We start from the raw sequence: 144179 nt of genomic DNA, 5'->3' as shown, positions 1-144179 counted from the left end.
TGAACTTCACCACTCAACTGTCTTCGGCTCACTCTTCCCTCCTCTCCTGTTCTTGCCTACGTCACCTAGCAACCAGGCTCTCTACCACACCCCTCGAGTGGAGATGGAGGCTTCGCCCCCTCCTGGGATCCCCAGGGGTCCTCTCAAAGGTAAATGTGTGAGACCTGATCACTATGCGCCTGTGTAGTCACACCTCGGTCAGCCTTCTGGATTACCTGTTTTGTACTGTCCCCAGCATGGGTGCAGTACTCAGTGGTGCCTGACCAGGTCAGGGGCGCCACAGAACACTACTTCCTCTCTCAGATCAGACTTAAGGGGATCCTCCCTGGAATCCCAGGTTCGGAGCTCCCCCTGCTGGCCGGAGGGAGAACTGCGTTGGGTGTTAAACTTGCTGGCCAATGGATCTCCCAATTACCTCCAGGCTCAGCATTAACCCTTTGGGAGGGCAATGCTGTTGTGGCGACCAGGTCCTGGGGCGCCACAGTTGTACCTCTTCCTCAAGCGGGATGGAATGCACAAAATGCACCGGACAAGAAGGAGGTGCAAGGGGGTCCCTTCAAATCCTTGCGGGACAACTGGATTGCAGGTGTCCAGGTTGTCTGCACTCGTAACATATACACTTTACATGAAGAGATGTTGATGCTTGGTAGCGCCGACAGCTACACAGCTCTAGCTCTGCTACATGCAACAACTGGGCTCACCAGCAGCAGTACATATCGCATACTTTATAAGACTTAGCAGTATGCAAACACTTGGCATAAAACTTATTTTTTATAGAACAGGACAGCACCACACAGTAGGGGTGGGGGTAGCGCGACCAGGTCCTACAGATACACGGCTCAGAAGACTGTGCATGCCTCCCCACTTAAATATGGTCATCCCCAACCATAGCTTTACTAGGCATCACATACATAAAAACACTACTTTACAGTCCATTATTTGTGGCCAAAGGCTAGAGTTCATTTCGCTCATCCAGATACAAACTTTTCAGGCAGGCTGCCAGGAAGCAACAGTCCCCTCTCCACCATCGGCGGCACTGTCCACATGCCTCCCCATTCTATTAGGGGCGCACAACAGTCTTGGACCCACTTCTGAGGTTTCACTCGTCCCTTCCTTCTCCCCTGGGGATACAGGGCAAGGGAGAGAGTCCATGAGGCAACATCCATGAGGAAAAAGGGCCAGATCTATAGGTGCAAAGGGGTCAGAGTCCATAGAACAGTGTGTGAAGTGCAGGAGCCGGGACAGAGTCCATGGCAGAGGGTGGCATCCAGCAGAGGGGTGGCATTGTGCGTCAAATAACATGGGGAGCGGAATACAAGCAACAGGTTCGGCCACTCCTGGGTAACTTCCTCAGGGAACTGGATCTCCTGATCCGCTCTCCTCACGGAATGTAGAACAGACACAAAGGCATATATGCAACAAGTACAACAGGGGTCACTTTGGGACAGGCTCCTCTCACAGCCACTTCAAACACTTCTCTTCTCCTGGCCAGCTTCAGACCCAGCTAGCCCCGGACTTCTTCACCTTCATGTGTATGACTGAGTGGACACCCTGGGCAACGTTTATCACAGCTGGTACTTCTTTGGGATCGCACCCTGTACTCACTGTTGCTGAAGACTTCGACCCCTTGTCCTGGCCATAAGACTTCAGCCCTCTGGAAGCTGCCGTTGCAGTCACCGGTTCAGCTATTGAGCCCCAAACTGTTTGGTACCCTCTGGTTCCAACTGGCATCCTGGCCACAGCACCTTTTCTTGCCGCTGCCGCCATTTTACCAAGGCTGAGCACCTAGCCAATGCCCTTTATGCTCAGGCCACACTCCATGTTGCGCCATCGTAGTCTTCTCATTCAGCAAAAATGGCACCAACCTGTAATGTTGAGGGAGCCTCCATTTTCCGGACCGCACCCTCCAGGGTGGGGCCTGTTACGGTTCTTCCTCCCATTTCTTCAGAGCCATCCCCCATTCCCCATCAGCTCCTTGGGAAGGTTGGGCTCTTTCTCTCGAGTGCACCCACCTGAGGGGGCTTCTCTTAATCCCCTGCTTCCGAGCTTACAGTGTAGCACTTCATGCCCTTTTTCTTCAGTACCACCCACAAATGGCATGGCCCATGCTCAGCTTCTAGCCATGTCCTGCCATCTTTATTGCCACGATCCATAACTTGGCCAACTCAGGCATCTTTACCCGCAGCCCGTCTTGACAGGTTGTGCAGAGAATGACCCTGCGTGCAGCACCATTTAACAGAAGGTGCAGCTGTCGGGCGGTGATGGCTGCACACTCCTTTGCCAGAGGGACTCGGTGTTTGTAGATGGCTAGACACTAGAGTTCTCTTGGCAAAACAAGGTAGAACATAGCAGACATGTTTGCACTTCTACAATTCTGCCGCCGCTCTCTCCCATGGTATTCCGTTTGGCCTATCCCGCTGTTAGAGAAGCCATTTTGTCTTGTTCACCATATTGTCTGCTCTTATATCACAAAATATGACATAATTGATGTTCTATTAGAACTTTTCACAAAAACAACATCTGCTATTTCAATAACTTGTTTCCTAGAATATGTTCTCTTACAAATATGTATTTTTCTTAGAATATGACTTATTGTGTCTCTTTCCTAAATATCACTTATTGTTAAATGATTTTGGCATCCATATCATATCCCTTGAAACCTTTTATGTCTGGTTTGGCCAATACTATTGCTATTAATTACTCCCAAAATCCCTTCCTGACATAATAAGATATAATATTGTCTGTTTCCTGGGAACGTGTATTTCTTGTTATTTCCCAAAAGTGTAACAAAGATTAACCTTGACCTATGATATTTGGTAACCACCTAAAATGTATGACTATTGTGCAATGATATCACATGTCTCATATTATGTAACCAGGCGCGAGGGTGTAAGAACCCTCCTCATTGTCTAATAAACAGTGTATGCTATGATTTGGCAAGTTACACACTGTATTGTCTTGATTTGTTGAAGCGGCTCCACTCATAATCGGCCGATCCTTTACATCTCCCTGAGAGGGAAAGAGTTCGACTCTAACAATTTGGGGTCTCCCAGCGAATCCGAAGTCCGGAACTCAAAGCTTTCCTCTGTACCTCCATCCAGGTGAACTGAACATCTCTCCCCTCGCTTTCAACAAGAGCATACGACATTCCCGGGTAAGTTGAGCCTTTGATCTCAAAAGTGTCTTCTCTTCAAAGAGGGGGTGGAAGGAGCGAGTCAGTCCTGGGGGGTGAGAAACAGGAAACTAGCAATCCTCAGGTAGATTTTCTGTTTTGTATTGTTTTTTATGTTTGTTTGTCTTGTGGCCATTGTTCTTTTTATTCTCTTCTATTAATACTAACTTGCTGCATATTTCTTAACTGGGACTTAGTCTTCCAGCTGCCGCCACTAAGGACGGAGTAGATGGGCAGTCACTGAGTCCTGAGGACGGAGGAGATGAGCAGTCACCAAAACCTGAGGACAGGGCAGAGGAGACATGCAGTCACCGAATCCTGAGGACAGAGGACACAGCCAGTCACCGAATTCTGAGGACAGAGGAGACGGGCAGTCACCGAAACCTGAGGACAGTGGAGTAGGGCAGTCACTGAATCCTGTGGACAAAGGAGACGGGCAGTCACTGAATCCTGAGGACGGAGGAGATGGGCAGTCATCGAATCCTGAGGATGGAGGAGATGGGCAGTCACTGAAACCTAAGGACAGGACAGAGGAGACAGGCAGTCACTGAATCCTGAGGACAGAGGAGACGGGCAGTCACCTAAACCTAAGGACAGTGGAGTAGGGCAGTCACTGAATCCTGTGGACAAAGGAGACGGGCAGTCACTGAATCCTGAGGACGGAGGAGATGGGCAGTCATCGAATTCTGAGGACGGAGGAGATGGGCAGTCATCGAATTCTGAGGACGGAGGAGATGGGCAGTCATCGAATCCTGAGGATGGAGGAGATGGGCAGTCACCGAAACCTAAGGACAGGACAGAGGAGACAGGCAATCACTGAATCTTGAGGACAGAGGAGACGGGCAGTCACCAAATCCTGAGGACACAGGAGACGGGCAGTCACTGAATCCTGAGGACAGAGGAGACGGCCAGTCACCAAATCCTGAGGATAGAGGAGACGGCCAGTCACCAAATCCTGAGGATAGAGGAGACGGCCAGTCACTGAATACTGATGTAATAATTATATTGGATAACTCAGGAGTCTATTGCGTGGAGCAAAGACACAACTGAACCCGGTTTATAGGTGATAAAGTTTGTATTGTAACACACGGTGATCAGCAACAAGTGCAGAGGAAAACAATCAAGTCCATAAACACAGGGAAAATATCAAATGAAGCCTTTAAGGAAAGTCTCTTGAAAACCTCACAGGATAGTGTGATTTAGCAATGCAGTCTCTGAAGCTCCGTAAGAAACCTCTGAAAGTCTGAAGCGAAACGCAGAGCAGTATACAATGGTCAGGAAACAAATGCAGAGCAGTGTCTAGTGTCCAGAACAGTCCCGGGCTCTGCTACTGCATCAATTTAATGGTGTAAGCAACAGAGTAATTAATTAAGTAAGCCAGCTTATGTGTCAGCAAGGCAGGTCAGGCAAGAGCCGCCGCAGGGGCTAGGCATCAGCAGCTGAAGGCAGCAGGTGCGCAGAAGGTGCGCAGAAGGTGGCAGAACCTCTGAAGAGCAGCAACAGGAGCGTCACACAGGATTTGCTGGAGTAACTTGAGATGCCACTAGGAGTAGGAAACCATGCAGAATACTCAAGCAGAGGACAAGAGGCTGGACTGGGGTTATAAAGGCAAGAGGACACAGAGCACATGGAGAAGAATGAAGCAGGGGATGCCATTTTGGAAAAAAGGCAAAAAAGCCCAAAAAGGATAAACAAAAAACCAGAGTGTTGACATTACTCCCTACTTAGGAGCGGCCTCAGGACAATTCCGGACCCGGTTTCTCATGGAATCGTTGGTGGGAATGAGCTGTCTTCTGAGGGGCACTGATGTTATCCACAGGTTCCCAATAGTCTTCTTCAGAGGCATACCCTGCCATCTAATTAGATACTGGAACCAATTCCTGTGAATCCTAGAATCAATAATCTCCTCCACCACATGTTGTTATTGCCCATCAATCATCACAAGTTACAGATGAGGCACAACACGTCCCTGGAAGGGATTGGGAGACACAGACTTAAGAAAAGAAACATGAAAAGCTGGGAGTACCTTCATGGTCCTACGCAGCTTTAGACGACAGGCCACAGAGTTCACGATACTGTTGATCTTGAAAGGACCAATGAACGTTTGTCCGAGTTTCCGAGAAGGAATGTTTAATTTCAGATTCTTAGTGGACAACCACACCAAGTGTCCCACCTTGAACATGAGTGCTGGTTTCCGGAATCTATCAGCTACTCTCTTGTAATGATCCTAATAGGTTCCCTTCCTGAGGGGCATACCCAAGGGACAATATGTCCGCATCAGACGCAATTGTTCCCAGGAGCAAGACTTCTTTGCCCAAGTAAGAGATTTGAAGAATAGATTCCGTCAGAGGGGATACCTGATACAGTATTGCGAGGCGCCTTTAATAATACCTTGACGCGTACCAGAGGTTCCCTATTACAAAGCAAAGCTACTACAAATAGAAGGGAACCTATTAGGATCATTGGTACTTTCGACTCTCAGTCACACGCAGCCTGTACACAAGACCGGTTCCATCGGTCACTTGGTTGGACAGAAAACCACTGGGCTGCTACCGATGTGGCAGCTGTAAATATTGCAGTTGGATCACTGTAACAAAATCTTTCTCTAGCGCTGCCACCGGTAGACAATATGGAATTTTTCTCTTATGCGGCATGCGCAAATACATTTATGGGAAATTGTAGCCCTAGGCTTTTATTGGCTTTTGATTCTGACCACTTCCATGGCCTACAGTCATAGATCACCAAAAAAAACTAAGGAGAAAAATTGTAGGAAAAATACCCTGACTATAAATAAATAAATTGCAAGTGCTTAATAACAGGGTACTTAGTATATACATTTTTGCAAAAAGGTAAGAAGCCATCCCCCCTCGTCACGGTGCACCCATCTGAGACAGTCCCTAACCTACTAAAGTGAAAAACATATTCTGTACCTGACTAGTGTCATGTCCAAACTTCAATATGGATGGTAAAGTGGTCAGCTGGGTCCCAGATTAAATACACAGAAAAGTGAGAAGCAGGTAATTGTTCAGCCTCAGTATCAGGAGGGCTGCACCCCCAACTTGCAATAAAGCAAGATAACAGACAAAAAACACCAAAAACCTGAGCTGTAACAATGTTCAGAGTCATAGATCGCCACCCACAGGATTTGCTGTCATATCCCCAAGCCTCCTGACGAACCTTTAATGGAAAGGAGAAACGCGCAGAGGCCAGGCCGGGATGAAGACCTACTTTTTCAGGGAAGTTGGTTATTCCTTTCTTCCTGTGTTATCCTATGTCATTGTCTGGTATTGTCTGTGACAAGGGTTATCGGCACCTATACTAGAATAACAGTATCATTGGGTGGTAACAACGTTTCTGCCAATTATAATCTGTCATGATTGCATAAGGATTATGGTGGCTCTTTTGTGACATATCATTGTGTGACATTATTATGTACCACATGAGCTAAATCGTCCAGGATTTTGTATTTTTGTACCATTCTATATTAGTGGTTGTATATTATATTATCTGGGTCAGGAAATTGAAATAAGCATATATATACTTGTCTATATCTTGTAAGACCCTAACTACTTTGGGACGGCCCTCCCCTTTCCCTCTTAGGTCATCTTTCCTATTTAGGGTGAGGGAAAGGGACAGTTGACGTGGAACGGGGGAGCCCAGAAACGTATGGTGTCATACCCTCCATTGATAGAGAGGGACACCTTTTCTACCTAGGGTTGCCAGGGCCCCCCTCCCCGTCCCTTTATTCCTGTATCAATTTATGTAAGGGCTTACCTGACCCTCACTGTTTTTTGTTATCTGTTCTTGTGTCTATTGGGAATTTTTAAGGATTAATTTATCACTCTACCTGCAGTTGTAATTTTTTCTTTGTTAATCTGTTCCTGTAAAGAGTCAGAAAAAAATTAGAATATTGTCCAAATAGATTACCACAAACTGGTCCAGTAAATCTCCAAAAATGTCATTAGCAAGATGTTGAAAAGTTCCAGAAGCATTACAAAGCCCAACGGGCATCACAAGATATTCGAAATGTCATACCGACATCTAAACGCCATCTTCCACTCATCACCAGGATTGATATGGACCAAATTATAAGCCCCGTGAAGATCCAACTTAGAGAACACCTTGGTATGATGGACTCTCTCCAATAATTTGGGAATCAAAGGCAAAGTAAAACGATTCCGGATAGTCACCTTATTGAGTTCCCGATAGTTGATACGGGGCCTGAGGGTCCCATCATTCTTTTTGACAAAAAGATAGGTGGCCCTGCTGGTGAGGAAGTAGGGCGTATGAAGCTCTTGGCCAAGTTTTCATCAATATAGTCCTTCAGGGCTTGAAGCTCGGGTGCTGCCAAAGGGTACACATGACTAAAAGGAATAGCTGCCCCTGGAAGCCGCTCAATAGGACAGTCATTATGCCTATGTGGAGGGAGCTGATCAGCGTTCTTCTTGTCACAAATGTCAGACAATTCTTTATACACAAAGGTAATGTAGACACCTGTACAGGAGGTTCCGAATCCGGAGACTCTGGGACTGCTTCACTTCTGGCTGAATTGCTCCTGGTCGGGAACGTTATCTCCTTGGTCTCCCAGTTGATAGTTGGATTTTGAGAACGTAACCAAGGGATGCCTAGAATCACAGGGAAATGAGGAGAGATTAACAAGAAGGAAAGCTGCTCCTGATGATTTGGCCCCAATAAAATGGTTAGAGGTATAGTCTCCTGATCTACTGGCCCAGAAATTAAGGGTGACCCATCCACTGTTTCCATGGTAACCGGAGAAGCTCTTTACTGTACCTCAATACCATGTTCATTGGCAATTGAAATATCCATAAAATTACCCCCTGCGCCAGAGTCAATCATCGCTGCACCGGAAATCCACTGTCCTGAATACAATATCTTAATTGGGAGAGAACAGTGAGTTATTTCCTTCTGCTCCCGGGGAGGTGCAGCCACAGAGAGCGTGAAATACAGCATTTACCGGCAGGCTAAACTCTGAGGCCTCAGATTCATCATCATCTTCATATTCCCCCACCGCTGCTACCACCTTGTTAGACCGCTTGGAGCGCTCGGGGAAGTTCATTAACAAGTGATCAGATTGTCCGCAGTATAAGCATAGACCTTCCCAGAGGTGCTCCCGGAGGCGGTGCTCCCGGAGGCGGTGCTCCCAGAGGCGGTGCTCCCAGAGGTGGTGCTCTCGAAGACCGTGCTCCCGGAGGCCGTGCTCCCGGAGGCGCTACTCCCGGAGGCGGTGCTCCCAGAGGCGGTTCTCCCAGAGGCGGTGCTCCCAGAGGCCGTGCTCCCAGAGGCCGTGCTCCCAGAGGCCATGCTCCCAGAGGCCGTGCTCCCAGAGGCCATGCTCCCAGAGGCCGTGCTCCCAGAAGCCGTGCTCCCGACGCTCAATACTTTCACGCCTCTGCACTGAGTCAACCTGCATATTCACCTCCTCCGCCTCCTGAGATGTTTTACCTGCAGTCTCCTTGGGAGGAATGGAAAAGTTAGACATATGATTAAATATGGCCATCTTCTATGTCTATGGGTACACAATGTTGGATAAACGTTCCCAGTTCTTGTGGTGAGTCTGAGCCAATTCATCCTTTATAATGCTAGACAGACATTTCCTAAAAATAGGCAATTGTGCATTACTGTCCCAACGAGTAGCCACTGCTAGCCTCCTAAATTCAGTAGCATATTCAATAACAGAACGTTTACCCTGGCGCAAGGACAGACATGCGGTCCCAGCAGTGGCACGGCAGTTAGGGTAATCAAACATTAATGCCATAGTGGGCAAAAAAAATAAAACATTTCATCCAAAAACTTTTTCCGTCAAAACATAGTCTATGACGTTCTCTGGGTCACATGAGGCGTTTGTGCAAAAAGTTGTGACTGTAAATGCGACGATGCGGATTCCTGTAGCGGACATATACACATACATACACTCAGCTATAAAAAATTACCTTCTCCCCCCCTGTGGGTGGTTATTTGTCCTTTCCTCATTCTCGGGTCCTCTACCAGAGGCCGGGGAGTTTGAGGGTTCTGCGCAGGATCTTAGTTGTTCCTGCGCTTTTCTGGACAGAGCTCAATGTTGCTCCTGGAATCTGTTGCAGCCATTTTTCCAGTTTAGGGGTCACTGCTCCAAGTGCTCCTATCACCACTGGAATCACTGTGACCTTCACCTTCCACATCTTCTCCAGTTGTTCTTTAAGGCCCTGGTATTTCTCCAGCTTCTCATATTCCTTCTTTCTGATGTTCCTGTCATTAGGCACTGCCACATCTATTATCGTTGCTGTCTTCTGACCCTTGTCTACTATCACGATATCTGGTTGGTTAGCTACCACTTGCTTATCTGTCTGGATCTTGAAGTCCCACAGGATTTTTGCCCTTTCATTCTCCACCACTTTTTCTGGTATATATATATATATATATATATATACTAGCTGTAGTACCTGGGTGCTGCCCGGGATAGTTACTGTCTCTCTCTGTCTCTCTCCCAGTCTCTGTCTGTCTGTCTCTCTGTCTGTGTATGTCTGTCTCTGTGTTTCTGTCTATATGTCTGTCTATCTCTGTGTCTGTCTGTCTCTATCTCTGTGTCTGTCTGTCTCTCTCTATCTCTGTGTCTCTCTATCTCTGTGTCTGTCTCTCTCTATCTCTCTTTCTGTCTCTCTCTATCTCTGTGTCTGTCTCTCTCTATCTCTGTCTGTCTGTCAGTCTCATTCCCTGTCTGTTTCATTCCCCGTCTGTCTCGTTCCCCGTCTGTCTCTTTCCACATCTGTCTCTTTCCCCGTCTGTCACTTTCCCCGTCTGTCGCTTTCCCTGTCTGTCTCTTTCCCCGTCTGTCTCATTCCCCGTCTGTCTCGTTCCACGTCTGTCTAGTTCCACGTCTGTCTCGTTCCACGTCTGTCTAGTTCCCCATCTGTCTCATTCTTTGTCTGTCTTGTTCCCCGTCTGTCTAGTTCCCCATCTGTCTCATTCCCCATCTGTCTCGTTCCAGGTCTGTCTCGTTCCAGGTCTGTCTCTCTGCCTGTCTCTTTCCCTGTCTGTCTGTGTCTGTCTGCCTCTGTGTGTCTCTTTGACTGTCTGTCTCTCTCTCTCTGTCTCTTTCCCTGTCTGTCTGTCTCTTTCCCTGTCTGTCTGTCTCTTTCCCTGTCTGTCTGTCTTTGTCTGTCTGTCTCTTTCTCTGTCTGCCTCTTACTCTGTCTGTGCCTATGTCTGTCTGTCTCTTTCTGTCTCTCTCTATCCGTCTCCCCACCAACATCTTATTACCTCACATATAAGCTTCTTATACTAACAATTTATTTTGTTCCTATAGCAACCACTCACAGCTGCTATCAATAACCTAATAGCTCGCAGCTCCATTGACATTAATGGAGGCAGGTTTTTGGAGAGTAACTGTAAAGCGCAGGGTTAAATTTTCCCATCAAAACATAGTCTATGACGTTCCCTGAGTCACATGAGGCGTCTGTGCAAAAAGTTGTGACTGTAAATGCGACGGTGCGGATTCCTTTAGCGGACATACACACATACATACACACATACATACACTCAGCTATATATGTATACTAACTGTAGTACCCGGGTGTTGCCCGGGATAGTAACTGTCTCTCTGTCTCTCTCCCAGTCTATGTCTGTTTGTCTTTGTCTGTCTGCGTGTCTGTCTCTATGTGTCTGTCTCTGTGTGCCTCTGTGTGTCTCTGTGTGTCTGTCTCCGTGAGTTAGTCTCTGTGTGTCTGTCTCTGTCTGTCTCTATCCATGTGTGTCTCTGTGTATATACATGTGTGTCCCTGTCTCTATCCATGTCTCTCTGTCTGTCTCTGTATCAGTCTCTCTGTCTGTTAGTCTCTCTCCCTCTGTGTCTGTCTCTCTCTGTCTGTCTCTCTCTCTATCTCTGTGTCTGTCTGACTCTCTCTATCTCTGTGTCTGTCTGTCAGTCTCTTTCCCTGCCTGTCTCATTTCAGGTCTGTCTCTTTCCCCGTCTGTCTCTTTCCCCGTCTGCCTCTTTCCCCATCTGTCTCTGTCTCTTTCCCTGTCTCTTTCCTTGTCTCTGTCTCTTTTCATATTTTTGTCTTTTATCCTGTTTTTGTCTCTTTCCCTGTCTGTCTCTTTCCCTATCTCTTTCCCTGTTTTTGTCTCTTTCCCTGTCTCTGTCTCTTTCCCTGTCTGTCTGTGTCTTTCTGTCTACCTCTGTCTCTTTGACTGTCTGTCTCTCTCTCTGTCTCTTTCCCTGTCTGTTTGTCTATCTCTGTCTGCCTCTGTCTCTTTGACTGTCTTTCTCTCTCTCTGTCTCTTTCCCTGTCTGTCTCTGTCTGTCTGCCTCTGTCTCTTTCCCTGTCTGCCTGTCTGTCTGTCTCTCTGTTTGTTTCCCTGTCTGCCTCTTACTCTGTCTCTGTCTGTCTCTTTCTGTCTCTCTCTATCGTCTCCCCACCGACATCTTATTACCTCACACATACTGTAAGCTTCTTATACTATGAATGTCCTTTGTTCCTATAGCAACCACTCACAGCTCCTATTAATAACCTGCAGCTCGCAGCTCTATTGACTTTAATGGAGGCAGGTTTTTGGAGAGTAACTTTAACGCACGGGGTTAAATTTTCCCATCAAAATATAGTCTATGATGCTCCCTGAGTCTGCAAAATTTCGTGATTGTAAATGCGACGGTGCGGATTCCTTTAGCGGATATACATACACACACACACACATACATACATTCAGCTCCATATATTATATTATATATATATGGGCGTGATGACAGAGCCCGACAGAGGCCCAGAAACAGCCGGCTCCTCTCTGTGAGAAAGGAGCTGAGCTGTTAAGGGGCAGACCATGTTGCCACTATGGGCCCGTGAGTAAGGGGGGCCCGGTGCCAGTGGCAGCACCAGGCCCCGGTGCCAGAGGCGGCACCAGGCTTCCCCTGGCCGCGGGCCCTTGCCGTCATCATACACAGCAATGATGAAGGATGCAGCGGTGCACTCCGCTCCATCTTTTCTCACTCTCCCCCTGTGCCTGCGCTCAATGCCTGTGTGCAGCCGCCGCTGCTCGGATCCGGACCTTCTTTGGAGGTGGCTCGAGGGCCTCCGGACCCGGGGCTCTCGCAGACACGCCGAATAAAAAGGGGGGTTATGTAGAGGTACGGGCTAGGCCGTATTAAGTTCGTGACACGCCACCCACGGTGTGTGGTGAAGTGGGACACCACCGCTGCTATTATGGGACAACCGGGGGAGATGTAATGGCAGCTGGATGTTAACCCCTCCGTGGGTAGGGATGGTTGCCCCGGTGCCCGGTGTCTTTGTGCAGGTGTGACACCCTGGACCCCATGGGTCACAGGTCATTAAACACACACACACACACACACCCTTCCCTGGACAGGTCACACCAGTCAAACTCAAAATCCTTGTTGCCATCCTCCAGGGCTGATGTTCATACCAGGTGGGGCGGAGCCAGGCGGTTGGCCCCACCCACCGAGGAGTTCACAGCCTGGAGGCGGGAAAAACACAGCAGTGAGTCCAGTTGTGGTCTGTAGTGAGTGAGGAGTGAAAACTGTTGGTGTCTGGGTCGGAACCCAGGCACATTCAGCAAGGTCGGCGGACGGTGGTGGCCGTCTGCAGGAGTTGGCGAAGGTCAGCGGAACCGTAGGACCGGGGTCGGGCGGTGGGCCGCCGGTACCGAACCGGGGAGCCGATTGGAGCCAAGCACCAGGCAGGGTACTCAGACCCCGACTAGGCTTAAAGCCAACCTCTAGTCAAATTCTCTGATTGCGGCCTGGACCTCAGGGGTTCATTCCCAGCAAAGCCCCGATTTGAAGGCAACAGCCTAACCAGTTTGGATAAGCGCCACCGCCAAGGGCCAGAGATCCAAAGGGCCAGCGTCTGCGGGCAAAGGGGCTCCTCCGGCACATACACGTCGGGGAGTGGACTACCGGTGCCCAGGCGTTGGAGTCAACATTCAAACACAGGTGCAGGGAAATGACAGCCACCATCAACCCATCCAGGGAAACACTGCAGCTGGCTGCGGGCCCCGTCCATCCAGCCATTTGGTTTACCAGAGATTCTGTCCATCTGTATCCGAGTGAGTATACCAGTGCCATCCGGCACCGCGCTGCGCTGCACCGCGACCCTGCACCCTGCGAGCCCCATCCTACTGGAAAACAATCGGCCACCGGGCCCCGGGACCAACAGCCCCTACCCACGGAGGGGTCAACACCTAGCTGCTCCCCGCCATCGCTCCCGGGAACCCTGTCACCAGCAGCGGTGGTGCCCACCATCACCACAACCCGTGGGTGGCATCATGAACACTCTATCCATCCCAACAATGCCGCTCCCCTCCCTTTTCACTCATGGACGAGGAGCGCTGCTCGAGCCCTGGGTCCGGCCCGCTCGAGCCACCGAGGAGAAGGCACCGGATCCGGGCGCGACCTCCCCAAGCAGCCCCCGCGATGGTTAAGCCGGCCCCTGCCCTCGACACAGGGTTTGGCGGTGGCAAGCGCCTGAGCAAGCAGGGGGATGTTTGGTTATTCACAGTAAATGAACCACACAAGTCTTTCGGTAAACCAAAGGTGCTGGTGGCCGGCCGCCGCGGCCGGTTGCATTCAGGTGCCCCACGCATGCTGGTGGTTGTGGAGACACTGGGCTCAGTGGGTGCTCTCGTCCACTAAAACCCGCCGCCTTTAGAAAGACAGCGTGGCTCAGGGCTCATCCCAACTGAACGCCGGCCTCCTTAACCGTGGGCGGAACACTACTCAGACAACACAGGGTGAGGGAATCACAATAATTAGACTTTATTGGATCCCCAAACAATTAACGGCACATAACACATAACCAGCAAAACACACAAATGTAACAGGCAACAGAGTCTCACCCTTCCGCTGGCTCACCAGGGATTTAGAATGTCCATGCCTCAGAGCTTCCAGGGCCACTTACTCCAATCCAGCAGCACCCCGCATTCGGCGAGCACCCACCGAGAAAGGAATAACGCCAGATTTAGGAAGCTGGCTGAGGTCTGCAAAGTCTGTAGCCAGGTGACCAAATTGTCCCAACCTGTGTTTCTTCCTTAAGTAGTCCTTGGTTTGATGATACAATCCTGGCAGCCGGAGTCGAAATCCCTAGACTGTGGATATGGTCTCCAACCGGAACCGGAGTCCCTAGATTGAAGCCATAAGGTATCCTGATCCTCTAGTCAGCTCCTAAGAGCTTAGACAGGATCCATCAGCATCCATCAACAACCCTGGTGGCTTAAAGAAATCCCTTTTATAGCCACAGCCTTCCACTTGGATACACTGCATCCTCATCGATTGGTTGGACAAGATCGCCTCTCCCATTGGATGAATCTCAAGCTGCATGGACAATGTTCATTTAAATGATGTGCATAGAAAGACTGAAGATATCTACATGAAGTCTGCAAGTCACAGACTCGACAATGGCTACTAAAGTAATCACATTAGCAATACACAACTACATTACAATGATTGCTCCGAAGGGTCTGGTCCCAAACAATAGTTTAGCAAACATGAGTTAACACAAAAGAACAATACGTCTGGCTGAATGTTAAGAAACTTTAACCCATGAGAGTCCATGTCGTCACATTCCTCCCCCTTCTTAATATTAGCCAGACTTGATAGGCTTCCGATCATCCTTCTCCTCTTGACGGCATTGTCCTTTTTAATGGTGAGGTCAGCAACAGAGGCTTGCATCTATACACCTTCCCCTGATTACCTCCCCCAAGTTGAGCAGCCATATTGCGGACAAGCACTAAGGTGGGGTCCATGAGTTGGGCCTGCCCACATTTCTTACTATCAATCTTCCCCCCAGTCAATAGCCACAGTGTGGTTAGGCTTACTCACGGTTCTTGGCTCAGAAGTGGATGCTGGAGACTGGGAATGTGAATTATCCTTGGAAAAGATGTTAGAAAGATCCACTTATCCTTGGAAAAGATGTTAGAAAGATCCACATCAGGGTCCTGCTTGGTGTGGAAGTGGGTGATGGCTGCTTCAAACTGACTGGATAGTCCTTGTCCTAGGTAATTCTCCAAAATGACTGGTGTGAGCAGGTAATCCCCAAGCCCCACTTTCACTTCCCTCTGAGTGGTATCCGAAACAACAGGCTTGGTGGGGCCATCTATGAACCCCATTTCAACTTCCTCCTGGCTAGTCCCCGAAACAACAGGTGTGGGGAGGCTGTCCATAAACTCCATATGGACCTCTTCCTGGTCAGACCCCAAAGTGACTGGTGTGGGGACAGTGTCCATAAGCTCCACATCAGCCTTGCTCTGGTCAGTCTCCACAATGACCGGTATGGGGAGGCTGTTCACAATCTCCACCTCGACCTCTCCCTGGTCGGTCCTTCGGTCCAACTGCACACATGCCAGAGGGATGTCCGAGCGCTGGCCCTCAGCCAGGGAGATGGATAATTGGGAATCTGGTAAATGGTCTTCTGGGGAAACAATAACTGGGCTTACCAGAGTGATGGAAGATCCAATGTTTCGAAGTCCCTGAGCCTGTATATCACCGACCTTGACCGTCTGGATGTGGGGATGGAGGTTGGCTGGTGTACAGTGTCCGGCCTGCCGTAGGGTGTGGACTGGATAAACCACTTCCTCAGCTATTGGTGTTTCTTGGGAGTAGCATTCCTCAGGTCTCGTTGGTTCATCTCGGCATATGATGACTGGTTGGAGTGGCAGACGGGCTCCAAGCATGCGGCCTCTTTGTTTCGGTGCAGCTGCTGCTGGGTAGCGGGACCATCCTTCTCGACCGGCTGGTGCTAGCAGTACGGCAGCTGGAATCCCATAAACATATTCCAGAACCCAAGCCCTCTCTTCTCTTGAGGATCTAGGCCCCAATGCATCCAAAAACGCTGTGGCTTGGGCCATTTTGGACAAAGTTGATTCCCGATTGTCACTAGATCCATGATGTGGCACATAGTTTAAATCCTCTGGGTCAATATCGGAGGGATCCTCATCGTCCTCTACATCATTCTGGGCATCCCAACGGACTCATTTCTGGATCAAGTCTGACCGAGTGTCAGCGTTCCAGTAGATAATCTTTTGCCTCTGGCACAGATCCTGTAGAATCCAGTTACTGCAGCGGTCGTAACTCCTCTCTGGTCCTTGTCCCATGGCTGAGCTGGTGGGGTTGGACATGGCAGCGTCTTAAACCTGAATGCCTCCCTTATGGCCTGCTGGGTATGCTTATGTGCCTCCCTGGTTGTTGAGCCCTGGACGGTGTCCACGAACACCAGTCCTCTGCAGCTCCCCTGGGTAAACCAGGCTGAGAAGTGTCCCACTGCTGCCACCAATTGTGGAGACACGGAGCTCGGTGGGTGCTCTCGTCCACTAAAACCCGCCGCCTTTAGAAAGACAGCGTGGCTCAGGGCTCATCCCAACTGAACGCCGGCCTCCTTAACCATGGGCGTAACACTACTCAGACAACACAGGGTGAGGGAACCACAATAATTAGACTTTATTGGATCCCCAAACAATTAACGGCACATAACACATAACCAGCAAAACACACAAATGTAACAGGCAACAGAGTCTCACCCTTCCGCTGCTCACCAGGGATTTAGAATGTCCATGCCTCAGAGCTTCCAGGGCCACTTACTCCAATTCAGCAGCACCCCGCTTTCGGCGGGCACCCACCGAGAAAGGAATAACGCCAGATTTAGGAAGCTGGCTGAGGTCTGCAAAGTCTGTAACAGGTGACTGAACTGTCCCAACCTGGGTTTCCTCCTTAAGTAGTCCTTGGTTTGATGATACAATCCTGGCAGCCGGAGTCGAAATCCCTAGACTGTGGATATGGTCTCCAACCGGAACCGGAGTCCCTAGATTGAAGCCATAAGGTATCCTGATCCTCTAGTCAGCTCCTAAGAGCTTAGACTGGATCCATCAGCATCCATCAACAACCCTGGTGGCTTAAAGAAGTCCCTTTTATAGCCACAGCCTTCCACTTGGATACACTGCGTCCTCATCGATTGGTTGGACAAGATCGCCTCTCCCATTGGATGAATCTCAAGCTGCATGGACAATGTTCATTTAAATGATGTGCATAGAAAGACTGAGGATATCTACATGGAGTCTGCAAGTAACAGACTAGACAATGGCCACTGAGGTAATTTACATTAGATTAGCAATACACAACTACAATACAATGAATGCTCCGAAGGGTCTGGTCCCAAACAATAGTTTAGCAAACATGAGTTAACCCAAAAGAACAATACGTCTGGCTGAATGTTAAGAAACTTTAACCCATGAGAGTCCATGTTGTTACAGTGGTCACTGTCCTTTTTCCTCTGCACTGACTTTGTGTAAGGTGGACTTCCTGTCTGAAACTCAGGAGTCCGCTCCCGGCTGGATGTAGCCTAAGGAGCCATGCTCGCAGACGCTGGCCCGTGGGATCTATGGGCCCTGGCGGTGACCTCCTATCCCTATCGGTGGGCTGTTGTCTTCTATGAGGGACTTTGGGTGGGACAGGACCTCTAGTATTCGCCTCAATCGGTTATTTAACCAGGCCACTCATTTCCGGTCCTGGCTTCAGGGTCCGAGTACCCCCCTTTGTGCTCCGGTTTCCGGGTCGGTTCCCCGTGTCGGTACCGGCGGGGTACAACCCTGTCCCGGTCCACCTCGGTTCTGCCAAGCCGTCTTCCCGTCTCCTGCTGACGGAGACCACTGTCTACCACCTAGCCAAAGGCACCAGGGCTCCTACCCTGGCACCGTTCAACTTTAACTTCCTCTGCTGGAGCTACCCCTAGCTTCAGCCCACACTCCTCTCCACTTGAACCACAAACTCATCTAAAGCTTAACTGACTGTTTTCCCAGACTGGGCCGTCTGGACCCCTGGGTGGGCGTGTACAACCGCCTGGCCCCGCCCACTGGTGTGTCTATCTTTCTCTAAGGGGGGGTGACTAGGGTTTCAGGTCGGCTGTGTGTTTCCTAAGTGAGGGAAAGGTGTTATGCGGGGGCCTAACTGTGACTACCTGGTTTTGCCAGGGCATCACACCTGCGCTCAACGTCTCAGTGCAGTAGAGTGCGGTGACATCACTACTTTGCATCGCTGTGCTGAGACTATGGAGTTTAGGACGGGAGAACGGTCTGACCGGAACAAAGAGAGGTGAGGACTTCTTTATTTTTTTAAATCAGTGAGTACACGGTGGTCAGAAGCCTATAGGGATGCATTAAACTGTATGGCAGCTGCATAATACAATATAAAGGATACCTTATACATAGACTATGGGGCTCCACTAAATGGTATGGAGGGTGCATAATATAATATGGAGGACTATAGGGGTGCATTATACTACATGGTGGACTATAGGGGTGCATTCTTATATATGAAGGGTTATGTGGGACCCTTTATACTATATAGAAGGCTATGTGGGGGCCATTATAGTATTTGGAGAGCTATATACGAGGGGGGACAAAGATACAAGCATGGGATGTGAATGTTTTGTGTTGAGGGAAAGATACTCTTTCCTTCAGCACCCAGCTTTCCCATGCACTGCTATATATCTTCTCTCAGCACCCAGCTTTCCCATGCTCTGCTATATATCTTCTCTCAGCACCCAGCTTTCCCATGCACTGCTATATATCTTCTCTCAGCACCCAGCTTTCCCATGCTCTGCTATATATCTTCTCTCAGCACCCAGCTTTCCCATGCACTGCTATATATCTTCTCTCAGCACCCAGCTTTCCCATGCACTGCTATATATCTTCTCTCAGCACCCAGCTTTCCCATGCTCTGCTATATATCTTCTCTCAGCACCCAGCTTTCCCATGCTCTGCTATATATCTTCTCTCAGCACCCAGCTTTCCCATGCACTGCTATATATCTTCTCTCAGCACCCAGCTTTCCCATGCTCTGCTGTACATCTCTCAGCACCCAGCTTTCCCATGCTCTGCTATATATCTTTTCTCAGCACCCAGCTTTCCCATGCTCTGCTATATATCTTCTCTCAGCACCCAGCTTTCCCATGCTCTGCTATATATCTTCTCTCAGCACCCAGCTTTCCCATGCACTGCTATATATCTTCTCTCAGCACCCAGCTTTCCCATGCTCTGCTATATATCTTCTCTCTCAGCACCCAGCTTTCCCATGCTCTGCTATATATCTTCTCTCAGCACCCAGCTTTCCCATGCTCTGCTATATATCTTCTCTCAGAACCCAGCTTTCCCATGCTCTGCTATATATCTTCTCTCTCAGCACCCAGCTTTCCCATGCTCTGCTATATATCTTCTCTCAGCACCCAGCTTTCCCATGCACTGCTATATATCTTCTCTCAGCACCCAGCTTTCCCATGCTCTGCTATATATCTTCTCTCAGCACCCAGCTTTCCCATGCTCTGCTATATATCTTATCTCAGCACCCAGCTTTCCCATGCTCTGCTATATATCTTCTCTCTCAGCACCCAGCTTTCCCATACTCTGCTATATATCTTCTCTCAGCACCCAGCTTTCCCATGCTCTGCTATATATCTTCTCTCAGCACCCAGCTTTCCCATGCTCTGCTATATATCTTCTCTCTCAGCACCCAGCTTTCCCATGCTCTGCTATATATCTTCTCTCTCAGCACCCAGCTTTTCCATGCTCTGCTATATATCTTCTCTCAGCACCCAGCTTTCCCATGCTCTGCTATACATCTCTCAGCACCCAGCTTTCCCATGCACTGCTATATATCTTCTCTCTCAGCACCCAGCTTTCCCATGCACTGCTATATATCTTCTCTCAGCACCCAGCTTTCCCATGCACTGCTATATATCTTCTCTCAGCACCCAGCTTTTCCATGCTCTGCTATATATCTTCTCTCAGCACCCAGCTTTCCCATGCTCTGCTATATATCTTCTCTCAGCACCCAGCTTTCCCATGCTCTGCTATATATCTTCTCTCTCAGCACCCAGCTTTCCCATGCTCTGATATCATATTAAAGCTGGGTGCTGAGGGAAAGGTATATATCAGAGCATGGGGAAGCTGGGTGCCAAGTGTCAGTGAAACTATCCCGTACCCCCAGTGTCAGTGTCATTATCCTGTCCCCTGATTGTCAGTGTCATTATCCTGTCCCCCCAGTGTCAGTATCCTGTACCCCCAGTGTCATTATCCTGTACCCCCAGTGTCAGTGTCATTATCCTGTACCCCCAGTGTCAGTGTCATTATCCTGTCCCCCCAGTGTCAGTATCCTGTACCCCCAGTGTCAGTGTCATTATCCTGTCCCCCCAGTGTCATTATCCTGTACCCCCAGTGTCATTATCCTGTACCCCCAGTGTCAGTGTCATTATCCTGTACCCCCAGTGTCAGTGTCATTATCCTGTACCCCGAGTGTCACATTATCCTGTACCCCCACTGTCATTATCCTGTACCCCCAGTGTCATTATCCTGTACCCCCAGTGTCAGTGTCATTATCCTGTACCCCCAGTGTCATTATCCTGTACCCCCACTGTCATTATCCTGTACCCCCACTGTCATTATCCTGTACCCCCAGTGTCAGTGTCATTATCCTGTACCCCCAGTGTCAGTGTCATTATCCTGTACCCCCAGTGTCATTATCCTGTACCCCCAGTGTCAGTGTCATTATCCTGTACCCCCAGTGTCAGTGTCATTATCCTGTACCCCCAGTGTCATTATCCTGTACCCCAGTGTCATTATCCTGTACCCCCAGTGTCAGATTCATTATCCTGTACCCCCAGTGTCACATTATCCTGTACCCCCAGTGTCAGTGTCATTATCCCGTACCCCGAGTGTCAGTGTCATTATCCTGTACCCCCAGTGTCAGTGTCATTATCCTGTACCCCCAGTGTCAGTGTCATTATCCTGTACCCCCAGTGTAAGTGTCATTATCCTGTACCCCCAGTGTCAGTGTCTTTATCCTGTACCCCCAGTGTCAGTGTCATTATCCTGTACCCCCAGTGTCAGTGTCTTTATCCTGTACCCCCAGTGTCAGTGTCATTATCCTGTACCCCGAGTGTCATTATCCCGTACCCCCAGTGTCATTATCCTGTACCCCCAGTGTCAGCGTCATTATCCTGTACCCCCAGTGTCAGCGTCATTATCCTGTACCCCCAGTGTCAGTGTCATTATCCTGTACCCCCAGTGTCAGTGTCATTATCCTGTACCCCCAGTGTCAGTGTCATTATCCTGTACCCCCAGTGTAAGTGTCATTATCCTGTACCCCCAGTGTCAGTGTCTTTATCCTGTACCCCCAGTGTCAGTGTCATTATCCTGTACCCCCAGTGTCAGTGTCTTTATCCTGTACCCCCAGTGTCAGTGTCATTATCCTGTACCCCGAGTGTCATTATCCCGTACCCCCAGTGTCATTATCCTGTACCCCCAGTGTCAGCGTCATTATCCTGTACCCCCAGTGTCATTATCCTGTACCCCAGTGTCATTATCCTGTAACCCCAGTGTCATTATCCTGTACCCCCAGTGTCAGTGTCATTATCCTGTACCCCCAGTGTCAGTGTCATTATCCTGTACCCCCAGTGTCAGTGTCATTATCCTGTACCCCAGTGTCATTATCCTGTACCCCCAGTGTCAGTATCCTGTACCCCCAGTGTCATTATCCTGTACCCCCAGTGTCAGTGTCATTATCCTGTACCCCCAGTGTCAGTGTCATTATCCTGTACCCCCAGTGTCAGTGTCATTATCCTGTACCCCCAGTGTCATTATCCTGTACCCCAGTGTCATTATCCTGTACCCCCAGTGTCATTATCCTGTACCCCCAGTGTCAGTGTCATTATCCTGTACCCCCAGTGTCAGTGTCATTATCCTGTACCCCCAGTGTCAGTGTCATTATCCTGTACCCCCAGTGTCAGTATCCTGTACCCCCAGTGTCATTATCCTGTACCCCCAGTGTCAGTGTCATTATCCTGTACCCCCAGTGTCAGTGTCATTATCCTGTACCCCCAGTGTCATTATCCTGTACCCCCAGTGTCAGTGTCATTATCCTGTACCCCCAGTGTCAGTGTCATTATCCTGTACCCCCAGTGTCAGTGTCATTATCCTGTACCTCCAGTGTCAGTGTCATTATCCTGTACCCCGAGTGTCAGTGTCATTATCCTGTACCCCCAGTGTCAGTGTCATTATCCTGTACCCCCAGTGTCAGTGTCATTATCCTGTACCCCCAGTGTCAGTGTCATTATCCTGTACCCCCAGTGTCAGTGTCATTATCCTGTACCCCCAGTGCCAGTGTCATTATCCTGTACCCCAGTTTCATTATCCTGTACCCCAGTGTCATTATCCTGTACCCCCAGTGTCATTATCCTGTACCCCCAGTGTCAGTGTCATTATCCTGTACCCCCAGTGTCATTATCCTGTACCCCAAGTGTCAGTGTCATTATCCTGTACCCCCAGTGTCAGTGTCATTATCCTGTACCCCCAGTGTCATTATCCTGTACCCCCAGTGTCATTATCCTGTACCCCCAGTGTCATTATATTGTACCCCCAGTGTCATTATCCTGTACCCCAGTGTCATTATCCTGTACCCCAGTGTCATTATCCTGTACCCCCAGTGTCAGTGTCATTATCCTGTACCCCAGTGTCAGTGTCATTATCCTGTACCCCCAGTGTCAGTGTCATTATCCTGTACCCCAGTGTCATTATCCTGTACCCCCAGTGTCATTATCCTGTACCCCCAGTGTCAGTGTCATTATCCTGTACCCCCAGTGTCAGTGTCATTATCCTGTACCCCAGTGTCAGTGTAATTATCCTGTCCCCCCAGTGTCAGTGTCATTATCCTGTCCCCCCAGTGTCAGTGTCATTATCCTGTACCCCCAGTGTCAGTGTCATTATCCTGTCCCCCCAGTGTCAGTGTCATTATCCTGTCCCCCCAGTGTCAGTGTCATTATCCTGTCCCCCCAGTGTCAGTTTCATTATCCTGTACCTCCACTGTCAGTGTCATTATCCTGTACCTCCAGTGTAATTATCCTGTACCCCCAGTGTCAGTGTCATTATCCTGTACCCCCAGTGTCAGTGTCATTATCCTGTACCCCCAGTGTAATTATCCTGTACCCCCAGTGTCAGTGTCATTATCCTGTACCCCCAGTGTCAGTGTAATTATCCTGTCCCCCCAGTGTCAGTGTCATTATCCTGTCCCCCCAGTGTCAGTGTCATTATACTGTACCCCCAGTGTCAGTGTCATTATCCTGTACCTCCACTGTCAGTGTCATTATCCTGTACCCCCAGTGTCATTATCCTGTACCCCCAGTGTCAGTGTCATTATCCTGTACCCCAGTGTCATTATCCTGTACCCCCAGTGTCATTATCCTGTACCCCCAGTGTCAGTGTCATTATCCTGTACCTCCAGTGTCAGTGTCATTATCCTGTACCCCCAGTGTCAGTGTCATTATCCTGTACCCCCAGTGTCAGTGTCATTATCCTGTACCTCCAGTGTCAGTGTCATTATCCTGTACCCCCAGTGTCAGTGTCATTATCCTGTACCCCCAGTGTCAGTGTCATTATTCTGTACCCCCCAGTGTCAGTGTCATTATCCTGCACCCCCAGTGTCAGTGTCATTATCCTGTACCCCCAGTGTCCGTGTCATTATCCTGTACCTCCAGTGTCAGTGTCATTATCCTGTACCCCCAGTGTCAGTGTCATTATCCTGTACCCCAGTGTCATTATCCTGTACCCCCAGTGTCATTATCCTGTACCCCAGTGTCAGTGTAATTATCCTGTACCCCCAGTGTCAGTGTCATTATCCTGTACCCCAGTGTCAGTGTCATTATCCTGTACCCCCAGTGTCAGTGTCATTATCCTGTACCTCCAGTGTCAGTGTCATTATCCTGTACCCCCAGTGTCAGTGTCATTATCCTGTACCCCCAGTGTCAGTGTCATTATCCTGTACCCCCAGTGTCAGTGTCATTATCCTGTACCCCCAGTGTCAGTGTCATTATCCTGCACCTCCAGTGTCAGTGTCATTATCCTGTACCCCCAGTGTCAGTGTCATTATCCTGTACCCCCAGTGTCAGTGTCATTATCCTGTACCCCCAGTGTCAGTGTCATTATCCTGTACCCCCAGTGTCAGTGTCATTATCCTGTACCCCCAGTGTCAGTGTCTTTATCCTGTACCCCCAGTGTCAGTGTCATTATCCTGTACCCCCAGTGTCATTATCCTGTACCCCCAGTGTCAGTGTCATTATCCTGTACCTCCAGTGTCAGTGTCATTATCCTGTACCCCCAGTGTCATTATCCTGTACCTCCAGTGTCAGTGTCATTATCCTGTACCCCCAGTGTCAGTGTCATTATCCTGTACCTCCAGTGTCAGTGTCATTATCCTGTACCCCCAGTGTCAGTGTCATTATTCTGTACCCCCCAGTGTCAGTGTCATTATCCTGCACCCCCAGTGTCAGTGTCATTATCCTGTACCCCCAGTGTCCGTGTCATTATCCTGTACCTCCAGTGTCAGTGTCATTATCCTGTACCCCCAGTGTCAGTGTCATTATCCTGTACCCCAGTGTCATTATCCTGTACCCCCAGTGTCATTATCCTGTACCCCAGTGTCAGTGTAATTATCCTGTACCCCCAGTGTCAGTGTCATTATCCTGTACCCCAGTGTCAGTGTCATTATCCTGTACCTCCAGTGTCAGTGTCATTATCCTGTACCCCCAGTGTCAGTGTCATTATCCTGTACCTCCAGTGTCAGTGTCATTATCCTGTACCCCCAGTGTCAGTGTCATTATCCTGTACCCCAGTGTCATTATCCTGTACCCCCAGTGTCATTATCCTGTACCCCAGTGTCAGTGTAATTATCCTGTACCCCCAGTGTCAGTGTCATTATCCTGTACCCCAGTGTCAGTGTCATTATCCTGTACCCCCAGTGTCAGTGTCATTATCCTGTACCTCCAGTGTCAGTGTCATTATCCTGTACCCCCAGTGTCATTATCCTGTACCCCCAGTGTCAGTGTCATTATCCTGTACCTCCAGTGTCAGTGTCATTATCCTGTACCCCCAGTGTCAGTGTCATTATCCTGTACCCCCAGTGTCAGTGTCATTATCCTGTACCCCCAGTGTCAGTGTCATTATCCTGTACCCCCAGTGTCAGTGTCATTATCCTGTACCCCAGTGTCAGTGTCATTATCCTGTACCCCCAGTGTCAGTGTCATTATCCTGTACCTCCAGTGTCAGTGTCATTATCCTGTACCCCCAGTGTCAGTGTCATTATCCTGTACCCCCAGTGTCAGTGTCATTATCCTGTACCCCCAGTGTCAGTGTCATTATCCTGTACCCCCAGTGTCAGTGTCATTATCCTGTACCCCCAATGTCATTATCCTGTACCCCCAGTGTCAGTGTCATTATCCTGTACCTCCAGTGTCAGTGTCATTATCCTGTACCCCCAGTGTCAGTGTCATTATCCTGTACCCCAGGTGTCAGTGTCATTATCCTGTACCCCCAGTGTCAGTGTCATTATCCTGTACCCCCAGTGTCAGTGTCATTATCCTGTACCCCCAGTGTCAGTGTCATTATCCTGTACCCCCAGTGTCAGTGTCATTATCCTGTACCCCCAGTGTCAGTGTCATTATCCTGTACCCCCAGTGTCAGTGTCATTATCCTGTACCCCCAGTGTCAGTGTCATTATCCTGTACCTCCAGTGTCAGTGTCATTGTGAAGCCCCACAGGTGTTGTGTCGGTGCATTACCTTCAGGGACTCCACTCGGCTGGATCTGGTCACAGGTAGGAGATCTTCTTCTTGTCGTGACGCCACTCTCAGTATTGCGGCCAGTAGGGACCGCCACTGCAGGTTGAGGGTCGCCTGGGGCTGATGGTATGTGCAGTTAGTTGGAATAGCCTCCTGAGAGTGAGGCAAGCCCCAGGGCCCGGTGTAGGTGTGTAGTACCACAAGGCGCAGAATAACTCCACACAGGCAGAATGTCTTTCAGGGTTTTTACTCACTTCAGGTGGCAGGGTGAGTAACCCGGGCGTAGCTGGGATGAACCAGGCGGGAACCAGGTGTCCTTCAGGCTGACTTCTGATGGTGACTACCAACTCGCCTTCCTTAGCCCTTGGTGGTTTGGGGTGACCCCGACTTTTAGTCCCTATGGGGGTCACCCAGGGAAGTTGCTGAAGCCTCACTCCCCTTCGTTTGCCGTTTGCTTGTGGCCTGGACCAGCTCACTCCAGCTGCTTGCCTCCTGTGAGCTATGGGCCCTAACTGTGGCTACGTGGCTGCGGCTTTTGTGGTGTTGTGGCGTGGGCTTTGAGAGCCCCACACCGGCAGGTTTAGCAAAAGAAAGCTGGATCTATCTCCGCTCCGGGATCTGCCGCCCGGTTGGGCCTGGTGCTCTCTAGCAGTCTCCTTACTTCCCACTCCGTTGCACTCTCTAGCTGAAGCTGGCTTTCAGGCAGCACTCCTAGTTGACCGTTCTCCCCCGTCTGTAGCCACTGCGCGGGCGCTGTTAGACAGCAACAGCCCCACAGGTCTGCTCCTCACTGAGCCCTATGGAGTTCTGCTCTAACTGACTCACTGCTCCTCCTCTCCTGTTCTTGCCTACGCCACCTAGCAACCAGACTCTCCACCACACCCCTTGAGAGGAGATGGAGGCTCTACCCCCTCCTGGGATCCCCAGGGGTCCTCTCATAGGTACATGTGTGAGACCTGATCACTATGCGCCTGTGTACCACACCCCGGTCAGCCTTCTGGATTACCTGTATTGTACTGTTCCCAGCATGGGTGCAATACTCAGTGGTGCCTGACTAGGTCAGGGGCGCCACATCATTATCCTGTACCCCCAGTGTCAGTGTCATTATCCTGTACCCCCAGTGTCAGTGTCATTATCCTGTACCCCCAGTGTCAGTGTCTTTATCCTGTACCCCCAGTGTCATTATCCTGTACCCTGAGTGTCATTATCCTGTACCCCCAGTGTCAGTGTCATTATCCTGTACCCCCAGTGTCAGTGTCATTATCCTGTACCCCCAGTGTCAGTGTCATTATCCTGTACCCCCAGTGTCAGTGTCATTATCCTGTACCCACAGTGTCAGTGTCATTATCCTGTACCCCCAGTGTCAGTGTCATTATCCTGTACCCCCAGTGTCAGTGTCATTATCCTGTACCCCTCAGTGTCAGTGTCATTATCCTGTACCCCCAGTGTCAGTGTCATTATCCTGTACCCCCAGTGTCATTATCCTGTACCCCTCAGTGTCAGTGTCATTATCCTGTACCCCCAGTGTCAGTGTCATTATCCTGTACCCCCAGTGTCATTATCCTGTACCCCCAGTGTCAGTGTCATTATTCTGTACCCCCAGTGTCAGTGTCATTATCCTGTACCCCCAGTGTCAGTGTCATTATCCTGTACCCCAGTGTCAGTGTCATTATCCTGTACCCACAGTGTCAGTGTCATTATCCTGTACCCCAGTGTCAGTGTCATTATCCTGTACCCACAGTGTCAGTGTCATTATCCTGTACCTCCAGTGTCAGTGTCATTATCCTGTACCTCCAGTGTCAGTGTCATTATCCTGTACCCCCAGTGTCATTATCCTGTACCCCCAGTGTCAGTGTCATTATCCTGTACCCCCAGTGTCAGTGTCATTATCCTGTACCCCCAGTGTCATTATCCTGTACCTCCAGTGTCAGTGTCATTATCCTGTACCCCCAGTGTCAGTGTCATTATCCTGTCCCCCCAGTGTCAGTGTCATTATCCTGTACCCCAGTGTCAGTGTAATTATCCTGTACCCCAGTGTCATTATCCTGTACCCCCAGTGTCAGTGTCATTATCCTGTACCCCAGTGTCAGTGTCATTATCCTGTACCCCCAGTGTCAGTGTAATTATCCTGTACCCCAGTGTCATTATCCTGTACCCCCAGTGTCAGTGTCATTATCCTGTACCCCCAGTGTCAGTGTCATTATCCTGTACCCCCAGTGTCAGTGTAATTATCCTGTCCCCCCAGTGTCAGTGTCATTATCCTGTACCCCAGTGTCAGTGTAATTATCCTGTACCCCCAGTGTCAGTGTCATTATCCTGTACCCCCAGTGTCAGTGTCATTATCCTGTACCTCCAGTGTCAGTGTCATTATCCTGTACCCCCAGTGTCAGTGTCATTATCCTGTACCCCGAGTGTCATTATCCTGTACCCCCAGTGTCATTATCCTGTACCCCGAGTGTCATTATCCTGTACCCCCAGTGTCAGTGTCATTATCCTGTACCCCCAGTGTCAGTGTCATTATCCTGTACCCCCAGTGTCAGTGTCATTATCCTGTACCCCCAGTGTCAGTGTCTTTATCCTGTACCCCCAGTGTCAGTGTCATTATCCTGTACCCCCAGTGTCAGTGTCATTATCCTGTACCCCCAGTGTCAGTGTCATTATCCTGTACCCCCAGTGTCAGTGTCATTATTCTGTACCCCCAGTGTCAGTGTCATTATCCTGTACCCCCAGTGTCAGTGTCATTATCCTGTACCCCCAGTGTCAGTGTCATTATCCTGTACCCCCAGTGTCACTATCCTGTACCCCCAGTGTCAGTGTCACTATCCTGTACCCCCAGTGTCAGTGTCATTATCCTGTACCCCCAGTGTCAGTGTCATTATCCTGTACCCCCAGTGTCAGTGTCATTATCCTGTACCCCCAGTGTCAGTGTCATTATCCTGTACCCCCAGTGTCAGTGTCATTATCCCGTACCCCCAGTGTCAGTGTCATTATCCTGTACCCCCAGTGTCACTATCCTGTACCCCCAGTGTCAGTGTCACTATCCTGTACCCCCAGTGTCAGTGTCATTATCCTGTACCCCCAGTGTCAGTGTCATTATCCTGTACCCCCAGTGTCAGTGTCATTATCCTGTACCCCCAGTGTCAGTGTCATTATCCTGTACCCCCAGTGTCAGTGTCATTATCCCGTACCCCCAGTGTCAGTGTCATTATCCTGTACCCCCAGTGTCAGTATCCTGTACCCCCAGTGTCATTATCCTGTCCCCCAGTGTCAGTGTCATTATCCTGTACCCCCAGTGTCAGTGTCACTATCCTGTACCCCCAGTGTCAGTGTCATTATCCTGTACCCCCAATGTCAGTGTCATTATCCCACACCCTGAGTGTTGGTGTACAGTTGGGGGGGGGCAGGTCCAAACTTTGCACCGTGGCCCATCAAGCTGTAGTTCCGGCACGGTATATATGTATATTGTTTGCGGTGAGTGTGGCGCTCCATCTGCTGAATCCGCTGTGTTTTGTATTCGCGGGTGGAGCTTTTGCCTTCGCTGCGGTTCAGGTTTTCCTCGCGGTGTCGATCAGATGCGACAGATTGTACAGTCTTCTTTAAATCATCGTGAAAGATGCAGATGAAATGCTTTTCCGGATCTCATGGGAAGATGATAAATAACGGTCTTGGCGTCACTTTCCTTCTTTGTCCTTCTGAATGTGACACTTTCGCCCGCGCTTTTCTAAACGTCGCACGAGGTTCAGAAATTGTGTGCAAAATAATAAAAGCTTCTTATCTTTGTTTCTAATATTTTTGCAGCTTAGTTCAAAAAGTGGCATGTGTAAATAAAATGTCACTATATTTGAGGGGAGAGTGGGGCGGGATGGATACAGGCAGACATAAAATACCTGTGGGGGAGGGGTGCGGGACTAGAGTACATTTATTTAAAATTTTATGACTTTTTAAAATATTTAGAAAACTCTCACCTCGCCCATGATCAAATAATAGAAGCAGGCGAGGATTGAAAGCAAAAATGAAAAATAGGCAAAAATCTCTAAAAAATTGAGCAAATGCCATAATGATCTGGGCCTTATGTGTTACTCAATCCCGTCACTCCGGTGAGATCCGGGGCAGAAAGGGATCATGTCTAGTGATGACTGTAAAGTTCAGGGTGGGTAAGGGTTAGGGTTAGTAATGGGGGTGTGATACACCCCTCTCCATTACTAACCCCTGGGCTTGATACCAGATGACACTACACAGCTGACATCAACTCCAAAAGAATTACCCCAATAGCCACCACACCAGGGCAATTTGGAAGAGCTGGGAAAAGCACTAGAATGTAGGCATCTATTGGATGTGCCACTCCTGGGGCGGCTGCAGGCTGCTATTTTTTAGCTGGGAAGGGCCAATAATCATGAACCTTTCCAGCCTGAAAATACCAGCCCCCAGCTGTCTGCTTTATCTTGACTATTTATCAGAAATAGGTGGGACACCACGTCATTTTTTAAAAATTGAACTCCTATCCACATTTGATTGCTGGACTAATGATCCATTTTGGCTTCTTTTGCAGTTTCCTAGCCCTTACTATGACCATTTTACAGCCATTTTACTGCACCAAAGTTCGGGTCTCCATTGACATATATGGGGTTTGGAGTCCCAGGTCAAGTCCGGGTCCTAAACTGATGTTTTAACTAAAGTCATGCCAAACCCGGTGGCTCTGAACTTCCACAGGTCCACTCATCCCTACTTATGTCCTGTCTGTTCCATCGGTCACCTGACTGCCGAGGCCTCCGATTGGCTGCAGATTACTGACAGATGTGAAGTCATCAGTTACGATCACAGAGGGGACAATTTGAGCCGTGATGTTGGAAGAATTGGAGCTTGTATAAGTGATACTATAAAGGTAGTCCTGATATTGGGGCCATGAGTTTGGGGGGAACCTGATGCCAAATGGCCCCCCACCTGCCTGGTAATTCTGTGACTGTGGCCCTGAATTCTGGGCTCCAGGGCCCCTTCTGGCCAACAATGTCGGCCAGAATCCGGGGCCTGCAGAAGTATTTGAATCCGGGGCCTGCAGAAGTATTTGAATCCGGGGCCTGCAGAAGTATTTGAATCCGGGGCCTGCAGAAGTATTTGAATCCGGGGCCTGCAGAAGTATTTGAATCCGGGGCCTGCAGAAGTATTTGAATCCGGGGCCTGCAGTTTGCTCCCCGCCCGCCATGATGTGCAGGATGATCGCCATCTGCTCAGTGTGTGGATGGGATTTACTGCTGGAGTCAGATAGAAATAGTACAATAATAACTAGAATATCTATTAACAAAAAGGGGAAAATAACGAAGAAGAAAAAATAAAAACAGTGAAATAAAAAGATAAGGATAAAGAAGCAGTAGAAGGTTCCGGAGGCTGGACCCCCCAGCGATGGCGTCCCCCGCGGCTGTAATGGGACGGGGTCTGGAGACGGTCCCTCGGAGCCTTGGTGCTCCAGATCCTGGACGAGCTCAGACAACAGATGTCTGGAGCCCGGAGTTTCCTCCAGCACTTAATGCTCAGCATTGTAAAAGCCGAATGTCAGAATAACTTATAGGGAGACATTTCAGAAGTGGCAGTAATGATTTTTCATGTCACTTAAAGAATAGAGACGTCCTTAATTACTCTTTGGCAGAGGCCATGTTTGAAGAGTACAACGAGAGGTCCACTATGGGGATGAATAATTAAAGGAGCTTTCAAACAGTCATATTGGATGTACAGGTCCTCGGACATTTACAGGAAGGAACAGAAGGACTGGACAGGGCGAGGCTCCGGCTGACCGCCCCATACAGATGCACTTATCAACCCCACTGTGGATCAAATCAGAGTATGTAAAATATATATATACAGTATATATATATATATAATATGGTCCATCCAAGATTTATTACTTTAAGGACACCATCGACAAACACTCCAAACTGGAATGACAATGGCTTTTACTCCTGAAACTGCGTGATTAGTAAAACCAAAGATTAACCCTCCACAGGTATCCTGCAGAACTGTAGAGGAGGTGGCCTGCAGAACTGTAGAGGAGGAGGCCTGCAGAACTGTAGAGGAGGAGGCCTGCAGAACTGTAGAGGAGGAGGCCTCCAGATCTGTAGAGGAAGAGGCCTGCAGAACTGTAGAGGAGGAGGCCTGCAGAACTGTAGAGGAGGAGGCCTGGAGAACTGTAGAGGAGGTGGCCTGCAGAACTGTAGAGGAGGAGGCCTCCAGAACTGTAGAGGAAGAGGCCTGCAGAACTGTAGAGGAGGAGGCCTGAAGAACTGTAGAGGAGGAGGCCTCCAGAACTGTAGAGGAAGAGGCCTGCAGAACTGTAGAGGAGGAGGCCTGCAGAACTGTAGAGGAGGAGGCCTGCAGAACTGTAGAGGAGGAGGCCTGCAGAACTGTAGAGGAGGAGGCCTGCAGAACTGTAGAGGAGGAGGCCTCCAGAACTGTAGAGGAAGAGGCCTGCAGAACTGTAGAGGAGGTGGCCTGCAGAACTGTAGAGGAGGAGGCCTGCAGAACTGTAGAGGAGGAGGCCTGCAGAACTGTAGACGAGGAGGCCTGCAGAACTGTAGAGGAGGAGGCCTGCAGAACTTTAGAGGAGGTGGCCTGCAAAATTGTAGAGGAGGTGGTCTGCAAAACTGTACAGGAGGTGGCCTGCAGAACTGTAGAGGAAGAGGCCTGCAGAACTGTAGAGGAGGAGGCCTGCAGAACTGTAGAGGAGGTGGCCTGCAGAACTGTAGAGGCGGAGGCCTGCAGAACTGTAGAGGAGCTGGCCTGCAGAACTGTAGAGGAGGAGGCCTGCAGAACTGTAGAGGAGGAGGCCTGCAGAACTTTAGAGGAGGTGGCCTGCAAAACTGTAGAGGAGGTGGTCTGCAAAACTGTACAGGAGGTGGTCTGCAAAACTGTAAAGGAGGTGGCCTGCAGAACTGTAAAGGAGGTGGTCTGCAAAACTGTACTGGAAGTGGCCTGCAAAACTGTAGAGGAGGTGGCCTGCAGAACTGTAAAGGAGGTGGTCTGCAAAACTGTACAGGAGGTGGCCTGCAAAACTGTAGAGGAGGTGGCCTGCAGAACTGTAAAGGAGGTGGTCTGCAAAACTGTACAGGAGGTGGTCTGCAAAACTGTACAGGAGGTGGCCTGCAAAACTGTACTGGAGGTGGCCTGCAAAACTGTAGAGGAGGTGGCCTGCAGAACTGTAAAGGAGGTGGCCGCAAAACTGTACAGGAGGTGGCCTGCAAAACTGTAGAGGAGGTGGCCTGCAAAACTGTAGAGGAGGTGGCCTGTAGAACTGTAAAGGAGGTGGCCTGCAAAACTGTACAGGAGGTGGTCTGCAAAACTGTACAGGAGGTGGCCTGCAGAACTGTAGAGGAGGTGGCCTGCAGAACTGTACAGGAGGTGGTCTACAAAACTGTAGAGGAGGTGGTCTGCAAAACTGTAGAGGAGGTGGTCTGCAAAAGTGTAGAGAAGGTGGTGTGCAAAACTGTAGAGGAGGTGGCCTGCAAAACTGTAGAGGAGGTCGCCTGCAAAACTGTAGAGGAAATGGTGTGGAGAACTCTGGATTGCGTAGTTTGACCAATTCTGAATAAGGTGAAGGAAGTATGTTGTATAGCCCTGGTAGAGGTGGTCTGGGAATCTCTGGAAGAAGAAGCGGTAAACAAAACTGTAGTGCACATGGTCTATAAAAGTCTGGGGAGGTGGTATGGGGAACACTGGCGGAGGTGGTGTCTGGAACATTGGGGGAGGTAGTCTGCAAAACTGTATAGAAGGAGAAAATGTGAAGCTACGGGGTCCCACCAACCAGTGATCGGTGACGGGGAAAGAGACTACCAGGTCACCACACTGCCACTGGGACAAAAGGGACCATGGGTCTGAACCAGCCGTCCTCAGAGCCACAGCTCAACACCACTGTGAGTAAAACAGAAGTTGCACTGCATCCCCATCGCTGTGCATACTGATGCAGGCGCAGCTCATTCAGAAAGTCATGGACTGGAGTGCAGAGATACAGGGGATGGTGGCGATCGTGCGAGCCCAGGAGGAACGGGCCTTGCACGAGGAGTGGCGCCAAGAGCAGGTAGGAACAGAGATTTCCATGGCCCCACTGCTGTTGAAGAGGCGGCGCCGCAACCCCTGTCCATGGGAAGACCAGGCCGCAACGCCTCCATCCACGGCCAGATCAGACCCGGAGGAGAAGGACCCAAGTGTCCCTTCTATCCCAGGAAGGACCAAGCTCGACCAGACCAGGCTGTGTCACCGGATCCAGCCCTGGAAAAAACGGTAACCGACAGCGGAGTTGCCGGTGACCAGGCTGGGTGTGCACCCACTGAGGGAGACCTGGAAGCAGACTGTTCGGGTCCGGCAGGCCCAATCTTTGCGCCGGTATGGGGCATGGCTGTGGCTGGGCAGCAGGCTGTCGTGGATGAGGAGGTCCACAAAGCCTGCCAAGCCACCATCCATCAGCTGGCCTGGGAGCGACAGGAGCAGGCGACCCAGAGAAATCAGGTAGAGGCCCTGAATCTCCAAGAGAAACAGAGCCTGCGTCGAGCAAGCTGGGGGGCCCGCGGGGTCCGGTTCTGTGTTTGACCCAAAATGGGGGTGGGGGTTCCTCTCTGAGCCCGGAGTGCATACTGGGGTCTTTGTCTCTTGCTGGGATGTGCTGGACTACCTGCAGAAGGGACATCCCGAACGTAATCTGCACCTGGATGACGTGGGCACATACACCCGACATCATGGGGAGCAGGGCTGGCATGCCCTGGATGTGCAGAAGGCTGCCATACCGCCAGGCCCCGCTTCCTCCACTCCTGCCCCATTATCAGGTCCCCTTGCACTGTGGTAGCTAAAGCAGGCTACCCAGTTTTGTTGTTCAGTTGCTAATGTTTGCATAATACTGCACAGTTTTTAATATAAAAATTGACCACTGGTCATTGGACTGGGAATGACCCGAACTCTCACAGTGTAAATAGTTGCACCAGTTGTGCCAATACCAGAGTACAAACCCTGCCACAAGGACACTCATTAACACCACCAACAGGAGAGGAAAAGGTCGCAGGAAGGGTCTGCGTTAGAGTCGGCCGAGACCCGGCCACCATGGAAACCGATGACCTTCCTCCTAAGGGGACCAGGAACTTTGGGTGATGGGGGGAGTACTCCAGTTTGCAACAGTTAAAGCAATGCCTCCCCTGCGTGGGAAGAATTTTAAAGATTTTACTGTTTTAACAAAGAAAAAAATGTTAACCTATGTTACTCTTTTGCAGCCCGTGGACGTGTTGTGTTTAACCAAGGGGGAAAATAGTGCCCTTGAACCGCTCAGGGCACTACTAAGTACTGCATCCTGACAAAGATGCAGGGCCTACCCCAAGGGACCTGGAAGACCAGTGCCGATACCACCAAAACACATAACATCCCCAGTTCCCACTCCCCATTAGGGATGACTGACTAGTCCGGGACCCAATGGTTGGCCACTCAGAGGTGAAGCCAGTCCAGTTCACAAGTCAACAACACGGTGGGAGGGGACAGACACGGACAGACACTCAGAGAGTAGAGAGTCCGGTAGTGACAGTTGGAGGGGACGGACGTGTCTCTAGACGGGGTCGTGTAACAGTGACTTAGTTGGCAAGGAGAGTGGTTGCCAGGGAGGGTACAGCCAGGTACCTCTGGAACCAGAGCACCGACGGGGCACAGGGCCCTAGGTCAGGCAACCTGACAAATACCTGCACAGTGAGGGACCTTCACAGACCTCACTGAACCAAGAATCTGGGGGCACCATACAGACGAGAAACTGCCGACAGACAGTTAGGGACCCACAAACACTCCAAGCTACGGAGTCCCACCAATCAGTGAGAGGTGCCGGGCAAAGAGCCTACCAGGTCACCACACCGGCACTGGGACAAAAGGGACCAGGGGTCTGAACCAGCCGTCCTCAGTGCCACAGCTCAACATCACTGTGAGTACAACAGAAGTTGCACTGCATCCTCATTGTGTGGTCTCCTTTCTTTCTGTGACGGATCCCACCATTCACTCCCTGGGGCCTAGCCCTCCATCACCATAACCGCAACCCACAAGTGGCATCACAATATAAACTCTTTCATCTCCCTTGTACATATTCCCCATTAAAAAATGTCCCTAGGGTCATGAAACCGGGCATCGGCCGTTACACAACTGTGACAAAGCATCCCCGTACATATACATCCTGGGACCCAGTACCCCATAGCCCTGGGCGACACAATAGCTATTAAGGAGATTTTCTTGATCGGGAGTATGGAGTATGCTGTGGAGTATGGAGAATGCTAGATGGGTAGTCTGTGGAACTTTGGAAGAGGTGCTCTGGAAAACCCTGGAGGAGGTGGTCAAAATGACTCTGTATGAGGAAGTCTGACCATTTCTGAATGAGGTGATCTGTAGATATATGTGAGGAGGACATCCAGAGAACTCTGAAGGAAGTGGTATACAGAGCTCTGATGAAGTGGTTCTGGGAAATCCTGAAATAGGTGGTCTTGGAAACTCCGGTTGACATAGGATGGGGAACTCTGGAGAAAGGGTCAGTGGAGACAGAAGTCTACAGAATTCTCCGGCAGGTGATATGTTGGAAACCATGGAGGAAGTAGTCTGTCTAGCCTGGAGAGGTGGTCTGGGGAACTATAACGGATATGATCTGTGGAACTCTGAAAACGAAGGTCTAAAGGCTGCTTTACATGCAGCGACATCGCTAGCGATGTCGCTGGTGAAAGCACCCACCCCCGTCGGTTGTGCGTCACTGGCAAATCGCTGCATGTGGTGCACAACATCGCTAGGACCCGTCACACGGACTTACCTGCCTAGCGACGTTGCTGTGGCCGGCGAACCCCCTTCTTTCTAAGGGGGCGGTTCGTGCGGCGTCACTAAGTGTCCGCCCAATAGAAGCGGAGGGGCGAAGATGAGCGGCCGTAACATCCCGCCCACCTCCTTTCTTCCTCATTGCGGGCGGCCGCAGGTATGATGTTGTTGTTCCTCGTTCCTGCGGTGTCACACATAGCAATGTGTGCTGCTGCAGGAACGACGAACAACCTGCGTCCTGCAACAGCAACGATATTTGGGATTAGAACGACGTGTCAACGATCAATGATTAGGTGACTAATTTTGATCGTTAGCGGTCGTTCGTGCGTTTCACGCGCAACGACGTCGCTAACGATGCCGGATGTGCGTCACGAATTCCGTGACCCCAACGACATCTCGTTAGCGATGTCGTTGCGTATAAAGCCCCCTTAAGGAATTCAGATGGAAATGATATGGTGATTTCTGGAAGATTTGTTCTGGACAACTCTTTAGGAGGTGATCCAAAAGATTTTGGAGGAGGTGATGGTCTGGAGATCTCTGGAGGAGGAGGCCAGAAGAATTCTGGTAGAAGTAGTCCTTATGGATCTAGAAGAAGTGGTTTTGATAACTCTGAATGCGGTTGTTTTCTGGACTTTGGATAACTTGGGGGGGGTGTCGTCTGTAGGGCTCTGCAGGAGGTGATTTGGAGGCTTCTTGAGGAGGTGGTCTGTGGAACTCCCCAGGAGAACTCTGGGGTGGCAGTCTGGGTAACTCTGGAGAAGTTGGTCTTGTGAACTTTGATATAGGTGGTCTGTAGTAATCTGGAGTAGGTTGCTTAGGGAACTTCGGAAGATATGAGAAATGCAAGAGTATGGATAACTGTAGTAGAGCTGGTCTGGGGAACTTTGGGGGAGGTAGTCTGTAGAAGTATTGGGGAGGTGTTCTGAGGAACTCTGGAGGGGTGGGCTGAACAACTCTGAAGTAGTCTGGTGATCTCAGGAAGAGATAGTCTGGAAAATGCTGAAGGAGATGCTTTGGGTAACTACAGAGGGGTTGATCTGGATAAATCTCAAGGGGGTGGTCTGGAGATCTCTGGGGAAGGCAGTCTGCAAAAAAACTAGAGGCAGTGGTTTGGAGAAGTCTAGAGGAGGTAGTACAGAGCTCTCAGTAAAATCTCAGAACTGAAATTCACTGCTGACTCTTCTCGTCTTCTCATTCAGTTGTATATAAAGTGTATAGGCCTGTGCTTGTCACATTCATCTGAAGGATTATCTGGTGGTGGAGCATGACAGTGTAGATGATGATGATGATGATGGTAGTATATATAGGAATTAGCGGAAAGTGTCCCAGAGAACCCTTCATCCTAGATGTTGTCATAACGATCAATTCTTAATACACCCAGATAGCATGGGATGAACAACTAAGGCCAGATTACACTGACAAGCAAAAGGGTAACAATGCTCTGAGCCTGTGACTTCCAGGCTCCATATCTCTCTGTCCTTTACAGCTCTGACGATGGGATGACCTTCATTTAATACTCTTTCTATGGACAATCTCTGCTTCTCATACATAAATGTCACTTGCAGCTATTTGGCATTTATATAATTCAGCAGATTCTCATCATGTCACTGCATTGTTACTGTTTTACTCCTTTTTCTTCCCGTATACTACAAATTACACCCTGTTCTTACATTCCCTAATAGCTCAGTCGTTAGTTTGTTATTAGGTTGATTCCCAAGAGAAAGGAATCTGGTTTGAATCCGTTAGTTTCTTTTCAGAACTAACATTTTCTATGGGACCCCATACTAGCTCATACTCCCACAAATCTAGGCTATTGATTGCAGAAAAGACTTGTTATTTTGCACCCCAAATAAAAGTTTCCTAACATTCAATACAGACAATGTTTAAAAATGAGTACGCCCCATAGAAAATTTTGATAGCAAAGCTAAAGTTTATACTACAAATTTCTAATGAACAAGAATTCACATCCAGGTAAGTCACTAAACAGGTGTCCAGCAGATGGGCAACTATAAAAGGTTGATTCCTACAAAAAGAAAACCCCTTTGCAGTTCATGCTGTCAGTAATGGAACCACATGAAAGAGAAATGTCACAGGACCTCAGAAAAAAAACATAATTAAAAAGTGAAGGCTAAAAGAAGATCAGTAAAGCTTCTCTGAGAAAATACTGGAGCAAAAATGATAGAAAAATGTTAGAAAGATGGAGCTGCAGCATCTCACAGAGACATCCAGGAGACCACGGAAATCACCACCGAAACTGGAGCATCTGATAGGAGAGAGTAGAAAATCCACATGGAAGTCACCACCAAAACATGAGCATCTGATGGTGAGGAGAGGGTACAAAATCCACATGGAAGTCACCACCGAAGCAAGAGCGTCTGATGGTGAGAAAGAGGAAAATCCACATGGAAACCACCACCGAAACATGAGCATCTGATGGTGAGAAAGAGGAAAATCCACATGAAAACCACCACCGAAACAGGAGCGTCTACTGGTGAGAAAGAGGAAAATCCACATGGAAACCACCACCGAAACATGAGCATCTGATGGTGAGAAAGAGGAAAATCCACATGGAAACCACCACCGAAACAGGAGCGTCTACTGGTGAGAAAGAGGAAAATCCACATGGAAACCACCACCGAAACAGGAGCGTCTGATGGTGAGGAGAGGGTAGAAAATCCACATGGAAGTCATCAACAAAACATGAGCATCTGATGGTGAGAAGGAGGAAAATCCACAAGGGAGTCACTACTGAAACAGGAGCTTCTGATGGTGAGAAGGGAGAAAATCCACATGGAAGTCTCCACCGAAACAGGAGTGTCTGCTGGTGAGAAGGAGGAAAATCCACATGCAAGTCACCACCGATACAGGAGCGTCTGATGGTGAGAAGGAGGAAAATCCACATGGAAGTCACCACTGAAACAGGAGCGTCTGAGGTGAGAAGGAGGAAAATCCACATGGAAGTCTCCACCGAAACAGGAGCGTCTGATGGTGAGAAGGGAGAAAATCCACATGGAAGTCACCACCGAAACAGGAGTGTCTGCTGGTGAGAAGGGAGAAAATCCACATGGAAGTCACCACCGAAACAGGAGTGTCTGATGGTGAGAAGGAAGAAAATCCACATGGAAGTCACCACTGAAACAGGAGTGTCTGATGGTGAGAAGGAGGAAAATCCACATGGAAGTCACCACCGAAACAGGAGTGTCTGATGGTGAGAAGGAGGAAAATCCACATGGAAGTCACCACTGAAACAGGAGCGTCTGAGGTGAGAAGGAGGAAAATCCACATGGAAGTCTCCACCGAAACAGGAGCGTCTGATGGTGAGAAGGGAGAAAATCCACATGGAAGTCACCACCGAAACAGGAGTGTCTGCTGGTGAGAAGGGAGAAAATCCACATGGAAGTCACCACCGAAACAGGAGTGTCTGATGGTGAGAAGGAAGAAAATCCACATGGAAGTCACCACTGAAACAGGAGTGTCTGATGGTGAGAAGGAGGAAAATCCACATGGAAGTCACCACCGAAACAGGAGTGTCTGATGGTGAGAAGGAGGAAAATCCACATGGAAGTCACCACCGAAACAGGAGTGTCTGATGGTGAGAAGGGGGAAAATCCACATGGAAGTCTCCACTGAAACAGGTGCGTCTGCTGGTGAGACGGGAGAAAATCCACATGGAAGTCACCCCCGATACAGGATCGTCTGATGGTGAGAAGGAGGAAAATCCACATGGAAGTCACCACTGAAACAGGAGCGTCTGATGGTGAGAAGGGAGAAAATCCACATGGAAGTCACCACCAAAACAGGAGCGTCTGATGGAAGTCACCACTGAAACAGGAGCGTCTGATGGTGAGAAGGGAGAAAATCCACATGGAAGTCACCACCGAAACAGGAGCGTCTGATGGTGAGAAGGGAGAAAATCCACATGGAAGTCACCACCGAAACAGGAGCGTCTGATGGTGAGAAGGGAGAAAATCCACATGGAAGTCACCACCGAAACAGGAGCGTCTGATGGTGAGAAGGGAGAAAATCCACATGGAAGTCACCACCGAAACAGGAGCGTCTGATGGTCAGAAGTTAGAAAATCCACAGTAAGTTCTCAGCAGTTATCAAATAATAAAGTCGAACTGTGTGTGTTTCCATTACACAATCCAGCGCACACTGCAGAACAGCGTGTATGGGGGCATCGACGGGGGAAGCAAAGCCGCTTCTATTTATTTATTTACTTTACTCACTTATATAGTTATATAAATACGACAGCGCTCTACAGACATGATCATCACTGTCCCCATTGGGACTCACAATCTAAATTCCCTTTAACTATGTCTTTGGTGTGTGAAATGAAACTAGAGAAAATGGGGAAAAAAAAACAAAACATGAGGAAAACATACCAACCCCTTGCAGATGCGTCTAAAGCCCAGACACAAAAAAGCCGCCTACAATGTGCCAGGACCCAGGCTGAGAATATGAAGATACTGAGACTCTGCACTTCGGAGTGAAGAGACCAAGACAAAGCTTTATGGAACTGATGGCTTCCAAACTGGATGGTGTCACCAAGGGAAGGAGGACAAAGATAAACGCTTGGTGCCTATAGTGAGACCTGGTGGTACTGGTGTTCTTATATGGGGCACATGAACTGCCGGTGTCGGGGGGCACAGGAGCCGCTAAATGTGAGGGGGGCACGGGAGTTGCTGGTGTCAGGGGGGGCACAGGAGCTGCTGGTGTCAGGGGGGGCATGGGAGCCGCTAGTGTCGGGGGCACGGGAGTTGCTGGTGTCAGGGGGGGCATAGGAGCTTCTGGTGTCAGGATCGGGCGTCACAGGAGTTGCTATTGTCAGGGCGCAGGAGCTGCTAGCATCAGGGGGGCACGGGAGCCGTTAATGTTGGGCATCACGGGAGTTGCTGGTGTAAGGGGGGGCACAGGAGCTGCTGGTGTCAGGGGGGGCATGGGAGCGGCTAGTATCGGGGGGCTACATGTTATTAATGGATCATTAAGTCCCAGATGTGCTGCTCTATAGTGACAGAGAAGATGCTGCCATCACTCTGGCCCTCGGTAGACGAGCTCTTCTCCTACATGACAATGATACAGAACTCACGTCTGAAGCCACTGCTGCATTTTTGGAGAAGAACAGGTGATGTAGATTCAGGGGCCAAACATCTCCTGATCTCACAACCGAGCCCCTGATGTGATGTTGGGTGTACTAATTCTTGCATCAACTATTTGAGTAAGACTGAAGTCTTTGTAATGTTCTATTATTGTTGTGAAGGTAGCCTAAGCTATAAATTGTTTGTTCAAACGTAATAACAATATCTGTGTATGTAAGTGATCAAAATGTAGATGTAGCAGCATAATTATCTGTGTGTCTATATAGCAATCGCACAGACCCATAATATGATTCTAAACTGTATATACAATAAAGGGTTAACCAAAGATAATGAAGCCAGAATGTGAAAATGTCTTCAGGATTTTTAGTAAAAGTCTTATCCGTAGTTTCACACAGAAAGAATGTATAATGAACAAATGTATTTTACAGCATACTGGGAAAAACTGGGGAGTGGAATACTCCCTACTTCCTTTTGTTTCAAGGTCAATGTTGCATTCTGTATAATTGAGTTTTTTTAATACACGAGTTAAGTCGATGACATTGGCTCATACAGCGAACATGTTTTGTGTGATCATTGTTGGATTAATTAATATCTGTACATACAGCTAATATGGCACCAGCCTCTGATACCCTGTATGAAGATACCATTAGCTATCTTCACCTAAATTTCTACCTTGACAGATGGTGCACCAGGGTAGAGCCCCTCAAAGGACGTATTGCCGACCTGGAAATACCGATGGTTTGGACGTCACGGACTGAGATCTTCCTCTCCTCCAAACAGGCTGATCACCTCCAACCCTCCGGTGAGTGTTACATACTGTATATTCACTACCGTTGTGGTTGGTTTTGGAGAGGAGGGAGTGACGGCTGTGTGTCCTTATCGGTGTTAAAAGGTACCTGATTGTGACTCAGGGGTGATGCCCGCTGGGGCTCAGTAGCACGATCCCAGTCCTGAGGTGTGGATCGAGAGTGTCACACGGGATCCAGAGGACGGTTGTTAGGGCAGGAAAGTTGGTGGTGGCCAGATATAGTTAAACTAGTTAAACTGACCCGGTCTGTAATTGAAGACACGGGGGGGGGGGACACCCGCGATCAAAGATAGGGATTAGGACATTAAATTGGTACAGCTGACCAAGTCCGGAGGCCGGGACATTCTTGTATGTGCATATACATTTTTTGTACGTCCTTTTCCTTTCATGGGATACATACCTGTGATCGAAGATAGGGATTAGGACAATAAATTGGTGCAGCTGATCAAGTCCGGAGAGCAGGACATTTTTGTATCTAACATTTTTGTACATTCTCCTCCTTTCGCGGGATACCCTCACTACTATATAGCTGAGGAAGCGGCTAGTATAGAGGTGGAGCCTTAGGTGCCGGCTGGACTCTAACGCACACCACATAGTCATAAATTAGTGTAACCCGGACACCACCAAGATAGCAAAAATGTTCAGACAGAAAGCTGAAAGGCATGAAGGAAACAAGAGATTGTTAATTGATGTGGAATTGTTTGACAGAATAACGCAGATATTGCTATCAGAAGGATATATTGAGGTCAAAGATGAAGATGAGCAAGGGGATGTTATGTTTTCCTATAGGTTACCCAAGTCTGAGGATGGTTTTAGGGGCACTCGAGAAGGTTGTGTTGTTGCTACTTCGCAGCCTGATCCTGAACAAGCTCCGCAGCTACTCACAGATGTTACAATCCCACCCACTGGCCAGAATCTTTAACTCTTTCCGTACTGCCCACACCGGCTTTAGTTCCCTCTGTCCCAGCACTCACCTCACAGTTAGTAGAGCTATCCCCCACAGCCCCCACAATGACCCCGGCCACGCCTGCCTCTATCCATCCAGAAGTACTAATTGAGACGCTGCCCCCATACGACCCAGCCAGCTGCACATGTTACCAGTGTGGCTACCAAAACACAGACTGGAGAGATGGTTGTAATAATTATTCAGCTCACCGCCCACACCTGAGTCACGGCCAAAAGCCTATCCCAATCCTCCCTGTTTTAACTCCGGGAGGAGGTTACTATGTGCCTCCTCTACATCAGAAAACAACCAAACAGACTCAGTAGCTGTTACCCACACCCATACCCCTGGTCCCCCCCATACGTGCAATGCTGTCTCTCCCCCCACTGGCCAGTCTGACGCCACGCTCCCCAGTTACCAATCCCCTCCCCTTGGATCCCCCTCCTTCATCTAGGACACATAGTGAGCCTTACCCCGAACCAGACGAGGAACAGCCCTCATTCAAATATGTCCCTTTCAACCCCACCCAGTCAGCGGCATTACTCCACAGCCTGCCAGATCCTGACATTAACCCTATGCGATGTTATAGGGAAATGCTACAGGTCCATCAGCGGTAATTAGCTGCTCAGAAGAACCTTGTTATTCTCACCAAGGTAAAAGCGGGAGACAGTTTGTGGCTCTTAAAGCCACAGCGTATCCAACAGCAACCAGACCCTATTTTGAATCCGCACCGGTCCAACAATAGATCCAATCAGCGTTTTGACAATAATCAACGTGGCCAACAAGGCCAATATCTGAGCTGTTGGCGTTGTGGCCAGCCCGGTCACTATCGGAGAGAGTGTCGTACCCCACAATCCCAATTTGTGGTTATGTACCCTCAAAACCATGACCAAAACCTGCAGCACATAAATCCACAATGAAGGTGTGGCCAACCAGATTCTACCATGATGGTCAGTTCAAACCAGGGGTTTTCTACATCTGTACCTTTAGATGTCGCAGGAGCCCCTATTAAATTCATGGTGGACACTAGGGCGGCCAGTTCTATTGTTAAAATATTTGATATACCACCTAATCACACCCTGCCTTTTTCTAATGACGTCCTTACCCTGGTGTGCGTAGATGGATTACCCACTACGAATACTGTGACCATTCCTCTACCGGTAGTTTTTTTTGCGAAAGTGTGTTTTAGGCCTAATGTTGTTTTTTTTCCCACTAGCCATTCTGACACCGCGCACCCTGAGGCTTAAAACACACTTCCGCAAAAAACTGTACGTGTCTCATGGTCCGTTTTTCGGGTCCGTGTTCCGTTTTTTAGGGGCGTTTCTCCGGTACGTATGGCATCCGTGTGATGGCGTATGCGAGCCGTGTGTGCGTGTGTAATGTCCGTATTGACATAAAATACGTACGTGTGCTGTCCGTGTGCTGTCCGTTTTTAAAGGCCCGCATTCTTACCCAATTAACGCTGTTCATCATGAGATCCTGGTGTTTTTGTTTGCCATCAATTGACCTGATAGATTGGTAACAAGTGTTTCAGATTTTGTGATTAAAAATGGACACGGGGGACGATACATGCTGAACACAGACATACTCCGTGTGTGGTCCATGCAGGCACAGACCCATAGACTAAAGCGGGTCCGTGCCTGCGTGCTGCCGGCCAAAAACGGACATGTCATCCGTGTAGAAAAGCGCACACACGTACTTACCACACGGACACACGTTCCGTGTGATTTTACGTGTGTGTGCCATCTACCATTGAATAACATGGGTCTCCGTGTCTCCATGTCTCCGGTACATGCAAATACGTACCGCACACATACAAAAAAAACGGATGTGTGTTTTGGGTCTGAAGGAGAGGTGTGGGTCTATATAAGCCTGCAGGGATGTGTGGGAGGGTGTAATCATTGTAAGCTGCAGCAGACTGTAGTTTATTAGAAGTTGTACAAAAAAAAAAGGTTTCAGCAGAGATTTGCAGGGTTGCATGTGTTTCACTCCTTACTAATGACTGCTTTTCTTAGCTGGTTGGGTGGGTTTTGTTTAACCCTTAGAGTTCAAAATTTCACAGAAGATTATCAATAGTATTCTGCTGATATCTAAATAATTAAATTAATTTTGAAAAAAAATAAGTTTCTTAAAATATGCTAATTAGTTTTCTTCTTTTATAGATACAGAATATATACGAACTGTGTAGTCTATTGTAAAGTTTCAAAATTCCCCAGTAGTGTATAAGTTATATTCATTGGTTGTTTAATCATATTGTCTGCTGTTATAAACTGAATTTTGTTAAATTGGTATATAAAAACAAAAAATAAGGGGGGGGGAGATATCGATTATATTTTCCAGCAGTAGAAGGCGCAGCAGACATATTGGATAGGCTTTAAAGCTGGCCTTTCTTTTGCAACAATCATGTCATGTTTATTGGACTACTATGAAATATGTCTGTTATAAGAATGATCTAATTCATATTTCTTTTAGTTTTTGTTTTTATAGATGGAACAAGATGCTGGTCGATTCTGCACTGGATATGCTACGGTTTACACAACAGGTAGTCTAAATTTGATCCACTCCCTCCCCTCCTATCGTTGCAGGAGAAAGTGATGTATTAATGCCTCTCTAGATGGGTGGAGCAGTAGTAGGTAAGATAGTCAAAATGTGTATGTAGGATGTAGATCTTTCCCGTTGTCAAATGAGCTAGGTATGTTGAAGATAAAGTCTAGATCTGAGCTAATGGAATCGGATGGAGATCCCCGCACAGGTGCAGATGAACAAGAAGCAGTGAACGGGCCTAGAGTTGAGAGTCCTTTACCAATGAATATGGACCATACCTCGGTGGCACCTGTCACGTCAGTGACTTCTGTCACTCCTTGTGTTCTTAAATCCCTACAGGAACAAGCGAATCAACAAGGAAAAAAGTGCGAGATGCAGGGAGACGGCTGACTGAGGAAGGTCTGTGGATGAAGGGCGGTAAGCTTTCTCTGCCATGAGATCTCTTGTTAATGATGGCCCAAGCAACATATGGACTGACATATGTGAAAAATAAATATCAGTGTGCGCTTTGGTAACACCAGGGTTCAGTATCCAGGTGGGCAGACTCACCCAGTCTTATAAAACACGTTCTTGAAACAATGAAGAAAAAACTGTAAGGAGTCCACAGAAGCACCCTGCACCTGCTCTACCCATTCTTAGAGACTGCAAACTGATTATAGATGTATATCATGAGCACGTTGTATGCAAGTCTGTGCATATTGTGTAGATTTCTTTCCAGGTTTGATCAGAGGCATTCCAGTGCAGAAAACGATGTCATTGCTGAAAATCCACATAACGCAAGTGGTATGTAAAAAACAAACTAATAAGTTGTAAACCAATGTGTGTTTTGTTTCCCTTCAGTGATAAACAGGTCTCTATGTAAAATGTTTTTTTGTTTAGCACAAAGCACGTACAGGTTTCATATGATTGATGAAATAGTGAAATAAACAAGTGTATTTTCTAATTTCAGTCCCTAAATCAGAGTTAGTAGTATATGGTTTCAGTAAGGAGACTAATTATTTTTAAAAGGACAAGCGAAAAAGAGCCATGAGTCAAAATTAGATGAGTTGATCTGGCTTGTCCCCACCACAGAAGTTTCGATAAAGCTCGACGGCAGGACAACATGGATTCACGCCTCGTATTGCACCGGAGCTGCACTGAGCGTCCTGCTCATATTTATCCTTAGAAGAGAGGACTTAGAGAGCCTTGAGACATGGGAAAGTCCAACTACAAATGGTAAGGACTCGCCTATGGGGTCCTTGGTCTCAAACCGGTGAAGAAAACCCTTTCCCCTCTCCACCCATGCCTCAATGTTCAGTCAGGCAGGTTCTCCCAACAGATCTTTCTTCCTCTCTTCCTAAGGGAACACAGTACCCTTAGTATTTGGAAATGGCAGAAGTAAGTCTAAGGGGGGACTGTTGAGTGTACGAATTGAGTAATCTAAAATACTTAATTTGGCCATTTTACAGACCCAAATATGTGGTTTAGTTGCAGTCCTTAAAACAAGATGTTAGCTATGGACGCTCTAATTTTGGGAAAAGTTTTGGAAGAGCCTATCCCATCAGGCTGATGTCTCCCCGGCCTAGTCTGCTGAGCACTGGCAGTGACACGCGAGTTAACATCACATCTCAGAAACAAATGGACCTGAAACAACCGAAGCAGAAAGTGGCCGCTATTTTACCCATTATTCCAGAAGGTTTTTCCAAGTCAGTGCCACAAACTGTTCACATGAAGCCTCATTATGTTTTGGTTTTTTATCAAGAGCAGATCACCAAGGTTCCCGACGTGGCCCTAAATGGACTAGCACTGACCAAGCGTCCATCCTCCTTTTTGTTTCATATCCGGAAAAAAGAACCATAGACAATCTATAGCAAATGTTTTTTTTTGGTTATGTGCTGATTTTAAGATAAGATCTAGATTCAATCTTCCTTGGTCAGGATAATATGCCCTAATGAAAGTAATAACACCAATTCTAATAGCCCCTATAAATCATAAAGTTATTTTTTAATAAATAAAATAAGTATTTAAGGGGAGCTAAAGCCTGTAGTGTTGTATTAAACAACAATCTAGTAGAAGGCCCATATGTATATGTATGTATATATATATATATATATATATATGTATATATATATATATATATATATATATATATATATATATATATATATATATAATTAGAGTCCCAAGGGGGGTAGGTCACAAATAAGTTCCAAATAAAATATATCTAAATGGGGAAAATTTTAACATTTAAGGTTGACAACATTCACAGATATCTTATTATCTTATTAAGGGGGGGCCTGTGAAGGTAGTCTAAGCTATAAATTGTTTGTTCAAACGTAATAAGAATATTTGTGTATGTAAGTAATCAAGATGTAGATGTAGCAGCATAATTATCTGTGTGTCTATATCGTAATCGCACAGGCCCATAATATGATTCTAAACTGTATATACAATAAAGGGTTAACCAAAGATAATGAAGCCAGAATGTGAAACAGTGAAAGTCTCATGATTTTTAGTAAAAATCTTATCCGTAGTTTCACACAGAAACAATGTATAATGAACAGATGTATTTTACAGCATACTGGGAAAAACTGGGGAGTGGAATACTCCCTACTCCCTGTTGTTTCAAGGTCAATGTTGCATTTTGTATAATTGAGTTTTTTTAATACACGAGTTCAGTCGATGACATTGGCTCACACAGCGAACATGTCTTGTGTGATCATTGTCGGATTCATTAATATCTGTACATACAGCTAATACAGCACAGGCCTCTGGATACCCTGTATGAAGATACCATTAGCTATCTTCACCTAAATTTCTACCTTGACAGAGGCCTTACTGCCATGTTACAGGGTATAGTTCTATGAAACTCAGAATTGTCAAAATGTTGGAGATTGCGTTCCTGTTCAGTGAGTAGGGATGAGCGAACCCAGTAAAGTTCAGGGTTCGTACTGAAAAGCGGGTGTCACAGTGTCAGACCCGAACACAGACTTTTGCCAGTCTAGTTCCTGTTCAGGTTTTTCATCCAAATAAAGCTTGTTGAAAGGCTGCAGAGCATCCAATCAGCAAGTGTTATTGGATTGGGCACGTCCGGCTCCATCATAGCCCTGTCAAGTATTGGCATGGCTGTGATTGGCAGGCGCTCCCTCCTATTTTTGATAACCCGCAGATGTAAAGCTGCAACCTTCAGCTTCTGCTTTACCTAGGGCTGGTTTTCAAAAATAGAGGGAATTCTCACCATGTTTAATTATTCAAATAAATACTTTAAAAAATGGAGTGCGGTCCCCCTCAGTTTTGATAACAAGCCCTAGGTAAAGAAGACAGCTGAGGGCTGGTACTGTCAGCCTGGGAAGGTCCATGGTTACTAGGGCCGTCCAGGACAAAAAATATTAGCCCACAGCGGCCAAGAATTGGCGCATCACAATAGATGCACCATTTCTGATGCCTCACCAAGTTTATCCTGATTGTCTGGTGCGGTGGCAATTAGAGCAATACATGGGGTTGATGATAGATGTGATTTGTCAAAAATCACAGCTGCCCTTAAGCCCTAGATTATCAATGGGGAGGGGTCTATAAGTCATCACCATTAGTAACTTTGTAAATCAAAAGAAATAAACACAAATACAGAATAATCCTTTATTTGATATAGAAAAACCACAGACACCCTCTTTTATCAATTAATTAACCCCAACAACACCCACGCAGGTCCAATGTAATTCACAATGACATCCCATGACGATCCTCGGCTCTGCTACATCCGGAGGCTGCGGTGCGTACTGATATTAGAAAACATGATCAGTCAGGATCCCTCTGCCCCATGAGAGGACATATTGTACAGTGAGTCTCAGGATCCCTCTGCCCCATGAGAGGACACATTGTACAGTGAGTCTCAGGATCCCTCTGATCCATGAGAGGACACATTGTACAGTGAATCTCAGGATCCCTCTGCTCCATGAGAGGACACATTGTACAGTGAGTCTCAGGATCCCTCTGCTCCATGAGAGGACACATTGTACAGTGAGTCTCAGGATCCCTCTGCTCCATGAGAGGACACATTGTACAGTGAGTCTCAGGATCCCTCTGCTCCATGAGAGGACACATTGTACAGTGAGTCTCAGGGTCCCTCTGCCCCATGAGAGGACACATTGTACAGTGACTCTCAGGATCATTCTGCCCCATGACAGGACACATTGTACAGTGAGTCTCAGGCTCTCTCTGCCCCATGAGAGGACACATTGTACAGTGAGTCTCAGGATCCCTCTGCTCCATGAGAGGACACATTGTACAGTGAGTCTCAGGCTCTCTCTGCCCCATGAGAGGACACATTGTACAGTGAGTCTCAGGATCCCTCTGCTCCATGAGAGGACACATTGTACAGTGAGTCTCATGATCCTTCTGCTCCATGAGAGGACACATTGTACAGTGAATCTCAGGCTCTCTCTGCTCCATGAGAGGACACATTGTATAGTGAGTCTCAGGATCCCTCTGCCCCATGAGAGGACACATTGTACAGTGAGTCTCAGGATCCCTCTGCCCCATGAGAGGACACATTGTACAGTGAGTCTCAGGCTCTCTCTGCCCCATGAGAGGACACATTGTACAGTGAGTCTCAGGATCCTTCTGCTCCATGAGAGGACACATTGTACAGTGAGTCTCAGGATCCCTCTGATCCATGAGAGGACACATTGTACAGTGAGTCTCAGGATCCTTCTGCCCCATGAGAGGACACATTGTACAGTGAGTCTCAGGATCCCTCTGCCCCATGAGAGGACACATTGTACAGTGAGTCTCAGGATCCCTCTGATCCATGAGAGGACACATTGTACAGTGAGTCTCAGGATCCCTCTGCTCCATGAGAGGACACATTGTACAGTGAGTCTCAGGATCTCTCTGATCCATGAGAGGACACATTGTACAGTGAGTCTCAGGATCCCTCTGCTCCATGAGAGGACACATTGTACAGTGAGTCTCAGGATCCCTCTGATCCATGAGAGGACACATTGTACAGTGAGTCTCAGGATCCCTCTGCTCCATGAGAGGACACATTGTACAGTGAGTCTCAGGCTCTCTCTGCCCCATGAGAGGACACATTGTACACTTGTGACGCCCTGACAAAATCAGGTTGTCACAGGAGACTGCATCCATCTTCAGATGCAGGATTCCCTCCTCCTTGGCCTTCCAACACAACCACACACTGGTACAAACACCAGCCACAAAAGCCTAGTCACCCCCCCAAGGACAATAGCGACACACCAGTGGGCAGGGCAAGGCAGATGGTGATGCCCACCTAGGGGTTCTGAGGTGTTTGGGGAGGCAACGAGACAGAACTGAGTAGACAGAAGAAGTGAGAGGATTGAATTGGTAGTCGGGGGTTGTAGCTCCCGGACTACCGGACTACCTGAGCTGACTAGGTGGCAGATGGCAGAGCAGGGCCACAGGCGACGGAGATCAGGTCGCGGGAGACCTTAAGTGGACCAGGGCAGGGTTGTAGCCCGCCGGTGCCAACAGCGGGAATCCGGTCCGGAGGCCGTGCACAGTCGGGGTAATTAGATCCTAGGGTGAGGACAGCTTCAAGCACCTTTCCAATTAACCAGCAGGGGACAAGATTCCACGTCTTGTCCCACTAGAAGCCCCGATAGAGCAAGACGGAAGCCCAACGCGAGGCATAGGGCACCTGCAAGTGCCTGCAAAAATCCCAAGGGTGAGATCTCGCGGGCAACAGCTCCCACAGCAAAGACACCGGGAGTGGACTTTTCCCGTTCCATGTGGACTAGTCAACACACGAGACACCAAACTAGAGTGCAGGAGGAAGGGCCCCTGTTCTGTTCACCGGTGTGCGGGACCCGAGCACACCCCTCCGGAGGCTACAGTATCCAGCACTTGGTTTACTATCTGGACTCTGTGTGAATTATTCAAAAACAGTGAGTACACCGATACCACCCGGTCCAGCCTGCAGACTGTGTCCCAGCACTCTACTCCACCAACACCTGGACTCCGGGACAACACCTCCCCTACCCGTGGAAAGGATACCATCCTGCTGCCTCGCTCCATCAGCCCCGGGCGCCCCATACCAAGGCAGCGGCGGTGTCACCAACTATCACCGCAACCCACAGGTGGCGTCACTGACAGACTCTCCCCTGTAAATAACCCTTTTATTGAGTTGTGGGCGACGGACTGCTGCATGAGCTTCGGATCCGGCTGCCACTCGAGCCACAGCTTCGATCCCAGATCCGAGCATCTCGAGTAGCCCCCCATGACGGGGTCTGCGCCCCCGCCCGTGACACAGTGAGTCTCAGGATTCTTCTGCCCCATGAAAGGACACATTGTACAGTGAGTCCCAGGATCCATCTGCCCAATGAGAAGACACTTTGTACAGCGAGTCTCAGGATCCATCTGCCCCATGAGAGGACATATTGTACAGTGAGTCTCAGGATCCTTCTGCCCCATGAGAGGACACATTGTACAGTGATTCTCAGGATACCTCTGCTCCATGAGAGGACACATTGTACAGTTAATCTCAGGATCCTTCTGCCCACTGAGAGGACACATTGTACAGCGAGTCTCAGGATCCATCTGCCCCATGAGAGGACATATTGTACAGTGAGTCTGAGGATCCCTCTGCCCCGTGAGAGGACACATTGTACAGTGAGTCTCAGGATCCTTCTGCCCCATGAGAGGACACACTGTACAGTGAGTCTCAGGATCCCTCTGCCCCATAAGAGGACACATTGTACAGTGACTCTCAGGATCCTTCTGCCCCATTGAGAGGACATATTGTACAGTGAGTCTGAGGATCCCTCTGACCCGTGAGAGGACAGATTGTACAGTGAGTCTCAGGATCCTTCTGCCCCATGAGAGGACACACTGTACAGTGAGTCTCAGGATCCCTCTGCCCCATAAGAGGACACATTGTACAGTGACTCTCAGGATCCTTCTGCCCCATTGAGAGGACATATTGTACAGTGAGTCTGAGGATCCCTCTGCCCCTTGAGAGGACACATTGTAGAGTGTGTGTCAGGATCCTTCTGGCCACTGAGAGGACACATTGTACAGTGAGTCTCAGGATCCCTCTGCCCCATGGGAGGACACACTGTACATTGAGTCTCAGGATCACTCTGCCTCATGAGAGGACACATTGTACAGTGAGTCTCAGGATCCCTTTGCCACATGACAGGACACATTGTACAGTCAGTCTCCAGATCCTTCTGCCCACTGAGAGGACACATTGTACAGCGAGTCTGAGGATCCCTCTGCCCCGTGAGAGGACACATTGTACAGTGAGTCTCAGGATCATTCTGGCCACTGAGAGGACACATTGTACAGTGAGTCTCAGGATCCCTCTGCCCCATGAGAGGACACATTGTACAGTGAGTCTCAGGGTCTTTCTGCCCCATGAGAGGACACATTGTACAGTGAGTCTCAGGGTCTTTCTGCCCCATGAGAGGACACATTGTACAGTCAGTCTCCGGATCCTTTTGCTCACTGAGAGGACACATTGTAAAGTGAGTCTCAGGATCATTCTGGCCACTTAGAGGACACATTGTACAGTGAGTCTCAGGGTCTTTCTGCCCCATGAGAGGACACATTGTACAGTCAGTCTCCGGATCCTTTTGCTCACTGAGAGGACACATTGTACAGTGAGTCTCAGGATCCGTCTGCTCCATGAGAGGACACATTGTACAGTGAGTCTCAGGATCCTTCTGCCCCATGAGAGGACACATTGTACAGCGAGTCTCAGGATCCATCTGCCCCATGAGAAGACACATTGTACAGCGAGTCTCAGGATCCCTCTGCCCCATGAGAGGACACATTGTACAGTGAGTCTCAGGATCCTTCTGCCCCATGAGAGGACACATTGTACAGTGATTCTCAGGATACCTCTGCTCCATGGGAGGACACATTGTACATTGAGTCTCAGGATCCTTCTGCCCACTGAGAGGACACATTGTACAGTGAGTCTCAGGATCCCTTTGCCCCATGACAGGACACATTGTAAAGTGAGTCTCAGGATCCCTCTGCTCCATGAGAGGACACATTGTACAGTGAGTCTGAGGATCATTCTGCCCCATGAGAGGACACATTGTACAGTGAATCTCAGGATCCTTCTGCCCACTGAGAGGACACATTGTACAGTGAGTCTCAGGATCCCTTTGCCCCATGACAGGACACATTGTACAGTGAGTCTCAGGATCATTCTGCCCCCTGAGAGGACACATTGTACAGTGAGTCTCAGGATCCCTCTGCCCCCTGAGAGGACACATTGTACAGTGAGTCTCAGGATCCCTTTGCCCCATGAGAGGACACATTGTAGAGTGAGTCTCAGGATCCCTCTGCTCCATGAGAGGACACATTGTACAGTGAGTCTCAGGATCCCTCTGCCCCATAAGAGGACACATTGTACAGTGACTCTCAGGATCCTTCTGCCCCATTGAGAGGACATATTGTACAGTGAGTCTGAGGATCCCTCTGCCCCTTGAGAGGACACATTGTAGAGTGTGTGTCAGGATCCTTCTGGCCACTGAGAGGACACATTGTACATTGAGTCTCAGGATCCTTCTGCCTCATGAGAGGACACATTGTACAGTGAGTCTCAGGATCCCTTTGCCACATGACAGGACACATTGTACAGTCAGTCTCCGGATCCTTCTGCCTACTGAGAGGACACATTGTACAGAGAGTCTCAGGATCCCTCTGCCCCATGAGAGGACATATTGTACAGTGAGTCTGAGGATCCCTCTGCCCCGTGAGAGGACACATTGTACAGTGAGTCTCAGGATCATTCTGGCCACTGAGAGGACACATTGTACAGTGAGTCTCAGGGTCCCTCTGCCCCATGGCAGGACACATTGTACAGTGAGTCTCAGGATCCCTCTGCCCCATGAGAGGACACATTGCACAGTGAGTCTCAGGATCCCTCTGCCCCATGAGAGGACACATTGTACAGTGAGTCTCAGGATCCCTCTGCCCCATGACAGGACATATTGTACAGTGAGTCTCAGGATCCCTTTGCCACATGACAGGACAAATTGTACAGTCAGTCTCCGGATCCTTCTGCCCGATAAGAGGACACATTGTACAGTGACTCTCAGGATCCTTCTGCCCCATTGAGAGGACATATTGTACAGTGAGTCTCAGGATCCCTCTGCCCCATAAGAGGACACATTGTACAGTGACTCTCAGGATCCTTCTGCCCCATTGAGAGGACATATTGTACAGTGAGTCTGAGGATCCCTCTGCCCCTTGAGAGGACACATTGTAGAGTGTGTGTCAGGATCCTTCTGGCCACTGAGAGGACACATTGTACAGTGAGTCTCAGGATCCCTCTGCCCCATGGGAGGACACATTGTACAGTGAGTCTCAGGATCCTTCTGCCCCATGAGAGGACAGATTGTACAGTGAGTCTCAGGGTCCCTCTGCCCCATGAGAGGACACATTGTACAGTGAGTCTCAGGATCCTTCTGCCCCATGAGAGGACACATTGTACAGTGAGTCTCAGGGTCCCTCTGTCCCATGGCAGGACACATTGTACAGTGAGTCTCAGGATCCCTCTGCCCCATGAGAGGACACATTGTACAGTGAGTCTCAGGATCCTTCTGCCCCCTGAAAGGACACATTGTACAGTGAGTCTCAGGATCCTTCTGCCCCCTGAGAGGACACATTGTACAGTGAGTTTCAGGGTCCCTCTGCCCCATGAGAGGACACATTGTACAGTGAGTCTCAGGATCCTTCTGCCCCCTGAGAGGACACATTGTACAGTGAGTCTCAGGGTCCCTCTGCCCCATGAGAGGACACATTGTACAGTGAGTCTCAGGATCCCTCTGCCCCATGAGAGGACACATTGTACAGGGAGTCTCAGGGTCCCTCTGCCCCATGAGAGGACACATTGTACAGTGAGTCTCAGGGTCCCTCTTCCCCATGAGAGGACACATTGTACAGTGAGTCTCAGGATCCCTCTGCCCCATGAGAAGACACATTGTACAGTGAGTCTCAGTGTCTCTCTGCCCCATGAGAGGACACATTGTACAGTGAGTCTCAGGATCTCTCTGCCCCATGAGAGGACACATTGTACAGTGAGTCTCAGGATCCCTCTGCCCCATGAGAGGACACATTGTACAGTGACTCTCAGGATCATTCTGCCCCATGAGAGGACACATTGCACAGTGAGTCTCAGGATCCTTTTGCCCCATGAGAGGACACATTGTACAGTGAGTCTCAGGATCCGTCTGCCCCATGAGAGGACACATTGTACAGTGAGTCTCAGGATCCTTCTGCCCCATGAGAGGACACATTGTACAGTGAGTCTCAGGGTCCCTCTGCCCCATGAGAGGACACATTGTACAGTGAGTCTCAGGATCCCTCTGTCCCATGGCAGGACACATTGTACAGTGACTCTCAGGATCATTCTGCCCCATGAGAGGACACATTGTACAGTGAGTCTCAGGATCCCTCTGCCCCATGAGAGGACACATTGTACAGTGAGTCTCAGGATCCTGAAAATATTTCATACTGTATTGGAGAAAATTAGTTTAATATTTTGTTATAAAAAAACCCACAAAACTATTTTAACATTTTTGGCTTCCGCTTGGTCTTTTGGGCCGACTGCATAAGCCAAAAGTTCTGTACAAACACAGCATTATGATATAGGAAAATGCTAATCTAAGGGCTTGGTGCTCATCTAAAATGAAGAGCAAAATATCAAAGAAATCATAGACGTGTCTGATAACAGAGAACAAGTGTTAGGTCAAAGTCGAGGTTCAAAGAAATAGGTGGGTGAAGGCCAGAAGTTAGCAGTGTAGGATCCAAAACTGTGTTGAAGAGATTAGGATTTTCTGCAACTCCGTGTTTATGTAATGAAGGTGTATTATGTTGCTCCTCAGGGGTGGAGCAAACAGGGCTAAGAGGAGTGGCCTACAGAGGCAGATCTACAAGGATTAAAGGCTTAATTTCCCAAGATATGAGCTTTTTGGGATGGGCTCTCCTCCTTTGGTGTGGTTAGCTTTATGGGCCGCTATGTGATTCATAAAGGAAGATGTTCACCTCCAGCCTCTATTAGCTGCACCACCTTCACTGGGACCTCAGGACTCTCCTCACCTGACGTCCGAGAGCCGCCGTGCTCCTCAGTAGGGTCTTGATATTAATGAGTCGGGCTTCCAAGTTAATTGTATCAGGACTCCAGGAAGCTTTAGCCGCGGAGATGAATGAACTGGGCTTGTATGAAGGAGTAAATCAATCCATGCCTTCTCCACCATTGATCTGACCCCTTAGGCTAATTTCTTAAGTGAATTTGGTTAATAGCAATTACAATCAACTGATTTAGTAGAGATTCAGTCAAATTCTGCCCCTGATGAATGGTAACCTGCTTTACTATGGGGGGGGGGGGGAATGACAGGCGTGACGGTATTAGTGACATGCCATTTACAATGAGGCGAGGCTCCTTTACGGGCCCCTTAAAGATCCTCACAGAGGAGGTTAAAAGGTTTAATTTCCCCGAGTTTACCCCCACACACCCTAATAAATTGCAGAGGACAAATACCCTATTGGAGAATAACGTTAATAACCCATCGAGTCCTCCAACAATGAAGCTTTATTCACATTTACGTTGATGACTTCAGCATTTTTCTTGTCACACCCATGGTCATCTTGCCAGAAACGCAATATGGCGGGAAATATTGTGGCTTCCATATAAATGCAGACCATGGCTGGAGCAGACGTAATTCAATGCGCATATGAATTAATACCATGTAATACCTTATTTCTCCTCTAGAGGCGCTGTAGGTAAATTACTAGAATTTCTTGTAGAGTATAGCGATCTCTGGGGTCCTAAAAAGAGGACGCACAATGAACTAGAGACTTTTATAACTACAAGGAATTGCTTAAAGCCAAAAACTAGTTTCCATTTTAATAGCAGGATTGTAGGAGTCAATGTAGACTGTAGAGGACCTTGGTAGTCTCGGGGGTCTCACGACAGACTCTATTTGAGACACCCCTATTTCCTGTTGTGCCAGCATTGCTTTTTTTTCGCCTTGTCTATTGAATGCAAAACAAAGTATAAAAGCCAAAGTCCACCAACATGGTGAGGCTAGACCGCCGGAGAAACATTTCCAATCTGAATAAGAACACTTTCCAATGTAGACCATGGAGAACATTTGTGGTCTCCCGAGAGCAACGTCATCTTGTATTTGAGACACCATTATTCTGTGTTGCACCAAAGTTGCAGTCAGTTTCACATAGTGATGGCCCCTTTTCTAACTTGCCTCAACACAAGTCTCATGCATATAACAATGTAGGGAGAAAAAAGAAAAGTCAATGCAAGTGGTGAGGCCACACCACCAAAGAACCATAGGAAAATTTTCCTCCAAAAGAAGTCTCTGTAGACCGTAGAGGATATTTGTTGCCTCCTGAGAGCCCCGTCAGCCTCTCATGGAGATGACACAGCTTTTCTACCAGGCAAACATGGGGTTATACTGCTAATAGTGATGGCTGTCTTTCTTATTCACCTCAAAACAACTCTACAACATAAAAAAACATAGAAATCCAACAGCCAAAGGCGGCAGAACCATTTTCAAGTCAAATAGGAAGAGTTTCTGGTGATAGAAGTCAATGTTGACCATGGAGGACTTTGTGTTCCACCAAAGTTGCAGTCACGATCACATAGTGATGGCCACTTTTCTAGCTTGCCTCAACACAATTCTACCGCATGCAACAACATAGGGAGCCAACAGCCAAAGCCAACAAAAGTGGTGATGCTAGACTGCCATAGGACCATTTTCACTGTGAATAGGAAGACTTTCCACTGATAGAAGTCAATGTAGACCATGGAGAACGTTTGTGGGCTTTCGAGAGCCACATCATCCTGTATTTCAGAAACTATGATTTTGAGTAGAACCAGAGTTGCAGTCACGATCACAAAGTGATGGCCACTTTTCAAGCTTACCTCAACACAATTCTACCGCATGCAACAACGTAGGGAGCCAACAGCCAAAGTCAACACAAGTGATGAGGCTAGACCACCATAGGATCATTTTCAATCTGAATAGGAAGACTGTTCATAGAAGAAGTCTATGGAGACCATAGAGGATCTCCTGAAAGCTACGTCAACACTAAGTTGAGACAGCACAGCTTTTCTATTGGGCCAAGGTGCGGTCAGATTGTTAACAGTGATGGCCACCTTTTTTGTTCACCTAAACACAAGTCTACAGCATGCAACAATGTAGTAAGCTAACAGCCAGTCATCGCAAGTGGTGAGGGTACACCAACATTGTCAACTAAAATGAGAAGACTTTCCACCGATAGAAGTAGATCGTAGATCTACTGAGAGCCACATCAACCTGTAATGGTGATGGCACAGTTTTCCTACTGTCCCAAGCTCCAGTCCGATTGCTAATAGAGATGTCCGCCTTTCTTGTCCACAACACAAGTCTATAGCATGCAACAACGTAAGAAGTTACCAGCCAAAGTCAACACAAGAAGCGAGGCCTCTGCCGTCAGCTCCTATCATGTTCCAGCGTCTGCCGAGCTCGGGATTCAGGAAACATGTTGTGGATGTTTGATTTGATTTGGTTTAGATTTGACATGCAGCTACGACCATTATCTACATCGTGCCTGTGGGCTCCGGGGCACAACCTACGCTACCTGGTTGGTTAGCGGAAATAGATCAGTCATTAGGGCTGGCTCTCTGTAGACTTTTTAGCAGGAGTTTATATATCATGGCTGTTTCACGGTGGTCCCATAGCTGTCAGATGGGGCTAGCAAATATGACAACGGGCTTGTTCTTGATGGATGAGGCACAAGGAGAGAAGGTGCTTCTGAGCGCGAAGCCTGAGGGGAAATAGAACCGGTGCTGGTGGAGAGGCGGGGGAGGGAGGAAGCACGCTGCATTTCTTCTCCAAAGTGCACCTACTTAAAAACCACAAGGAATGAATAAATAATCCAATCAAATGCACTGCCGGGAACACTTCATCCTGGGCCCAGCTGTGTTTACAGAAACTCAAAGGGGAGCGTTTAGCTGCCGGGCTGCGGTTACTGAGGTTGGCACTTTGGTCGCCACTTTCCCTGCTCTGTCACCGAGCCGCCCCATTATTTATGACCCGCTGTGGCTTGCGGCTTTCTTTACACATTGTTGACAGCTTGTTGTGGGAACGTTTGGCTTTCTGGTCATGAGATCGACTCCACTACAGAAATGTAATGCAGTAATTTGCTCATATTCAGGGTCATGCATCAACCTCTGTCTGGCAGCAAAATGGCAGACTTGTGACAGCGCGGTCCCCTCCGCCAAAATCCTGAAGACCATTTTAAAACTGCTACAAGATTGCTACATGTGATGCTCGGAGGGTTAATAATAAATCACAGCGACATTCCTGGTGACATTGTGACAAATAAGAAATACAGAGCATGCAAGACAACCGCTCCAACAAACCCCGATTACTAGCTGGCCGGGTGTGGTGGCACTGTCATTGGGTCACCATGGCTGGTGCAAGGTGGCTGATGATGTTATGGGGGTCATCATGGCTGATGTTGGGTGATTGGTGATGTTATGGGGTCACCAAGGTTGGTGCAAGGTGGCTGATGATGTTATGGGGTTACCATGGCTGGTGCAGGGTGGCAGGTGGTGTATGGGGTAACTATGGCTGGTTTAGGGTGGTTGGTGGTGTTATGGAATCACTATGTCTGGTGCAGGTGGTTGGTGATGTTATGGAGTCACTATGGCTGGTGCAAGGTGGCTTGTGAAGTTATGGGGTCACCATGGCTGGTGCAGGGTGGTTGGTGGTGTATGGGGTCACTATGGCCGGTGCAGGGTGGTTGGTGGTGTATGGGGTCACTATGGCCGGTGTAGAGTGGTTGGTGGTGTATGGGGTCACTATGGCTGGTGCAGGGTGGTTGGTGGTGTATGGGGTCACTATGGCCGGTGCAGGGTGGTTGGTGGTGTATGGGGTCACTATGGCTGGTGCAGGGTGGTTGGTGGTGTATGGGGTCACTATGGCCGGTGCAGGGTGGTTGGTGGTGTATGGGGTCACTATGGCTGGTGCAGGGTGGTTGGTGGTGTATGGGGTCACTATGGCCAGTGCAGGGTGGTTGGTGGTGTTTTGACACCTCTGAATGGGCAAAGAACAGAAAACCATAGAAAATGTTAAGACCGTCTAAGTCACAGCGTGATCTTCAGGAACTGATCGTGTCTATGGGGTCACTACGGCTGGTGCAGGGTGGTTGGTGGTGTTATGGAGTCACCATGGCTGGTGCAAGGTAGTTGGTGATGTATGTGGTCACTATGGCTGATGTTGTGTGGTTGGTGATGTTATGGGGTCACGATGGCTGATGTTGTGTGGTTGGTGATGTTATGGGGTCACGATGGCTGATGTTGTGTGGTTGGTGATGTTATGGGGTCACAATGGCTGATGTTGGGTGGTCGGTGATGTTATGGGGTCACAATGGCTGATGTTGGGTAGTCGGTGATGTTATGGGGTCACGATGGCTGATGTTGGGTGGTTGGTGGTGTTATGGGGTGACCATGGCTGGTGCAAGGTGGCTGGTAATGTTATGGGGTCACCGTGGCTGGTGCAAGGTGGCTTGTGATGTTATGGGGTCACCATAGTTTGTGCAGGGTGGTTGATGGTGTTGTGGGGTCACGATGGTGGATGTGGAGTGGTTGGCGATGTTATAGGGGTCATCATGGCTGATGTTGGGTGATTGGTGATGTTATGGGGTCACTGTTGTATGGAGAGATTATTGCTGTGAAATGGGAACTGGCTGTTGGTTTTATGGCGCTGGGCAGTGTCACAGGGTTATCGTAACTTGAGCTGCAATAGTTATGGAGGCATGGGGAATATAGCTATGGGGTCACTATGTCTGGTGCAGAGGGGTTGGTGATGTTATGGGGTCACTATGGCCGGTGCAGCATGGTTGGTGGTATTTTGGGGTCACTATGGCTGGTGCAGGGTGGTTGTGGTGTTATAGGGTTACTATGGCTGGTGCAGGGTGGTTAGTGTTATAGGGTCATTATGGCCGGTCCAGGATGGTTGGTGGTGTTATGGGGTCACTATGGCTGGTGCAGGGTGGTTGTGGTGTTATAGGGTTACTATGGCTGGTGCAGGGTGGTTAGTGGTGTTATAGAGTCATTATGGCCGGTCCAGGATGGTTGGTGGTGTTATGGGGTCACTATGGCTGGTGCAGGGTGGTTGTGGTGTTATAGGGTTACTATGGCTGGTGCAGGGTGGTTAGTGGTGTTATAGAGTCATTATGGCCGGTCTAGGATGGTTGGTGGTGTTATGGGGTCACTATGGCTGGTGCAGGGTGGTTGTGGTGTTATAGGGTTACTATGGCTGGTGCAGGGTGGTTAGTGGTGTTATAGAGTCATTATGGCCGGTCCAGGATGGTTGGTGGTGTTATGGGGTCACTATGGCTGGTGCAGCGTGGTTGGTGGTGTTTGCATACAGCTAAGTAAAGAGAAAACACAGTCCATCATTACATTAGTGTGATTGTCAATAAACCCAGGAAACGGCTAGAACCTTGAAGGTATCGTTAAATACAGTCATAGAAAAACATCAATCACTATGAAGAAACAGGGAAGGAAGATCAAGAATGACCTCTGCTGCAGAGGATAAGTTCATCAATTACCAGCCTTAGAAACTGCAAACAGATAACAGCTCTCATAAACAAAATGCACAGACATCAAGGAGCAGAAACATCAGCTGTCCAGGGGAGACTGTGAGAAGTGGCATTTACAGTCAACTTGCTGCAAAGAAGCCGCTACTGAAGACCCCAAGTAAGACGAGGACCGAGCAACACAAGTACTGGCCATTAGATCAGCGGGAATCTTGTACTGTCCTCTAAAGCCTTGTGCGCACTGGACGGAATTTCCCATGAATTTGTTGCATGTTTCGCTGCAGAAAATGTTCATAACATCTCTGCAGTGATTCACCAGCAAATCCTATGGGGAAAAAAAATCCTGTGCGCACTGAACGGATTTTGACAGCTGCATGTTTTGCTGCAGGATTCCCGCAGCAAAAACAATTGCATGTCACTTCTTTTCCGCAGGTAGCTGTGGGACTGGCTACCAGAGAAATCTCCAGTAATACAAATCCTGGCCGCGGTTACCTGCACTGAACTCCAGAGCTGTCACCTGAGCTTCGGAGTGCAGCGCAGACTAATCTGCGAGCGCCGAGTGATTGTTTCCCCGGCGATTGCCATTTAGTTCAGGCCGGGATGATCTCCGGAGCTCAGGTGACAGCTGTAGAGAGGCCGGGCTGAACTCTGGAGCTGTCACCTGAGCTCCGGAGATCAGCCCGGCCTGAACTAAACGGCAATCGCCGGGGAATCAATCACTCGGCGCTCGCAGTTTAGTCTAGGCTGAACTCTGGAGCTCAGGTGACAGCTCCGGAGTTCAGTGCAGGTGACCATGGCCAGGCCTGGTATTACTGGAGATTCCTCCGGTAGCCAGTCCGAAGCTGGCTGCGGCATTTCCGCACCAAATCCGCATCCAAATCCACAGCAAAATGCAACAAACCGCATGCGGATTTGGATGCGGATTTCGGTGAGGTATTTTCCCGCAGGTGCAGAAATCTTGCTGATGCTCCAGAATTTTCTTAAGAAAATTCCATTTTCTAGTGCGCACAGGGCTAATTACTCAAGAATAGCGATTTTGTGGTAGCAGCTGCCATGTGTTTATGAGAAAAGGTGAGCGGATGGTTTCTACGTGTGGCGCCACTGTGAGGCTTGGAGGGAGGTGTGGTGGTGTGTGAGGCAGGGGCACTTTTCTGGTGACACTGTTGGAGATACAGTATATTACAAATGCAAAGCACATTAGCCATTGTGCTGACCACGAGATTCTGCATTGTCCACCATCACATCTAGTCTGAACTTCAATTGTGTTACAACAGAACAATGACCCAGAACCTCTCCGGGCGATGTAACTAAGAAGGTGAGGGATGGAGGCTGCGTCAAAGGACACGGTCTCCACAATCACCGACCTCAACCCATGATGAGCTAGAAACTGAGTGGAGGCAAAGCATCCGACAAGAGTTCAGCACCTCTCGGAGCTCCTCCAGGTCTGGAAGCCATCTTCGGAGATGACAGATGAAGCTGCTGGAGATAGTGTTACTGCCTTTGGCCTGTCAGCAGAGTGAGAGGCGGCACAGTGAGGAATCTGAGGTGTACCACATATTTGGCTTGGTTTTACACGCTTCTTTACTCCTTGTTACCATGTGTGCACATAAGTAGGTTTGCTGCTTTCAGCCTGAATCTACAATGTACACATTTATTATCACATGATTTCTGTAAGGTTACACCCCACAACCTGGGGGTTTAATCGCTTGCAGCGGGGTGAGGTAGCTTCAGCAACACATCTACAGTCTCTTTATAAAAATTCCAGCAGTTTATTTAAAACCCTCCCAGCATAAACTGCTCTTAAACATAAACAATCCACGTACCGTGGGCATCCAGTCCATTACAAGTCCATAGTGGAAGTTTAGCAACTTTCCCCACTCTCTGACACCTGCCAGCATACACCTGTAGCCGAGGTTCCTTCCAGCACCCAGGGCCCTCTGCAGACCCCTGTCTGTCTCTCCTCCAGTGAAGAAAAAACAAAAAGCCAGCACCAAATGTGCACTACAGCACTAAACATTCCAAACTGTACTTATTATAAAAAATTTTTTGAGATTTTTGGCAAAAAATTGCAATTTCTTGAGCTGCTTCGCCACGTCACGGCAAATCTCATTTGAGGCAGTCCTACACTAAAATATTTTTATAAAATGTGCCATACGGCCTCACATATGAATAGTAGAACTGCTCTTAGCAGCACTCACCTGGTCTATTTCAATCCCGTACCCATGACTGAGTCATGGCTGTGGGCGGGACAGGTCCAAGCAAATGCTGCATGAAGTAAAGAGCCTGTGGACAATAGACCAGGTGAGTGCTGCTAAGAGCAGTTCTACTATTCATATGTGAATATTTTTTTGCCAAAAATCTCAAAAAAATTTTTTATAATAAGTACAGTTTGGAATGTTTAGTGCTGTAGTGCACATTTGGTGCTGGCTTTTTGTTTTTTCTCCTCCAGGAGTGGTTCGGGCCTGCAGCCCAGCCTGGCTGCACTCACCTCAGTCTCAACTCAGACTCAATTCCAGAGCCTTGTGTTCAGCCTCCGCACAGGCTGATACATCCAGAGCTCCCTGCTCTGCCCTCACACACCCTGCAGAACACACTCTGAGTCTCCTAAATCAGACTGGACACACCCACAGGTGGAAGTCTGTGATTCCCAGACCTGCACAGCACACAGGCATTATTAAAGGGAACCTGACCCTAATATGCAGAAACAAGCCTTTGTGGAACTACAAGTCCCATAGCAACCTCTTCAGTTTAATATCGCAGTGACCTTCTCCACTGCGACATATAGCGACCATTTACCACATTGGTGGTCGCTACCTCACATATCCCCCCCCTCTGTTCAAACTTGTAGGGTTGAACACTCGATGCCCTGTCTCGGGGCCGCTGTAGGGTATCAGGGTCACCTTGCCCTACCAGTTGAGAGACCCCACTTTGACAACCTGGAGCTCCAGTTCTAAACATACCGTCTGTCACCAAACCCTTCACAGGAAACCCACTTCTCAGACACGGTGCCTGGTCAGACCTATCTCTCCATGACCGTCTCAAATGGTCAGTGTGGTAGTGAGACACTCTCTTAGTCGTAACTACTGTGCGGCTCGACCCTGCGCTATTCAGTCCACTAGAGGGGCTACTGTTTGGGTACATCAGCCCTGAGGTTCTGCCATAACTAGACCCTATGCATTCTCTGTTTGCAGATCGATATTGGGCTCTTCTAGGACATCTTCGTCCGTTGCTTTGATTGTTCACTTTCTCAATGCCATCTTTGGCTAGAGACATGTCCCAAGCACCAGTCTTTCCATCGCACATTGCCTTAGAGGGCTTAGAGCTGTCAGAGTCTGTGCGATAGCCCGATGTATAATTAGGTCCTCTAAAACCTTGGCTCCTGTTACTACAGGACCTGCTTCCTTTGCCATCTGAAGCAACACAGTCACCAGGTGGACCGCACTTCTTTGGGCCCTGGTCCGAAAGCGGTCGCGACCTCACTCTAACTTGACAAAGTTTCTCTGCAATCTTCTGTCTTTCAAGACTCAATTGCTTTATTTCTTCCAGGTATCCCAGGCGGTATTCTAGGAGAACTCGTACATTTTCAACACACTCCTGTGTTCCCACAATGACACAGGGAACCATACCGACTTCACAGAGTATCCTGGCTTCATTATGAATATTAATTCTTACTCTCGTCACACCGGACGTATCAACCATCTCCTGCATGACTCTTCCATTTCTTCCAATCAGCTTCTTGACCAGTTCTCTGGGCACTTGTGTGACTTCTTCTACAAACTCCAACAGCCTTCGAGCTGTCTTCACTGCTTCTGCAGTTTTCCCAAAGATTCGGAATGTTCCACTGTGTTCTTCTACTTCTACAGCTGTAACACCTGGAACCTTCCTGGCTTGCCGAATGTTTCTTCTCAGCGCTCTTATAGCAAGCCCAATTAATGGTTTCTTCACAACCACCACTTCCTGAAACGCTGCGGTGAGCCGCTTCATATGCTCCAATCGTCTGGTGTCTTCTTCCATCTTTGTAGAGATGAGCCACTTCGTGTGAAGACACTGTAGGTGCATGCCACTCAGGATAGCCACCCGCTTCTTTGTGACATCACTTACAGAGCACACCACCAACCGACAAGACTCTGGGGCAAAGTACACTTTATAGACTCCTACAGCCTTCTGGAATCTCTCATGCACCGCCTCACCGGCACAGGCTTCTCTCAAGTCTTCTGGCACATACACCATGCACTTAAGGACTAAATGGGTTTCTTTACCTTCAGTGACATTAAACTGTCCCTTGGGTCTCTTGCATACATCTTTATTCTTCACCAAAGGCTCCACCTCTCGAGTTACACCCTCCTCAGGGTCAGCCCCAGCTTCAGAGCCTTTGGGTTTCTCTTTGCTTTTGATCTTCGGTGTCTTCTGAGTGGAGCCAATCTCTGTGTCCTCCATCTTGGTGTTACCAGCTAGGTCAGTCAGGCTCTCCGCTCCAGATGAGACCTCTGGTCCAGACTTCCCCTCCTCAGAGGCTCTTTCCACTTCAGCACTAGCTGTTTCTTGGGTCCTCACTGCATTACCGTCACCTTCCTCTTGGGGCTTTGCAGTGTCACCTTCAGCCTTTTCTTCTTTTCCTGCCCGGGTGTCACACCCTTCAGCGTGGTACTCTGTTCCTTTTAGAGTTTTGCCGCTGTTTTCACGGTCCGTCATCCCAGCACTGGTTGGACCACCATTCTGCTCACCACGTTCTTCATGGATTTTCTCTCCATCACCTCTCTCTAGGAGGTCATCTCTCACTTGACAGACCATCAGCTTCATACTTGGAAATTATTGGGGACACCACTACTACTTCCTTAGTCGGCTCCTTTTCTGTGATTTCACCTTTCTGATTTGTGTCGTTACAGTGTGTCAGTTCAGTTTCTGACTCTCTCTTTTTCAGGATTTCACTGTCTGACTCTACATTAGTGGTTGCTATCGGCAACGTGCCTTTCTCAACCTTCTCTGCACACTCAGATTCTGGAAGGGAATCCACCCTTTGGGCAGAAATACACGACACTGTCTCTACCTGGACCATATTTACAGAGGTTGTAGCTCGCCCCGCCTCTCTGCGCCTGTTGCGCCTCTGGTGACGGGAGGAGGTTTTCCGCTGTTCGCTCATCAGTACCTCACTGTACTCGTTTGTCACTTTAGTAGAGTCAGTGTCTTTACTGGAGTCATCGTCACGCGCCCGGGTGTCCTGGACTGACATGTTCCCACCTAACCAGGGGCTGGCTCCCTTTTCTGGAGCTCCCCCGTCACTAACGGTCATATTGTCATTTATTTTCTTACCCATCATGTCACTAAGTTGGGCATGTCCACCTTTTTCTTTGCTCCCCACTAACTTAGGACAGTCACCTTTAGGGGGTGCTATCTTCACCTTACCACACATAACCACCCCACAAGGACTCTTTTTAGCCTCCCAATGTGGTGGAGCTTCCTTTGGACCGTTCCGGCTCTTACAAAAGCACCCGGACACTTCCCCCTGCTTCCACAAGTCCACAAATAATTTAGAGTCCCAACCTATAATAATTGGGTGCTGTAAATCTGAAACTACACCAACATCATGAGAACCAATGTCCCTGTCTGTCTTAATGACCACGCTGGACATCGGGTATTCTTTATCATTATTGTGGGTGCAGTTGGCGTGGAACTTCTTTCCAGGAATCAGGTAGACATCAGATGTGGCCCTCACCAGGGTCACCAAACTCCTTGAGTCTACGAGTCCAGTTACAGATTCCCCATCCACTTCCACGGTACACAGACGTGGCTTCTGATGTCAGATGGGTGGTCTATACTGCAGACAGGACACTTGCAGCATGAACACCTTTGTGCTTGACTACTGTCCATCTGCACCACTGCGCCCTTGTCTATGGGATTCTCCGCCCCCTTGTGGGCAACCACCCCTTTATGGGACTCCACCCCCTTTTAGGCTTTCAGAGACTCCCTTATAGTGTCTTTAGACCCCAGTTCACACATTTCCCCTTTGTTTCGCTGGGCACCCTGTGACCCCACTGGACCCAGAAGGGAACTCACAAACTGGTCCACTGCTGCCACATAGGTGCACACTGACGGCTCCTGCTGTCCACGCACAAGGAACTGGTACAGCTCCTCCATAGCGTCCGTATGAGCTATCCTTCCTTTTGGAATCTCAGCCCCCACGGCTGTTGCTGGACCTCCTGGCACATGCTGTTGGTGCTGCTGCTGGCTCTGCGGCAGGTGGTTCAGGAGCTCCTTCATGCTGAAACGAGAAGAGCAACAGGAGGGGCGCTCCAATGGGTAATACCCGGTGGTTCAAGAAGGGGGGGGGGGATTTTGGTTACTACTAACCTTTCCGGGTTGTACCGCCTGTACAACCAGGATCTCCAGCCTGTGGTGTATCACTGCTCACCAAGCAGGACCCAGCAATCCCGGATTGACCTGGAACTTCCAGTCGCAGGTCTCCCGCCACTGCAGCATGGAACCCCGCAGACCTGCCGATCCACCGCCAGCTGCCTGAGTGCGCAGACAAAATTTTCGTGGACCCGCCAATCCACCGCAAACCACTTCAAAACAATTTTCCGTGGACCCACCAATCCACAGCAATACGTCCTAGGCCGTTGTCCTTAGCAACCAGGCTGCGTTGCCCCTAGCAACCAGACCGCATGCCCGCGTTCTCCACCATATGTAAGGTTACACCCCACAACCTGGGGGTTCAACTCGCTTGCAGCGGGGTGAGGTAGCTTCAGCAACACATCTACAGTCTCTTTATAAAAATTCCAGCAGTTTATTTAAAACCCTCCCAGCATAAACTGCTCTTAAACATAAACAATCCACGTACCGTGGGCATCCAGTCCATTACAAGTCCATAGTGGAAGTTTAGCAACTTTCCCCACTCTCTGACACCTGCCAGCATACACCTGTAGCCGAGGTTCCTTCCAGCACCCAGGGCCCTCTGCAGACCCCTGTCTGTCTCTCCTCCAGGAGAGGTTCGGCTCTACAGCCCTGGCCTGGCTGCACTCACCTCAGTCTCAACTCAGACTCAATTCCAGAGCACTGTGTTCAGCCTCCGCACAGGCTGATACACCCAGAGCTCCCTGCTCTGCTCTCACACTCTCTGCAGAACACACACGGAGTCTCCTAAATCAGAGTGGACACACCCACAGGTGGAGGTCTGTGATTCCCAGACCTGCACAGCACACAGGCATTATTAAAGGGAACCTGACCCTTATATGCAGAAACAAGCCTTTGTGGAACTACAAGTCCCATAGCAACCTCTTCAGTTTAATATCGCAGTGACCTTCTCCACTGCGACATATAGCGACCATTTACCACATTGGTGGTCGCTATCTCACATTTCATCTAAAATAGGCAGAAAACAGGAACATAAAGACAATTATAGGGTCAAGTGGAGCAAAGTCACGGACCAATGAAAGGACGACTGGTGAAAGAAGTGAGATCGAGTCAAAGAGACGATAATGGGGCGGCCTGTGTTCTGGGAGTAATAATGTAATCAATATTGTATAACAAAGCGTTCCCCTTGTGTTACTGTCTCCAGATTGGACGGCGCTGTCCGCGGTGCTAAAATACAGAGGCAGAACATTGTATCACATCATCGGTGACGGAAAATAGGGAGCTCTGGACCACCTACTGCTCCGGATCGGATGGGACGGCGCTGTCCGCGGTGCTGAAATACAGAGGCAGAACATTGTATCACATCATCGGTGACGGAAAATAGGGAGCTCTGGACCACCTACTGCTCCGGATCGGATGGGACGGCGCTGTCCGCGGTGCTAAAATACAGAGGCAGAACATTGTATCACATCCTCGATGACAGAATATAGGGAGCTCCGGACCACCTACTGCTCCAGATTGGATGGGACGGCGCTGTCCGCGGTGCTGAAATACAGAGGCAGAACATTGTATCACATCATCGGTGACGGAAAATAGGGAGCTCTGGACCACCTACTGCTCCGGATCGGATGGGATGGCGCTGTCCGCGGTGCTGAAATACAGAGGCAGAACATTGTATCACATCATCGGTCACAGAATATAGGGAGCTCTGGACCACCTACTGCTCCGGATCGGATGGGACGGCGCTGTCCGCGGTGCTGAAATACAGAGGCAGAACATTGTATCACATCATCGGTGACAGAATATAGGGAGCTCTGGACCACCTACTGCTCCAGATTGGATGGGACGGCGCTGTCCGCGGTGCTGAAATACAGAGGCAAAACATTGTATCACATCCTCGGTGACGGAACATAGGGAGCTCCAGACCACCTACTGCTCCGGATTGGATCGAACGGCGCTGTCCGCGGTGCTGAAATACAGAAGAGGCAGAACATTGTACCACATCATCGGTGATGGAATATACGAGAGCTCCGGACCGACCACTGCTCCAGAATGGGTGATATGTGTGATCACACTGTATGCCTCCACTGATACATTATATATAGTCTGTATTCACAGAGGGATCACCCAGCAACAATGTATGCCTCCGCTGATACATTATAAACAGTCTGTATCCAGGAGGAGCTGAGGCTGGTGCCCATGCTCTCTGTTAAGAAATCTCCAGTCATGGAGGATCTGAGGCCGGGTGTCCATGCTCTCCGCTGAGAAATTTTTTAGTGTTGGAGGAGGTGAGGCCATGTGCCCATGCTCTCCGGTAATGGAGGAGCCGAGGCCGGGTGCCCGTGGTATACACTGAGAAATCTCCAATGACAGAGGAGTCAAGGTCGGGTGCCCATGCTCTCCGCTAAGAAATCTCCAGTCATGGAGGAGGTGAGGCCGGGTGCTCGTGCTCTCCGGTGATGGAAGAGGTGAAGCCGGGTGCCCGTGGTCTCCAGCGATGGAGAGGTGAAGCTGGGTGCCTGTAGTCTCCTGTGATGGAGGAGGTGAAGCCGGGTGCCCGTGATCTCCAGTGATGGAGGAGGTGAAGCCGGGTGCCCGTGGTCTCCAGTGATGGAAAAGGTGAAGCTGGGTGCCCCTGGTCTCCAGTAATGGAGGAGGTGGGGCCAGGTGCCCATGCTCTCTGGTGAGAAATCTCCGGTCATGGAGGACGTGAGGCCGGGTGCCCGTGCTCTCCGGTGATGGAGGTGAGGCCGGGTGCCCATGCTCTCCAGTGATAGAGAAGGTGAGGTCAGGTGCCCATGGTCTTCACTGAGAAATCTCCGGTGATGGAGGACGTGAGGCTGGGTGCCTGTGCTCTCTGGTGATAGAGGAGGTGAGGCCAGGTGCCCTTGCTCTCCGCTGAGAAATGTCCGGTTATGGAGGAATTGAAGCCGGATGCCCGTGCTCTCTGTTTATGGAGGAGCTGAGGCCGGATTCCCATGCTCTCTGGTTTTGGAGGAGCTGAGGTCGGGTGCAATTGCTCTCCGGTTATGGAGGAGCTCAGGCCGGGTGCCTGTGCTCTCCGGTGATGGAGGAGCTGAGGCCGGGTGCCCGTGCTCTCCGGTGATGGAGGAGCTGAGGCCGGGTGACCATGCTCTCCGGTGATGGAGGAGGTGAGGCCAGGTGCCCATGCTTTCCGGTGATGAAGCAGCTCGGCTTGGAGTCTGTGCTCTCCGGTGATGGAGGAGGTGAGGCCAGGTGCACATGCTTTCCGTTGATGGAGGAGCTCGGCTCAGTGCCCGTGCTCTCCGATGATGGAGGAGCTCGGCTCGGTGCCCTTGGTCTCCGGTGATGGAAGAGCTCTGCTCGGTGCCCTTGGTCTCCGGTGATGGAGGAGCTCGGCTCGATGCCCGTAGTCTCTGGTGATGGAGGAGCTCGGCTCGGTGCCCGTGGTCTCCGGTGATGGAGGAGCTCGGCTCAATTCCCATAGTCTCTGGTGATGGAGGAGCTCGGCTCGGTGCCCGTGGTCTCCGGTGATGGAGGAGCTCGGCTCGGTGCCCGTGGTCTCCGGTGATGGAGGAGCTCGGCTCGGTGCCCGTGGTCTCCGGTGATGGAGGAGCTTGGCTCGGTGCCATTGGTCTTTGGTGATGGAGGAGCTCGGCTCGGTGCCCTTGGTCTCCGGTAATGGAAGAGCTCGGCTCAGTGCCCTTGGTCTCCGGTGATGGAGGAGCTTGGCTCGGTGCCATTGGTCCCCGGTGATGGAGGAGCTCGGCTCGGTGCTCGTGGTCTCCGGTGATGGAGGAGCTTGGCTCGGTGCCATTGGTCTCCGGTGATGGAGGAGCTCAGCTCGGTGCCCTTGGTCTCCGGTGATGGAAGAGCTCGGCTCAGTGCCCTTGGTCTCCGGTGATGGAGGAGCTCGGCTCGGTGCTCGTGGTCTCCGGTGATGGAGGAGCTCGGCTCGGTGCTCGTGGTCTCCGGTGATGGAGGAGCTCGGCTCGGTGCTCATGGTCTCCGGTGATGGAGGAGCTCGGCTTGGTGCTCGTGGTCTCCGGTGATGGAGGAGCTTGGCTCGGTGCCATTGGTCTCCGGTGATGGAGGAGCTCAGCTCGGTGCCCTTGGTCTCCGGTGATGGAAGAGCTCGGCTCAGTGCCCTTGGTCTCCGATGATGGAGGAGCTCGGCTCGGTGCTCGTGGTCTCCGGTGATGGAGGAGCTCGGCTCGGTGCTCGTGGTCTCCGGTGATGGAGGAGCTCGGCTCGGTGCTCGTGGTCTCCGGTGATGGAGGAGCTCGGCTCGGTGCTCGTGGTCTCCGGTGATGGAGGAGCTCGGCTCAGTGCCCTTGGTCTCCGGTGATGGAAGAGCTCGGCTCAGTGCCCTTGGTCTCCGGTGATGGAGGAGCTCGGCTCAGTGCCCTTGGTCTCCGGTGATGGAAGAGCTCGGCTCGGTGCTCGTGGTCTCCGGTGATGGAGGAGCTCGGCTCGATGCCCGTAGTCTCTGGTGATGGAGGAGCTCGGCTCGGTGCCCGTGGTCTCCGGTGATGGAGGAGCTCGGCTCGATTCCCATAGTTTCTGGTGATGGAGGAGCTCGGCTCGGTGCCCGTGGTCTCCGGTGATGGAGGAGCTCGGCTCGGTGCCCGTGGTCTCCGGTGATGAGGAGCTCGGCTCGGTGCCCGTGGTCTCCGGTGATGAAGGAGCTTGGCTCGGTGCCATTGGTCTTTGGTGATGGAGGAGCTCGGCTCGGTGCTCGTGGTCTCCGGTGATGGAGGAGCTTGGCTCGGTGCCCTTGGTCTCTGGTAATGGAAGAGCTCGGCTCAGTGCCCTTGGTCTCCGGTGATGGAGGAGCTTGGCTCGGTGCCATTGGTCTCCGGTGATGGAAGAGCTCGGCTCGGTGCTCGTGGTCTCCGGTGATGGAGGAGCTCGGCTCGGTGCTCGTGGTCTCCGGTGATGGAGGAGCTCGGCTCGGTGCTCGTGGCCTCCGGTGATGGAGGAGCTCGGCTCGGTGCCCTTGGTCTCCGGTGATGGAGGAGCTCGACTCGGTGCTCGTGGTCTCCGGTGATGGAGGAGCTCGGCTCGGTGCTCGTGGTCTCCGGTGATGGAGGAGCTCGGCTCAGTGCCCTTGGTCTCCGGTGATGGAAGAGCTCGGCTCGGTGCTCGTGGTCTCCGGTGATGGAAGAGCTCGGCTCGGTGCTCGTGGTCTCCGGTGATGGAAAAGCTCGGCTCGGTGCCCTTGGTCTCCGGTGATGGAAGAGCTCGGCTCGGTGCTCGTGGTCTCCGGTGATGGAAGAGCTCGGCTCGGTGCTCGTGGTCTCCGGTGATGGAGGAGCTTGGCTCGGTGCCCTTGGTCTCTGGTAATGGAAGAGCTCGGCTCAGTGCCCTTGGTCTCCGGTGATGGAGGAGCTTGGCTCGGTGCCATTGGTCTCCGGTGATGGAAGAGCTCGGCTCGGTGCTCGTGGTCTCCGGTGATGGAGGAGCTCGGCTCGGTGCTCGTGGTCTCCGGTGATGGAGGAGCTCGGCTCGGTGCTCGTGGTCTCCGGTGATGGAGGAGCTCGGCTCGGTGCCCTTGGTCTCCGGTGATGGAGGAGCTCGACTCGGTGCTCGTGGTCTCCGGTGATGGAGGAGCTCGGCTCGGTGCTCGTGGTCTCCGGTGATGGAGGAGCTCGGCTCAGTGCCCTTGGTCTCCGGTGATGGAAGAGCTCAGCTCGGTGCTCGTGGTCTCCGGTGATGGAAGAGCTCGGCTCGGTGCTCGTGGTCTCCGGTGATGGAAAAGCTCGGCTCGGTGCCCTTGGTCTCCGGTGACGGAGGAGCTCGACTCGGTGCTCGTGGTCTCCGGTGATGGAGGAGCTCGGCTCGGTGCTCGGCTCGGTGATCGTGGTCTCCGGTGATGGAGGAGCTCGGCTCGGTGCTCGTGGTCTCCGCTGCATTAGCTTACTCCAGCACTGGATTATTTTTGCACCGGATTATCAGAATCTCCCAGATTACAGGACTTTCTGCTGTATATTATGATGTTTTCTATGAATGTTGACCGTTCACCGCTGGATAAGTCCCGACGCTATCGTCCGGGTCCAAAGACGCCACTTTGTGTTTACAGTGAAACCTCAGCTGGAGCCGTGAGAGACCGAAGCGTGGAATTCATTCCAGCAGCGGAACCGCGCTGTGCGGGGCCCGGAGAGATTATTTACATCCCATCCAGCCACGTGTCATGGCGCAGCGTCTGCTTCCATTAACATGAAGGGGACACCATGAAACGCGGCTTAAATAGTCCCAGACTGGGAAGAGGCATTACGAATGGGCCGGCCGGCGCTGGCAGCGGCGTCCTGGAAGCCGGGCCCGGAATCTCCACCACCTGCAGAATGGAAAATAAATCACAGCTTAACATACGGCGGCATTTATATTCAAATCCATTGTAATGCTGCAGCCGACTGTGACCCGGTGACTAATGGATTCACGGCAGAAGCCACATCTCCGAGGAAGGGGGAGTGCGAGCATGAGATTCACGGGAAACAAGAGACGGCTGGATAAGTGGAGGGGAACTACAAGTCCCAGCACCGAGGGGGCAGAGCAGCGCTGATAGGTGGAGGGGAACTACAAGTCCCAGCACCGAGGAGACAGAGCAGCGCTGATAGGTGGAGGAGAACTACAAGTCCCAGCACCGAGGGGGCAGAGCAGCGCTGATAGGTGGAGGAGAACTACAAATCCCAGCACCGAGGGGACAGAGCAGCGCTGATAGGTGGAGGAGAACTACAAGTCCCAGCACCGAGGGGGCAGAGCAGCGCTGATAGGTGGAGGGGAACTACAAATCCCAGCACCGAGGGGGCAGAGCAGCGCTGATAGGTGGAGGGGAACTACAAGTCCCAGCACCGAGGAGGCAGAGCAGCGCTGATAGGTGGAGGAGAACTACAAGTCCCAGCACCGAGGGGGCAGAGCAGCGCTGATAGGTGGAGGGGAACTACAAATCCCAGCACCGAGGGGGCAGAGCAGCGCTGATAGGTGGAGGGGAACTACAAATCCCAGCATCGAGGAGACAGAGCAGCGCTGATAGGTGGAGGAGAACTACAAGTCCCAGCACCGAGGGGGCAGAGCAGCGCTGATAGGTGGAGGAGAACTACAAGTCCCAGCACCGAGGAGGCAGAGCAGCGCTGATAGGTGGAGGGGAACTACAAGTCCCAGCTCCGAGGAGACAGAGCAGCGCTGATAGGTGGAGGGGAACTACAAATCCCAGCACCGAGGGGGCAGAGCAGCGCTGATAGGTGGAGGGGAACTACAAGTCCCAGCACCGAGGAGGCAGAGCAGCGCTGATAGGTGGAGGGGAACTACAAATCCCAGCACCGAGGAGACAGAGCAGCGCTGATAGGTGGAGGGGAACTACAAATCCCAGCACCGAGGGGACAGAGCAGCGCTGATAGGTGGAGGGGAACTACAAGTCCCAGCACCGAGGAGGCAGAGCAGCGCTGATAGGTGGAGGGGAACTACAAATCCCAGCACCGAGGGGGCAGAGCAGCGCTGATAGGTGGAGGGGAACTACAAGTCCCAGCACCGAGGAGGCAGAGCAGCGCTGATAGGTGGAGGGGAACTACAAGTCCCAGCACTGAGGGGGCAGAGCAGCGCTGATAGGTGGAGGGGAACTACAAATCCCAGCATCGAGGAGACAGAGCAGCGCTGATAGGTGGAGGGGAACTACAAGTCCCAGCACCGAGGGGGCAGAGCAGCGCTGATAGGTGGGGGGGAACTACAAGTCCCAGCACCGAGGAGGCAGAGCAGCGCTGATAGGTGGAGGGGAACTACAAATCCCAGCACCGAGGGGACAGAGCAGCGCTGATAGGTGGAGGAGAACTACAAGTCCCAGCACCGAGGGGGCCGAGCAGCGCTGATAGGTGGAGGGGAACTACAAATCCCAGCACCGAGGGGGCAGAGCAGCGCTGATAGGTGGAGGGGAACTACAAATCTCAGCATCGAGGAGACAGAGCAGCGCTGATAGGTGGAGGAGAACTACAAGTCCCAGCACCGAGGAGGCAGAGCAGCACTGATAGGTGGAGGGGAACTACAAATCCCAGCATCGAGGGGGAAGAGCAGCGCTGATAGGTGGAGGAGAACTACAAGTCCCAGCACCGAGGGGGCAGAGCAGCGCTGATAGGTGGAGGGGAACTACAAGTCCCAGCTCCGAGGAGACAGAGCAGCGCTGATAGGTGGAGGGGAACTACAAGTCCCAGCTCCGAGGAGACAGAGCAGCGCTGATAGGTGGAGGGGAACTACAAGTCCCAGCACCGAGGAGACAGAGCAGCGCTGATAGGTGGAGGAGAACTACAAGTCCCAGCACTGAGGAGGCAGAGCAGCGCTGATAGGTGGAGGGGAACTACAAGTCCCAGCACAGAGGGGGCAGAGCAGCGCTAATAAGTGGAGGGGAACTACAAGTCCCAGCACCGAGGGGGCAGAGCAGCGCTGATAGGTGGAGGAGAACTACAAATCCCAGCACAGAGGGGGCAGAGCAGCGCTGATAGGTGGAGGGGAACTACAACTCCCAGCACCGAGGAGACAGAGCAGTGCTGATAGGTGGAGGGGAACTACAAGTCCCAGCACCGAGGAGACAGAGCAGCGCTGATAAGTGGAGGGGAACTACAAGTCCCAGCACTGAGGGGGCAGAGCAGCGCTGATAGGTGGAGGGGAACTACAAGTCCCAGCACTGAGGGGACAGAGCAGCGCTGATAGGTGGAGGGGAACTACAGGTCCCAGCACCGAGGGGGCAGAGCAGCGCTGATAGGTGGAGGGGAACTACAAGTCCCAGCACCGAGGGGGCAGAGCAGCGCTGATAGGTGGAGGAGAACTACAAGTCCCAGCACCGAGGAGGCAGAGCAGCGCTGATAGGTGGAGGGGAACTACAAGTCCCAGCTCCGAGGAGACAGAGCAGCGCTGATAGGTGGAGGAGAACTACAAGTCCTAGCACCGAGGAGACAGAGCAGCGCTGATAGGTGGAGGAGAACTACAAGTCCCAGCACTGAGGAGGCAGAGCAGCGCTGATAGGTGGAGGGGAACTACAAGTCCCAGCACCGAGGGGGCAGAGCAGCGCTGATAGGTGGAGGAGAACTACAAGTCCCAGCACTGAGGAGGCAGAGCAGCGCTGATAGGTGGAGAACTACAAGTCCCAGCACTGAGGAGGCAGAGCAGCGCTGATAGGTGGAGGGGAACTACAAGTCCCAGCACCGAGGAGACAGAGCAGTGCTGATAGGTGGAGGGGAACTACAAGTCCCAGCACTGAGGGGGCAGAGCAGCGCTGATAGGTGGAGGGGAACTACAAGTCCCAGCACTGAGGAGGCAGAGCAGCGCTGATAGGTGGAGGGGAACTACAAGTCCTAGCACCGAGGAGGCAGAGCAGCGCTGATAGGTGGAGGGGAACTACAAATCCCAGCACCGAGGGGGCAGAGCAGCGCTGATAGGTGGAGGAGAACTACAAGTCCCAGCTCCGAGGAGACAGAGCAGCGCTGATAGGTGGAGGGGAACTACAAGTCCCAGCACCGAGGTGGCAGAGCAGCGCTGATAGGTGGAGGGGAACTACAAGTCCCAGCACCGAGGGGGCAGAGCAGCGCTGATAGGTGGAGGGGAACTACAAGTCCCAGCACCGAGGAGACAGAGCAGCGCTGATAGGTGGAGGGGAACTACAAGTCCCAGCACCGAGGGGGCAGAGCAGCGCTGATAGGTGGAGGGGAACTACAAGTCCCAGCACCGAGGGGGCAGAGCAGCACTGATAGGTGGAGGGGAACTACAAGTCCCAGCACCGAGGAGACAGAGCAGCGCTGATAGGTGGAGGGGAACTACAAGTCCCAGCACCGAGGAGACAGAGCAGCGCTGATAGGTGGAGGGGAACTACAAGTCCCAGCACCGAGGAGACAGAGCAGCGCTGATAGGTGGAGGGGAACTACAAGTCCCAGCACAGAGGGGGCAGAGCAGCGCTGATAGGTGGAGGGGAACTACAAGTCCCAGCACCAAGGAGACAGAGCAGCGCTGATAGGTGGAGGGGAACTACAAGTCCCAGCTCCGAGGAGACAGAGCAGCGCTGATAGGTGGAGGAGAACTACAAGTCCCAGCACCGAGGAGACAGAGCAGCGCTGATAGGTGGAGGGGAACTACAAGTCCCAGCACCGAGGTGGCAGAGCAGCGCTGATAGGTGGAGGGGAACTACAAGTCCCAGCACCGAGGGGGCAGAGCAGCGCTGATAGGTGGAGGGGAACTACAAGTCACAGCACCGAGGGGGCAGAGCAGCGCTGATAGGTGGAGGGGAACTACAAGTCCCAGCACCGAGGAGGCAGAGCAGCGCTGATAGGTGGAGGGGAACTACAAGTCCCAGCACCGAGGGGGCAGAGCAGCGCTGAAAGGTAGAGGGGAACTACAAGTCCCAGCACCGAGGAGACAGAGCAGCGCTGATAGGTGGAGGGGAACTACAAGTCCCAGCACCGAGGAGACAGAGCAGCGCTGATAGGTGGAGGGGAACTACAAGTCCCAGCACCGAGGAGGCAGAGCAGCGCTGATAGGTGGAGGGGAACTACAAGTCCCAGCACCGAGGAGACAGAGCAGAGCTTATAGGTGGAGGAGAACTACAAGTCCCAGCTCCGAGGAGACACAGCAGCGCTGATAGGTGGAGGGGAACTACAAGTCCCAGAACCGAGGGGGCAGAGCAGCGCTGATAGGTGGAGGGGAACTACAAGTCCCAGAACCGAGGGGGCAGAGCAGCACTGATAGGTGGAGGGGAACTACAAGTCCCAGCACCGAGGAGACAGAGCAGCGCTGATAGGTGGAGGGGAACTACAAGTCCCAGCACCGAGGAGACAGAGTAGCGCTGATAGGTGGAGGGGAACTACAAGTCCCAGCACCGAGGAGACAGAGCAGCGCTGATAGGTGGAGGGGAACTACAAGTCCCAGCACAGAGGGGACAGAGCAGCGCTGATAGGTGGAGGAGAACTACAAGTCCCAGCACCGAGGGGGCAGAGCAGCGCTGATAGGTGGAGGAGAACTACAAATCCCAGCATCGAGGAGACAGAGCAGCGCTGATAAGTGGAGGGGAACTACAAGTCCCAGCACTGAGGGGGCAGAGCAGCGCTGATAGGTGGAGGGGAACTACAAGTCCCAGCACCGAGGGGGCAGAGCAGCGCTGATAGGTGGAGGGGAACTACAAGTCCCAGCACCGAGGAGACAGAGCAGCGCTGATAGGTGGAGGAGAACTACAAATCCCAGCATCGAGGAGACAGAGCAGCGCTGATAGGTGGAGGAGAACTACAAGTCCCAGCACCGAGGGGGCAGAGCAGCGCTGATAGGTGGAGGAGAACTACAAGTCCCAGCACCGAGGAGACAGAGCAGCGCTGATAGGTGGAGGAGAACTACAAATCCCAGCATCGAGGAGACAGAGCAGCGCTGATAGGTGGAGGAGAACTACAAGTCCCAGCACCGAGGTGGCAGAGCAGCGCTGATAGGTGGAGGGGAACTACAAGTCCCAGCACTGAGGAGGCAGAGCAGCGCTGATAAGTGGAGGGGAACTACAAGTCCCAGCTCCGAGGAGACAGAGCAGCGCTGATAGGTGGAGGGGAACTACAAGTCCCATCACCGAGGAGGCAGAGCAGCGCTGATAGGTGGAGGGGAACTACAAGTCCCAGCACCGAGGAGACAGACCAGCGCTGATAAGTGGAGGAGAACTACAAATCCCAGCACCGAGGAGACAGAGCAGCGCTGATAGGTGGAGGAGAACTACAAGTCCCAGCTCCGAGGAGACAGAGCAGCGCTGATAGGTGGAGGGGAACTACAGGTCCCAGCACCGAGGAGACAGAGCAGCGCTGATAGGTGGAGGGGAACTACAAGTCCCAGCACCGAGGAGACAGAGCAGCGCTGATAGGTGGAGGAGAACTACAAGTCCCAGCTCCGAGGAGACAGAGCAGCGCTGATAGGTGGAGGGGAACTACAAGTCCCAGCACCGAGGAGGCAGAGCAGCGCTGATAGGTGGAGGGGAACTACAAGTCCCAGCACCGAGGAGACAGAGCAGCGCTGATAGGTGGAGGGGAACTACAAGTCCCAGCACCGAGGGGGCAGAGCAGCGCTGATAGGTGGAGGGGAACTACAAGTCCCAGCACCGAGGAGACAGAGCAGCGCTGATAGGTGGAGGGGAACTACAAGTCCCAGCACCGAGGGGGCAGAGCAGCGCTGATAGGTGGAGGGGAACTACAAGTCCCAGCACCGAGGAGACAGAGCAGCGCTGATAGGTGGAGGGGAACTACAAGTCCCAGCACCGAGGGGGCAGAGCAGCGCTGATAGGTGGAGGGGAACTACAAGTCCCAGCACCGAGGAGACAGAGCAGCGCTGATAGGTGGAGGGGAACTACAAGTCCCAGCACCGAGGGGGCAGAGCAGCGCTGATAGGTGGAGGGGAACTACAAGTCCCAGCACCGAGGAGGCAGAGCAGCGCTGATAGGTGGAGGGGAACTACAAGTCCCAGCACCGAGGAGACAGAGCAGCGCTGATAGGTGGAGGGGAACTACAAGTCCCATCACCGAGGAGGCAGAGCAGCGCTGATAGGTGGAGGGGAACTACAAGTCCCAGCACCGAGGAGGCAGAGCAGCGCTGATAGGTGGAGGGGAACTACAAGTCCCAGCACCGAGGAGGCAGAGCAGCGCTGATAGGTGGAGGAGAACTACAAGTCCCAGCACCGAGGGGGCAGAGCAGCGCTGATAGGTGGAGGGGAACTACAAGTCCCAGCACCGAGGAGGCAGAGCAGCGCTGATAGGTGGAGGGGAACTACAAGTCCCATCACCGAGGAGGCAGAGCAGCGCTGATAGGTGGAGGGGAACTACAAGTCCCATCACCGAGGAGACAGAGCAGCGCTGATAGGTGGAGGGGAACTACAAGTCCCAGCTCTGAGGAGACAGAGCAGCGCTGATAGGTGGAGGGGAACTACAAGTCCCAGCACCGAGGAGGCAGAGCAGCGCTGATAGGTGGAGGGGAACTACAAGTCCCAGCACCGAGGGGGCAGAGCAGCGCTGATAGGTGGAGGGGAACTACAAATCCCAGCACCGAGGAGACAGAGCAGCGCTGATAGGTGGAGGAGAACTACAAGTCCCAGCACCGAGGGGGCAGAGCAGCGCTGATAGGTGGAGGGGAACTACAAGTCCCAGCACTGAGGAGGCAGAGCAGCGCTGATAGGTGGAGGGGAACTACAAATCCCAGCACCGAGGGGGCAGAGCAGCGCTGATAGGTGGAGGGGAACTACAAGTCCCAGCACCGAGGGGGCAGAGCAGCGCTGATAGGTGGAGGGGAACTACAAGTCCCAGCACCGAGGAGGCAGAGCAGCGCTGATAGGTGGAGGGGAACTACAAGTCCCAGCACCGAAGGGGCAGAGCAGCGCTGATAGGTGGAGGGGAACTACAAGTCCCAGCACCGAGGAGGCAGAGCAGCGCTGATAGGTGGAGGGGAACTACAAGTCCCAGCACCGAGGGGGCAGAGCAGCGCTGATAGGTGGAGGGGAACTACAAGTCCCAGCACCGAGGAGACAGAGCAGCGCTGATAGGTGGAGGAGAACTACAAGTCCCAGCACCGAGGGGGCAGAGCAGCGCTGAAAGGTGGAGGGGAACTACAAGTCCCAGCACCGAGGGGGCAGAGCAGCGCTGATAGGTGGAGGGGAACTACAAGTCCCAGCACCGAGGGGGCAGAGCAGCGCTGATAGGTGGAGGGGAACTACAAGTCCCAGCACCGAGGAGACAGAGCAGCGCTGATAGGTGGAGGAGAACTACAAGTCCCAGCACCGAGGGGGCAGAGCAGCGCTGAAAGGTGGAGGGGAACTACAAGTCCCAGCACCGAGGGGGCAGAGCAGCACTGATAGGTGGAGGGGAACTACAAGTCCCAGCACAGAGGGGACAGAGCAGCGCTGATAGGTGGAGGGGAACTACAAATCCCAGCACCGAGGGGGCAGAGCAGCGCTGATAGGTGGAGGGGAACTACAAGTCCCAGCACCGAGGGGGCAGAGCAGCGCTGATAGGTGGAGGGGAACTACTAGTCCCAGCACCGAGGAGACAGAGCAGCGCTAATAGGTGGAGGAGAACTACAAGTCCCAGCACCGAAGGGGCAGAGCAGCGCTGATAGATGGAGGGGAACTACAAGTCCCAGCACCGAGGGGGCAGAGCAGCGCTGATAGGTGGAGGGGAACTACAAGTCCCAGCACCGAGGGGGCAGAGCAGCGCTGATAGGTGGAGGGGAACTACAAGTCCCAGCACCGAGGAGACAGAGCAGCGCTGATAGGTGGAGGGGAACTACAAGTCCCAGCACCGAGGGGGCAGAGCAGCGCTGATAGGTGGAGGAGAACTACAAGTCCCAGCACCGAGGGGGAAGAGCAGCGCTGATAAGTGGAGGAGAACTACAAGTCCCAGCACCGAGGGGGCAGAGCAGCGCTGATAGGTGGAGGGGAACTACAAGTCCCAGCACCGAGGGGGCAGAGCAGCGCTGATAGGTGGAGGGGAACTACAAGTCCCAGCACCGAGGAGACAGAGCAGCGCTGATAGGTGGAGCGGAACTACAAGTCCCAGCACCGAGGGGGCAGAGCAGCGCTGATAAGTGGAGGAGAACTACAAGTCCCAGCACCGAGGGGGCAGAGCAGCGCTGATAGGTGGAGGGGAACTACAAGTCCCAGCACCGAGGGGGCAGAGCAGCGCTGATAGGTGGAGGGGAACTACAAGTCCCAGCACCGAGGGGGCAGAGCAGCACCGATAGGTGGAGGGGAACTACAAGTCCCAGCACCGAGGGGGCAGAGCAGCGCTGATAGGTGGAGGAGAACTACAAGTCCCAGCACTGAGGAGGCAGAGCAGCGCTGATAGGTGGAGGGGAACTACAAGTCCCAGCACCGAGGAGACAGAGCAGCGCTGATAGGTGGAGGGGAACTACAAGTCCCAGCATCGAGGGGGCAGAGCAGCGCTGATAGGTGGAGGAGAACTACAAGTCCCAGCACCGAGGAGACAGAGCAGCGCTGATAGGTGGAGGGGAACTACAAGTCCCAGCACCGAGGGGGCAGAGCAGCGCTGATAGGTGGAGGGGAACTACAAGTCCCAGCACCGAGGAGGCAGAGCAGCGCTGATAGGTGGAGGGGAACTACAAGTACCAGCACCGAGGGGGCAGAGCAGCACTGATAGGTGGAGGAGAACTACAAGTCCCAGCACCGAGGAGACAGAGCAGCGCTGATAGGTGGAGGGGAACTACAAGTCCCAGCACCGAGGTGGCAGAGCAGCGCTGATAGGTGGAGGGGAACTACAAGTCCCAGCACCGAGGGGGCAGAGCAGCGCTGATAGGTGGAGGGGAACTACAAGTCCCAGCACCGAGGAGACAGAGCAGCGCTGATAGGTGGAGGGGAACTACAAGTCCCAGCACCGAGGGGGCAGAGCAGCGCTGATAGGTGGAGGAGAACTACAAGTCCCAGCACCGAGGAGACAGAGCAGCGCTGATAGGTGGAGGGGAACTACAAGTCCCAGCACTGAGGGGGCAGAGCAGCGCTGATAGGTGGAGGGGAACTACAAGTCCCAGCACCAAGGAGACAGAGCAGCGCTGATAGGTGGAGGGGAACTACAAGTACCAGCACCGAGGGGGCAGAGCAGCACTGATAGGTGGAGGAGAACTACAAGTCCCAGCACAGAGGGGGCAGAGCAGCGCTGATAGGTGGAGGGGAACTACAAGTCCCAGCACCGAGGAGACAGAGCAGCGCTGATAGGTGGAGGGGAACTACAAGTACCAGCACCGAGGGGGCAGAGCAGCGCTGATAGGTGGAGGGGAACTACAAGTCCCAGCACCGAGGAGACAGAGCAGCGCTGATAGGTGGAGGAGAACTACAAGTCCCAGCACCGAGGGGGCAGAGCAGCGCTGATAGGTGGAGGAGAACTACAAATCCCAGCACCGAGGAGACAGAGCAGCGCTGATAGGTGGAGGGGAACTACAAGTCCCAGTACCGAGGGGGCAGAGCAGCGCTGATAGGTGGAGGGGAACTACAAGTCCCAGCACCGAGGAGGCAGAGCAGCGCTGATAGGTGGAGGAGAACTACAAGTCCCAGTACCGAGGGGGCAGAGCAGCGCTGATAGGTGGAGGGGAACTACAAGTCCCAGCACCGAGGGGGCAGAGCAGCGCTGATAGGTGGAGGAGAACTACAAGTCCCAGCACCGAGGGGGCAGAGCAGCGCTGATAGGTGGAGGGGAACTACAAGTCCCAGCACCGAGGAGGCAGAGCAGCGCTGATAGGTGGAGGGGAACTACAAGTCCCAGCACCGAGGAGGCAGAGCAGCGCTGATAGGTGGAGGGGAACTACAAGTCCCAGCTCCGAGGAGGCAGAGCAGAGCTGATAGGTGGAGGAGAACTACAAGTCCCAGCACCGAGGAGACAGAGCAGCGCTGATAGGTGGAGGGGAACTACAAGTCCCAGCACCGAGGAGACAGAGCAGCGCTGATAGGTGGAGGGGAACTACAAGTCCCAGCTCCGAGGAGACAGAGCAGCGCTGATAGGTGGAGGGGAACTACAAGTCCCAGCACCGAGGAGACAGAGCAGCGCTGATAGGTGGAGGGGAACTACAAGTCCCAGTACCGAGGGGGCAGAGCAGCGCTGATAGGTGGAGGGGAACTACAAGTCCCAGCACCGAGGGGGCAGAGCAGCGCTGATAGGTGGAGGGGAACTACAAGTCCCAGCACAGAGGGGGCAGAGCAGCGCTGATAGGTGGAGGAGAACTACAAGTCCCAGCTCCGAGGAGACAGAGCAGCGCTGATAGGTGGAGGGGAACTACAAGTCCCAGCACCGAGGAGACAGAGCAGCGCTGATAGGTGGAGGGGAACTACAAGTCCCAGTACCGAGGGGGCAGAGCAGGGCTGATAGGTGGAGGGGAACTACAAGTCCCAGCACCGAGGGGGCAGAGCAGCGCTGATAGGTGGAGAACTACAAGTCCCAGCACCGAGGGGGCAGAGCAGCGCTGATAGGTGGAGGAGAACTACAAGTCCCAGCACCGAGGGGGCAGAGCAGCGCTGATAGGTGGAGGGGAACTACAAGTCCCAGCACCGAGGAGGCAGAGCAGCGCTGATAGGTGGAGGGGAACTACAAGTCCCAGCATCGAGGGGGCAGAGCAGCACTGATAGGTGGAGGGGAACTACAAGTCCCAGCACCGAGGAGACAGAGCAGCGCTGATAGGTGGAGGGGAACTACAAGTCCCAGCACCGAGGGGGCAGAGCAGCGCTGATAGGTGGAGGAGAACTACAAGTCCCAGCACCGAGGAGACAGAGCAGCGCTGATAGGTGGAGGGGAACTACAAGTCCCAGCACCGAGGGGGCAGAGCAGCGCTGATAGGTGGAGGAGAACTACAAGTCCCAGCACCGAGGAGACAGAGCAGCGCTGATAAGTGGAGGGGAACTACAAGTCCCAGCACCGAGGAGGCAGAGCAGCGCTGATAGGTGGAGGAGAACTACAAGTCCCAGCACCGAGGAGACAGAGCAGCGCTGATAAGTGGAGGGGAACTACAAGTCCCAGCACTGAGGGGGCAGAGCAGCGCTGATAGGTGGAGGGGAACTACAAGTCCCAGCACCGAGGAGACAGAGCAGCGCTGATAGGTGGAGGGGAACTACAAGTCCCAGCACTGAGGGGGCAGAGCAGCGCTGATAGGTGGAGGGGAACTACAAGTCCCAGCACTGAGGAGGCAGAGCAGCGCTGATAAGTGGAGGGGAACTACAAGTCCCAGCACCGAGGAGACAGAGCAGCGCTGATAAGTGGAGGGGAACTACAAGTCCCAGCACCGAGGAGACAGAGCAGCGCTGATAAGTGGAGGGGAACTACAAGTCCCAGCACCGAGGAGGCAGAGCAGCGCTGATACAGGGAATCATTGATTTGTATACAGCAGTTCGCTGCTCACCTTCCTCACACTCGGCTCCTGATGAGCTGCTGGTATTAGTTTTGCACAGTCTGCAGTATCTGCATCAGTCAGAGCCGTTCTCCCAGTCACTAGCAGTGAGCAGTACAATTCTCCGGTGCTCGGCACCCGGATCCAGTGGGTCGCACGCTCGGACGCTCGGACAGGCTCGACTGGAGTACGGAGTATACTGGAAGTCAATGGGGAACTCACACAGGAGGCCGGGACCAGGGAGAAAGTTGAATCGAGGGGTTGTTACACCTCTGCAACATCGAGATAAACATTCCCAGCATGAGCCATGAATACCATGACCGTGTACAGCGCCCCCCGGAGGCACGGCAGACCTATGTACTGCATACATCAGACGTGTGTCATGCCTCCAGCTGTGCAGGCGCGTAGAGCGGCGGAATATAGATGGATGCTGGGGGCCGACAGTCTTTACTGCATCTCTTAATTCTATTGAAGCACAAATGAAGTAATGAAGACCTCTCATGTGTGATTGTGCGAGCGTAATAATCAAACGTTCCCGAGAGCAATCATTTACCAAAACTGACCAAACTATGGGGAGAGACTGTGACCGGAGGACAGACTGTGACCGGAGGACAGACTGTGACCGGAGGATAGACTGTGACCGGAGGACAGACTGTGACCGGAGGAGAGACTGTGACCGGAGGAGAGACTGTGACCGGAGGACAGACTGTGACCGGAGGAGAGACTGTGACCGGAGGACAGACTGTGACCGGAGGACAGACTGTGACCGGAGGAGAGACTGTGACCGGAGGAGAGACTGTGACCGGAGGAGAGACTGTGACCGGAGGACAGACTGTGACCGGAGGACAGACTGTGACCGGAGGACAGACTGTGACCGGAGGAGAGACTGTGACCGGAGGAGAGACTGTGACCGGAGGAGAGACTGTGACCGGAGGACAGACTGTGACCGGAGGACAGACTGTGACCGGAGGAGAGACTGTGACCGGAGGACAGACTGTGACCGGAGGAGAGACTGTGACCGGAGGACAGACTGTGACCGGAGGATAGACTGTGACCGGAGGACAGACTGTGACCGGAGGAGAGACTGTGACCGGAGGAGAGACTGTGACCGGAGGACAGACTGTGACCGGAGGAGAGACTGTGACCGGAGGACAGACTGTGACCGGAGGACAGACTGTGACCGGAGGAGAGACTGTGACCGGAGGAGAGACTGTGACCGGAGGACAGACTGTGACCGGAGGACAGACTGTGACCGGAGGAGAGACTGTGACCGGAGGAGAGACTGTGACCGGAGGAGAGACTGTGACCGGAGGAGAGACTGTGACCGGAGGACAGACTGTGACCGGAGGAGAGACTGTGACCGGAGGAGAGACTGTGACCGGAGGACAGACTGTGACCGGAGGACAGACTGTGACCGGAGGAGAGACTGTGACCGGAGGACAGACTGTGACCGGAGGAGAGACTGTGACCGGAGGAGAGACTGTGACCGGAGGACAGACTGTGACCGGAGGACAGACTGTGACCGGAGGACAGACTGTGACCGGAGGACAGACTGTGACCGGAGGAGAGACTGTGACCGGAGGACAGACTGTGACCGGAGGACAGACTGTGACCGGAGGACAGACTGTGACCGGAGGACAGACTGTGACCGGAGGAGAGACTGTGACCGGAGGAGAGACTGTGACCGGAGGAGAGACTGTGACCGGAGGACAGACTGTGACCGGAGGATAGACTGTGACCGGAGGACAGACTGTGACCGGAGGACAGACTGTGACCGGAGGACAGACTGTGACCGGAGGAGAGACTGTGACCGGAGGACAGACTGTGACCGGAGGACAGACTGTGACCGGAGGAGAGACTGTGACCGGAGGACAGACTGTGACCGGAGGATAGACTGTGACCAGAGGACAGACTGTGACCGGAGGACAGACTGTGACCGGAGGAGAGACTGTGACCGGAGGAGAGACTGTGACCGGAGGACAGACTGTGACCGGAGGAGAGACTGTGACCGGAGGACAGACTGTGACCGGAGGAGAGACTGTGACCGGAGGAGAGACTGTGACCGGAGGAGAGACTGTGACCGGAGGACAGACTGTGACCGGAGGAGAGACTGTGACCGGAGGAGAGACTGTGACCGGAGGACAGACTGTGACCGGAGGATAGACTGTGACCAGAGGACAGACTGTGACCGGAGGACAGACTGTGACCGGAGGAGAGACTGTGACCGGAGGAGAGACTGTGACCGGAGGACAGACTGTGACCGGAGGACAGACTGTGACCGGAGGACAGACTGTGACCGGAGGAGAGACTGTGACCGGAGGAGAGACTGTGACCGGAGGACAGACTGTGACCGGAGGAGAGACTGTGACCGGAGGACAGACTGTGACCGGACGTCGGCAACTTCAGCCGTCTGCAGAAGTTTATTCATTATATATGATATCAATTACCTCCCAAGTCTCCGCACCGGCACCAGACAGAAAGCAATGTAATTAAAAATACTATCAGACCGACGGTTCCCCTAACCCCCTCCAGGGGCAGAAAGCCATCCGCTAATTCACTTACATGGAGTGCAGCTCTGCAGCCACGAACCGGGAGCCAAAAAGAAAGTCCAACTCTAAGACAAGGAGACACAATTACGTCTACAAGGTGCGAATTATTACTGCACTGATCCTGAGATATATCCTGTATAATACTCCAGAGCTGCACTCACTATTCTGCTGGTGCAGTCACTGTGTACATACGTAGCGCCCCTGAAGCCATCAGGGAGCTACAAGGTACTGCATCCCCAACAGGATGCAGGGCCTACCCCCTAGGGACACGGAAAACCAGTGCCGGTAACACACAAACACTCCAGGAAATCCCAATTTTCCCCAAATATCCCCCATAGAATAGCACAAGGCTAGGGTCAGACCAATGGATGGCCGCCTAGAGGTGGAGCCACTCCAGTCCACTAGACAACCAGGTGGGAGGGGCAGACAGTGGACAATCAGAGTGAGGAGACACAGTAATGGTGGAAGTAGAGAGACTATGAAAGTGAGCAGACGGACTGACCGGAATGAGCGGTGACCTGAGGGCCCAGGCGGTTAGTACGGTGGAGTACTCCCGGAACTACACACCAAAGGGGTAGAGAATCCTAGGTCAGGCAAATGCTCCAGGCAGACCTGATAACACCTGCACAGCGAGAGGACCACCAAGGACCTCACTGACCTTGAAGTCTGGGACTCAGTAGCAAAGGGAGAATCGGGGACAGGACCAGAGACTCCAACCCCACAGGGTTCACGCTACTGTGGCGCCCCTGAGGCTTCCGTCGCCACAGGACATTGCACCCCATCCAGCGGTGTGATGCCCCATTCTGGGTGAGGAAAGGAGTGAACACCGGTCCCCTGGTAAATCTACACAACACCCATTGTTAGGTACATACTGGGACCAGGGACAGTGGCAGTAACCCCCCCATGCTGCATGCTGGGAGGGGCCGTAAGACCCATCCCTGCTCCTATAGGGTACAGCTTAGCAACTGGGGAGGTGGGAGGAGCCACCAGAGAGCAGACACAGAGAGGAAGGTCAAGTGTAGTGAGTTAAGAGAGAGAGTGGGGAGGAGGAGGAGGTCTGCAGGAGGCAGGCAAGGAGGAGAGAAGGAAAGACAGCTCCAAGTCAGTCAGGAGCTGGAAAGAAGAAAGAGACGCTTCCTGGTGAAGATCCTGGGACTCAGAGGGTCCAGGTGACACCAAGCAGAGAGAAGAAGGGATTCCAGGGCCACGGATAGCTGTAGAGCTGCGGTGGCCTGTTCCACAGGAACATCGGTGGAGGGATCAAGCTGCAACAGGGGACGGTCCCTAGAAACCGGAGGAGTGCAAAATCATCTCCAAACAGTAAAAACCGAGGCCCAGGGAAAATTGTAAACTCCCCGGGCCACAGCCCACCGCAGAACCTCTAGAAAGGGGGCAATCAACCGACAGGTGACCCCCCAGCCTGGAGGCTGTAGTGGAGGCCGAGCAGGTTCATCCTAAAAGAGCTAGGCTTAAGAGGACAGCTGAAGACAGAGACACCTTAGAGAGAAGGGTACCAGTTTTCACTCCAGGAATCACCCAGAAACGGCGGAGGTCCCTGACAGTGGGTTCCAGTCGTCTGAGGGCACCAGTGTGCGCATACCAGGACGTGTGAGTAAAGAACTTGAAACTGCACCCTTGGTGTTGCCTCTGTTATTCCGTCTGCTTAAACTTCCACTACACCATAGACTCTCACGAGCACCAACTGTGTCCCGGGCATTGCTCCACCTGTGGGGAGCAGTACCACCATTGCTGCCACTTCATCACCCCAGGCCTTACACAGCAGCGGCGGCTTAATAGCCGCAAACCACAGGTGGCGTCATGAACACAAACCCCTTTATTCATCAGCCATATTTAACTGACACCCACCAGGGCCACGGAGCCGGGCCCCGCCACCACTGACGACCCCCGGACTAGTCCGGGCCGGCACCGGGTGACCCATAGCCCTGGGGTGGGCGAGTCAATTTTGGCGTCACAAACAGGATTTCGTGCCCGGTCCCACCGGGTACTGTGCACCTGAAGAATCGTGAAAAAGCCTGTGTTTTACTGTGAGAGACTGCCGCCATTGAAGCCACTGAGCGCGGGAAGAAGGGGGGCGTGCCTGCAGAAAGGGCGCGAAGAGAAGCCCCGCCCCCTTGTCCAAGAAAAGAGCGCGAAGCGGTGCCCGCCATGGAAGGCGGAAGAAGAAGATATGGCGACTAGAAAAGCTGGCCGGCTGGCAGAACAAGTCTAGATGCCAGACCAGCAGATAAAGAGAATGTACCTGATAGTAAACGGAGCGGTGCCGGCCGTGATGGGCTGGGCGCCAGACTGGCACCAGATGCTATTGCAGCCTCCGGCCCCGCCTCCGAGAAGGGAAAGGGTGCAGCCGAGTGGCGTGGTCGAGCACCCGAGCAGAGTGGAAGGAGACGGTCACCAGGCAAGCGGCATGGCAGAGAGGCTGCAGAAGTGCACACCAGGGACCGGGAACATGGATCCTGAGCTGGACCTGCTGAAGGAGGAGATGAGGATCCTGGCCCGGAGGCTGAGCACCATACTGGAAGCGGACCGGCGGAGAGAAAGCCCGAGGGAGCCGGAGAATGTGGGCCGCAGGATGGAGGTCGCCGACCAGCGCCCGGGTGAGCAGTTTAAAACCCCGACCTGTCCGGACCCACGGTCCTATCAAGCACCACCGCCCGGTCCTGCCACTGTCCCGCTAGCTTCCCCCGCCAGCCCTGGTGACGCCCAGTGGGGCACCGGAGGCCTACCGGAGACCCCCGAAGAAGGCGCCTGGGGTGGGGAGGCCCCCGAACACTTAGTGGGCCCCCTTCCAAGTCCCCCTGTAAGCCTCCTGGGAGCAAGATCACCAGGAGTGAACTGGGACGCAGCGCCCATTGAGAGCGGGGGACTGCAGCAGCCGCTGCGCCCCAAAGAGACTCCCCTGGCCACCGCACTGTCCTGCCAGAGATTAGTGAAAGAGTACCAGCGGGAGCGGGAGGCCTGGGAGGAGAGGCGGAGATCCGAGGAGGCGTCCAACCTGGCCTCCAAAGATCAGATTAGAAAGGCCCTCAAGGGATCCCAGGGCCCGGTGAGAAGGGGCCGAGTGATCGACTTCAGACAACAAGGCGGCTGGGGCTTCATCAGAGAGCCCGGACTGGGCAAAGATGTTTTTGTTGCCCGCCGGGATATCGAGGAGCACTTGCCCAAAGGCCACCCAGAGCGGGATGCTAAGCCGGGTGACACCGTGGAGTACATCAGGCTGATGGAGAGCCGTGGATGGTACGCCCTGAATGTGCACATCCTGCGGGAGGAGGTCGCCCCAGAAGAGCCGGAGTGGCGCTGCACTATGCCAACGTGCAGTACCGCCCCCGCCAGCAGCACTACCTCAAAGCAGGCCCAAGCCTCAGAACTGTGCAGCGGGCCTGCAACAGCCACGCAGGAGACACAGACCCGGATCTCTATGGCTTGTCTGATGCAAGGTGCCCGGCCAAAGCGCAACCCCCAAGATCTCGGAAGCCCTATGCAAATCGGCAGTCCCCTGCAAACGAGCAGTCCATTACAGGAACACCGAGCGGAGCATGCAAGAAGCCCCATTCCTGCCCAGGCTGCGGCGCCCCGCAGTAGGTCAGTGACCAGCACCAGGGAGACCCGGACAATGATCTCATCGGCATACCTGTTGCCCGGGGCAATGCCGGAGTGGGACCCCCGCATCTATCCTCGTGAGTGAAAAGGAAAAGAAGATGCTGAACTGTACATAGCCCCTGTCTGCCCCTTATTCTTTGTGAAGATGTCCCTTTTGTGCTGCCCTAATGTTCTTTTTGAAGAAGTCACCCCCTTGTTGATGTGTTACCGGGCCACTGGACTGGAATGTGGTCCCCGGTGAATGTAAATGTATGTGTCATGTGTTACCAGGCCACTGGACTTAGTGGCTGGTATGTTGTTTTTGTAGCTTGAGGAAGCTGAACGAACTGCCAGGCTACTGGACTTGTTGTAGCCAAGATGTATATAGTTGCACCAGTTGTGCCCCCTACCAGAATTATGGGTGAAGTGCCCAAACCGTGCAATGGACTGGAAGTGCACACATAGAGTTTCTTTGGAAGAAAGTTTTGCAACGTTTAAGTACATGTGCCTCCCATAAAGGGAAGAAAAGTTTATTGTTTTATGTATGCATACTAAAAATGTTTTTGCAGTTTCTCTCCACATTTTCTGTTGTTTTTCAGCCCGAGGACGTGCTGGGATTCGCTGTGGGGGAGTGTGGCGCCCCTGAGGCTTCCGTCGCCACAGGACATTGCACCCCATCCAGCGGTGTGATGCCCCATTCTGGGTGAGGAAAGGAGTGAACACCGGTTCCCTGGTAAATCTACACAACACCCATTGTTAGGTACATACTGGGACCAGGGACAGTGGCAGTAACCCTCCCATGCTGCATGCTGGGAGGGGCCGTAAGACCCATCCCTGCTCCTATAGGGTACAGCTTAGCAACTGGGGAGGTGGGAGGAGCCACGAGAGAGCAGTCAGAGAAAGGAAGGTCAAGTGTAGTGAGTTAAGAGAGAGAGTGGGGAGGAGGAGGAGGTCTGCAGGAGGCAGGCAAGGAGGAGAGAAGGAAAGACAGCTCCAAGTCAGTCAGGAGCTGAGAAGAAGAAAGAGACGCTTCCTGGTGAAGATCCTGGGACTCAGAGGGTCCAGGTGACACCAAGCAGAGAACAGAAGGGATTCCAGGGCCACGGATAGCTGTAGAGCTGTGGTGGCCTGCTCCACAGGAACATTGGTGGAGGGATCAAGCTGCAACAGGGGACGGTCCCTAGAAACCGGAGGAGTGCAAAATCATCTCCAAACAGTAAAAACCGAGGCCCAGGGAAAGTTGTAAACTCCCCGGGCCACAGCCCACAGCAGAACCTCTAGAAAGGGGACAATCATCTGACAGGTGACCCCCCAGCCTGGAGGCTGTAGTGGAGGCCGAGCAGGTTCATCCTAAAAGAGCTAGGCTTAGGAAGACAGCAGAAGACAGAGACACCTTAGAGAGAAGGGTACCGGTTTTCACTCCAGGAATCACCCAGAAACGGCGGAGGTCCCTGACAGTGGGTTCCAGTCGTCTGAGGGCACCAGTGTGCGCATACCAGGACGTGTTAGTAAACAACTTGAAACTGCACCCTTGGTGTTGCCTCTGTTATTCCGTCTGCTTAGACTTTCACTACACCATAGACTCTCACAAGCACCAACAGTGCCCCGGCCATTGCTCCACCTGTGGGGAGCAGTACCACCATTGCTGCCATATCATCACCCCGGAGGCCTCACACAGCAGCGGCGGCTTTATAGCCGCATACCACAGGTGGCGTCACGAACACAAACCCCTTTATTCATCAGCCATATTTAACTGACACCCACCAGGGCCACGGAGCCGGGCCCCGCCACCACTGACGACCCCCGGACTAGTCCGGGCCGGCACCGGGTGTCCCATAGCCCTGGGGTGGGCGAGTCACTACCGTCATACAGACTGCTGAAGAGGACCACCAGGAGGGGACCCCAGACGCTCTACGCCACGGGAACCCACCAACCAAAGACAGGTGCAGGGGAAAGAAGCCACCAGGTCACTAAACTGGCACTGGGGCTAAAGGGACCTGCGGTTGAATCCAGCCAGCCTCGGGTGACCAGTTACCACCAGAAAGTGAGTAAAGAACCAGTTGCACTGAAACCTCTTGTGTGGCCTTCCTTCCAACACCCATCACATCACCCATCCTCTGCGGCCTGGCCCTGCTTGTGGAGGGTCTAACATCCAGGCTGCCACTAACACCAGCCCCAGTAGTGACATTGTGCAGCGGCGGCTCCATCCATATAGCCGCAAAACCGCAAGTGGCGTCATGTGTGAACACTAACCTAATCCTCTGTAAATATTCCTCTTTTCAAAAAGGGCCAAGGGCACAGAACCGGGCAATGGCCACCAAAGTGACATTCCCGAGTTGTACACTGCCAGTGACCGAATACTCCATAACTCTGGGCGACACAGCTTTTTCCTGGCGTCACGAACAGGATTGAACTGGACCTGGTCAAACCGGGTGACGTGTGCCTTATAGACTGTGTTTTTTGGACTGTGTTTTACTGCTTGAAAAATCGCCGCCATTTTGGTGTAAAAAGTAACTGCACCACAGCAGAGCAAAAGGCATAAAAAGAAAGCCCTGCCCCTGGGAGTGTCCGGTATGTGAAACGAAACCGGAAGCAGGGAGCCTGAAGGCCCTGCCATAGAATGCCTCCAGGACTGTATCCAGCAGCACCATGTCCGCCCCAGGGGATCGTGCCAGCGCACCAGGTCACCCAGGGACCTGGACCGCGGAGAGGATGGTGGCCGAGGTCCAGCGGCTGTGCTGGACTCTGTGTGCGGAACACCTGCAGCGTGTCGAGGACTGGAAGGCGAAGATGATGGAAGTGGTAGCAGCCATGCGGGCCCAAGACAGTGGAGCGCCGCTTGACCAGGCTGCACTGACCCAGACACCGGGATCCATCCTCGACCAGGCCGCATCACCGCCAGAGCCAGCTGGGGGCCGTCAGTCTTTACTGCACCTCTTTAATTCTATTAATGCACAAATGAAGTAATGAAGACCTCTCATGTGTGATTGTGCGAGCGTAGTAATCAAACGTTCCCGAGAGCAATCATTTACCAAAACTGACCAAACTGTGGGGAGAGACTGTGACCGGAGGACAGACTGTGACCGGAGGACAGACTGTGACCGGACGTCGGCAGCTTCAGCCGTCTGCAGGAGTTTATTCATTATATATGATATCAATTACCTCCCAAGTCTCCGCACCGGCACCAGACAGAAAGCAATGTAATTAAAAATACTATTAGACCGACGGTTCCCCACACCCCCTCCAGGGGCAGAAAGCCATCTGCTAATTCACTTACATGGAGCGCAGCTCTGCAGCCACGAACCGGGAGCCAAAAAGAAAGTCCAGCTCTAAGACAAGGAGACACAATTACGTCTACAAGGTGCGAATTATTACTGCACTGATCCTGAGATATATCCTGTATAATACTCCAGAGCTGCACTCACTATTCTGCTGGTGCAGTCACTGTGTACATACGTAGCGCCCCTGAAGCCATCAGGGAGCTACAAGGTAATGCATCCTCACCAGGATGCAGGGCCTACCCCCTAGGGACACGGAAAACCAGTGCCGGTAACACACAAACACTCCAGGAAATCCCAATTTTCCCCAATCATCCCCCATAGAATAGTACAAGGCTAGGGTCAGACCAATGGATGGCCGCCTAGAGGTGGAGCCACTCCAGTCCACTAGACAACCAGGTGAGAGGGGCAGACAGTGGACAATCAGAGTGAGGAGACACAGTAATGGTGGAAGTAGAGAGACTATGAAAGTGAGCAGACGGACTGACCGGAATGAGCGGTGACCTGAGGGCCCAGGCGGTTAGTTGCCGGTGGAGTACGGTGGAGTACTCCCGGAACTACACACCAACGGGGTAGAGAATCCTAGGTCAGGCAAATGCTCCAGGCAGACCTGATAACACCTGCACAGCGAGAGGACCACCAAGGACCTCACTGACCTTGAAGTCTGGGACTCAGTAGCAAAGGGAGAATCAGGGACAGGACCAGAGACTCCAACCTCACAGGGTTCACGCTACCGTCATACAGACTGCTGAAGAGGACCACCAGGAGGGGACCCCAGATGCTCTACGCCACGGGAACCCACCAACCAAAGACAGGTGCAGGGGAAAGAAGCCACCAGGTCACTAAACCGGCACTGGGGCTAAGGGGACCTGTGGTTGAGACCAGCCAGCCTCGGGTGACCAGTTACCACCAGAAAGTGAGTAAAGAACCAGTTGCACTGAAACCCTTGTGTGGCCTTCCTTCCAACACCCATCACATCACCTATCCTCTGGGGCCCAGCCCTGCTTGTGGAGGGTCTAACATCGTCCAACGGGTCGTGACACCACCCACGGGTCGTGGTGACGGGATGCACCACCGCTGCAGCTGGAGTGAAGGCGGGTTCGTCCGGGATCGGTGTTGCGGCCGCAGCCTAGATGTTAGCCCCTCCGTGGGTAGGGGCGGTGTGTCCCGGGGCCCGGTGGGAGAGGGGGGGGCGCTGGAGATACTGAAGCGCTGGTGTTGTTGTCGGGGTGCAGGGTGCCGTGCTACGGTGCAGTGTCGTGCCCGGATGGCACTGGTGTACTCACGGTTAATTCACACTCAGAGTCACTGGTAAACCAAAGTTCGGGTATGGTCGGGTCCCGCAGCCGGCTGCTCGTGTCCCCTGTGAGGCTGATGGTGGCCCCTTTCCCGTGCACCTCTAGTTGTGGTTTGTTCGGCTCCCCTGCCTGAGCAGTGGTAGCTCGCTCCCCGGCGTGGAGCTGCCGGAAGAGCCCTCAGTTGCCCGCAGGCGCTGGCCCGTCGGGTGTTTGGCCCTTAGCGGTGGCGCTCACCCGGTCTCGGTGGGCTTTTGCTTTCTTTCGGGACTTTGGGTGTGGATGAACCCATGAGGTCCAGCCAGCAATCAGTCAATTTGCCTAAACTCAGTGGCTTCTAAGCTAGGACGGGGTCTGAGTACCCGTTTCTGGTGCTCTGGTACACGGTTGACTCCCCAGTTCAGGGCCGGCGGCCTCCAACCCTGGCCCGGTCCCTACGGTTCCGCCGGTTGCTGTACTGGTACTCCTGCAGGCGGCCAACACCGTTGGCAGTCTGCCTGCCTGACGTTTTCCAAGGGGCCCAGGCTCCAACCCGGGTCCCTGACAGTTTCTCTCCTTTTCACCTCCTGTCACTGTCACACTCTACACTCGACTGTTTGTACTTCCTGCCTCAGGACAGTAGTCTCCTCGGTGGGCGTGCCTTTCCACCTGACTCCGCCCACCTGGTGTGTGACCTCACAGGGGGTGGGGGTGTGTGTGTAAGTGGTAGGTGTTATTACCTGTGACCCCTGGGGGTTCAGGGCGTCACATTCCCCCTTGGTTTAATGCAGACCGTCCGCGGGCTGCCCGACCAACTCCGGTTTATTTTTATTTTTTAACTGTAAAAACGGGAAAACATTTACAATTATAATAACATTTGTACAAACTATGGTTACTGAAGGTCTTCCCATAACGGGAGGCATTTTGCTTTAACGTTGCATAACTTTATTAAACGGAACGGGTTCATGTCCTTCCGCCTTTCCCACCCAAACAACCTAGCCTTGATGCTGCCCCTAAGAAATGGGCAGCACCCCTTTTCCCCAGTCCGGAAACAGGAACATGGCCAGATCACCCAGGCGAGAACGGGTACTGTGCGGCACACCCGGCAGTTGTCAAGGGCTCCCCGGAGGATGGTCACCGGTCCCGGTGGTGACCGGACCCCAGCCTGCTCTGCTGCGGGTCCTACCTCCAATCTGCCTCTCCGGAGGCTAACAGAACGGGAAGGCATGTTAAAAGGGGGCAGAAAGGGCAATATTTACAAGCCCAAACGTTTTTGGGTGGCCAGCAAGTCCACGGCTTTGTCCATGAGCAGTCACTCACGCAACAGGGTGTAAAACGGGGGTTGCACACAAGTCCCAACGGGGATGCGTCCTTTTAGCTAATCAGGTGAGTGTCTCGTCAATTGGTTACTGGTTCATTCAACTTATATACACAATCAAGTCTCGCACGCCTAAATGGCAGTCTCCCTGTACCTAAGCGGGGGCCTACCTAGGTTGGGGCGGGTGGATCGTCTCAGTACTGGAGGTGGTTCCTGGAAACGGTAGCCACAGTCCTCCCCTGGTCATGACTGATCAGGTAGGTCTTCTCATTCTCCCATCCGGTGGGCTGTGTGACATACGGGGTCCTCTCCCACTGGTCGTCAAGCTTATGGGTTCTGCGTTTACGCTTCAGCACTACATCTCCTGGTTTGAAGGGAGTAGCCAGAGCTCCTTGGTTAAAGCACTGTTCCTGCTTCTCCCGGCTCCGACGCAGGTTCCGCTCCACTTACTCCTGAATCCGCTGGTACTGTACTTGGCGTTTGGCATCCCAGCTGGCAGTGGAGGGCAGGGCTTCGGGCGCTTCCAAGCCTATCTCTAGATCTACCGGCAGTCGCTCGGGTCGGGCCCTCATCAGGTACATCAAGTCGGGCAGCTTTTCCGGTCACAAGTTCCGCTCTTCCAGGGGCAATGTTTTGAGGAGGTTCAGGACCAGATGGTTCATTTTCTCACACATCCCATTGGTCTGGGCATGGTAGGGGGTGGTCTGGATTTTCTTGCACCCGTACAAGTGGCAGAACTCCTGAAACACTTCTGCCTCAAAGGCCGAACCCTGATCTGTAAGCACCTTTTCCGGGTAGCCATGGGGCCGGCAGAAGTAGGCTTGAAAGGCCCTGGCAGCGGTGCGGCCAGTCAGGTCTTTTACCGGGACAACCACCATGAACCTGGAGTAGTGGTCCACGATGGTCAAGGCGTAGGTGTACCCGTTTCAGCTGGGCGCAAGCTTGACATGGTCCAAGGCAACCAATTCCAGCGGCTGGTGGGTAACAATCGGCTGCAGCGGGGCCCTTTGGCTAGCTTCATCCCGTCTTCTCAGCGTACAAGGGCCGCACTCTCGGCACCACGCCGGATGGTCTTCCAACCTTGGTCTGTCCCACGAGGAGGTCTTGCATCGGGGAGGCCATTTTCGTGTATCCCTTGATGAAGCGGCGGTAGTAGCCCACCAGGCCCAAGAACTGTCGTACGTCTCTCACTGTGGTCGGACGGGGCCATTCTTGGATGATCTTCTCCAAGTCCGGGGCCACACCCTCAGTACTCACCACATGTCCGAGATACTGCACTTTTGGCTTCAGCAGGTGGCATTTGGACGGCTTCAGCTTCATCCCGTATTTAATCCCGTATTTAGCCAGAGCCGCAAACACTTCCGCCAGGTGCTCCAGATGGGATTCATACGTCCTGGAGTATACGATCACATCATCCAGACACAGTAGGACTGTTTCGAAGTTCAGATGACCAAGACAACACTCACATCAACCTCTGGAAGGTCCCCGGGGCATTACACAGCCCGAATGGCATGCTGTTGAATTCGCAGAGTTCCATCGGGGTAGTAAACACGGTTTTCTCACGGTCCTCCGGCGCAACTGCCACCTGCCAGTAGCCACTGGTGAGATCAAGAGTGGAGAAATAGCGGTTTTGAGCGCAGCCAGAGACTCTTCGATGCGGGGGAGAGAGTAGGCATCCTTATGTGTGATCTGGTTGATTTTGCGGTAGTCCACGCACATCCTCATGGTGGCGTCCTTCTTTTTCACTAACACCGGTGGGGCTACCCAGGGACTACAACTATCCCAAAATGACCCCCGCCTCCTTCATGTTGTGCAGCATGTCTTTAGCGCACTGATAATGTGCTGGGGGAATTGGCCTATACCTCTCCTTAATGGGCGGGTGTGTGCCTGTAGGGATATGGTGTTGGACCCCCTTAATCCTCCCGAAGTCTAGTGCATGTTTGCTAAAAACTTGCCTGTACTCCTGAACCACCCGGTATACCCCCTCCTTGTGATGTGCAGGGGTAGATTCGGTGCCGACATGTAGCTCCCGGCACCAGGCCTCTGGGTGTTAGGGTGATGTATTGTGGCTAGTGTCAGGTGCAGGAGCGGTCTCATGGATGGCATGGGTGTCTATGGTGAACAGCTTAGCTATCGTAGCGTAGCGGGGAAGCCTAACTTCTTCTCCACAGTTCAGCACTCTCACCAGCACTCTCCCCTTCTTGACGTCAATCACCCCTCTGGCGGCCATTACAGTGGGCCAGTGCTCCGAAGGCGACGGCTTCACCATCGCCGGGTAATCCCGTCCTTGGGGGCCGACTGCTGCTCTGCACCAGATGATCATTTTGCTCCTGGGCAGCACCACCAGGGGCGCCACATCCATCACCCGCGCGCCACCAATCTCTCCACCTGTCAGGTTCACTTGTTGCCACTGCAGGAGGGCCCGGATCTCGCGCTGGAGTGCCCTCTGCCGGCCCCCTCCTGCCGTGGCGGACAACTCCTACAGCAAGCTCCACACCTCACCCATGCAGTGCTCCATCACATTTGCCCCCAACACTATCTTTGGGTTACGGTCACTAGACTCATGCAGTACTACAATCATTCCCTGGCACTTCAGTTCTGTCCTTCCCACAGTCAGGGTTACTTCCTTAGGGAGTCCGTTAGCTGCAACAACAGTCATGCCATTATCGGGAGGGCTACGTTCACTGTCAGCCCAATACCGCTGGTTCAACGTATAGGGCATGGTCGTTACCTGCGATCCAGTGTCCAGTAAGGCTGTAGTCGGGATCCCATCCACTGCCACCGAGATGATAGGGCGGCTTCCAACATACCGGTCCCGCCAGTCCGCCGGGCCATGGGGGTCTACTCCTGAGGGTTGGCCCTTGGCCCCAGGGGTTGCTCGTTTAGCGGACAGCGACGAGCATAATGGCCAGGCTGGTTACACCGGTAGCACACCGGCGGCCCATACCGGGTGTCGTTGGGCCTCCTCTGCTGCATCCACGGGACATCCTCGGGGCGATCGGCGAGCTGGATGGTCTACAGGGGCTTGACTCTCGGCGGAAGCTTGACGGTGGCGATCACATTCATGCGTTGCACCTTATCAGCCAGTCCGTCTCTTGCTTCCGTGGGTGCAGCCGGGGCTGGTAGGGACAGCAGTGGGGGTAGTACAGCCACAGGAGCGGTGGCAGCCGGCCGGGGGGTTAATCTCCACGGGCTGCAGGGCCTTGATTGCCCACTCTTTCACTACTGCAAAGTCTAGATCAGGGTGCTCGAGGGTCCACAATCGCAGCTGCTAGCGGTCTTCAGCAGACCCCAGGTCCCGTAGGAACTGCTCCACCAACATCTTGTTGCTATCGGCCTCGCTGATGATATCTACCCGCTTCAGGGTACGGAGGGCCGTCTGCAGACGTAAGGCGTAGTCCCTGATGCTGTCTGCTGGCCACTGCTGGCAATGGTAAAACTGCATCCGGAGTTCGGCTGCGGTGCGAGTCTCGAAGGCGGCCTGGAGCTTTTCAAAGATGGTGGTCACAGAGGCCCAGTCCGCGTCAGCCCAGGTCTCCGTTGTGGAGACATGGGGCTCACTGGGTGCTCTTGTCCGCTAGGCCAGCCACCTTTAGAAAGACAGCGTGGCTCAGGGCTCATCCCAACGGAACGCACAACCTCCTTAACCGTGGGCGTAACACTACTCAGACAACACGGGGTGAGGGAATCACAATAATTAGACTTTATTGGATCCCCAAAATATTAACGGCACATAACATATAACCAGCAAAACACACAAATGTAACAGGCAACAGAGTCTCACCCTTCCGCTGGCTCACCAGGAAATAGAATGTCCTTGCCTCAGAGCTTCCAGGGCCACTTACTCCAATCCAGCAGCACCCCGCTTTCGGCGGGCACCCACCGAGAAAGGAATAGCGCCAGATTTAGGAAGCTGTGTGAGGTCTGCAAAGTCTGTAGCCAGGTGACTGACTGTCTCAACCTGAGTGTCCTCCTTAGGTAGTCCTGGTATGATGATACAATCCTGGCAGCCGGAGTCGAAATCCCTAGACTTTGGATATGGTCTCCAACCGGAACCGGAGTCCCTAGATTGAAGCCATAAGGTATCCTGATCCTCTAGTCAGTTCCTAAGAGCTTAGACTGGATCCATCAGCATCCATCAACAACCACCTGGTGGCTTAAAGAAATCCCTTTTATAGCCACAGCCTTCCACTTAGATACACTGCGTCCTCATCGATTGGTTGGACAAGATCGCCTCTCGCATTGGATGAATCTCAAGCTGCATGGACAATGTTCATCCAACTGATGTCTACAGAAAGACTGAGGGTATACATGTAGTCTGGAATGCACAGACTAGATAATGGCTACTAAGGTAATCACATTAGCAATACACAACTGTGGAGACACGGGGCTCATTGGGTGCTCTCGTCCACTAAAACCCGCCGCCTTTAGAAAGACAGCGTGGCTCAGGGCTCATCCCAATTGAACGCCGGCCTTCTTAACCGTGGGCGTAACACTACTCAGACAACACAGGGTGAGGGAACCACAATAATTAGACTTTATTGGATCCCCAAACAATTAACGGCACATAACACATAACCAGCAAAACACAAATGTAACAGCAACAGAGTCTCACCCTTCTGCTGGCTCACCAGGGATTAGAATGTCCGGGCCTCAGAGCTTCCAGGGCCGCTTACTCCAATCCCGCAGCACCCCGCTTTCGGCGGGCACCCACCGAGAAAGGAATAGCGCCAGATTTAGGAAGCTGTGTGAGGTCTGCAAAGTCTGTAGCCAGGTGACCGGATTGTCCCAACCTGAGTGTCCTCCTTAGGTAGTCGTAGTATGATGATACAATCCTGGCAGCCGGAGTCGAAATCCCTAGGCTGTGGATATGGTCTCCAACCGGAACCGGAGTCCCTAGATTGAAGCCATAAGATATCCTGATCCTCTAGTCAGCTCCTAGGAGCTTAGACTGGATCCATCAGCATCCATCAACCTCCTGGTGGCTTAAAGAAGTCCTTTTTATAGCCACAGCCTTCCACTTGGATACACTGCGTCCTCATCAATTGGTTGGACAAGATCGCCTCTCCCATTGGATGAATCTCAAGCTGCATGGACAATGTTCATCCAAATGATGTCCACAGAAAGACTGAGGGTATCTACATGAAGTCTGCAAGTCACAGACTCGACAATGGCTACTAAGGTAATCACATTAGCAATACACAACTACAATACAATGATTACTGGAAGAGTCTGGAGAAACAATAAGTCTGGCTTTCAGTGGCCAACACAATTACATGAGTCAACAAGAGTCTTGTAAAAACAATGAGGGACTTATCCCCCGTCTATAAACAATCTATCATCCTGTCTGGCTGAATTTTAAGAAACTTTAACCCATGAGAGGCATTGGGTGTCCATGTCGTCACAACAACTACAATACAATGATTACTGGAAGAGTCTGGAGAAACAAAACCTTTGGAAAGAAGGTTTAATCATAATCACAGACGAGGATTCTTTACTGTACGAGCAGTGAGACTATGGAACTCTCTGCCACATGATGTTGTAATGAGTGATTCACTACTAACATTTAAGCAGAGCCTGGATGCCTTTCTTGAAAAATTTAATATTACCAGTTATGTATATTAGATTTTATGACAGGGTATTGATCCAGGGAACTAGTCTGATTGCCGGATGTGGACGAAGGAAGGACATTTTTTCCTCATTGGAACTTGTTTGCCACATTGGGGTTTTTTTTGCCTTCCTCTGGATCAACATGTTAGGCTACAGGTTGAACTAGATGGACTTAGAGTCTCCCTTCAACCTTAAAAACTATGATACTATGATACTATGAATAGCTAAGCAAACATGAGATAGCACACAGAAGAACAATGACGTCTGGCTGAATTTTAAGAAACTTTAACCCATGAGAGGCATTGGGTGTCCATGTCGTCACATCCGTCTCCTGCTCAGCCGCCCCAGTTAGCTACCCTAAGACTACCACCGCACGCTGCTTGCCTGTCATGGCATACAGGTCGAGAACCGAGCATATCTTTTTCCGGAAAGCCTGCAATGTATCAGGCTTCCCGTCGTACTGGGGTAGCCAGGCTGCACCGGGCACATAGGGCAGGGAGATCGGCATTACCTGGGCGACCGCCGGGACCACGGCCTCCTCCGCTCGTGCGGCCGGAGCAGGGACAACCGCATCCCCGCCGTCGAGCGCCGCCGCTCCGGCGGCCTGCGCCATCCCATTGTCGTTGCCGGGTGCCGACATATTCTTGCCGCTTCCCCCTTGTTTTTTTTTCTTTGCACTCCTCCTTCGGGAGCGGGGCTTCACTTTCGCGCCTTCACTGCTTGGGGAAGACGACTCGAGCGGGAAACTTTCGCGCCAAGATGGCGGGGCTTCAACTCTTTCGGCAGGACGCCGCTGACGGATTTCTCTAAGGCGCACTTCCACAGGTAAGTGGACTGTCCGAATCCTGTTCGTGACGCCAGAAGAGTCGATGTGTACCGCCCTGAGAGGGGCCTGGCCGCTTCTCCGCCACTCGGGCCGAGCCGCTTGAGGTCCGGGCTCGGGTTGTCGGTGGCACGAGCGCCTCCGGACCGGGGGCCACGTCGCTCTGTTAAGGGGAGAGGCAGTGAGGTGGTGGTGGGACGAGGCGCGCAGCCGGGGAGGGCTGCGCTGTCTTCCAACAGGTCGTGACGCCACCCACGGGTCGTGGTGACGGGATGCACCACCGCTGCGGCTGGAGTGAAGGCGGGCTCGTCCGGGATCGGTGTTGCGGCCGCAGCTTAGATGTTAGCCCCTCCATGGGTAGGGGCGGTGTGTCCCAGGGCCCGGTGGGAGGGGGGGGCGCTGGAGATACTGAAGCGCTGGTGTTGTTGTTGGCGTGCAGGCTACCGTGCTGCGGTGCAGTGTCATGCCTGGATGGCACTGGTGTGCTCACGATTAATTCACACTCAGAGTCACTGGTAAACCAAAGTTCGGGTATGGTCGGGTCCCGCAGCCGGCTGCTCGTGTCCCCTCTGAGGCTGATGGTGGCCCCTTTCCCGTGCACCTCTAGTTGTGGTTTGTTCGGCTCCCCTGCCTGAGCAGTGGTAGCCCGCTCCCCGGTGTCGAGCTGCCGGAGGAGCCCTCAGTTGCCCGCAGGCGCTGGCCCGTCGGGTGTTTGGCCCTTGGCGGTGGTGCTCACCCGGTCTCGGTGGGCTTTTGCCTTCTTTCGGGACTTTGGGTGTGGATGAACCCGTGAGGTCCAGCCAGCAATCAGTCAATTTGCCTAAACTCAGTTGCTTCTAAGCTAGGACGGGGTCTGAGTACCCGGTTTCTGGTGCTCCGGTACACGGTTGACTCCCCGGTTCAGGGCTGGCGGGCTCCAACCCTGGCCTGGTCCCTATGGTTCCGCCGGTTGCTGTACCGGTACTCCTGCAGGCGGCCACCACCGTCTGCCTGCCTGACGTTTTCCAAGGGGCCCAGGCTCCAACCCGGGTCCCTGACAGTTTCTCTCCTTTTCACCTCCTGTCACTTTCACACTCTACACTCGACTGTATGTACTTCCTGCCTCAGGACAGTAGTCTCCTCGGTGGGCGTGCCTTTCCGCCTGACTCCGCCCACCTGGTGTGCCCTACTGGCCCTGAGGGAGGCATCAGGTCTCCCTTTCGGGTGACTGGTGTGTGACCTCACAGGGGGTGGGGGTGTGTGTGTAAGTGGTAGGTGTTATTACCTGTGACCCCTGGGGGTCCAGGGCGTCACAGTTGCATCACCTTCTCCGCTGGAGAAGGATCAAGCTGCACCACCGTCTGACCCAGTGACGACAGCCCAGGTACTGTGCCCAGTCGCTGTCGGGGACCCGGAAGCGAACTACCCTTAACCAGGTAGCGGGAAGTCAGTGGTTGTCACCTGGGAGCGGGCCCGTGTTGAAGATGACACCCGTGGGGGTTGCCAGGCCATTATCAACCAGCTGGCCCAGGAGCAGGAGCAGCGGGAAGCCAGGTGAGGGCAGACGGAGGCCAGGGACCTCCAGGAGAAGCAGCGCCTGTGGCTTGCCAGCTACCGGGCCCGGGGCCTGTTCTATCAAGAAGTGGTGGAGCGATTCAGCATGGGATGGGGTTTCATTGCGGGGCCTGGCCTGAAGGAGGGAGTCTTCATCTCCCTCCGGAATGTGGGACCCCATCTCCCCAGAGGCCAGCCTGACCAGGATCTGCATGTGGGTGACAAAGTTGCCTACACCCAGAACTATGGAGATCGGGGCTGGTACACCCTTGATGTGGAGGTCCTTGCAGAAAAGCCAGCCCCCGCTTCCACTTCAGCACCAGTCCCCCAGCTGCCACCAGGAGGCAGTGCAGGTGCACGAGACCAGTGAACCCAGACTGTAAATGCTGATCCCAGGAGGCCACGTGAACCAGATACCCCCTTTCCAACCTCCTGGTAGCTATGACCCGTTGCGCTACCAGTCTGTTTGTTTGTTTGTTTGAACTGTTCCTGATTTGAAAGTAATAGTTTACCAATTTGTTTTGATTTGATATAAAAAGGACCCAGGCTGCAGAACTGGCAGCAGCCAAAAACTTTACCTGTGAAAAGTTGCACCAGTTGTGCATCACCAGAGAACTCAACCAGTGAACCATGTTAAGCACCGCCACCAAGGAGAGGAAGATTGGAGGAAAGGTCAGGGACAGAGATGGCCCAGACCTGGCCATTAAAGCAACTGGTGACCTGCCTCCTTAGAGGGTTCTGGGACCAGGATCTTTGGGTGGTGGGTGAAGGAAGAGGGGTACTCCAGTTGTAACGTTAAAGCTTGAACCTCCCCTGCTTGGGAAGACCTGTTATGTTATACTAGAAGGTGGCCGGATTCTACGCATCGGGTATTCTAGAATTTACGTATTGTGTAGTTCATGTATGATTTTTGTTATAGATGTAGATATAGATGTTGTTGTCTGTAGTTACCAAGTGTTTGTGTAGGGGCTGTACATGTTCTGGGTGTGGCGGGGGGTGAGAGCGGTGTTGTATGTGTGTTGCGTGTGTTGCGTTGTTTGTGGAGCGCTGTGTGTCTGTCGCGTTGTGTGTGTGTGTGTGTTGCGCGGTTTGTGTGTGTGTGGTGTGTTTTGGGGGGAGGTGTGCACTTCCCATCGTGCTCCATCCCCCATGCTGCGCACTCCCCATCGTGCTCCATCCCCCATGCAGCGCACTCCCCATCGTGCTCCATCCGCCATGCTGCGCACTCCCCATGCAGCGCACTCCCCATCGTGCTCCATCCCCCATGCAGCGCACTCCCCATCGTGCTCCATCCGCCATGCTGCGCACTCCCCATCATGCTCCATCCCCCATGCTGCGCACTCCCAAACGTGCTCCATCCGCCATGCTGCGCACTCCCAAACGTGCTCCATCCGCCATACTCCGCACTCCCCATCGTGCTCCATCCCCCATGCAGCGCACTCCCCATCGTGCTCCATCCCCTATGCTGCGCACCCCCCATCGTGCTCCATCTCCCATGCTGCGCACTCCCAAACGTGCTCCATCCGCCATGCTGCGCACTCCCAAACGTGGTCCATCCGCCATGCTGCGCACTCCCAAACGTGCTCCATCCGCCATACTCCGCACTCCCCATCGTGCTGCATCCCCCATGCTGCGCACTCCCAAACGTGCTCCATCCCCCATGCTGCGCACTCCCAAACGTGCTCCATCCGCCATGCTGCGCACTCCCAAACGTGCTCCATCCGCCATGCTGCGCACTCCCAAACGTGGTCCATCCGCCATGCTGCGCACTGCCAAACGTGCTCCATGCGCCATGCTGCGCACTCCCAAACGTGCTCCATCCCCCATGCTGCGCACCCCCCCATCGTGCTCCATCCCCCATGCTGCACCAGCATCAGCCTCTCTGCCCGCAGCATCAGCCTCTCTCCTCCCAGCATCAGCCTCTCTACCCGCAGCATCAGCCTCTCTACCCGCAGCATCAGCCTCTCTCATCCCAGCATCAGCCTCTATGTCCCCAGCATCAGCCTCTCTGTCCCCAGCATCAGCCTCTCTGTCCCCAGCATCAGCCTCTCTGTCCCCAGCATCAGCCTCTCTCATCCCAGCATCAGCCTCCCCCAGCATCAGCCTCTCTCCCAGCATCAGCCTTTTCTGTTCCCAGCTGATGCCTTTTCGGTCCCCAGCATCAGCCTCTCTCCTCCCAGCCTACCCCAGCCTCAGCCTCCCCCAGCATCAGCCTCTCTTCTCTCAGCCTCCCCTTCCCAGCCTTCCCCAGGATCAGCCTCTCTCCTCCCAGCCTCCTCCAGCACGCCGTGCTCCTCTGCCGACACTCACAGATCCGATCGCATACACACACACACACCCACACACACCCGATCGCATACACTCACACACACCCGATCGCATACACTCACACACACCCGATCGCATACACTCACGCACACCCGATCGCATACACCCACACACACCCGATCGCATACACTCACACACACCCGATCGCATACACTCACACACACCCGATCGCATACACTCACGCACACACACATTGACGATATTGCACATACTCACAACATCCGGAGATACCACATGCTTCTGGCCATGTGATCCTCCGGCAGGTCCTGGAAGCTCACAGCACAGTATCGCCGCCAAGAAGCAAGCGATATCCCAGGATGTTGTGAGTGTGTGGATGCGATGTGATGTGTGTGTGAGAGTGAGTGTGATCTGATGTGTGTGTGTGTGTGTGTGAGAGTGAGTGTGATCTGATGTGTGTGTGTGTGTGCTGTTATGTGCGTGCGTGCGTGTGTGTATGTCCGCCGCTGCAGGACCTTGATGCGCTGGTAACTATGCTACCATGGTTACCAGCGCATCTCGTCCCCCGCTCGCACGGGAGCCCACACCAGCATACGCCGGCCAGCCCCAGCAATGCGAGGATATGTGTCGGCTGGGTTGGCGGCGTACGCTGATGTGGGCTCCCAGGGGTACAGTACTCACCTGGTAGTCGTGGCTCCGTGACCGTGTCCGTTCAGGGAATGCGTGGGTGGCGGGGCCAGAGCTAGCGTGCATTGCGTGAGGGGGGCGGGGCGTGGCCAAGTTGCCAATGCCTGCAGGGTGCCGGGGCGAGAGGCCAATCTGTGGGGGGGCGGAGCCTGGGCGAGCGGCTGGCCAATCCGTGTGGGGGCGCAGCCTGGGCGAGCGGCCAATCCGTGCGGGGGGCGGGGCCATGGCAAGCCCAGAGGCCAATCAGCTTTGTGTCACCGTAAGGACACAATTTTGGAGCAAGACAGACAGACAGACAGACAGACAGAATAAGGCAATTATATATATAGATTTGAAAATGTAAAATAAAAAGTGTACCTGTATCACTTGCAGCCCGAGGATGTGCTGTAATTAACCAAGGGGGAATGTAGCTCCCCTGAAGCCATCAGGGAGCTACAAGGTACTGCATCCCCACCAGGATGCAGGACCTACCCCCTAGGGACATGGAGAACCAGTGCCAGTAATACACAAACACTGCAGATAATGGACAGTCAGACAGAGGAGACAGTGAAGGAGACACAGTAATGGTCGAAGTAGAGGAGAGACTGTGAAAGTGAGCAGACGGACTGACCGGAATGAACAGTGACCTGAGGGCCCAGGTGGTTAGTTGCCGGTGGAGTACGGTGGAGTACTCTTGGAACTACGCACCAACGGGGTACAGAATCCAAGGTCAGGCAGAAGCTCCAGGCAGACCTGATAAAATCTGCATAGTGAGGGGACCATCAAGGACCTCACTGGCCTTGAAGTTCGGGACTCAATAGCAAAGGGAGAAGCAGGGACAGGATCAGAGAGACTCCGACCCCACAGGGTTCACGCTACCGTCATAAGGACTGCTGAAGTAGACAACCAGGAGGGGACCCCCAGCTGCTCCAAGCCATGGGGACCCACCAACCAGAGACAGGTGCAGGGGAAAGAAGCCACCAGGTCACTAAACCGGCACTGGGACTAAGGGGACCTGCAGCTGAGACCAGCCGGCCTCGGGTGACCAGTTACCACCAGAAAGTGAGTAAAGAACCAGTTGCACTGAAAACCATCACCTATCCTCTGGGGCCCGGCCCTGCTTGCGGAGGGTCTAACAGGCTGCCACTAACACCAGCCCCAGTAGTGACATTCTGCAGCGGCAGCTCCATCCACATAGCCGCAACACCGCAAGTGGCCTCACGTATAAACTTATTCAACTATCCCCTGTAAATATTCCTTTTCAAAAAGCATCCAGGGCACAGGACCGGGCAACGGCCACCAAAGTGACATTCTCGAGTTATACACTGCCCGGGACCGAGTACCCCATAACCCTGGAAAACACACACATACATTACTGATCCTGAGTTACCTCCTGTATTTTACACCAGAGGTGCACTCACTATTCTGCTGCGCCCAAGTTCTCCCCTCCCCGAAGGCGGCTGCGTCCTCCCCTCCCCGGAGGCGGCTGCGTCCTCCCCTCCCCGGAGGCGGTTGCGTCCTCCCCTCCCCGGAGGCGGCTGCGTCCTCTCCTCCCCGGAGGCGGCTGCGTCCTCTCCTCCCTGGAGGCGGCTGCGTCCTCTCCTCCCCGGAAGCGGCTGCGTCCTCTCCTCCCCGGAAGCGGCTGCGTCCTCTCCTCCCCAGAAGCGGCTGCATCCATTCCTCCCCGGAGGCGGCTGCGTCCTCTCCTCCCCGGAGGCGGCTGCGTCCTCTCCTCCCCGGAAACGACTGCGTCCTCTCCTCTCCGGAGGCGGCTGCGTCCTCTCCTCCCCGGAGGCGGTTGCGTCCTCCCCTCCCCGGAGGCGGCTGCGTCCTCCCCTCCCCGGAGGCGGATGCATCCTCCCCTCTTCGGAGGTGGCTGCGTCCTCCCCTCTTCGGAGGCAGCTGCGTCCTCCCCTCGTACCATCCTGACATCAATCTGGTACATTATCTCGTTCCCGCAGGTTTCGCAGAGTGTCAGTAAATTTAGACAGATCATAATTTCCATTGATTCTTCGTCGTCCAGAGAAGTGAATAAAGAGTCGTGTTTTATCTGAGGGGAAAGTGATTAGGAAGGATCGATTCCTGTTACCCAGAGATAATTAATAAACACTGCTCCCAGTACAGATCCCTGCGGCCCCCACTGCTCCCAGTACAGATCCCTGCGGCCCCCACTGCTCCCAGTACAGATCCCTGCGGCCCCCACTGCTCCCAGTACAGATCCCTGCGGCCCCCACTGCTCCCAGTACAGATCCCTGCGGCCCCCACTGCTCACAGCACAGATCCCTGCGGTCCCCACTGCTCCCAGTACAGATCACTGCGGCCCCCACTGCTCCCAGTACAGATCCCTGCGGTCTCCACTGCTCCCAGTACAGATCACTGCGGCCCCCACTGCTCCCAGCACAGATCCCTGCGGCCCCCACTGCTCCCAGTACAGATCCCTGCAGTCCCCACTGCTCCCAGTACAGATCCCTGCGGCCCCCACTGCTCCCAGTACAGATCCCTGCGGCCCCCACTGCTCCCAGTACAGATCCCTGCGGCCCCCACTGCTCACAGCACAGATCCCTGCGGTCCCCACTGCTCCCAGTACAGATCCCTGCGGTCCCCACTGCTCCCAGTACAGATCCCTGCGGCCCCCACTGCTCCCAGTACAGGTCCCTGCGGTCCCCACTGCTCCCGGCACAGATCCCTGCGGTCCCCACTGCTCCCAGTACAGATCCCTGCGGTCTCCACTGCTCCCAGTACAGATCACTGCGGCCCCCACTGCTCCCAGTACAGATCCCTGCGGTCCCCACTGCTCCCAGTACAGATCCCTGCGGTCCCCACTGCTCCCAGTACAGATCCCTGCGGTCCCCACTGCTCCCAGTACAGATCCCTGCGGCCCCCACTGCTCCCAGTACAGATCCCTGCGGCCCCCACTGCTCCCAGTACAGATCCCTGCGGTCCCCACTGCTCCCAGTACAGATCCCTGCGGCCCCCACTGCTCCCAGTACAGATCCCTGCGGTCCCCACTGCTCCCAGTACAGATCCCTGCGGCCCCCACTGCTCCCAGTACAGATCCCTGCGGTCCCCACTGCTCCCAGTACAGATCCCTGCGGCCCCCACTGCTCCCAGTACAGATCCCTGCGGCCCCCACTGCTCACAGCACAGATCCCTGCGGTCCCCACTGCTCCCAGTACAGATCCCTGCGGCCCCCACTGCTCACAGCACAGATCCCTGCGGTCCCCACTGCTCCCAGTACAGATCCCTGCGGCCCCCACTGCTCCCAGTACAGATCCCTGCGGTCCCCACTGCTCCCAGTACAGATCCCTGCGGTCCCCACTGCTCCCAGTACAGATCCCTGCGGTCCCCACTGCTCCCAGTACAGATCCCTGCGGTCCCCACTGCTCCCAGTACAGATCCCTGCGGTCCCCACTGCTCCCAGTACAGATCCCTGCGGCCCCCATTGCTCACAGCACAGATCCCTGCGGTCCCCACTGCTCCCAGTACAGATCCCTGCGGCCCCCACTGCTCCCAGTACAGATCCCTGCGGTCCCCACTGCTCCCAGTACAGATCCCTGCGGTCCCCACTGCTCCCAGTACAGATCCCTGCGGTCCCCACTGCTCCCAGTACAGATCCCTGCGGCCCCCACTGCTCACAGTACAGATCCCTGCGGCCCCCACTGCTCCCAGTACAGATCCCTGCGGTCTCCACTGCTACCAGTACAGATCCCTGCGGCCCCCACTGCTCCCAGTACAGATCCCTGCGGCCCCCACTGCTCCCAGTACAGATCCCTGCGGCCCCCACTGCTCCCAGTACAGATCCCTGCGGTCCCCACTGCTCCCAGTACAGATCCCTGCGGCCCCCACTGCTCCCAGTACAGATCCCTGCGGCCCCCACTGCTCCCAGTACAGATCCCTGCGGCCCCCACTGCTCCCAGTACAGATCCCTGCGGTCTCCACTGCTCCCAGTACAGATCCCTGCGGCCCCCACTGCTCCCAGTACAGATCCCTGCGGCCCCCACTGCTCCCAGTACAGATCCCTGCAGTCCCCACTGCTCCCAGTACAGATCCCTGCGGCCCCCACTGCTCCCAGTACAGATCCCTGCGGCCCCCACTGCTCCCAGTACAGATCCCTGCGGCCCCCACTGCTCCAAGTATAGATCCCTGCGGCCCCCACTGCTCCCAGTACAGATCCCTGCGGCCCCCACTGCTCCCAGTACAGATCCCTGCGGCCCCCACTGCTCCCAGTACAGATCCCTGCGGCCCCCACTGCTCCCAGTACAGATCCCTGCGGCCTCCACTGCTCCCAGTACAGATCCCTGCAGTCCCCACTGCTCCCAGTACAGATCCCTGCGGTCCCCACTGCTCCCAGTACAGATCCCTGCGGCCCCCACTGCTCCCAGTACAGATCCCTGCGGTCTCCACTGCTCCCAGTACAGATCCCAGCGGCCCCCACTGCTCCCAGTACAGATCCCTGCGGCCCCCACTGCTCCCAGTACAGATCCCTGCAGTCCCCACTGCTCCCAGTACAGATCCCTGCGGTCCCCACTGCTCCCAGTACAGATCCCTGCGGTCCCCACTGCTCCCAGTACAGATCCCTGCGGCCCCCACTGCTCCCAGCACAGATCCCTGCGGTCCCCACTGCTCCCAGTACAGATCCCTGCGACCCCCACTGCTCCCAGTACAGATCCCTGCGCTCTCCACTGCACCTAGTACAGATCTCTGCGGTCCCCACTGCTCCCAGTACAGATCCCTGCAGTCCCCACTGCTCCCAGTACAGATCCCTGCGGCCCCCACTGCTCCCAGTACAGATCCCTGCGGCCCCCACTGCCCCCAGTACAGATCCCTGTGGTCCCCACTGCTCCCACTACAGATCCCTGCGGTCCCCACTGCCCCCAGTACAGATCCCTGTGGTCCCCACTGCTCCCACTACAGATCCCTGCGGTCCCCACTGCTCCCAGTACAGATCCCTGCGGCCCCCACTGCTCCCAGTACAGATCCCTGCGGCCCCCACTGCTCCCAGTACAGGTCCCTGCGGCCCCCACTGCTCCCAGTACAGATCCCTGCGGCCCCCACTGCTCCCAGTACAGATCCCTGCGGTCCCCACTGCTCCCAGTACAGATCCCTGCGGTCCCCACTGCTCCCAGTACAGATCCCTGCCGTCCCCACTGCTCCCAGTACAGATCCCTGCGGCCCCCACTGCTCCCAGTACAGATCCCTGCGGTCCCCACTGCTCCCAGTACAGATCCCTGCGGCCCCCACTGCTCCCAGTACAGATCCCTGCAGTCCCCACTGCTCCCAGCACAGATCCCTGCGGTCCCCACAGCTCCCAGTACAGATCCCTGCGGCCCCCACTGCTCCCAGTACAGATCCCTGCGATCCCCACTGCTCCCAGTACAGATCCCTGTGGTCCCCACTGCTCCCAGTACAGATCCCTGCGGCCCCCACTGCTCCCAGTACAGATCCCTGCGGTCCCCACTGCTCCCAGTACAGATCCCTGCGCCCCCCCCACTGCCCCCAGTACAGATCCCTGCGCCCCCCCCACTGCTCCCAGTACAGATCCCTGCGGTCTCCACTGCTCCCAGTACAGATCCCTGCGGCCCCCACTGCTCCCAGTACAGATCCCTGCGGCCCCCACTGCTCCCAATACAGATCCCTGCGGCCCCCACTGCTCCCAGTACAGATCCCTGCGGCCCCCACTGTTCCCAGTACAGATCCCTGCGACCCCCACTGCTCCCAGTACAGATCCCTGCGGCCCCCACTGCTCCCAGTACAGATCCCTGCGGCCCCCACTGCTCCCAGTACAGATCCCTGCGGCCCCCCACTGCTCCCAGTACAGATCCCTGCGGCCCCCACTGCTCCCAATACAGATTCCTGCGGTCCCCACTGCTCCCAGTACAGACCCCTGTGGTCCCCACTGCTCCCAGTACAGATCCCTGCGCCCCCCCCACTGCCCCCAGTACAGATCCCTGCGGCCCCCACTGCTCCCAGTACAGATCCCTGCGGCCCCCACTGCTCCCAGTACAGATCCCTGCGGTCCCCACTGCTCCCAGTACAGATCCCTGCGGTCCCCACTGCTCCCAGTACAGATCCCTGCGGCCCCCACTGCTCCCAGTACAGATCCCTGCGGCCCCCACTGCTCCCAGTATAGATCCCTGCGGCCCCCACTGCTCCCAGTACAGATCCCTGCGGCCCCCACTGCTCCCAGTACAGATCCCTGCGGTCCCCACTGCTCCCAGTACAGATCCCTGCGGTCCCCACTGCTCCCAGTACAGATCCCTGCGGCCCCCACTGCTCCCAGTACAGATCCCTGCCGTCCCCACTGCTCCCAGTACAGATCCCTGCGGCCTCCACTGCTCCCAGTACAGATCCCTGCGGTCCCCACTGCTCCCAGTACAGATCCCTGCGGTCTCCACTGCTCCCAGTACAGATCCCTGCGGCCCCCACTGCTCCCAGTACAGATCCCTGCGGCCCCCACTGCTCCCAGTACAGATCCCTGCGGCCCCCACTGCTCCCAGTACAGATCCCTGCGGCCCCCACTGCTCCCAGTACAGATCCCTGCGGTCCCCACTGCTCCCAGTACAGATCCCTGCGGCCCCCACTGCTCCCAGTACAGATCCCTGCGGTCCCCACTGCTCCCAGTACAGATCCCTGCGGCCCCCACTGCTCCCAGTACAGATCCCTGCAGCCCCCCCACTGCTCCCAGTACAGATCCCTGCGGCCCCCACTGCTCCCAGTACAGATCCCTGCGGCCCCCACTGCTCCCAGTACAGATCCCTGCGGTCCCCACTGCTCCCAGTACAGATCCCTGCGGCCCCCACTGCTCCCAGTACAGATCCCTGCGGTCCCCACTGCTCCCAGTACAGATCCCTGCGGCCCCCACTGCTCCCAGTACAGATCCCTGCGGCCCCCACTGCTCCCAGTACAGGTCCCTGCGGCCCCCACTGCTCCCAGTACAGATCCCTGCGGTCCCCACTGCTCCCAGTACAGATCTCTGCGGTCCCCACTGCTCCCAGTACAGATCTCTGCGGCCCCCACTGCTCCCAGTACAGATCCCTGCGGCCCCCACTGCTCCCAGTACAGATCCCTGCGGCCCCCACTGCTCCCAGTACAGATCCCTGCGGCCCCCACTGCTCCCAGTACAGATCCCTGCGGCCCCCACTGCTCCCAGTACAGACCCCTGCGGTCCCCACTGCTCCCAGTACAGACCCCTGCGGCCCCCACTGCTCCCAGTACAGATCCCTGCGGCCCCCACTGCTCCCAGTACAGATCCCTGCGGCCCCCACTGCTCCCAGTACAGATCCCTGCGGTCCCCACTGCTCCCAGTAAAGATCCCTGCGGCCCCCACTGCTCCCAGTACAGATCCCTGCGGCCCCCACTGCTCCCAGTACAGATCCCTGCGCTCCCCACTGCTCCCAGTACAGATCCCTGCGCTCCCCACTGCTCCCAGTACAGATCCCTGCAGCCCCCACTGCTCCCAGTACAGATCCCTGCGGCCCCCACTGCTCCCAGTACAGATCCCTGCGGCCCCCACTGCTCCCAGTACAGATCCCTGCGGCCCCCACTGCTCCCAGCACAGATCCCTGCGGCCCCCACTGCTCCCAGTACAGATCCCTGCAGTCTCCACTGCTCCCAGTACAGATCCCTGCGGCCCCCACTGCTCCCAGTACAGAGCTCTGCGGTCCCCACTGCTCCGAGTACAGATCCCTGCTGTCCCCACTGCTCCCAGTACAGATCCCTGCGGCCCCCACTGCTCCCAGTACAGATCCCTGCGGTCCCCAATGCTCCGAGTACAGATCCCTGCGGCCCCCACTGCTCCCAGTGCAGACCCCTGCGGTTCCCACTGCTCCCAGTACAGATCCCTGCGGTCTCCACTGCTCCCAGTACAGATCCCTGCGGCCCCCACTGCTCCCAGTACAGATCCCTGCGGTCCCCACTGCTCCCAGTACAGATCCCTGCGGTCCCCACTGCTCCCAGTACAGATCCCTGCGGCCCCCACTGCTCCCAGTACAGATCCCTGCAGCCCCCCCACTGCTCCCAGTACAGATCCCTGCGGCCCCCACTGCTCCCAGTACAGATCCCTGCGGCCCCCACTGCTCCCAGTACAGATCCCTGCGGTCCCCACTGCTCCCAGTACAGATCCCTGCGGCCCCCACTGCTCCCAGTACAGATCCCTGCGGTCCCCACTGCTCCCAGTACAGATCCCTGCGGCCCCCACTGCTCCCAGTACAGATCCCTGCGGCCCCCACTGCTCCCAGTACAGGTCCCTGCGGCCCCCACTGCTCCCAGTACAGATCCCTGCAGTCCCCACTGCTCCCAGTACAGATCTCTGCGGTCCCCACTGCTCCCAGTACAGATCTCTGCGGCCCCCACTGCTCCCAGTACAGATCCCTGCGGCCCCCACTGCTCCCAGTACAGATCCCTGCGGCCCCCACTGCTCCCAGTACAGATCCCTGCGGCCCCCACTGCTCCCAGTACAGATCCCTGCGGCCCCCACTGCTCCCAGTACAGACCCCTGCGGTCCCCACTGCTCCCAGTACAGACCCCTGCGGCCCCCACTGCTCCCAGTACAGAGCCCTGCGGCCCCCACTGCTCCCAGTACAGATCCCTGCGGCCCCCACTGCTCCCAGTACAGATCCCTGCGGCCCCCACTGCTCCCAGTACAGATCCCTGCGGTCCCCACTGCTCCCAGTACAGATCTCTGCGGCCCCCACTGCTCCCAGTACACATCCCTGCGGCCCCCACTGCTCCCAGTACAGACCCCTGCGCCCCCCTCACTGCTCCCAGTACAGATCCCTGCGATCCCCACTGCTCCCAGTACAGATCCCTGCGATCCCCACTGCTCCCAGTACAGATCCCTGTTGCCCCCACTGCTCCCAGTACAGATCCCTGCGGCCCCCACTGCTCCCAGTACAGATCCCTGCGGCCCCCACTGCTCCCAGTACAGATCCCTGCGGCCCCCACTGCTCCCAGTACAGATCCCTGCGCTCCCCACTGCTCCCAGTACAGATCCCTGCGCTCCCCACTGCTCCCAGTACAGATCCCTGCAGCCCCCACTGCTCCCAGTACAGATCCCTGCGGCCCCCACTGCTCCCAGTACAGATCCCTGCGGCCCCCACTGCTCCCAGTACAGATCCCTGCGGCCCCCACTGCTCCCAGCACAGATCCCTGCGGCCCCCACTGCTCCCAGTACAGATCCCTGCAGTCTCCACTGCTCCCAGTACAGATCCCTGCGGCCCCCACTGCTCCCAGTACAGATCCCTGCGGCCCCCACTGCTCCCAGTACAGATCCCTGCAGTCCCCACTGCTCCCAGTACAGATCCCTGCGGCCCCCACTGCTCCCAGTACAGATCCCTGCGGTCCCCACAGCTCCCAGTACAAATCCCTGCGGTCCCCACTGCTCCCAGTACAGATCCCTGTGGTCCCCACTGCTCCCAGTACAGATCCCTGCGGCCCCCACTGCTCCCAGTACAGATCCCTGCGGTCCCCAATGCTCCGAGTACAGATCCCTGCGGCCCCCACTGCTCCCAGTGCAGACCCCTGCGGTCCCCACTGCTCCCAGTACAGATCCCTGCGGTCTCCACTGCTCCCAGTACAGATCCCTGCGGCCCCCACTGCTCCCAGTACAGATCCCTGCGGCCCCCACTGCTCCCAGTACAGATCCCTGCGGCCCCCACTGCTCACAGTACAGATCCCTGCGGCCCCCACTGCTCCCAGTACAGATCCCTGCGGTCCCCACTGCTCCCAGTACAGATCCCTGCGGTCCCCACTGCTCCCAGTACAGATCCCTGCCGTCCCCACTGCTCCCAGTACAGATCCCTGCGGCCCCCACTGCTCCCAGTACAGATCCCTGCGGTCCCCACTGCTCCCAGTACAGATCCCTGCGGCCCCCACTGCTCCCAGTACAGATCCCTGCGGTCCCCACTGCTCCCAGTACAGATCCCTGCGGCCCCCACTGCTCCCAGTACAGATCCCTGCGGCCCCCACTGCTCCCAGCACAGATCCCTGCGGCCCCCACTGCTCCCAGTACGGATCCCTGCGGCCCCCACTGCTCCCAGTACAGATCCCTGCGGCCCCCACTGCTCCCAGTACAGATCCCTGCGGCCCCCACTGCTCCCAGCACAGATCCCTGCGGCCCCCACTGCTCCCAGTACAGATCCCTGCAGTCTCCACTGCTCCCAGTACAGATCCCTGCGGCCCCCACTGCTCCCAGTACAGATCCCTGCGGCCCCCACTGCTCCCAGTACAGATCCCTGCAGTCCCCACTGCTCCCAGTACAGATCCCTGCGGCCCCCACTGCTCCCAGTACAGATCTCTGCGGTCCCCACTGCTCCGAGTACAGATCCCTGCTGTCCCCACTGCTCCCAGTACAGATCCCTGCGGCCCCCACTGCTCCCAGTACAGATCCCTGCGGTCCCCAATGCTCCGAGTACAGATCCCTGCGGCCCCCACTGCTCCCAGTGCAGACCCCTGCGGTCCCCACTGCTCCCAGTACAGATCCCTGCGGTCTCCACTGCTCCCAGTACAGATCCCTGCGGCCCCCACTGCTCCCAGTACAGATCCCTGCGGCCCCCACTGCTCCCAGTACAGATTGTTCAATGTCTCCAGCGACGTCACACATCAGGTATGTGCGTGTGACACTGCCGTAGCGATAATGTTCGCTACGGCAGCGATCACCACATATCGCACCAACGACGGGGGTTGGAGCTAACGCTCGCGACATCGCTAACAATCGCTAACGATGTCGCAGAATGTAAAGCACCCTTTTGACTTGTTGAATAATCCCTGGTACAATCAGTTCCTTGGTGAACACTGATGAAAAGTGCCTGTTTAATATCTCAGTCTTTTTTTTTGTCCTTGTAACTAACTTATTATATTTTAGGGGCCGATACTATCCTTTTTTTTTTTCCTTTTAGCATTAATGTATTTATAAAAATTTGGGCATTTATTTTAATGTCCTTGGCGATTTTTGTTTCAGTAGCTAGTTTTGCTTGTTTGATTTCTTTTTTACATTTCCTATTAATATCTTTATACTTCTGAAATGCTATTTCTGTATTCTCAGCATTTAAGATTTTAAACGCCCTTTTGTTTTTGTTTTATTATACCTTTCACTATCTTATTTATCCATAGTGATTTCTTTTTATTCCTGGACATTTTATTACCAGAGAGTATAAGTTTTTTACAGGACTCTAGTAGTATATCCTTAAACTTACCTGTCAGGGCCAGGTGGACGGGCAGACCCAGGAGGTGGATCCACTGGGCCGAACTCCTAGATGGTGGTAAGGGGTCCGGTAGCTGGAGCACTATAGACAGCAGAACAGTCCGTGCACACGAGGATAACGGAGAAGTCCCTGGGACCACGGAGTCACTGGTGGTAGTCCGGGTGACGCAGCTCAGGTTCGGAAGCCGAGATGATGTCAAGCGGGGTCCGGAACCTTTGGAGCGAGATGACGGGTCACCGCAGGGATCCGAGATGGTACGGACTGTCAGGATGGCAGATGGACAGCGTTCGGGGTTCGGGATTCGGTCAGGACCGGATGGCGAGGCAGGCACGGCTCTACAAGAGAGATAGGTGAGTATATCACAAAAACACCAGGAGACCTGACTCCTAGCTTAAGAAACACGAAGATCAGGCCCCGCCCCCTTGGACAATAAACCCCTTTATACCCTGTACCTGTTTTGCATCATTTCCTGTTAATGGACGCTGGCCCTTTAAGAAAGGGTCAGTGACCGCGCGCGCGCCCTAATGCGCATGCGCGCGGCCCGGGTGCCAGAAGCCAGGGAAGGAAGCTGAGAGGAGGACGCAGGGGAGCCGGCCAGGACCTGGGAAGCCGTCGGGCGCCGGGAGCGGAGACCAGGGGGCCTGGGAAGGACGGGCACCGGAGGCTGGAGAGCGGGGAGCGTGGCAGGTGAGCCGGGGAGCGGAGCTGAGGACCCGGGGAGCAGAGCAGAGGACCCGGGGAGGGGAGCCGAGGACCCGGGGAGCGTGACAGTACCCCCCCCCCACGCCCTCTCCCCGCAACCGGGACATGAAGGCACGGATCAGAGGAGTGCCCACGTTCTCCCTGGGCTCCCAGGACCTATCCTCAGGACCATACCCCTCCCAGTCCACCAGGAAGAACTGTCGACCCCGTACGGTCTTCATGGCCACGATATCCCTTACCGCATAGATGTCGTCATCGGCAATAGGTGGAGGAGCCGGACTGGCAGCAGCGGAGAAGGGACCAAGGACAACTGGCTTGAGCAGGGAGACATGGAATGAGTTGGGTATCCTCATCGTGGCCGGGAGCTGTAGCTTGTAGGAGACCTCATTGATCTTGTTGAGGACTTTAAACGGCCCGATGTAGCGAGGACCCAGCTTGTATGATGGTATCCTCAATCGGACGTACTTGGAAGCAAGCCAGACGAGATCTCCAGGAGAGAAACACGGAGGGTCCAGACGTCTCTTGTCTGCGTGTCGTTTCATCCGTAGGGAAGCACGCCCAAGGGACGCCTTGACAGAGTCCCAAATGGTTGCAAAGTCACGGGCTACAGTATCAGCAGCAGGGACATCCGAAGAAGGGGATACAGGCAATGGGACGGAGGGCTGGAGTCCGTAAACGACATGGAAGGGAGAGCTGGAGGACGACTCACTGATGTGGTGGTTATGGGAGAATTCAGCCCAAGGAAGAAGCGTGGACCAGTCGTCGGGATGGGCGTTGACATAGTGACGTAAAAAAGAGGTCAAGATTTGATTGACCCTCTCCACTTGGCCATTAGACTGAGGATGGTATGCAGATGAAAAGTCCAGAGTCACTCCCAGATGTTTGCAGAGAGCCCTCCAGAAGCGGGAGGTGAACTGAGTTCCTCTGTCGGATACGATGTGTAATGGAAAGCCATGCAAGCGGAAGATGTGATGTATATAGGCATCCGCGAGTTCTTGAGCAGAGGGCAGTCCAGCCATAGGGACGAAATGAGCCATTTTAGAGAACCGATCCACCACGACCCATATGACTGTGTGTCCGGAGGACAATGGCAAGTCCGTAATAAAGTCCATCGCTATGTGTTGCCACGGAACTGAGGGTATCGGCAGAGGCAGAAGACGGCCATATGGCAGGTGTTTGGGCGTCTTGTTCCTGGCACAAGAGGAGCAGGCAGAGACAAAAGCAGCGACGTCCGTGCGAAGGGATGGCCACCAGTAGTGACGTACAATCGCACTCCAAGTTCTCTTCTGACCAGCATGACCAGCTGTTTTCGAGGCATGACCCCAGTGTAACACTTTTTGCCTGTCTGTCTCAGAGACATAGGTCTTCCCGGGCGGTATCTGGGCCAGGGTGACAGGGGCCACCGGAATGATTTTGCTAGGACAGATGATGGGTTGGGTAGTCTCTTCCTCCTGCTCCATGGGCATGAAAGACCTGGACAAGGCATCAGCGCGTACATTCTTGTCCGCGGGTCGGAAATGGAGCTGGAAATCAAACCTGGCAAAGAATAAGGACCACCTGGCTTGCCGTGGGTTCAGTCGCTGAGTGGACCGTAGGTATTCCAGGTTCTTGTGGTCCGTGTAAATAATCACGGGGTATACTGCTCCTTCCAGAAGGTAGCGCCATTCCTCCAGAGCCAGTTTGACTGCCAAGAGCTCTCGGTCACCGATGGTGTAGTTGCGTTCAGGCGCTGAGAAGCTCTTGGAGAAGAATCCGCAAGTCACCATCTTCCCGGAGGAGGACTTCTGCATGAGCACTGCTCCGGCTCCTGAGGAGGAGGCATCCACCTCCAAGGTGAACTGGCGGTTTAACTCCGGACGGTGGAGTACAGGAGAGGAGGCAAATGCCCGCTTCAGAGAGCCAAACGCGGCGTCGGCCGCAGGTGACCAGTCCTTGGGATTAGCCTCTTTCCTGGTCAAAGCGGAGAGAGGAGCAGTCAGAGCAGAGAAGTGAGGGATGAACTGGCGGTAGTAGTTGGCGAATCCCAGGAAGCGTTGGATTGCCTTCAGTCCAGAAGGAGGAGGCCAGTTGAGAATGGAGGAGACCTTCTTTGGATCCATCTGCAGTCCAGTATCAGAGATGATGTACCCCAGGAAGGGGAGAGAAGACTGCTCAAAGACACACTTCTCGTACTTGGCGTACAGGCGATTCTCTCTCAGTCTTTGTAGAACCAGTTGTACGTTCTCTCTGTGGGTCTGGAGGTCCGGTGAGAAGACAAGGATGTCATCCAGATACACTACTACACAGACGTAAAGAAGGTCCCGGAAAACGTCGTTCACCAGTTCTTGAAAGACGGCTGGGGCGTTACACAGGCCGAAGGGCATCACGCAGTATTCATAGTGCCCATCGCGCGTATTGAACGCGGTCTTCCATTCGTCCCCAGAGCGGATGCGTACCAGATTGTAAGCACCCCGAAGATCCAGCTTGGTGAACACACGAGCTCCTCTAAGCCGGTCAAACAATTCGGGGATGAGCGGCAGAGGGTACTTGTTTTTTACGGTGATTTGATTCAAACCCCGGTAGTCTATGCATGGGCGTAAGTCGCCCTCTTTCTTCTTGACGAAGAAGAAACCTGCTCCAGCAGGAGAGGAGGCTCTCCGAATGAATCCCCTTGCCAGGCTCTCTGTGATGTACGTAGACATGGCCCTTGTTTCGGCTGGAGACAATGGATATATCCGTCCTCGAGGTGGTGTTGTTCCAGGGAGCAGGTCGATGGCACAATCGTAAGGACGATGTGGCGGAAGTACCTCGGATTCCTTTTTATCAAAGACGTCTGCAAAGGACCAATAGGCCGAGGGCAGCCCCGGTAGATTCTCTGGAACCGGAGGTCGTCGGATGGGTTGTATAGTCTTCAGGCACTTCTCATGGCACGAAGAGCCCCATCGGGTGATTTCGCCAGTGCTCCAGCTGACTGACGGTTCGTGTGTCCGTAACCAGGGAAGTCCCAGCAGGATTTGATGGGACATGTGTGGGAGGACATAGAGAGCGATGTTCTCGGTGTGCAGGGCACCGATACGCAGTTCCACCGGCTTGGTGATCCAGGAGATGGTGTCAGAGAGGGGTCTCCCATCCACAGAGGCAATCACGAGGGGCTTGTCGAGTGGAGTAACAGGCACCTGGTACTTGTCCACCGTGGCCTGCTGGATGAAATTGCCTGCTGCCCCGGAATCGAGGTATGCCTCAGCCGTGAACCGCGTCTCTCCCGTTGTCACTTGCACAGTCCACGTAACCGGGTCTGAGAGAGTCCCAGCACCTAGGGTGGCCTCTCCTACCAACCCTAGGCTTTGGAGTTTCCCGGCCTCTCTGGACAGGAGCGTAGCAGGTGTGTGTCCTCTCCGCAGTAAAAGCAGAGGCCCTTGGCGAGCCGCTCAGCTCGACGTTGTTCAGACTGCCGCACTCTGTCGATCTGCATGGGCTCGTGAATGGGAACCCCAGCTGTCGATGACTGAAGTACGGCGGGCTTCTGCGGAGGAGAGGAATGCCGTACCGGACGTCTCTCACGGGACACTTCCTTGGATCGCTCCTGAAAACGAATGTCCACTCGAGTCGCTAGGGCGATCAGGGCATCCAGGGTGGTCGGTACGTCACGACCCGCCAGCTCGTCTTTAATTCGCCCCGAGAGTCCTTCCCAGAAGGCGGCGGTTAGGGCCTCGTTGTTCCACCCGAGTTCCGAAGCCAAGGTGCGAAACCGGATGGCGTATTGGCCCACCGTCAGAGTCCCCTGACGTAACCGGAGAAGAGACGAAGCGGACGCGGAGGCGCGTCCGGGCTCATCAAAGGTGCCACGGAATGCCTGCAGGAACTCCTGGATGTTCGTGGTCACAGGATCCCCCTTCTCCCACAAGGGGTTCATCCACGCCAGTGCCTCACCCTCTAGATGGGACATGATGAAGGCAACCTTGGCTTGGTCGGAGGCAAACAAATGTGGCAGCTGCGTGAAATGAAGGGAGCATTGGTTTAAGAATCCCCTGCAGGTCTTGGGGTCTCCGGCGTACCGGGGTGGTGAGGCCAAACGAAGTCTGGAAGTATCTGAAGATGTCGCCACGGGAGCTGGAGCCGTGGACTGACTAGTGGAAGCCCGGGATGTTGAAGACGTAACTGCCGCTTGTAGCGTGTTCAGGCGGGCGTCCAAAGAAGACATGAATTGCAGCATGCGGGTCTGAGTCTCACGCTGGCGTTGGAGTTCCTCCTGTACGGCTGCTAGTGCTGCAGCGGGATCCATGGCCTGATCTTACTGTCAGGGCCAGGTGGACGGGCAGACCCAGGAGGTGGATCCACTGGGCCGAACTCCTAGATGGTGGTAAGGGGTCCGGTAGCTGGAGCACTATAGACAGCAGAACAGTCCGTGCAGACGAGGATAACGGAGAAGTCCCTGGGACCACGGAGTCACTGGTGGTAGTCCGGGTGACGCAGCTCAGGTTTGGAAGCCGAGATGATGTCAAGCGGGGTCCGGAACCTTTGGAGCGAGATGACGGGTCACCGCAGGGATCCGAGATGGTACGGACTGTCAGGATGGCAGATGGACAGCGTTCGGGGTTCGGGATTCGGTCAGGACCGGATGGCGAGGCAGGCACGGCTCTACAAGAGAGATAGGTGAGTATATCACAAAAACACCAGCAGACCTGACTCCTAGCTTAAGAAACACGAAGATCAGGCCCCGCCCCCTTGGACAATAAACCCCTTTATACCCTGTACCTGTTTTGCATCATTTCCTGTTAATGGACGCTGGCCCTTTAAGAAAGGGTCAGTGACCGCGCGCGCGCCCTAATGCGCATGCGCGCGGCCCGGGTGCCAGAAGCCAGGGAAGGAAGCTGAGAGGAGGACGCAGGGGAGCCGGCCAGGACCTGGGAAGCCGTCGGGCGCCGGGAGCAGAGACCAGGGGGCCTGGGAATGACGGGCACCGGAGGCTGGAGAGCGGGGAGCGTTGCAGGTGAGCCGGGGAGCGGAGCTGAGGACCCGGGGAGCGGAGCAGAGGACCCGGGGAGGGGAGCCGAGGACCCGGGGAGCGTGACATTACCCCATTTATGTTCGGTATCTCCAGTTACTATGACATTGTCCCAATCTACACATTTAAGCTTTTCCCTTAATTTGTTGAAATCAGCTTTCCTAAAATTCCAGGTTTTAGCATTTTCCCTTTCAAACATTCTATTGAATATTACTTTGAAGCTTCCTGTGATGCTGGGATATGGTGTACTGTGTATCATGTTGTGTAGGTTCATATTTTACACTTGGTTCACTGTCCATTATTTGTATTGCTTGTGTGTACATTGTATTGTCTGTAATTAATCATCCCCTGTAGTGTTCCTGTCACTAAAGCTGGGTTCACACTAAGCGACAGTGACAACGACGTCGCTGTTACGTCACCATTTTCGGTGACGTAACAGCGACCTTGTAAGTCGCTGTTATGATCGCTGCTTAGCTGTCAAACACAGCAGAAGCAGCGATCATAACGTCGCTGTGCTACATGTGCAGAGAGCAGGGAGCCGCGCTTAGCGCTGGCTCCTTGCTCTCCTAGGTACAGTACACATCGGGTTAATTAACCCGATGTGTGCTGCAGCTACATGTCACAGTGCAGAGAGCAAGGAGCCGCGCGCACTGCTAAGCGCTGGCTCCTTGCTCTCCTTGCTACAGTATACATCGGGTTAATTACCCGATGCATACTGCAGCCACATGTCACAGTGCAGGAGCCGGCACTGGCAGCGAGAGCGACGGACGCTGGTAACCAGCGTAAACATCGGGTAACTAGGGAAAGGTCTTCCCTTGGTTACCCGATGTTTACGCTGGTTACAGCTTACCGCAGCTGCCAGTGCCGGCTCCTGATCGCTTCATTTCGTCGCTCTCTCGCTGTCACACACAGCGATGTGTGTGTCACAGCGGGAGAGTGACGACCAAAAAATGAAGCTGGACATTCAGCAACGACCGGCGACCTCACAGCAGGGGCCAGGTCGTTGCTGGATGTCACACACAGCGACAGCGACGGGACGTCGCTGCAACGTCACAGAAAATGGTGACGTAGCAGCGACGTCGTTGTCGTCGTCGTTATGTGTGACACCAGCTTAAGAGTGGAGGAGGTGTATTGTAGGCCCCCTCCTCCACACTTAACTTCTTTGCTTACCTGGGGGGATGGGTCAATCTGTTTGAGAACTTCAAGAGTGAAGCAGGAAGATTGAACCTCTGAGGGAAAAGCTGCGGCTCCCCAAAGAGACCTGGACATTTATCGCTTATTGGATTATATTCATATTTTTGGACTAATTTTACCCTCTGTATGGTGGATGATGTTATGGACCATTTGATTTGCTTGGAATACTTATTGGATTGTACAGCCATCTCTCGCTCTGTTGATTGTGTGATATGGGAGAAGGACCCATTCACACTTCCCATATTATAGGCGCCGGTCCTGTCGAGGGCTCCCGGTCTTGTCGAGGGCTCCCGGTCCTGTCGAGGGCTGCCGGTCCTGTCGAGGGCTGCCGGTCCTGTCGAGGGCTGCCGGTCCTGTCGAGGGCTGCCGGTCCTGACGAGAGCTGCCAGTCCTGACGAGGGCTGCCGGTCCTGTCGAGGGCTGCCGGTCCTGTCGAGGGCTGCCGGTCCTGTCGAGGGCTGCCGGTCCTGACGAGAGCTGCCAGTCCTGACGAGGGCTGCCGGTCATGACGAGAGCTGCCAGTCCTGACGAGGGCTGCCGGTCCTGTCGAGGGCTGCCGGTCCTGTCGAGGGCTGCCGGTCCTGTCGAGGGCTGCCGGTCCTGACGAGGGCTGCCGGTCCTGTCGAGGGCTCCCGGTCCTGTCTATCTGAGCTTGTATCTGGTCTATGTCACAGGAAAAGATCCTGCAGATTATCTCCCCTGGTCAGTTCCTCTACTATTCTGCAGAATCCAAACCAAATTACACAATAACAATCTCCTGATTATTGTGTTTCTGTCTTTTCTCCATCATTTCTTGTGTTTTTGGTGCAGATGTGAAGCCGCGGTTTTTATGTGTTTTTATAGGACAGAAAAGCTCGGATTCTGCCCTCAGTATCTGCAGTTTATTCCAGGCTCCACCTCTAGAGAAAAAAAACCCCTACAGATTTCAGTGGCGTCTTCTCATGGAATCGCATCCACTTTGCTTGGATAATGAAACACAGCAGAATATGTGGCGCCCCTGAGGCTCCGGTCGCCACAGAGGTACTGCACCTCAGCCAGGGGTGTGGTGTCCCATTCCCGGGTAAGGAGGAGGTCACAAGTTGGTATACTCACAAACACACACTCTTAATTTAGTGACACTCCATCAGACCAGGGCACTGTCGGCCTGCTGGGAGGTGGAGTGTAGTTAGTGGGAGCAGGAAGTAGGAGCGGAGGAGTGAAGACCTGTGGTCTGGAGCAGCTCGGCCCAGGATCAAGGAAAAAGGAGTCTCGGAAGCACGGAAAGTTGCGCCATACAGCCGTGGGCCGGTATACCGGTGTGTAAAGACTAGGCCGCAAAGGGGCAGGCCCCTCAACTAGTGGAAAACTACAAGGCTCAGCCAGCAAACCGGTGGCTGAGGTTACTGTAAGGACCAAAGCCACATCCACACACAACCAGTGAAAAGGTGACCACTTAGGGCCAGAGTGTAAGCTCCTGTGGTCAGGACTCCTCCTCCTCCTGTATGTATATGACTCGCCCACCCCAGGGCTATGGGACACCCGGTGCCGGGCCGGACTACTCCGGTGGTAGTCAGTGGTGGCTGGGCCCGGCTCCGTGGCCCTGGTGGGTGTCAGTAGAATATGTGGCTTGCTTGTTAATGGTGGTGTTCGTGACGCCACCTGTGGTATGCGGCTAATAAGCCGCCGCTGCTGTGTGAGGCCACCGGGATGATGTGATGGCAGCTATGGTGGTACTGCTCCCCATAGGTGGAGCAATGCCCGGGGCACAGTTGGTGCTTGTGAATGTCTATGCAGAGGAAATAACTGAGGCGACTTCAGAGGTGCAGTTCAAGTTTTTTACTCACAGTTCTTGTCAGGGCAGGCAGGACCCTTGGACTGCTGGGACCTCCGTCTTCTGGGTGATTCAGAGTGTGAAAGCCGGTACCCTCTCTCTTAGTGTCTCCTTCTCTGCTGTCTTCACTAGCCTTGCCCGAGTTTGGATGGCCCTGGCTTGGCCTCCACTACAGCCTCCAGGCTGGGGGGTCACCTGTCGGCTGATTACCCCTTTTCTGAAGGTCTGCTATGGGTTCTGGCCCTGGGAGCTTACAACGTCCCTGGGCCTCGGTTTTTACTGTTTGGAGATTGTCTTTGCACTCCTCCAGTCTCTAGGGACCGTCCCCTGTCGCAGCTTAATCACTCCACCGATGTCAATGTGGACCAGGCCACCGCAGCCTGCAGCTACTCGTAGCGCCTCTGGGCCCTCGGCTTCGGTACCCAACAAGGACTGCTCGTGGTACCTACAGGACTACCCGCGGCCCTGCGACCCTTTCTGTCTCCTACGTGGTGTCACCTGGACCTCTGGGTCCCAGGGTCTTCACCAGGAAGAGTCACTTTCAGTTCCTCTGCTCCTGTCTGACTTGGAGCTTTCTTTCCTTCTTTCATTCTTTTCTTTCTCCTCCTTGCCTGCCTCCAGCAGGCCTCCTCCTCCCTCCTTTCTCTCGTTCTTCTCCTCCAACTACATGCTGCTCCTCTCACTCCCTGAGGTAAACTGAAACTAACTTGACCTTCCTTTCTCTATCTGCTCTCTGGTGGCTCCTCCCACCTCCCCAGTTGCTAAGCTACCACCCTATGGGAGCAGGGATGGGTCTTACAGCCCCTCTCAGCATGCAGCATGGGAGGGTTGCCTGCCACTTTCCCTGGTCCTGTGTGTCCCTAGCAATGGGTGTAGTGTGGATTTACCAGGGGACCGGAGTTCCCTCTCTTCCTCTCCCAGAATGGGGCATCACACCGCAGATGGGGTGCAATGACCTGTGGCGACGGAAGCCTCAGGGGCGCCACATATAGAGTGTAAGCTCCTGTGGTCAGGACTCCTCCTCCTCCTGTATGTATAGAGTGTAAGCTCCTGTGGTCAGGACTCCTCCTCCTGTATGTATAGAGTGTAAGCTCCTGTGGTCAGGACTCCTCCTCCTCCTGTATGTATAGAGTGTAAGCTCCTGTGGTCAGGACTCCTCCTCCTGTATGTATAGAGTGTAAGCTCCTGTGGTCAGGACTCCTCCTCCTCCTGTATGTATAGAGTGTAAGCTCCTGTGGTCAGACTCCTCCTCCTCCTGTATGTATAGAGTGTAAGCTCCTGTGGTCAGACTCCTCCTGTATCTATAGAGTGTAAGCTCCTGTGGTCAGGACTCCTCCTCCTGTATGTATAGAGTGTAAGCTCCTGTGGTCAGGACTCCTCCTCCTCCTCTATCTATAGAGTGTAAGCTCCTGTGGTCAGGACTCCTCCTCCTCCTGTATGTATAGAGTGTAAGCTCCTGTGGTCAGACTCCTCCTGTATGTATAGAGTGTAAGCTCCTGTGGTCAGGACTCCTCCTCCTCCTGTATGTATAGAGTGTAAGCTCCTGTGGTCAGGACTCCTCCTCCTGTATGTATAGAGTGTAAGCTCCTGTGGTCAGGACTCCTCCTCCTCCTGTATGTATAGAGTGTAAGCTCCTGTGGTCAGGACTCCTCCTCCTCCTGTATGTATAGAGTGTAAGCTCCTGTGGTCAGGACTCCTCCTCCTCCTGTATCTATAGAGTGTAAGCTCCTGTGGTCAGGACTCCTCCTCCTCCTGTATGTATAGAGTGTAAGCTCCTGTGGTCAGGACTCCCCCTCCTGTATGTATAGAGTGTAAGCTCCTGTGGTCAGGACTCCTCCTCCTGTATGTATAGAGTGTAAGCTCCTGTGGTCAGGACTCCTCCTCCTGTATGTATAGAGTGTAAGCTCCTGTGGTCAGGACTCCTCCTCCTCCTGTATCTATAGAGTGTAAGCTCCTGTGGTCAGGACTCCTCCTCCTCCTGTATGTATAGAGTGTAAGCTCCTGTGGTCAGGACTCCTCCTCCTCCTGTATCTATAGAGTGTGAGCTCCTGTGGTCAGGACTCCTCCTGTATGTATAGAGTGTAAGCTCCTGTGGTCAGGACTCCTCCTCCTGTATGTATAGAGTGTGAGCTCCTGTGGTCAGGACTCCTCATCCTCCTGTATCTATAGAGTGTAAGCTCCTGTGGTCAGGACTCCTCCTGTATGTATAGAGTGTAAGCTCCTGTGGTCAAACTCCTCCTGTATGTATAGAGTGTAAGCTCCTGTGGTCAGGACTCCTCCTCCTCCTGTATCTATAGAGTGTAAGCTCCTGTGGTCAGGACTCCTCCTCCTCCTGTATGTATAGAGTGTAAGCTCCTGTAGTCAGGACTCCTCCTCCTCCTGTATGTATAGAGTGTAAGCTCCTGTGGTCAGGACTCCTCCTGTATGTATAGAGTGTAAGCTCCTGTGGTCAGACTCCTCCTGTATGTATAGAGTGTAAGCTCCTGTGGTCAGGACTCCTCCTCCTCCTGTATGTATAGAGTGTAAGCTCCTGTGGTCAGGACTCCTCCTCCTCCTGTATGTATAGAGTGTAAGCTCCTGTGGTCAGGACTCCTCCTCCTCCTGTATGTATAGAGTGTGAGCTCCTGTGGTCAGGACTCCTCCTGTATGTATAGAGTGTAAGCTCCTGTGGTCAGACTCCTCCTGTATGTATAGAGTGTAAGCTCCTGTGGTCAGATTCCTCCTGTATGTATAGAGTGTAAGCTCCTGTGGTCAGGACTCCTCCTCCTGTATGTATAGAGTGTGAGCTCCTGTGGTCAGGACTCCTCCTCCTCCTGTATGTATAGAGTGTAAGCTCCTGTGGTCAGGACTCCTCCTCCTCCTGTATGTATAGAGTGTGAGCTCCTGTGGTCAGGACTCCTCCTGTATGTATAGAGTGTAAGCTCCTGTGGTCAGACTCCTCCTGTATGTATAGAGTGTAAGCTCCTGTGGTCAGATTCCTCCTGTATGTATAGAGTGTAAGCTCCTGTGGTCAGGACTCCTCCTCCTGTATGTATAGAGTGTGAGCTCCTGTGGTCAGGACTCCTCCTCCTCCTGTATGTATAGAGTGTAAGCTCCTGTGGTCAGACTCCTCCTGTATGTATAGAGTGTAAGCTCCTGTGGTCAGACTCCTCCTGTATGTATAGAGTGTAAGCTCCTGTGGTCAGATTCCTCCTGTATGTATAGAGTGTAAGCTCCTGTGGTCAGGACTCCTCCTCCTGTATGTATAGAGTGTGAGCTCCTGTGGTCAGGACTCCTCATCCTCCTGTATCTATAGAGTGTAAGCTCCTGTGGTCAGGACTCCTCCTGTATGTATAGAGTGTAAGCTCCTGTGGTCAGGACTCCTCATCCTCCTGTATCTATAGAGTGTAAGCTCCTGTGGTCAGACTCCTCCTGTATGTATAGAGTGTAAGCTCCTGTGGTCAGGACTCCTCATCCTCCTGTATCTATAGAGTGTGAGCTCCTGTGGTCAGGACTCCTCATCCTCCTGTATCTATAGAGTGTAAGCTCCTGTGGTCAGGACTCCTCATCCTCCTGTATGTATAGAGTGTAAGCTCCTGTGGTCAGACTCCTCCTGTATGTATAGAGTGTAAGCTCCTGTGGTCAGACTCCTCCTGTATGTATAGAGTGTAAGCTCCTGTGGTCAGGACTCCTCATCCTCCTGTATCTATAGAGTGTAAGCTCCTGTGGTCAGACTCCTCCTGTATGTATAGAGTGTAAGCTCCTGTGGTCAGACTCCTCCTGTATGTATAGAGTGTAAGCTCCTGTGGTCAGGACTCCTCCTCCTCCTGTATGTATAGAGTGTAAGCTCCTGTGGTCAGGACTCCTCATCCTCCTGTATCTATAGAGTGTAAGCTCCTGTGGTCAGGACTCCTCCTGTATGTATAGAGTGTAAGCTCCTGTGGTCAGACTCCTCCTGTATGTATAGAGTGTGAGCTCCTGTGGTCAGGACTCCTCATCCTCCTGTATCTATAGAGTGTAAGCTCCTGTGGTCAGGACTCCTCCTCCTCCTGTATGTATAGAGTGTAAGCTCCTGTGGTCAGGACTCCTCCTCCTCCTGTATGTATAGAGTGTGAGCTCCTGTGGTCAGGACTCCTCCTCCTCCTGTATGTATAGAGTGTAAGCTCCTGTGGTCAGGACTCCTCCTCCTCCTGTATGTATAGAGTGTAAGCTCCTGTGGTCAGGACTCCTCCTCCTGTATGTATAGAGTGTGAGCTCCTGTGGTCAGGACTCCTCATCCTCCTGTATCTATAGAGTGTAAGCTCCTGTGGTCAGGACTCCTCCTGTATGTATAGAGTGTAAGCTCCTGTGGTCAGACTCCTCCTGTATGTATAGAGTGTGAGCTCCTGTGGTCAGGACTCCTCATCCTCCTGTATCTATAGAGTGTAAGCTCCTGTGGTCAGGACTCCTCCTGTATGTATAGAGTGTAAGCTCCTGTGGTCAGACTCCTCCTGTATGTATAGAGTGTAAGCTCCTGTGGTCAGGACTCCTCCTCCTCCTGTATGTATAGAGTGTAAGCTCCTGTGGTCAGGACTCCTCCTCCTCCTGTATGTATAGAGTGTAAGCTCCTGTGGTCAGGACTCCTCCTCCTCCTGTATGTATAGAGTGTGAGCTCCTGTGGTCAGGACTCCTCATCCTCCTGTATGTATAGAGTGTAAGCTCCTGTGGTCAGGACTCCTCCTCCTCCTGTATCTATAGAGTGTAAGCTCCTGTGGTCAGACTCCTCCTCCTGTATGTATAGAGTGTAAGCTCCTGTGGTCAGACTCCTCCTGTATGTATAGAGTGTAAGCTCCTGTGGTCAGGACTCCTCCTCCTGTATGTATAGAGTGTAAGCTCCAGTGGTCAGGACTCCTCCTCCTCCTGTATGTATAGAGTGTAAGCTCCTGTGGTCAGGACTCCTCCTCCTCCTGTATGTATAGAGTGTAAGCTCCTGTGGTCAGGACTCCTCCTCCTCCTGTATGTATAGAGTGTAAGCTCCTGTGGTCAGGACTCCTCCTCCTCCTGTATGTATAGAGTGTAAGCTCCTGTGGTCAGGACTCCTCCTCCTGTATGTATAGAGTGTAAGCTCCTGTGGTCAGGACTCCTCCTCCTCCTGTATCTATAGAGTGTAAGCTCCTGTGGTCAGGACTCCTCCTCCTCCTGTATGTATAGAGTGTAAGCTCCTGTGGTCAGGACTCCTCCTCCTGTATGTATAGAGTGTGAGCTCCTGTGGTCAGGACTCCTCCTGTATGTATAGAGTGTAAGCTCCTGTGGTCAGACTCCTCCTCCTCCTGTATGTATAGAGTGTAAGCTCCTGTGGTCAGACTCCTCCTCCTCCTGTATCTATAGAGTGTAAGCTCCTGTGGTCAGGACTCCTCCTCCTCCTGTATCTATAGAGTGTAAGCTCCTGTGGTCAGGACTCCTCCTCCTGTATGTATAGAGTGTAAGCGCTTGTGGTCAGACTCCTCCTCCTCCTGTATGTATAGAGTGTAAGCTCCTGTGGTCAGACTCCTCCTGTATGTATAGAGTGTAAGCTCCTGTGGTCAGACTCCTCCTGTATGTATAGAGTGTAAGCTCCTGTGGTCAGACTCCTCCTGTATGTATAGAGTGTAAGCTCCTGTGGTCAGGACTCCTCCTCCTGTATGTATAGAGTGTAAGCTCCTGTGGTCAGGACTCCTCCTCCTGTATGTATAGAGTGTAAGCTCCTGTGGTCAGGACTCCTCCTCCTCCTGTATGTATAGAGTGTAAGCTCCTGTGGTCAGGACTCCTCCTCCTCCTGTATGTATAGAGTGTAAGCTCCTGTGGTCAGGACTCCTCCTCCTCCTGTATGTATAGAGTGTAAGCTCCTGTGGTCAGGACTCCTCCTCCTCCTGTATCTATAGAGTGTGAGCTCCTGTGGTCAGGACTCCTCCTCCTGTATGTATAGAGTGTAAGCTCCTGTGGTCAGGACTCCTCCTCCAGTATGTATAGAGTGTGAGCTCCTGTGGTCAGGACTCCTCCTCCTGTATGTATAGAGTGTAAGCTCCTGTGGTCAGGACTCCTCCTCCTGTATGTATAGAGTGTAAGCTCCTGTGGTCAGACTCCTCCTGTATGTATAGAGTGTAAGCTCCTGTGGTCAGGACTCCTCCTCCTCCTGTATGTATAGAGTGTAAGCTCCTGTGGTCAGGACTCCTCCTCCTCCTGTATGTATAGAGTGTAAGCTCCTGTGGTCAGACTCCTCCTGTATGTATAGAGTGTAAGCTCCTGTGGTCAGGACTCCTCCTCCTCCTGTATGTATAGAGTGTAAGCTCCTGTGGTCAGGACTCCTCCTCCTCCTGTATGTATAGAGTGTAAGCTCCTGTGGTCAGGACTCCTCCTCCTCCTGTATGTATAGAGTGTAAGCTCCTGTGGTCAGGACTCCTCCTCCTCCTGTATGTATAGAGTGTGAGCTCCTGTGGTCAGACTCCTCCTCCTCCTGTATGTATAGAGTGTAAGCTCCTGTGGTCAGGACTCCTCCTCCTGTATGTATAGAGTGTGAGCTCCTGTGGTCAGGACTCCTCCTCCTGTATGTATAGAGTGTAAGCTCCTGTGGTCAGGACTCCTCCTCCTCCTGTATGTATAGAGTGTAAGCTCCTGTGGTCAGACTCCTCCTGTATGTATAGAGTGTAAGCTCCTGTGGTCAGACTCCTCCTGTATGTATAGAGTGTAAGCTCCTGTGGTCAGGACTCCTCCTCCTGTATGTATAGAGTGTAAGCTCCTGTGGTCAGGACTCCTCCTCCTGTATGTATAGAGTGTAAGCTCCTGTGGTCAGGACTCCTCCTCCTCCTGTATGTATAGAGTGTAAGCTCCTGTGGTCAGGACTCCTCCTCCTCCTGTATGTATAGAGTGTAAGCTCCTGTGGTCAGGACTCCTCCTCCTCCTGTATGTATAGAGTGTAAGCTCCTGTGGTCAGGACTCCTCCTCCTCCTGTATCTATAGAGTGTGAGCTCCTGTGGTCAGACTCCTCCTGTATGTATAGAGTGTGAGCTCCTGTGGTCAGGACTCCTCCTCCTGTATGTATAGAGTGTAAGCTCCTGTGGTCAGACTCCTCCTGTATGTATAGAGTGTAAGCTCCTGTGGTCAGACTCCTCCTGTATGTATAGAGTGTAAGCTCCTGTGGTCAGACTCCTCCTGTATGTATAGAGTGTAAGCTCCTGTGGTCAGGACTCCTCCTGTATGTATAGAGTGTGAGCCCCTGTGGTCGGGACTCCTCCTCTTCCTGTATGTATAGAGTGTAAGCTCCTGTGGTCAGGACTCCTCCTCCTGTATGTATAGAGTGTAAGCTCCTGTGGTCAGGACTCCTCCTCCTCCTGTATGTATAGAGTGTGAGCTCCTGTGGTCAGACTCCTCCTCCTCCTGTATGTATAGAGTGTAAGCTCCTGTGGTCAGGACTCCTCCTCCTGTATGTATAGAGTGTGAGCTCCTGTGGTCAGACTCCTCCTCCTCCTGTATGTATAGAGTGTAAGCTCCTGTGGTCAGGACTCCTCCTCCTGTATGTATAGAGTGTAAGCTCCTGTGGTCAGGACTCCTCCTCCTGTATGTATAGAGTGTGAGCTCCTGTGGTCAGGACTCCTCCTCCTGTATGTATAGAGTGTAAGCTCCTGTGGTCAGGACTCCTCCTCCTGTATGTATAGAGTGTAAGCTCCTGTGGTCAGACTCCTCCTGTATGTATAGAGTGTAAGCTCCTGTGGTCAGGACTCCTCCTCCTCCTGTATGTATAGAGTGTAAGCTCCTGTGGTCAGACTCCTCCTGTATGTATAGAGTGTAAGCTCCTGTGGTCAGGACTCCTCCTCCTCCTGTATGTATAGAGTGTAAGCTCCTGTGGTCAGGACTCCTCCTCCTCCTGTATGTATAGAGTGTAAGCTCCTGTGGTCAGGACTCCTCCTCCTCCTGTATGTATAGAGTGTAAGCTCCTGTGGTCAGGACTCCTCCTCCTCCTGTATGTATAGAGTGTGAGCTCCTGTGGTCAGACTCCTCCTCCTCCTGTATGTATAGAGTGTAAGCTCCTGTGGTCAGGACTCCTCCTCCTGTATGTATAGAGTGTGAGCTCCTGTGGTCAGGACTCCTCCTCCTGTATGTATAGAGTGTGAGCTCCTGTGGTCAGGACTCCTCCTCCTGTATGTATAGAGTGTAAGCTCCTGTGGTCAGGACTCCTCCTCCTCCTGTATGTATAGAGTGTGAGCTCCTGTGGTCAGGACTCCTCCTCCTCCTGTATGTATAGAGTGTAAGCTCCTGTGGTCAGGACTCCTCCTGTATGTATAGAGTGTAAGCTCCTGTGGTCAGGACTCCTCCTCCTCCTGTATGTATAGAGTGTAAGCTCCTGTGGTCAGACTCCTCCTGTATGTATAGAGTGTAAGCTCCTGTGGTCAGGACTCCTCCTGTATGTATAGAGTGTAAGCTCCTGTGGTCAGGACTCCTCCTCCTCCTGTATGTATAGAGTGTAAGCTCCTGTGGTCAGGACTCCTCCTCCTCCTGTATGTATAGAGTGTGAGCTCCTGTGGTCAGACTCCTCCTCCTCCTGTATGTATAGAGTGTAAGCTCCTGTGGTCAGGACTCCTCCTCCTGTATGTATAGAGTGTAAGCTCCTGTGGTCAGGACTCCTCCTCCTGTATGTATAGAGTGTAAGCTCCTGTGGTCAGGACTCCTCCTCCTCCTGTATGTATAGAGTGTAAGCTCCTGTGGTCAGGACTCCTCCTCCTCCTGTATGTATAGAGTGTAAGCTCCTGTGGTCAGACTCCTCCTGTATGTATAGAGTGTAAGCTCCTGTGGTCAGGACTCCTCCTCCTCCTGTATGTATAGAGTGTAAGCTCCTGTGGTCAGGACTCCTCCTCCTCCTGTATGTATAGAGTGTAAGCTCCTGTGGTCAGGACTCCTCCTGTATGTATAGAGTGTAAGCTCCTGTGGTCAGGACTCCTCCTCCTCCTGTATGTATAGAGTGTAAGCTCCTGTGGTCAGGACTCCTCCTCCTCCTGTATGTATAGAGTGTGAGCTCCTGTGGTCAGACTCCTCCTCCTCCTGTATGTATAGAGTGTAAGCTCCTGTGGTCAGGACTCCTCCTCCTGTATGTATAGAGTGTGAGCTCCTGTGGTCAGGACTCCTCCTCCTCCTGTATGTATAGAGTGTAAGCTCCTGTGGTCAGGACTCCTCCTGTATGTATAGAGTGTAAGCTCCTGTGGTCAGGACTCCTCCTCCTCCTGTATGTATAGAGTGTGAGCTCCTGTGGTCAGGACTCCTCCCCCTCCTGTATGTATAGAGTGTAAGCTCCTGTGGTCAGACTCCCCCTCCTGTATGTATAGAGTGTGAGCTCCTGTGGCCAGACTCCTCCTGTATGTATAGAGTGTAAGCTCCTGTGGTCAGGACTCCTCCTCCTCCTGTATGTATAGAGTGTAAGCTCCTGTGGTCAGGACTCCTCCTCCTCCTGTATGTATAGAGTGTAAGCTCATGTGGTCAGACTCCCCCTCCTGTATGTATAGAGTGTGAGCTCCTATGTTCAGGACTCCTCCTCCTCCTGTATGTATAGAGTGTAAGCTCCTGTGGTCAGGACTCCTCCTCCTCCTGTATGTATAGAGTGTAAGCTCATGTGGTCAGACTCCCCCTCCTGTATGTATAGACTGTAAGCTCATGTGGTCAGGACTCCTCCTCCTGTATGTATAGAGTGTAAGCTCCTGTGGTCAGGACTCCTCCTCCTCCTGTATGTATAGAGTGTAAGCTCCTGTGGTCAGGACTCCCCCTCCTGTATGTATAGAGTGTGAGCTCCTGTGGTCAGGACTCCTCCTCCTCCTGTATGTATAGAGTGTAAGCTCATGTGGTCAGACTCCCCCTCCTGTATGTATAGAGTGTGAGCTCCTGTGGTCAGGACTCCTCCTCCTCCTCCTGTATGTATAGAGTGTAAGCTCCTGTGGTCAGGACTCCTCCTGCTCCTGTATGTATAGAGTGTAAGCTCCTGTGGTCAGGACTCCTCCTCCTCCTGTATGTATAGAGTGTGAGCTCCTGTGGTCAGGACTCCTCCTCCTCCTGTATGTATAGAGTGTAAGCTCCTGTGGTCAGGACTCCTCCTCCTGTATGTATAGAGTGTAAGCTCCTGTGGTCGGGACTCCTCCTCCTCCTGTATGTATAGAGTGTGAGCTCCTGTGGTCAGGACTCCTCCCCCTCCTGTATGTATAGAGTGTGAGCTCCTGTGGTCAGGACTCCTCCTCCTCCTGTATGTATAGAGTGTAAGCTCCTGTGGTCAGGACTCCTCCTCCTGTATGTATAGAGTGTGAGCTCCTGTGGTCAGGACTCCTCCTCCTCCTGTATGTATAGAGTGTGAGCTCCTGTGGTCAGGACTCCTCCCCCTCCTGTATGTATAGAGTGTAAGCTCCTGTGGTCAGGACTCCCCCTCCTGTATGTATAGAGTGTGAGCTCCTGTGGTCAGGACTCCTCCTCCTCCTGTATGTATAGAGTGTAAGCTCCTGTGGTCAGGACTCCTCCTCCTCCTGTATGTATAGAGTGTAAGCTCCTGTGGTCAGGACTCCTCCTCCTCCTGTATGTATAGAGTGTAAGCTCCTGTGGTCAGGACTCCTCCCCCTCCTGTATGTATAGAGTGTAAGCTCATGTGGTCAGACTCCCCCTCCTGTATGTATAAAGTGTGAGCTCCTGTGGTCAGGACTCCTCCTCCTCCTGTATGTATAGAGTGTGAGCTCCTGTGGTCAGGACTCCTCCTCCTCCTGTATGTATAGAGTGTGAGCTCCTGTGGTCAGGACTCCTCCTCCTCCTGTATGTATAGAGTGTAAGCTCCTGTGGTCAGACTCCCCCTCCTGTATGTATAGAGTGTGAGCTCCTGTGGTCAGGACTCCTCCTCCTGTATGTGTGACGCCCTGGCACAGCCAGGTTGTCACATAAAGAGTTAATCCTCCTTGGTAATCTGATCTCACACCGGTGCAGCCAGACAAGCCACAGCCCCAGTGTAAGGGAAAAGCAGAGGAGAGGGGAGGGGCTGGGGCAGAGAGTGTGTGGAGGCAGACAGGACAGAGGTCTGGAGCTGTAGCTCCCAGGCTGGAGTGAAGCGTGCTCTGAAAGGGCCGGGACAGGCCGTAGTGAGGAAGGGGCCAGAACAGGTAGCCGGAGCCGGGCGGTGGCCCCTCGGTACCTGGGTACCCGGATCACTACAGGGGAGTGGATTCCCCGTTCCCGGCTGAGGAGAAAGAGGAAGAGAGAGGAGAAAAAGGCACTTTGCTGCAGGGAAGGAACAACAAGGGCTGCTGCACCGTGTGTGGGACACTAACACCCCCCGTACCGGAGGCCGCGGACACCGGCAATTCTTAGTTCACCAGTGACTCCGTGTGACTTTCTTGTGAGTACATCCGTGCCCTCGGGCACCGCACTGCAGCACTGCGCCCTGCTCCCTGCATATCCCCGAACGGGCCCCAGGACAACCAACCCCCCTACCCACGGAGGGGACATAACAACTACGCTGCTCCCTGTCATCGCTCCCGGGATCCCCTTCCAGAGCAGCGGTGGTGTTCCACCATCACCACAACCGTGGGTGGCGTCACGGACAATCTCCCTTAGGCTAAGTTCACACATCCTGTGTTTTGCATCAGTCACAATCCGTAGCCTTGAGGAATTACGGAATCCTGCAAAATATTTTGCAGGAATCCTGTATTTCCCCATAGACTTCTATTAGTGACGGATTGCGACTGATGACCCTGCGTTGCATCCGCTGCGTCGCGGTCCATCGTTTTTGACTGACCGCCGAGCGGGGAGCAACGCAGAATGTAACGTTTTTCGGGCCGTCAAAATTAACGCGCCGCGCAGGAATCCGTCGCCATCCGTCAAGCTTGTAATGCATGTCTATGGTGCTGGATTCCGTCGTAATCCGTCTTACAACGGAATCCAGCGCAGGATTCCGTCATGCTCTACTGAGCATGCCCAGCATGCTTGGCACGCCCACTGGGCTGTCCCAAACACAGACGGATCATAACTGATCCGTCAAAAAACGGACGCACAGCGGATGTAACGGACGCAACTGATCCGTTTTTTCACAGGATTCCTGTGAAAGGAATCCTGTGAAAAACACATCAGTTGCATCAGTTGACATCTTGAAAATGACTGATCCGTTGCTGACGGACCTGACGGATTGAAAACACAGGATGTGTGAACTTAGCCTTACCCAAAACCCCTTTTACTGTGGAGCCTGGGATCACAGACCGGGTCACGCCATCGTGATACCCACAGAAGTGACTCTGTGGCCCGGATCTGAGTACCCCTGGTCCCCGGGCGAAACATTTGGCGTCACGAACAGGATCGAACCCATCCAGTTACCTGGAGGAAGTGCGCCTTATTCTGGACTGTCAGCGGTGATCCGCTGCAAAAATCTTAAAGTCACCATCTTTACCGCCATTTTGGGCGCGAAAATCTCCCGCCCAGCACCTTCTTCCCCAAGCGTTGGGCGCGAAAAAGAGGCTCCGCCCCCCCGAGAACGCGGGCGGAAGTGAAGCTCCGGAGGACCGGAAGCGAAAGGGAAACTTTAAAAGTTGCTGGAAGGACTGCTCCCGAGTACCAAGGGGGAGCAGTAGAAAGGAACCGCAGCTTATGTGACAAGGACTGTGGAAGCAGGGACGCCAGGACTCTGCCAGCATTTGGTTCCTGGAAGAGGCCGCCGCAGCGATGCACCGAGCCGTTACCCCTGTTACCGGTAGCGGAGCCCGCAGCGCCTGTTGGGGAGGACCCAGACCTGGGGTCCCCAGGCCTCACCTTTGTCACCACCCTGCCACCGGCCCCGGCAGTCCGCCCGGCCGCGACGGAGATGACGACGGCTCCGGCAGTCCGCCCGGCCGCAACGGCAGCAAAGTACCGGTCCCGTTGACCAATCTGGAGCCGTTTCTGGACTGGGGTCAAGGGGTGCTGCCTGGGTTTTAGGGGCAGCACCAAGGCTAGGTTGTTTGGGTGGGTGACTGAAGGACTCGTTACGTTAACATTATTAAAAGTGTATTTGTTGTTGCAATGTTGAAGCAATGTGCATCCCGCTGTGGGAAGATTGAAAATGTTTAAAATGTTATATTCTTTTTTTTTCCAGTTTTAATAAAATGTCGGTGCCTAGACGGCCCGAGGACGGGCCGTGTTTTACCAAGGGGGTGTGTGACGCCCTGGCACAGCCAGGTTGTCACATAAAGAGTTAATCCTCCTTGGTAATCTGATCTCACACCGGTGCAGCCAGACAAAGCACAGCCCCCAGTGTAAGGGAAAAGCAGAGGAGAGGGGAGGGGCTGGGGAAGAGAGTGTGTGGAGGCAGACAGGACAGAGGTCTGGAGTTAGCTCCCAGGCTGGAGTGAAGCGTGCTCTGAAAGGGCCGGGACAGGCCGTAGTGAGGAAGGGGCCAGAACAGGTAGCCGGAGCCGGGCGGTGGCCCCTCGGTACCTGGGTACCCGGATCACTACAGGGGAGTAGATTCCCCGTTCCCGGCTGAGGAGAAAGAGGAAGAGAGAGGAGAAAAAGGCACTTTGCTGCAGGGAAGGAACAACAAGGGCTGCTGCACCGTGTGTGGGACACTAACACCCCCCGTACCGGAGGCCGCGGACACCGGCAATTCTTAGTTCACCAGTGACTCCGTGTGACTTTCTTGTGAGTACACCCGTGCCCTCGGGCACCGCACTGCAGCACTGCGCCCTGCTCCCTGCTTACCCCATCTCCGGGCCCCGGGACAACCAACCCCCCTACCCACGGAGGGGACATAACAACTACGCTGCTCCCTGTCATCGCTCCCGGGATCCCCTTCCAGAGCAGCGGTGGTGTTCCACCATCACCACAACCGTGGGTGGCGTCACGGACAATCTCCCTTACCCAAAACCCCTTTTACTGTGGAGCCTGTGATCACAGACCGGGTCACGCCATCGTGATACCCACAGAAGTGACTCTGTGGCCCGGATCTGAGTACCCCTGGTCCCCGGGCAAAACATATGTATAGAGTGTGAGCTCCTGTGGTCAGGACTCCCCCTCCTGTATGTATAGAGTGTGAGCTCCTGTGGTCAGGACTCCTCCTCCTCCTGTATGTATAGAGTGTAAGCTCCTGTGGTCAGACTCCTCCTGTATGTATAGAGTGTAAGCTCCTGTGGTCAGGACTCCTTCTCCTCCTGTATGTATAGAGTGTAAGCGCTTGTGGTCAGACTCCTCCTCCTCCTGTATGTATAGAGTGTAAGCTCCTGTGGTCAGACTCCTCCTCCTCCTGTATGTATAGAGTGTAAGTGTGGCGCCCCTGAGGCTTCCGTCGCCACAGGTCATTGCACCCCATCAGCGGTGTGATGCCCCATTCTGGGAGAGGAAGAGAGTGAACTCCGGTCCCCTGGTAAATCCACACTACACCCATTGCTAGGGACACACAGGACCAGGGAAAGTGGCAGGCAACCCTCCCATGCTGCATGCTGAGAGGGGCTGTAAGACCCATCCCTGCTCCCATAGGGTGGTAGCTTAGCAACTGGGGAGGTGGGAGGAGCCACCAGAGAGCAGACACAGAGAGGAAGGTCAAGTTAGTTTCAGTTTACCTCAGGGAGTGAGAGAGTGAGGAGCCAGCATGTAGTTGGAGAAGAAGAACGAGAGCAAGGAGGGAGGAGGAGG

This window comes from Anomaloglossus baeobatrachus, chromosome 6 (genome assembly GCF_048569485.1).
Source record: "Anomaloglossus baeobatrachus isolate aAnoBae1 chromosome 6, aAnoBae1.hap1, whole genome shotgun sequence".
NCBI lineage: Eukaryota > Metazoa > Chordata > Amphibia > Anura > Aromobatidae > Anomaloglossus > Anomaloglossus baeobatrachus.
The sequence above is the reverse complement of the archived record's forward strand: the minus strand, read 5'-3'. Positions refer to the sequence as shown.